This window comes from Mastigoproctus giganteus, chromosome 6, assembly GCF_048544385.1.
Source record: "Mastigoproctus giganteus isolate SK-2022 chromosome 6, ASM4854438v1, whole genome shotgun sequence".
In the NCBI taxonomy this organism is placed as follows: Eukaryota; Metazoa; Arthropoda; class Arachnida; order Uropygi; family Thelyphonidae; genus Mastigoproctus; species Mastigoproctus giganteus.
Genome location: NC_143580.1, coordinates 217,452,739 through 217,556,860, shown reverse-complemented (window position 1 = coordinate 217,556,860; position 104,122 = coordinate 217,452,739). Strand labels below are relative to the sequence as shown.

General features: G+C 35.6%; 1 protein-coding gene across 1 annotated transcript; it reads left to right on the top strand.

Moving 5' to 3' along the window:
• Positions 1 to 8,547: 8,547 nt before the first annotated feature.
• On the top strand, positions 8,548 to 97,148 carry LOC150084974 (ribosomal protein S6 kinase alpha-5-like). The gene is made up of 15 exons (XM_090376416.1): positions 8,548 to 8,856; positions 11,491 to 11,617; positions 15,643 to 15,852; positions 21,802 to 21,917; positions 25,499 to 25,684; positions 28,292 to 28,365; positions 30,257 to 30,398; positions 33,862 to 34,019; positions 50,182 to 50,192; positions 56,926 to 57,135; positions 67,474 to 67,589; positions 69,855 to 69,962; positions 77,884 to 77,961; positions 85,339 to 85,412; positions 97,094 to 97,148. The coding sequence occupies exons 1-15, from the start codon at positions 8,548 to 8,550 to the stop codon at positions 97,146 to 97,148; spliced, it is 1,974 nt and encodes a 657-aa protein (XP_090232542.1).
• The last annotated feature ends 6,974 nt before the right edge of the window (positions 97,149 to 104,122 follow it).

Sequence of the window (104,122 nt, the reverse complement as noted above, 5' to 3'; positions counted from 1 at the left end):
ATTTGAACAGAAATTCATGTGACACAGATTGTAAGTTTAGGGGTCTCTAAAGAGAGTGTTACTATTCGTGTGTGCCCTAATGATATTAATGGTAAACAATATTTAGAAAGTTAGCAGAAAGCTTGTTAGTAAGCAGTTTGAAAGAATGTTTGTTAGAAAGCAGCAAATGGAACGTACAGTGGGATCAACTGATGATATTGCCAACAGCAAATTCAAAATGGGAAGCATTCAAAGAACTTATCTTGGAAGCTACTAGGCTTTACATACCAACTAAGAAATATTGTTCAAGGTTTCGGCCTAAATGGATGTCAGATGAACTGATGAGGCATATGGCAGAAAAGAAAAATGCATGGGATACATACAAATTAACACGTGACACAGACGCCTATGATAGATACAAGTTGATCTGTAACCAAGTTACAAAGGAGGTTAGGCAGGCGAAGGCAGATTACGAGAGATCCTTGGCAAGGGATGCGAAGAAAAACAGCAAAGAGTTCTTTACTTATGTAAACTGTAGAAGGAAGGGGATGAATCAGATTGGTCCACTTGAGATCGATGCGTCAACTGTTGATGACCCTGCTCAGGTAGCTAACAAACTAAATGAATATTTTGCTTCAACATTCACACATGAGGAGTTATTCAGCGAGGGGAATGCCAGAGGTGTATTCAACTCTAGCAGTAAGCTAGAGAATCTTGTAATAACTGAGAGCAAAGTGGAGGAGAAATTGTTGAAGATAAACACAAGAAAGGCACCTGGGGTGGATGGGATCTATCCAGTTATATTAAAGGAGGCAGCAAAGGAAGTAAGCAAACCCTTAGCCATAATTATGAGAGCTTCCTTGGACTCAGGGGAGGTACCCATGGACTGGAGATGTGCAAATGTGACCCCAATTCACAAAGGGGGATCAAAGGCTGACACAAGTAATTATAGACCTGTGAGTTTAACTTCTGTTCCTGGAAAATTAATGGAGGCACTGGTTAAAGAAGCACTGCAGGATCATCTAGACGAGACTTCAGTTATAGCTAGGACACAGCATGGTTTTGTTAAGGGTAAGTCTTGCCTGACCAATTTGATTGGATACTATGATGCAGTCACAAAAGAACTGGATGCAGGGAATAACTTTGATATTATATACTTGGATCTTAGAAAGGCTTTTGATACTGTTGCACATGGAAGACTGCTGCACAAATTGGAGCAGTGTGGCATTGGAGGCAAACTGCTGCTATGGATAAAGGGGTGGTTGAGGGGGAGAAGACAGAGAGTGGTAATCAATGGACACTGCTCATCGTGGACTAATGTTATTAGTGGAGTCCCTCAGGGTTCAGTATTGGGTCCTTTATTGTTTTCTGTATTTATAAATGATATTGATGATGGTATATCAGGCTTAATGTCCAAGTTTGCAGACGATACGAAGGTTGGCAGGGTTGTCAAGGACACTACTGACACTATGCTGCTGCAACAGGATTTGGAAAGGTTGAGCAGATGGGCTTCGAGGTGGCAAATGAAGTTTAACATTGACAAATGTAAAGTACTACATATGGGAAACAGCAACCCCAGAGCAACGTATCAACTCTGTGGTACTACACTGACAGTGGTAGAGAATGAAAGGGACCTGGGGGTGGTTGTGCAGGCAGATATGAAGTTCTCTGACCAGTGCAGACGGGCTGCAAGAGTAGCTCATGGTGTATTGTCAATGATATATAGGAATTTTTCTAGCAGGGATAAGGAGGTGATTATTCCCTTGTATAAGGCAATGGTCAGGCCACACCTAGAGTACTGTATACAGGCCTGGAGGCCTCATTTCAAGAAGGATGTAGAGCTGCTGGAACAAGTACAGAGAAGGGCAACTAGATTGGTGAATGGGACAAAGGGGTGCTCTTACGAAGAAAGGCTTAAGTTTTGCGAATTACAGTGTCTGGAAACCAGGCACCAGCGAGGTGATCTGATAGAGGTGTACAAAGCCTTGAATGGTTTGAGCATGCTCAATGCTGATGGGATTCTTCCTCTTGCTCAGAATAATCACCTGAGAGGGCATAAATTCAAATTGAGGAAAGACAGATGTAGGATAGATGTGCGGAAATTTGCCTTTAGCCAGCGGGTGGTTGGTAGGTGGAACAGACTTCCATCCCTTGTTGTGGAAGTTGATAGCCTAAATAAGTTTAAGGCTCAGCTGGACAGGTATTTCGAACGAACAGAGGGGTGAAGTGGAAGTGGTTATTTTTATTTATTTATGTTACTTTTTTTTTTTGGCTGATGCTGCATAAGCTTGCTTTCTTGCATCAAATGCCTCTACTAATGCTAATGCTAATGGAGCAGTCTACTATAAACAGTAGTCTGCTTACTAACAAAACCGAGCTGCCAGTGAAATTAGAAGCCATTCGACTTGCATGTTTGGAATAATGTTCTCATGAAATACTGGGAAAGTTTATTTATTGGTGACCCCAAACTAAAATGTATTGGAATCTATTGAAGACACAGTATTGAAGTAGGCTTAAAGATTTAGTATATTGTAATTTTCTGCATATATCTGAATACAAGAAGGAAGACTGTCCGAAAGGTTGAACGTATTTAGTATCGCTAAATGAAAAGGCAGTTAGTTTCAAGTTGAAGAGTGAATGGGTGTTGACTTGTTGATGGCCCTGTTAGAAAGAAATGGAAACAAAGGTACTAATTTAGAAGAACAGATTCCATGGAAATATCTATAGAAATGGTATGGAGTAGAAATATCTGTATGTTAGGAAGTGGAGCGAGTCTGTAAGCAAGGGATCATTAATTAACCTGATTGCCTTCTTTTGGATAGTCAGTGCAGGAGAGGGTTTGGGGATATCACCTAGATGTGGGAACAATATTCCGTAATAGGCTGGATTTTTGATTTATATGGAGTTAGCTGTTTTAGAAGAAAAGCAAGTGAGAGTAAAAGAGAGAACAGTTTTTTTTTTATTTTATTTTAAAAAATACAGGGGAAGTGACATTTGTGATTTTCTTATGATAAGCAAGGTTAAAAGTTATCATTATCCTTGGTAAAGATACTTCACTCTGTCTAGAAATTTATCAGTTTGAAGATAGACATTGAATCATGAGGCATCATTGCAATAAATAGGATGAATTGGGTTTTAGGATTGAAGGTAACAATGGTTTTTCCCCTTATTACTGGAGATTAGCATTTAAGAACTTGAAAACGGATATTTCAAAAGTTTGAGCTGTTTCAGCATGGCAGGTTTTTGTAGGATTGGAAAGTGGAATGTTAGTATTAGTAATGGCCGCATGGTGCAAGAAAGCCTATGGCTTATGCTGCACCAGCCGAAAAAAAAAAAAAAAAAACGAATAAAACAATAATAAAAAAAATAAATAATAATAATTCATAACAAAAGGAAATTAATCCTATCATCCTATGTGCTTCCCTGAACCGAAGGTACTATTCAGATGACCTTTGAATTTCCCCAAACTGTCAGCCTCTAACACCCATGTAGGCAACTTATTCCAATAATTTATAACTCGCTCGCTAAAAAAAAACTTCCTGCAGTCCAATATAAACATTCCCCCCGTAACTTGAATTTATGTCCAGCATTTATGTTCCAGAATTTACGTTCTAGCATCATTTATAATCTTGAAAATTTTGTCCTCATTCATTTTACTGATGCCTCTCAGAGCCTTAAACACCTCAATCAAATCTCCTCTAAGCTGTCTAGTTTCCAAACTCTGCAACTCACATATTCGAAGTCTTTCTTCATAAGGAAGCCCTTTTGCCGATCTCACCAGGCGAGTTACCCATCTTTGCACCCTTTCATGAAGCTCGATGTCTTTCTTTAGGTGCACTCTCCATACTTGAACACAGTATTCCAAGTGTGGTCTAACAAAAGCCTTATATAATGGGATTATCACGTCCCTATCTCTACTTGCAAACGTTCAATAGATCATCGATAGGACACCATGGGCCTTCCTTGCAACCTGTTCACAATGCTCTTGGAATTTCATGTCTGATTGTATCGTAACACCCAAGTCCCTTTCCTCCAGTACTGGGTTTAGTTGAACTCCACCAAGTGAATAAGTTATTTTGGGAGTATTGTTTCAGAGATGTAATACCTTACACTTCGTTGGATTAAAGCATAGCTGCCATTTTTCTGACCATTCTTGAAGTCTATCTAGGTCTCTCTGAAAAAGCTCAGCTTGACAGTGATCATTAACTACTCTATCAATTTTAACATCATATGCAAATTTAGACATCAAGACCTCTATCCCTTCATCAATGTCGTTTATGAAAATTAAAAACAGTGGTCCTAATACTGATCCTTGGGGAACCCCATTTCTTACATCAACCCAATCTGAGGAATAGCCATTTATCACAACCCTCTGCCTCCTGCCCTGAAGCCATCCTGCTATCCATCTAAGAATTTTCCCAGTGATTCCAACCTGGTCCAGCTTATAAAGCAACCACTCATGTGGGACTGAGTCAAAAGCTTTGCTGAAATCTAAATAAACAATGTTAAAATTATTCTCTAAATCCAGTTCGTTGTCTGTCATCAGGCAACATTCCACTTTCCAGTCCTACTATAAAAAAAAACAAACTATAAATGTGATTTTCAGTAAAAAAAAAAAAAAAGGTAAAGTTTTTTTTTTTTTTTTTTAATTCTCATTTGATTTTTAATAATTTCACTTTAGTCACTGAGTTAGTGATTGTAATAGCAGAGCATGCAAAACCATCAACAACTCCACCAATGAAGGAATAAAAATTCAGGATACTTACGTTGGTTCTAAATTAAATGTGAATGTTAAGGCCAGAGGAGTGCATTCTAAAATTGATTGATAGTGCTGTCACAATCAACCTTTAAACAATCCTGTATATTGCTTTGTGTTTAGGGACTTGCACACAATTAGTGGAACAATTATAAAGTTATGTTTTCTTTTATCAAGAAAATGTGACCTTCACTTAGAATATTTTTTCTTAGAAACTATATGATATATATTTTTAAATTAACTTTAAGAATTCGGTTTCCTTTTAAAACTTATGTAGATTTTAATGTTAAATATAGATTAAAGAAATTTTATTTATATATATATCCTCACAATTTTATTATTTATTTCTTTTTCCTAGGTCGAAGTGAAATTGCAGTTGCAGACGGATGATAGTCAGTGAAGGTTACCTATCACTTTTGTAGACGCTCTACAAAATAAAAAAAAAATTTTTCTCTCCCTTTGGTCTGACACCTTGTCGTGGTGGGAGGGCTTGTGTATCCTAATGATCATGGAGAACTGTACCATAAATTACATATGATTGGAAGGCCACATGTGTAGGATCAGACAAAGATCAGGCCACGGTTCTACAAAGACTCTACTTATGGCATTTGATTATTTATAACTGATATTAATTTGATATTTTTTATAATGTTGTTAAATCTCTTATATGTAAAATACATTTGGCCAATCAACATACTTACTGTATATTGACTATAACTACTTCCAGTCTAGCCTGTATTGTAATTCTAACAGATACATAGGGCTTCTGCTTAGTCTGCTGCATTGATACATGTAACAAAGAAGCAGACTATTGTATAGTATGCAGTGGATTACCATATCTGCTCATCTTTACTCTGTTCATAATCAGTGCTACTTTTACTAGACGTCTGTATATACTTTTTATACCTAATGAAATGCTCCTTTTTATCTTTTAAAAAACACTGTTGTACAGTTTTTATTTCATAACTATGTATCCTAATGATCACTGTACTGTACTTATTTGGGTGTACAGTGAAGATGAAATTGTAATTGTACATGAACTTGTATTTTTTTTTTTCAACTTCTTACCTTACTTAGGGAAAGGATGCATAAAAAAAAATAAACTCAGCAATGGTCGTCGTGACTTGTCAGGAGAAAAAAAAAATAATAATATATGTATTTTTCAAGCTTGATGACAAACTTTACATGCTTTCCTAGATATAGTTATAACCTAATCATCTTTCGTCTGTTCTTATTGCAGAAGTACATCTTTGAAAAACCTTCAAAGCAAAGGATTGAAATACTAAAAAGTTTTCCTTCATTGCAAGAAGGCATGTGTCACATCCAGGCATCAATGATTAGAGATTAAGGCACATACCCTACTAATTTTTCTCTGAGGTTTTGATACTCGTGGCAATTAATCTATCTAAACATAAGCACTGTAACTAACAACCATAGAATAACCGTAGTGCTCTGTTTTTAACTCCCCACTCTGATCTGGTTATTTTTGCCATCATACTGGCGAAATGATAGATCTTCTGCATAATGTGATTGATGACCTCTATAGACTTTTTTGTTTTTATATTATTGTACCACTTGGTCCCTCGCAATCCCTCCACAGAATTACATTACCATACATATAATTTATATATATATATATAAATACAACTTGACAATTTACAGTATCGTACAGAGAACAAGGGGCACAAAGTTCAATGCCGACCAGGCTAGCCAGGTGATTAAAGTGCCTGCCTGGCAACCCAAAGCTGGCGGGTTTGAATCCCGCCTCGGGCTTGGATCAAAGTACTGCAAAAAACCTTGGGAGGTGCACTATGGCCACAGAAGCCGATGCGCCAACAACTACCAAAAAAAAAAAAAAAACAAAGTTCATCTGCTCATGACAGTAAAACGTATTGAGATTAATAGTTGGTATTACACACACACGGAAGGAACAATCCAGGCTTGAGCTACTGCATCACAACTAATTCCTGTTTATCAGTTTTAGCTTAAAGAACTGATATCTCATTCGTTCCTCTTGCACATTGAAGAATTAGAACAAGTTCTTCAAAGTAGTTGCTATATCAGGTAGAGATGCAACAAGAGAGAAGCTGTTTTCATCACCAGTCGCTGTACTCTGTCACATGAGATGATCATTAGAACTGCCTTTTGGTAATTTAAAAAAATATGCCTTTATTGTTTGCATTGTTAATTTTATATTTAGCAAAATAAACTATTTTTAAAAAGTTACTGTTCTTGTTGTCAATTCTTTTAGCAGGATTAATAAAATCAGCTGAAAAATATGTAATATATCAAGTAAAACATCAGTTTGATGTTTTACTTAAGTCCATTGATTACCACTTTGTCTTCTCCCATTCAACCACATCTTTATATATACCAGCTTCTTGCCCTTAATGCTATACTGCTCCAATTTGTACAGTAGTCTTCCACGAGCAACAATATCAAAAGCTTTTGTAAGATCCAAGTATATGATATCAAAATTATTTTTTGCACCCAGTTCCTTTGTGACCACATCATAGTATCCAATCAAATTGATCAGACAAGACTTTCCCTTAACAAATCCATGTTGTACCCAAACTATAGGTGAAGTCTTGTCTAGATCCTGCAATGCTTCTTTAACCAGTGCCTCCATTATTTTCCCTGTAATAGAAGTTAAACTAACAGGTCTGTAATTTCTCGTGTGACTTTTTGAACTGCTCCCTTTGTGAACTGCTGATACACTTGCACATCTCCAATCTGTAGGAAACTCCCTTGAGTCCAACAATGTCCTCAATCTTGGTTAAAGGCCTGCTTACTTCCTCCTTTAATATAACTAGATAGATCCCACCCAACCCATGTACCTTTCTTATGTTGAAGTTCTCCACCTTGTTCTCATTTATTACAAAATTATTTCGCTCACTGTCAGAGATTAATAAAAATCTGGCATTGCTCTCCATGAATAACTCCTCATGTGTGAATGTAGATAAAAAAACAAATACTAATTCAGTTTGTCAGCTACCTGAGCAAGACAAACAGTTGAACCATCGAAGTCATGTGGGCCAATCTGATTCATGCCCTTCCTTCTACAGTTTAGATAAAGAACTCTGCATCCTTTGCCAAAGATTTCTCATTATCTTCCTCCTTGCAACTTGATTATAGACCAGCCTATCTACCATAGGCTTCTTTGTCACCTTAATTTATATGTATCCCATGCATTTTCCTTGAATGCTTCCCATTTAGAATTTGCTGTTGGTAACATCCTCGTTGGTTCCACTGTATGGAATTTAAAAACTTTCACAGACCACTGTAGTCACCTTTACGAAAACAAAACCCTTAACCTTATACCTAGTGGTAGTAACATCTTTGAATAAAACCCACATCAGAGCACTGATCATTGCCACCTATTGGTTTATTTATCTGCAGATTCTTAATGTGATGATCGAGGGTATTACTCCCGTTGGATGCCTCTCGAACATGCTGCCATAGAAAATAATCACACAATAAATAGTGTGCGAGTGACCAAACCACAAGTTTCAGGCAATATCTGAGAAGTTAGAATCCCCCATTATAAGACAATCTGATTTACTAGCCAACTCTATTTCTCTGTACAATTGTTCATTATACATTAAAAAAGCCTTTCAGAGAAATTGTATCTCTTGTCCCCCAAATGAGGTCAACACCCTCTGTGAAGAATAGCGAAGAGTCAGAAATGACTACACCACACTTATATGGCAGCATGAAAGATCATCTTGGGAACGACTGGCAATACTGTACTGCATCACAAAAAAAGCCCCCTATGGGCAAAGTTATTCAATCCACTCATACCCCAGGGCATTATGACTACATCGTGGGATCAACCTATGGCTAATCTTCTGGACACAATTTTTGGTACAGATACTGACCCTCTGACAGCACAACGGCAAGAAATATGCGAGGCAACCACCTGCTTCAACAATACTGTAAAAGACCAATTTACCACTGATGAACTGCAGCAGACTCGTACCAAAATGGAGAGGAAATGCCCTGGACCTCATCGAAACGAAGTCCTTAAAAAGACAGCCCAAATCAACATCCAGTTTATACTCGACCCCTTCAATAAGTGCTTGTCATATGGATCTTTCCTAGAAGAATGGAAAAACGCCAACGTAAAGCTGATCATAAAAATTCCGTCTAAACCGCTCCAACAACCAGAGTCTATCGACCCATGCTCTTTTATCTAGACAAGAAAAACTATACTACTGTATAGTTTTTTTGCCTAGTTATGTCTCTTCTGCTGTGTAGAACCTATTGATTTACTAAACTTAAAGTGAAGTTCAAGAAAAGTAAATTACTTTTAATTATTATTATATACATATCAGTTTTTTAATCATACACCAACCTAGGAAGTAAATAATCTAAAATGAGGAACCACATAGCTGCTTGAAAACAAAAATTCTTAAAAGCAACGTTTAAATTTATCCACGAAAATTACAAATTTCTCAAAAATAGACTTTCAATTATTTTACATACTCCATCCCATGAACCTTAATTTAAAAAGCCTAAACCCCAAAATACGACTTTTATACCAGCTCATTCTCTGATCTTGAAATCAATTTTAAGGTCACTTCTGAATTGACGAAATGAGAATCTTTCACTTTTACAAGATTTTTTCAACTTATTACCTTACTTAGGGAAGGGATGTTAAAAAAAAAAAAACTTAACGCTGGGACCTGTAAGCTCCAGATGAGGAAGAAAAAAAAAAAAAAAAAAAAAAATATATATATATATATATATATATGTATTTTAAGCCTAATGACAAACTTTATTTCCCAAATAAAGACAATTTTATTCGAGTTGTTTTTGAAGGATATGTTTAATAATTTTTCACAGTAATCAAGGCCACCCGTTACACAACTCCCCCCCCCCCCCCCAACAACTCAGATCTTGTAATGATATTTCAATTATGTTGAATGGTGAAATTAAAGTTGAACTTTGCGCATCGGTTTCGTCCTCTCGCCAAATATAGAAGCGAAACAATCTTGAGAGATATATTTTAAGGTTTTACTCATGATCTTACCCCTAATGCCTTTTTAATAATCATTCCATTAACTTTGTGCAACTTCAGTTATCCTCAATCTTTTAGCCTTCGAGCATTATTTATAATCCTCATTTTAATCTAGTGTCCAAATCTTATTCAATCTGAATCGCCTCAGGCAGTTCTGACCAACAATACTGTTTTTCCCAGGAGCTGTATTCACCTTTCTTCATATTAGTATAACTTAGTCCCAAACAATATCTATCATCTCCGACCATATCTAATGTTTTTGCCCCTAATGCCTTTTCCATAATCATTCTATTAACTTTGTGCAACTTCAACATATTTTTAAAAATAAAATAAGTAATCGTATGCAGTACCTTTGAATACATAATAAAATATCTTGTTCAATATCAAAAACTACTTTGTAAACAGTTTTGGGTTTAAAATAGGTTTCGGTTTCTTAGATAATCTAAAAATAAGAGCTTATATACACACACTGCTTATGCTCACTTTAAAAATTCACAATAATAATCCAACTCCAAATGGTTATCCTTGTCTGAGGGAGGTCAGCAACACGGTCTGATGAAGGGTTTCGGCAAGGTACCCGAAACGTCGTACTATTCTTTATATTAGCTCCACGTGGTAAAAGAGTTGTTAATTATACATATTAATAATTCTTAATCCAACTCCACTTTTATTTTTTTCCTATTTATAGTTTATTAAAGTTATCCTGTAGTATTTTCGTAATACACCATCTTTATAATAAGGTCAAATTATTTTTGACCTTATTATAAAGTCAAGTTATAAGGTGTATATATACACCTTATAACTAATTAAGAAGGTTGCAGTTGTTTTCTAAAAAGAAAAAAGATGCAGATCGGATCAGGCGTCGTATTCTACAAAATGAAACATTGGTAAAACTTCTTATTTTAAGGGTACATTTTAACTACCACGATTTAGGAAAACTAAACATTAAACTAAAAGGTTTAATGTTTAGAAATTAAGGTTTAAAAATTTATGTGGAAAAAAAATACTGTAATTTCAAAATCGAAACCATCGTCCCTATTACGCCACAAACTCCAAATTGCTGTACATACGAGTATTAAAAGACGCGGAAACCAAGGAATGTAAATTATACTGGATGTTCTGTTGTAAAAAAGAATTCATTTTATATCACAGTCTATATTCTTTTCTGCATCAGCAAATGCATAATAGAGATCCTGTTTTAAGAAAGGATCTGTATCTACTCTTAAAGTGATTGGCTTATGATTTCTTGAAGTGGCCTACCGATTTTCTTTATCAAAATCAAATTATGCACTGCATAATTTGAATTGTAAATGAAATTTAAATTTAGAGCCATATTGTAGAAAATTTTCAATAAATAATTTAATTGTCTTTCTGCATAAGTTATTCTAATCAGTAGTTTGCTTCAATGGTCAAAACGGAATTGTTGTAATTGTATTAAGTTGAAAAATCATTCTTTTGAGGGTTGCTCTGGGCTTATGGTGAGGGAACCACAATGGAAATACTCTCGTAAGCAGTGAACATGTCACAGTAATCTGACTTCCGACGAGATTATATACATTACTTGACATGACCATGGGATTAATAATATGACGTCACTCTAGTAGTAAATCAAGTTTTGGTAGACCAACCTCAATGTGATTGGATCTCAGCTCACCAATAGCATTTCAAAATTTTATGACAAAATATATATATATTGGTATTTGGTATTTCTTCGGTATTGTTTTTTCGGTTTCAGTTCTTGTGTGTTAAAGTTATTGATAGGCAGGCGATTATAATGGCAGAAAATACTCAAATTTATTCTGTTGTTGGGATTGACAACGTTTCTCACGATTTTGAAATTTTCAAGGAACTTGGACAAGGAGGTAAGAATTAAATGAAATTTATATTAAAAATAGAGAGTAGGTATGTTACTTATCTACAAATATCAGAAATGTGCCTTTGCTTTTCATAATACTGTATTTTAAACTTCAGCTATTTAAAAATTAAATAATTGAATTGAAATTAATTATAAATCCTTTAATGTAATTGCTAAGACTATAATTATATTTTAAAAAGTCTAAAATTTGTTAATTCAAGTTAGTTGTAATTTTAGTCTAACTCCATTTGGTGCCCTAGAGTGAATTGGAGCCTATGGCCATCGCGATAGTTATGCTTTTTCAGCAGACATAATTAAATTTTGGAAGTCTTAAAATTACTTTTGTTTCTATCTGTATAAAATAGTAATAGTTGTGTGCAAATGAAATGGAAAAGATGGATTTCATTTGCACATTATTCTAAATAAATTAGATGCATTGCTCTCGTTTATGACTTAAATTGCAAAAAGAGTCACTTATGGACGTTAAAAAATAAATTGTTTCCAAAAGTGACTTAAGCTTTATTTAGTCTTGTAAATTAGTAATAAAGTGTAGTATCATACCTTAGAGGCTTATAACCATTTAATAGTCCATACCTTGTAATAATTTAACAATTTCCTTTTTATGGGCATTTGTAGTTACAGTGGCTGACAAAAAAAACGGCATCACTTGTGAATTTTGCAAATGTGTTTTGCGCTGCATTGTGGGTTGAAGAAACCTTCGAAATGCATTTGTTAGATGGAATATATATCTATGTGGATGAAATCCAATGAAAAGGCTGTACCTGATATACCTAATTGCCATAAATATCTTCCCAAAGGGTAAAATGCGTAATGAATGGAAATAGGATAAATCATACATTTCATTGTTTTATTTTATTAAGTTCTCATTTATTTTATTTTGAATAAGTTCTCAATATTTTGTTGTTCCTCCTCGAACTGCAATTACAGCCTTGCAACGATCTGGCATAGAGTTAACCAACTTCTACGATATACGGTTGCCCGATTTCGAGGTACCACACCTTTACAATGCTCTCCTGCAGCTGAATATTACTTGTTGGTTTATTCTGAGCAATTTTAGATGACATTATATACCAGCAATTTTCAAATCAAGACTATTGCCTGACCGATGCAATAGAAGCGTTATCTGACGCAATACCTTTCTTTGAGACAAATAAAATGACTGTAATCAAAACAAAACCTTAAGCGTTTCACTATAAATGTTACTTTTTTAAAGATGATGCAGTTTTTTTATCCACTTCTATTTTAGGTTTAGATGCTAGGAAAACGTATTTTGGAATAACAATAAATACAAATTTATGGAACAAGTTAGTGTAAAACATCACTTTAGAAAATAACCGAAATAGCATCTTTTTTGTTACATCTCATATTATGAAAGCACAAAGAGTTGCCCTCGAATAAACTAGACTTCGCCAGTAGAGAAGATTAATGTTATATATTCCCCGTGGATACCACCACCACCCAGACGACACAGTTTCGAAGCCTGTTGGCCCCTCTCATCGCTGAGCATATAGGCAATACAAATAACTTTTAATCTAAATGTTAAAGTAGGGCTTTCTTTAGTCGAAGCTGTATCCAACATAACATTTTAAGAACAATAACAAATAAACGGTTCTCTTTTGTTTTTCAAAGGAAAGAAAACCAATTTTATTACTTAAAGGGTAATATTCAAGTATATTAATTCTGTTCTTGTCATAATTCAAACGATTGTTAATTCTTTGACAAGTTTGGATTGTTTTCAACTTACCCATAGGTCGTCTTTGTTCTTCTGCATGGAACAATTTTGCCTACGGCTATCAATGTAGGTTATGATCCTCCCCCCTTTTTTTTTCCCCACAGTACGAAAATATGTATAATTTACAGTAAAATATTAACCTTCATTATACAGGGTTGATAAAATTAAAGTACCTTTATGTAGAGTGGAGCGAGTTGTAAGGCTCGTACTGAAGAGAAATTTGGACAACAGGTACAATGAAGAATGTGCTCTCTAAAAATAATTAGTGGCACTCCACATCAGTGGATGTGGAGTGCCACATCCACACAATATGCTGACACTTTATGTTCTAATTGCTTCAATATCTACTTCAAAAACAAGATGTACAATAAATGTTTCATAATAAAACACGCCTGCGTGCTCTGGATTCATAATTTATTTTATTTTTGTTACAGAGAGCATTAAAACTATGATAAATGAATTAGCTTTCGGCTGGGTGGCAGCTTTCGGTGGTGACGTGGCCAGCGTTTGTACAAACGCTGGCCACGTCACAGCCACAAACATCAACAAACAATTAACCACGTGCCTCACGCACCATCCTGGCAGTGCATCTCTATTCCAACTGCCATTCGAAGTATTTTAATCTGATGAAGGCTGCCACCCAGCCGAAAGCTAATTTATTTATCATAGTTTTAATGCTCTGTGTAACAAAAATAAAATAAATGTTTCGTTTCGATCAGTTTTTAGTCTCTTTACAAACACAGTATAGCTCGACCACTGCTTTTTTTTTTTTTTTCATAGTAAATTTGTGATTAGTATAGCATTAATTTAAATTTTATTTCGCTTTTTATTTGATAAATGACTAGGGAAAAGTTGGTATATATACGAAAAGTGAAGCCATTACGAAAGAAATTTAATATGAGGGCGCTGTAGTAGTGACTGTTTAGAAATGGTGGCAGTAAGTTTTGTGCAATGAAGTGTATTAATCGGTCAGTGCGGTCGCATTTTTTCTGTTTTCCGTGTTTACTCTCTAATTGTCTGTTATAGTCTTAACAAGACGATGTTCTTGTTTCACCTGTGCCTTTATCAGGTAATTAATATATTTGTATTAATGAGCTGGATATCATTATTCTTCTCTTACCTGATGCCTCCCTCCTTTACTTCTCTATCAGGGTAACTCGGGAGCCGACCGGGTAAAGTACCTACCCGGCAACCCAAAGGTCGCGGGTTCGATTCCCGCCTCGGGCTTGGATCAAAGTACTGCAAAAACCTTGGGAGGTGCAATATGGCCACAGAAGCCGATGCGCCAACAACTACCAAATCAAAAAAAAAAAAAAAAGTAACTCGGGAATTTTTTTTTTTTTTCTGGTGCAAGGAAGATCCGATTCTCTCTCAATAATATATATATATAATATTAAAAAATATATGTAAATGGCCGACCGGCAACCCAAAGGTTGAGGGTTCGAATGCTGCCTCGGGCTTGGATCACAGTAAAATGCAAAAACTTTGGGAGGTGAATTATGGCCACAGAAGCTGATGCACCAACAACAACTAACAAAAAAAAAAAAATTTTAATGATAGTTATTACAATGATATAACTATAAACAAAATTAAAATTCATAATGCAAATTATATATATATATATATATATATAATAATTTTATTCTTTATATGGGGGTACTAAATAAACATCAATTATAGATTACCACAAAATTAAAAAGATACCGTGCACCTTTTTATGATGAAATAAATATATAAATAAAACAAAAAGTTTAAGTAACATAAACCCAAATTTCATGGCACCCTGGTTGAAAACCACTGTGTTATGCATTAAAGACACCCACCCATCTTCTAGACATTTTTCATTTCATGTTGTCTAGGAAAAACTGCCAACAGGTGTCCAAACTTGCTGTATAGCTTTGTTTTCACCAGCACAAATACAGAAATTCTCGTAGCGACTGAGTTTCAATCGGTGGAAACAGTGACCTTAAATTCTAAAAAAAAAAAAATAAATAAACTTTATTATTGGTTTGTGTCGTGTTTTTGTGGGATATTTTTAGTTGGGTATAGCATATCATAACAGATCACCATTTTCAATTCAGTATAAAAGCTAAAAATTAAATTTTAACACAAAAGCCATGGAAGTATCTGTTAAATTGAGGGCACAGTGATGGTTAATATTTCAAGAATTACAAGTTTAAAAAAAGTAAAAGTCCATTTCTTCTTGTAGTCAATACTGTCATTACTTATACAGTTTGTTATTAGAAACCTTAAATTTTTTTTTATATTTACTCTTACAGCTTTTGGAAAAGTTTTCCTTGTGAGAAAGACAGACGAAATGGAACTCAAGGCAATGAAGATAATTCCATCCAGTTATATTTTCTCTAAAAATAAACGTAAAGAAAGCGTCGTGAATGAATTGGCAGCACTAAATCGTTGTAGATACAGCCCGTTTCTTATTCAGTTTTTTCATGCCTATGAGGGTAATGCAGGAATCCATATTGTTATGGGTAAGTTTAAATTATTTTTTTAGAGTATGTTGTTAGGTCTCAGTATATATGTTCAGGTTTGTGACACATGGCAATAGTATTTAATTTAAATACCAACTTGGTATGTAAATGCATGATTAATGGAATTAAAGCTTTTATCAACTTTGTTTTTGGAAAGGGAGACCAATGTTTTCTTTACAGTGGTGAGGTTAACTGGCCTATTTCAATGTAAATTGAACAAAAGGCTAAATTGGGACCTCAACAATGTCCATGCCACAAGTGCAGCATAATTGCCCCCCCCTCACAGACTATCTCTGCTTGGCCATGTTTGTTGCATTTCAGTAGTGCATTGACTATTTAGGTCATATTTCACTAGTTTCTATAATGTGGGGTCTCCGAATAGACCGGGGAACACTTTACAATATCCTGAAAGAGGCCTCTGAGGTCGGGAAAATTCATGTCTAGGAATAAATAAACTCATAAGCCGACCATTAAATAAAATTTTTACTGTAACTGAAGTTTATACAAATAATATCAAAAAACAAATTATTTACAATAAACTGATGGTTGTATATTACAGAATGCTAAAGAGCTAAAATAAAATCGTTTATTATAAAATATGCTAAAATCATCAACATCAGCCATTTTCAATCCAATGCACGATGAAGGCTTCTCCAGCAACTTTCCAGTTCCTTCTGTTTTGAGCACTGGCCATCCATTTACTACCCACTAACTCATGAATTTCATCTATCCATCTCTGCCTTTGTCTTCCAGGTTTTCTTCTAGCTCCTCTTGGGTACCATTTTGTTATTTTCTTAGTCCATTTTTCATCATGTCTTTGAGCTATGTGTCCTGTCCAAGACCATTTTAGTTCTTTAGTTTTGATAAGAATGTCCTTTACTTGAGTTTGCTGCCTAATCCATGTGTTTCTCTTCTTATCTAACAGTCTGATTCCCAATATAATTCGTTCCATTCTTCGCTGTGTAGTTCTCAGCTTCTCTTCCATTCTTTTGGTGAGTGCCCAAGTTTCACTTCCATAAGTCATGGTGGGGAGTATACATTGGTTCATTATTTTACGTTTCAGACAAAGTGGGATATTGCTCTTCAGTATGTGACTACATTTCATTATTACAGCTAATAACTTGTCCCAGATAAGTATATGACTCCACCTTTTCAATTACTGCTCCTTCAATCATTATTTCCCTTTCTGTGGCATACTTGTTCATCATTACTTTTGTTTTAGCTATATTCATCTTTAGTCCAAAATCCTTACTAACTGTGCATAACTGATTAAGATTTTCCTCTAATTCTTTGGGATCGTTGCTTATGACCACAATGTCATCTGCAAATCGTAAATGGTTTAGGTACTCTCCGTTCACATTGACTCCTTTCTGCGACCAGTCTAATCTTCTGAAAGCTTCCTCAAGGGCAGAAGTAAACAACTTCGGAAATATTGTGTCTCCTTGTCGAACTCCTTTCTCGATTTTAAATTTCTTACTGTCTTTGTCTAGTCTAATAAAGGAGGTAGCACTCTCATATTTTCTTCAAAATCATAACATATGGGGTATCTATGCCTTGTCTTTCCAGTGCCCGAAACATTGCCTTAAGCTGTATGGAGTCAAATGCCTTTTCATAATCCACAAATATCAGGCATAATGGTGTTTTATATTCATTTGCTTTCTCCGTTAGCTGTGATATTACGTGAAGGTGATCCATAGTTGAGAATCCTGTCCTAAAGCCAGCTTGCTCTTCCGGTTGATTCTCATCAAGTATTCTTTCTAATCTGTTAGTAATGACCCTTGTGAACAACTTGTAGATGTGGGATAACAAGCTAATTGGTCTATAATTTCCAATATCTGATTTATCTCCTTTCTTATGCAGCAAAACTATGATTGCATTATTCCACTGCTTAGGTGTCACACTTTTTCTAATGCACTTTGTGAAGAGCCTTTCCAGTTTTTGTGTTATATCTCTTCCTCCCAATTTTAACAACTCTACAGTAACTTCATCTTCCCCTGGGGCTTTCTGATTCTTCATTTTCTTCAATGCATGTTCTACCTCATCAGGAAGAATATCGTATTTGTTGTATGTGTTGCTACTTTGCAATCCAACTTCCCCACTGCTGGCATCATTCCCTTGTATAATTCTCTATAGTATTCTTCTGCTGTTTTTAAGTACACCATCGCTATTCTTCAGTTTCAGTATCATTTGTCTTTCTGTATTACTGCTCATGGCTGCTGATTTAAATCCTTTGTTTTCCTTTAATGCTTGTTCTACTTTTCTTGTGTTAAATCTTCTTATGTCCTCTCTGAGTCTTTTTCTAATGGCTTTGCATAACTCAGTATACTCAATTTTCTCCCTGTCAGTGTGTTTCTTGCTCTTCATTTGTCGTCTTCGGTTCACCACGACAAGTGTTGCTTGACAAATTTTTTCTACTTTGGATTTCTTTTTCCCTATAGGCTTTATCACTTTCAGAAAGTTGTAATATTCTTCATCGATATCTTGGTCCTGAGCAGTCTGCAGAAGCTCAAACTTGTTCTTAAGTTCCAGTACATACTGCTTTTTCTCCTCTTCTATTATCTCAAAGACCTTTGTATTATTTACTCCAGTCAGTTTTTTCCTTTCCTTTGCTACATCTATATCAAGGGTACATCTTACCATTCTGTGATCACGTCCAACATTTACCTTATTCAGGACAGTAACATCATTCACAATATATCTTCTGTTAGTGAGGATGAAGTCGATTTCATTAGTTGTTAATCCATTTGGACTCTTCCATGTCCACTTTCTGTTCACTCTTTTCTTGAAAAAAGTGTTCATTACTGAGAGTCCTTGAGATTCTGCAAATTCCACAAGTCTTTCACCTCTTTTGTTTCTTTCACCAATTCCAAAATTTCCTATAGTTCCTCTTTCTGCACTGTTTTGCCTTTTTCCAACCTTAGCATTGAAGTCCCCCATAATAATAGTGTAGTGGGTTTTATGCTCATCTAGAAGACTGTCAATTTCGGTGTACATTTCTTCAACCTCTTCATCATCATGGCTCGATGTTGGTGCATAAATCATTATAATCTTTAGCTTGTACCTCTTAGAAATCTTGAGTATTAGTCTTGACACCCTTGGTGATGTACTTTTGATTTCCAAAATGTTGTTTTTAAAATCTTTATGGACGAGAAACCCAACTCCACCTTCACTGTTTCCATTGGTGTACAGCAGATTTCCAGATAAACTTATAAGTGATTCATTCTTCTTCTTGTTTCAGCCAAACCGATGATATTCCAATTCACATTTTCTAATTCCTTTTCCAGCTCTAATATCTTGTCTTCACCGATGAGTGATCTTACGTTATAACAGGCCAAGTTCAGTTTCCGTGCATGGCAGCCTGGTCGTACCCAGAGATTCTTAGCACCCTCTGCTTCCACTCTGATCCTCTCGCTGCCATAAGAGGGAGAGTGAAAGCTGCTGGGGACTGAGGGCCATTTGTTTTTTCATGCTGTCATATGCTGGAGGGTTTGGTCTTTTCCTCTTCACACTGAACAGGCGTCTTGAAGAGAACCACTACACGTTCGTTGCCACCTAAGTGACGTAACAGGGCTTACCATCGAGAAGGTGTGCACGAGTGGATTTTAGGGAGGCAGGCCAACCGGACTTCTCATAAATCTTCTGTAATAGAGAGATATTGGATTCATCAGTGTTTTAGGCTCAGTGTCTGATAACATACAGGATACCTGTTCCCCTCTATGCTAAAATATAAAAGTTACAAGCGCTAAAAAAACCCGAAGCTTTCGAGAGTGTCAGCTCCCTTCCTCAACAGCATTCCGTAATATACAACCATCAGTTTATTGTAAATAATTTGTTTTTTGATATTATTTGTATGAACTTCAGTTACAGTAAAAATTTTATTTAGAGGAACACTTTATTTTGGTGCCCTTTTGCATGAAGAAGTATGCGTTGAGGTAATGACATCTATGAAAAAGTAGCAATGCAGTGATCTAATAAGCCATTCCTTTGTGATTTAGGCTGGAGTACATGGTTTGAAGGAGAGGGGGAAGCAAACCGATATCATAACTAAACTCATTTCCTTGTTTAAAATTTTTTTTGATAATTATCAGTATTTCGAAATACTATTGTTAAAATAAATGACCATGGATTTGTGGTTGAAAAAAGGAACTTTAAAACGAGAAGCAAAGTACTTCTAGTAGTGCAACTGTGGTCGATGAAAACAAACACAATATTGTCACACTTCAAAGTGAGGATGAACAATCCCAGCCTTTTGTTCCCCAAAAAATCCAAAGCAAAAAAAACAGGAACTAACTAATAAAGGACTAAAATGAAAGTATGATGACAGTTATTTGAATTTCGGCTTTATATGTTTTGGAAAAAAAAAAGTTTGGGAAATGCTGACATACAGGATCTTGAGTACTTAAGTACTGCATACAGTTCTGGATGTTACTTTTTATGAAGATTGCAGATCTGTTGGAAGGGCAATAAGGTTAATGAAGACAACAAAAGAGTGCTCTTACAAAGAAAGGCTGCAAATTGCAATGTCTGGAGGCTAATCACCTGCAAGATGATCTGACTGAAGTATTTATGGCTTTGAATGGACTTAATAAGCTTGATGCTGATGGCATTCTTCCTCTTGCTCCAACTACAATGTAAGAGGGCATAAATTCAAATTGAAGTTGCATATGTTGTTTTCATGACATATGCAAAATACAAATGTTTCTTTATCTGTTTCCAAAACACTATACTTTCGTTTTAATGCTAGGCATTTTTTTTTTTTTTTTTTTTTGCTAAACAGTTTCTGACTGTATAAATGTACCATAAAATATTTTGGACTCTCTGGGACCACCTTTAAATGGAATGAACTTTCTGAACAATGTAGACAGACAACTGGGATACCTTCTAGGTTTTCAGTGAAATATAGGATTAGAGGTCCCATTTTATTCTTGGACTGGAATGATGCATCCATTTATTTCTCTCTTTATGTATATGATAATGATGTACATACTTCATTTTTTAAAATAAGACAAGGGTATGAGAGAAGAACAACAAGATTGGTTTTTTTTTTTTTTTTTTTTTGGCTCATGCTGCATAAGCTTGCTTTCTTGCATCATATGCCTCTACTAATGCTAATACTTCATTTTTTAAAATAAGACAAGGATATGGAGAAGAACAACAAGATTGGTTAGGGGCACCAAAGTTGGTTTTTTTTTTTTTTTTTTTTTATCAAGAGACAGACTTCATTTTCTTTATGAGCTGCAGTGTTTGACAACTAGATATCTGTGGGGTGACCTGATTGAAATGTTTAAGTCTTTAAAAAGTTTAAGCAAACTAATGCTGAGGGATATTTGGTCATACGCCTGGAGGCATAAATTTAAAATTATACCTAATAGAGGATAATTGTAGATATATCTGAAAGTTTCTCATCATAGAAAGATTGATTTTTTTTTGGAGTAGATTTTCATTTACTCTTGTGTTTAGTTTAGGTTTAAATATATAGCAGTATATTTCCATTGGAGTACGAACGTTTTATTTAGGATAGTGCAATGCTCTGGCAAAATACCACTCTATCATGAGGTTAGTAGTTGCAAGCCTGACTTATTGCTACATAGAAAATGGGGTTTGTGCCAAAATTTTAATTAATAGCAAATTAAATTAGCTTAGAAATACAGATAAGTTATTTTTCCATCATTAAACCAACTACAATTTCCACCATTTAATAAGTAATATTCAAAATATTTTCAAGTATTAAATATTTAATAAGTAATATTCAAAATATTTTCAAGTATTAAATATTTAATAAGTAATATTCAAAAATCATATTGGTCTTTCACTCTATGTATATTAAGGGATAAGTGATTTTAATATAATAAATACTGATATAAGAATGAATTTTCTTTTTTTATCATGAAGTTTAAATTAGGAAATGCTAATATTTTAGTTCACTAACAAGTATAATTTCATTTTCAGAGTTCGCCCCATATGGTACTTTAAAGGAACATCTTAATATGTCAGGAGCATTCAGTGAGATTGTTACCAAGTTTTATCTATCAGAGCTTGTTTTAGCTATTGAACATCTTCACAAGGTAACTATTTTAGTATGAAATTAATTTTTAATATCGTTTTGCATTATTTGTTGCTGATGAAAATTTAATGTTCATTTATTTATTTTCAGGTAATGATATATGGTTTATTCCCTTAACTGTTTCCTGGGCCATTCATTTCACAGACAGAATTGATTAATGCCCAAATATCCTTTGCGGGATGAACTGAAATTTAGCTTAGAAATTTATGTATGCCTTTACTGAAGAAAGACCTTTCATGCTAAGAAGAGGCTGTGCAAGTCAGGCTGAGTCATATGAAATTAATGATTTCAAAATTATAGATGATTAGAAAAATGTTTGAGCATAAAGGCAAGTAGGCTTCCTGGAGTTGATGGCATATACCCAGTAACTCTGAGTGAGGCTGCAATGGAGTAGGAGTGATTTTAGCAAGACTTAGTCCCTCATGAGAGGTTATTGTACATGTTGGGATTACTGGAAAAATTCTGAGATGGATTGCTGGGTGGCTGTAGGGCAGAAGGCAGACAGTTATGATTAATGGATATTCTTCAGATTTGTGTGAAGTCTCCCAAGGATTAGTTCTTGGATCACTGTTGTTTCTGATTTTCATAAATGACGTTGATGTTGGGACAGAAGGCTTGATGTCAAGATTTGCAGATGTGTTGTGAAAAGGTAGTAGTAGTGGCATGTGATGCAAGAAAGCAAGTGTATGAGTTTATGCAGCATCAGCCAAAAAAAAAAAAAATCACACCATTCCCTCTAAATGCCTGTCTAGTTTCCTCCTTAAATTTATTCAATCGATCAACTTCCACAACGACAGCCAGCAATTAACCACCCGCTGGCTAAAGGCAAATTTCCGCACATCTATTCTACATCTGTCTTTGCTTAATATGAATTTATGTCCATTACGTTCGTAATCTGAACAAGTAGAAGGATCCCATCAGAATTCAGCATGCTCAACCCATTCAAGGCCTATATTAAGTAGTATTTTGCTGATACTACTAAAGAAGCAGTGACGACTCTAGTAAATAACTGGGGAGGGAAGGGGTATGAAAGTTACAAAATTGATTATTGGTAATTCACAATTCATTTGCATTCTTTGGGGATTATTGTGTTCACGGAATCCAGTGTTAAATTGTGGGAAACAAGATGGAGAATTAGTAACATGCATATTTCCAATGGTTACAGGTTATCAGAGGGTCTGTCTCGATCAAGGCAGATTCTGATATAATAAGGATAATTGAAACATGGTGCCATAGGAAATGCTGAATTTCATTATGACGCTTACATTGTGTACAAAAAAGGTTGGGAATAATGTTTGTTATCAATGGCAGTCTGAATGAAACAAATCATTATAGATTTTTATTAAGGGCAGGACATCAATGAGTCTGTGTAGTGGGAAGTAGCCATTGGAAAAATGTAATTGTAATGCGAACCCAATAACACATTGTTTTTTGATAATGTTATCGTATGTTCTGTTATAAGAACCAATTTAAAAAATGCTTATGTATGCAATTATGAAATTTATAATTAAAAGAGAAGATTACTTGGAAACAAACACCTCTTGAAACATTTCTGAAGATGACTCCTCGTGTGTGGCACCTCCGTAGCCAGGTGGGAAGGAGCACCAGTGTATAGCACACACTTCTTGATTAGACCGGGGTTCGAGCCCGTCACCACCAAATACGGAGGATGCGGAAAGGTCAGGGAATGACCACCGCACATCCCCGGAGCAATATGGCCTTAGTTGCTAATGCTCCTAAAAACCAAATAACAACAACGACTCCTCGTGCAACAAACCAACGAATGCTGAGCCAATAATAAGTGATCAACGAGTGTGCATTTAGTCGATAATGAAGAATAAACATTCTTTAAAATTTGTAAGTCATAAATAATTTCTTTATTATTATAATTTGCTTGATTTTACAGACTACGTTTTAATTTCTTTGAATAAATCAATCATTGTTTAAACAAACTAATTAGCTAACTAATTTCATTGTTTAGGACGTAACCCTATTTTTAACATTATGCCTATGGGATTTAATTCCAGCTTTACGAGTGTGCACCAGGAACGGATTAACTCCTAAAGTCGAGAACTACCTGCATTCGGTCATATACACTGAGTGATCTTTGAATTATGATCACCTACCTAATACTTTGTAAGTCCTCCTTTCGCCCTCAGTACAGCAGCCATCTGATGTGGCATTGATTCAACAAGATGTCGGAAGCATTCGGGAGGTAGGGCCAACCAAGCTGTGTGTGTGTGTAATGCAGCAGTCAGCAATGGAGGTGATTGGTGTATCCAGACACCTGATATGCCTTTCCATAGTGTCCCACAAGTGCTCAATGGGATTGATATCGCTGGAGTTTGGTGGCCAATATTCTGGAAGTCAGAACTGTGTTCTTCAAACCATTCCTGCACGAGTGCTCAATTTCTTAGCGCATTGTCATCTTGGAAGACACCATCGCCATTCGGAAAAAAGAATAAAATATCGGGGTGCACCAGGGGTCTAAGTTCCTGACAGTGAAACCTGCCCCACACCATACAACTGTCTCCTCCACTGTCCTGCACTTTTGATACCATTCATGATGGATCAATAGTCTCATGTTGTTGATGCCAAATCCATACAGGAGCATCCATGATGTGGAGTAAACAACGTGACTCATATGTCCAACACACCTTCTTCCAGTCTTTTAACATCCAATTTGCATGCTCTTTGCACCAGGCGAATCTTTTATGCCGATGAACCTTGGTTAGGAGAGGATGCGGTAGAGGGTCGTCTGCTGGTACAGTCCATATGGGTGAGCATTCAATGCATGGGCATGCCAATATTGTTTGGAGTTGGTCCATGTTGTATTGGGTAGACAGCTCTTCAACAGTGCTGCGCCTGTATGAGTCGTCGGACCCAGCACTCACCTTTAACATCAACCTTTTGCTGACCTTTGCAGTTTTGCTGTCAGGTCATTGTTTGACGTCAGTCCTGGTACAGTTTAACTACGGCAGGTCTCAAACACGCCCCCAGTTCAGCCATTTGGGAAATCGAGGGACCAGCTTGTCAAGCACCCACAACCTGTCCTTTATCAAAGTCCGATAAATCCTTCCTTTTACCTTGGAATTTTACTACCTACTGAACCACTAACTCTGCACTCTCGTACCTCACATGGTCAGTGGGTCGCATTCAGTTTTCATAGGGGCAATCACTCAGTGTATATTATTGTGTCAAAATTCAAATAAAAAATAAATTTTATGTTTATACTTCAGAACAACTACATGATCAGAAGAATCCACAGGTTATAGAAAATACAGTACAAGAAACAGCACAGTATTTAACAGTCATGTGTTTGAATTCCATCACAAAAGGCATGTATACTTATACACCCTCATGCTTGACCACTCGGCTTCTTGTAAATAAATTATTTGAAAGGTTCGCAGTTAACAGACAAAACTAATTGTTAAGCCTAAACATTTTTAAGAAAGAGTAATGTTATTCTTTATATGAATAAATTAGCAGTGGTTAAATACAATGTTCTGTTCAAATGATAATTAAAATTTTCTTTATGTGAAATCGCTGTTGTATAATTTTTGATTATTCATATTTTTGCAGCTTTTCATTATCCACCGGGATATCAAGGCACAAAACATATTCATACGTCAGAATGGACATATTGTCCTTGGAGATTTTGGGCTGAGTAAAGTTTTTAAACATGGTGAGGTACAGATAACAAATGAATACTGTGGGACTGCGCTTTATATGGCTCCTGAAGTAGTTACCAAAAACTACTATAGCTATGTAAGTTATATTTGATTTTATACTTTCCTTTTCTGATTGTTTTTTATTAATGAATATATCTATCTTATAATTACCCAACTGTCTATTGGAATTATATCTCTCTTATAAATCTAATAAAATTAGGATTTAATGGTTAGGTTGCAGTTATGGTATTTGCAGATTAACCACTTGAAAATTTATTTTTCAAGTATTATATGAAACATTAATTACCTGTTTAGTCCTTGGCTGTCACAGATATTCTCTTAAGTATGTGAAGATTGACTTGCTACCTAGGAATCCAAAACACTAATGGAAGAGATGTTTTGGTGAAACTCAAATCAAGTGGACTTAATTTTGGCGAATTTTGATTGGTCTTTAACAGCCAAATTCTATGTTTGCACCTTCACAATGGTGGGACTTTTGGTAACCTTGGTTATAACCTTCATGTGCATGTCCTGAAATAGTTCACCTATTATACTGGAGTTGAAAAATTCAGGTGCAAAGCAACATAAGCAGGGGTCAAGGTGTTGGCACTCACACCACACATAATTATGATATCCCTTTGTGCTACAAGACAGTACTATGTGGTAGAAAACTCTTGTCAAGCAGTGGAATGCCACCACTTTGTTCATTGGAGACTTGAAATTGTGTAATCCATGTTTAGTCTACAGAGTAGAGTTCTGGAACCTCCCGGTCTCTTGCATCATGTGATATGATTGTCTTTTGAGGTTATGATGGTGGTGAGATCCAGTCTTCCTTACATTTCAAGGATACAACTCTAAAATAGTGTTTTCAGGCTTACTGAAAACTTATACACTGGCTGATCCAAAAGGATTGGTAGAGTTGTTAATGATCAGTACCAAGCAGTGCTCCTTCACTCAAACAGACGTCAAAGATGATTAGGGGAATAGCAATCCACAAATAAATTACACGTGTAGTGCGGTTGCATTAAAAACAGTGAATGAGGAAAGGGATCTTGGAGTTACAATATATGCAGATGTGAGCTTTGTAAACAGGCATCCAGGCTTCCTATCCTGTAGAGATAGGAAGGTCATAATCCCACTGTATAAGGCAATTGTAAGATCACAAGTTTGGAATAATGTGTTCGGATCTGGAAACCTCATTTAAAAAAAGACATCGAGCTTCCAAAGACTCAAATAGTGAGATTGGCATAAAGATGACTATATGAAGAAAGTTTCCAATTATGTGGGCTACAGAGCTTAGCAACCAGGCATCTCGGAGGTGATCTGATTGAGGGTTTTAAGGCTGTGAGAGGGATTAGTAAAATGAATTAAGGCGGAAGTCTCACTATTCTAAACAATTTTAGAACTAGGGGTCATAAATTTAAAATGCAGGGCTCGAGTCGTTGATAACTGGAACAAGTTGCCTTCGCAGGTAGTTGAGGCTGATAGTTTGAATAAATTCAAAGGTCAACCAGTTATCTGTGTGAAGAGGGAAGCATATAATTTGTGTTTTGTTATCTAATTTTATTATTATTTTTTTTGCCAGTGCAGCAAAAGCCTGTGGCTTCCTTGCACTATTTGTTAACCAGCATTCCACATTGCATTCCATCTTCCAGTTTTAGAATCATTGCCATGCAGAAACTTCAACTTCTCGATTGTTCACTCTGAATTCCTTAAATGCCGATCTCCAGTGCAGCAAAGATAACTAAGTTGATTTCAGTCCTTCTGAAACTTAGCTGTCTTATCTCACAAAAAGGATGTTTCTACTCCTGTGCTTACCTGCATCTGCCAGAACATTCTAGATTTCTAAGAAAATATCACATATCTCTGTTGGGGTTTCCTCTGACTTCTAATCTCGTGTCACAAGCACATCACAAATATTGCTTCCTCTATTTATAAAAAGAACTGGGCTTTCTTTTTGCTTTGAGCATTACTTTTTTTTTTTACCCAAACAGTTGTTCACCCTGTACAAACAGCAATATTGTTCCCATATCTGGGGGTGGTGCTCCCAAAACCTCTCCCAGTCTTCTAAGTTCCATTCAAAAGAGGGGCAGTTAGGTTAATTAATGACTTATCTCTAACAAAGTCTCTTCAGATGTTCTGTTTCAGCTTTATGCTTTTTCTATAGATCCTTCCATGGGTACTGTTATTCTAAATTGGCTGCTTTAATTCCCACTTTCTCTTCCAAACCAGTCTGAATGCATGCCACAACCAGTCATCCTTTTACTGTCCAGCTTTCAAACTCACAGAACCGACTTTTCTTCTTCCTCATTTATTCCTTCAATTTTCATTTTCTGAAACAACTTCCCTTCATACATATTAACTGAATATTACAATCTACAGAAATTCAAGTCCGATGTCAACAAGTATCTTCTTCCATGTTTTCAATCTTCAACCCATGTACCGTACTAAGGACAATAGGTTCTAATACCTCACATGCTTGGTTTTCATTAGAAAAATGTACGAAAAATGTTAATTTACCTCCCCCACACACTCAAATTTACTGTTTAATAGGCCGATTTTATGACATGGATTAATAATAACTGGAAGGAATATGTTCTGTTCCAAATACATTGTTGGTGTTTAACATTAATAATATCTCTTATTTTAATTTAACTTTTTTCGATCAACTTGGTAATAATCAGCAATATTGTTTTTCTTTTAGGAAGTGGACTGGTGGAGCTTCGGCATTCTAGCATATCGACTTTTAGTAAACAGATACCCATTTCGTAACGAACAGTAAGTATTCACATGTGATATCATCATTTATAATGAAAATTTTCATTGTTTCTGGTATAACTAAAAGATTATATCAAAAAACCTATTAAATCAGAATTATTATTTATTTTTACTTTTAAATATAAAACTAATACATTACATTATTTTTAATATTTTTATTATTGTGGACACAGAGCGAAATGGAGACAGAATAAATATGACAAGTTGAATATTAATTGGAAAACATACATATATTAAATTAGATACATACAAAAGCTTTCGGTTAGTTTGTTAACTGTCATCAGTCAAACTGACAGTTAAGAGTGTGGAACATGAGGGCGTGTACTGCCAGTCATGTATATGAACTGCGTGATGTGATGGTTAATTGTTGGATGTTGAAGCCTGTGGCTGTGACATATGTGAACGTTGCCAAATTTGTCATTCATCAAAATGGTTGCTTCAATGGCAACGTTCACATGCGTCACAGCCCCAGGCTTCAACATCCAACAATTAACCATCACATCACGCAGTTCATATAGACTGGCAATACACGCCCTCATGTTCCACACTCCCTTAACTGTCAGTTTGACTGATGACAGTTAACAAACTAACCAAAAGCTTTTGTATGTATCTAATTTAATATATATATGTTGTCCAATTAATATTAAACTTGTCATTATTTATTGTCTCCATTTCGCTCTGTCTGCAATAATCCACAATAGTAATAATGAATCCAGGGTGAACAGGTCTTTTTAATCATATTTTAATATTTTCTATATTTTTATTTTTTTCATCAAGAAGTGATATAAAAGATTGGGTCTATGTCAATGTAACAAAAAATAATTTGTACAACTTAAATCTTGAAGGCAGGTTTCATGCCCATATTTCTTTGTTAATATTTTGATTGTTTCAAGATGATGACAGGAAACTGCTTTTCAACATCCTGAAACTATTTGTCTTCAATCATCCAAAAATTTTCCATGTGAAACCACTTATAACTGTTTTTTTTTTTTTTTTTTTTTTTGTGTTATCAAGTGTTTGAGCATTTTGTGTGTTTCCATGACTGATTTTACAACAAATTTTAATATTAAAACATTTTTCAAATTTGTAATTGTCAATACACATGGAAAGCAGAAAAATAAATTCAGCTAAACTGGCATGTAATAACAAGTTACAACTTGCTGTGCACATGATGAACAATGTCATAAGCCCCTTTCACAATCTTTTAGTCATTATTATTATTTACTTTTTGGGCATTCTTTTACAACAGTGTATGTTTATATTTGGCAAAAGTCTAGGCAGTTTGTAATGAGTGCAATTGTCATTTTACTTCTAAACTATAAATTTAAGTCGGGTTTTATTTTTCTGATTCGATTAACTGACTACCTTGTAATCTTTTAAATTCCCAAGGGTGTACTAAAGTGAAAGATCTGCATTTAAAAAGTGGCACAAAATATAAATAATAAAAATAATCATAGTTTATACTGATCTATATTGATTCCCATTCTTGATATCCAGTATCAAAATGGGAATGACTGTATTTCAGTTCCCTGAAAGTGTCTACATGATATTTGTCAGTATAGAATTTTCTGATATATATAAATAAGGATTATTATATAAAACAACTAAGTTTACTGATGAATTTAAACTGAATTAAATGTGAGTTTATGCACCTGCCAATCTAATGACTTGTAATTGCAGTGAAGTTCCTTAGGATCCTTTAATTGGTTTACAGGTGCAATGAACTATTTCCAGATTTTGCCATACGTTGATCATGTGACCTTATCCATACTTTACACTGTTTTAAAAGACTGTCTTCTCTCTAATTATTGATTGATAAATATTAAATTTGAAATCAAACTTAAATTCATGATGAAGCATGTTTTCTAATATCATTTTTTCTCTTTTTTAGACATATAGTAGAAATGCCATTACTAATGCCATATGGGTTGAATCCAGATGCTAGAGATTTAATAACACGTTTGCTCTGTAAAGAACGACATTTACGCATACAATTCCAGAGTGAACAGATCAAGATGCATCGATTTTTTAAAGTAAGTATTTTGACTGGCCTCCTTTTTATTTTTCTATAGATATTTTCTAATATCATTTAATGATAGTTTTCAAAAAGGACATTTAATCATAGTGCAAAAGTGACTTGAGCATAAAGGATGCAAAAACTTGGTCTTATGTAAAAAGAGACTGAAATCTATCTGGCTTTTGTATTATAATGCTGTTTTCAATACAGTTGTTAACCCAGACTAAAAAATAATTCCTCTACGATGTGGTTTACCAGGTATGATGCATACTTTGATATTATGTTCATGGAACATTGCTATTCAGTGATTAATTCAACATTTGTCATTCAAATTGTATAAAAGTTAGTGTTTTACTGCAAGTGTTAGTGTTTAGTCTATATGTTTTAATATATTAAAGTCAGTTTATTTTCTCACTCCATGTGTGAACAAAAACGTTCATTTCGTGGCCCAAAAGTATTACATTCTTCTTCTATTTTCATACATGCATAGCATAATTAACAATCTAATTATGATAAGTATGTATGAAAATAGCAGAAGAGTGTAATACTTAATCTTGCAAATTGCTTTTAACAGCACAATATTATTAGCTTAAATCATGACACAATTTTATTTTCCATCATAAATTTTATCATCAACTTGTATCCCATAGAAATAAATGGAGGTATCACGAAAATATCGTAATGTGAACCCAATAACACTTTTTTTTTTTTTTTTTTGTAATTCGTTCCAAGTCCTTGGAAGTTGAAAAAATTTCACTATAGTACTAAGCTATTTATTCCTCTAAAAGTTCATATTTATGATGTAAATTGCACTATTTCCATTATAAATATGATCTTTATAATGGGACAGGGTAATTTCCATTATATATTTATAATAGGAATTACCCTTTCATTATCCTATGTTCCCGTTATAAGAATCAGTTTTGAACACCTTTGTGATATTTTTCCAAAGCACATTTCTAGAGGTCACTACTATAAAAAAAAAAAAGCAATTTGCACTTTCTGTTTTATTGGGCTTTTCTGTTAGTGCATCAAATTATAAATGGATAGTAAACTCAATCTTATTGCATTTGCAATAATACCTATAACTGCAATTGTGTGGGTTTTTATGCTATTATGGTGAAACATATTCCAATCATATAAAAAACAAAATTTCAGAAACTTATCTTCATTACTATTTACGTATTACAATGATGAAAGGAAAGTGACCAATTAAAAGTGTAAGTGGTGGTAGTGCCAGCAAACAAAATTGATTTAGAAATGAGGATGAAAATTATTAAGAAGTACGAAGCAGGACAAAGTTTGTCATCTATTGCAAGGAAATTGTCTTGCTGCTTCAACAGTGAATACTATTTTAAAGGACAGTGTGCGTATAAAAGAACATGTCAAAGGATTAATGCACTTAAGATCAACAGTGATCACAAAACAGCATTGAGGTGCTATATCGAAGATGGAACAGCTGTTAATAATATGGATGAAAATTCAGATTCAGAAGCGAGTGCCCCTGCGTTCAATGACCATTTAAGCAAAAGCAACATGTATTTATAAAGATATTAAGGATAAGTACGGCAAAGCCCAATTCAAGTTCATGGCAAGCAATGGATTCTGTAAAATAGGTTCAAGCATTGCATGGTTTCCACAACGTTAAAGTATGCGGTGAAGTCGCCAGTGCCGATTCTGCAGCTGCAGAGAAATTTTATGATGTGTTGGAATAAATTCAATGCAGCAAATTTTTAAGGTTAACGAGATTGCTGTGTATTGGGAAAAAATGCCGGTTCGAACATACATTACCAAAGAGGAAAATACAATGCCAGGTGTCAAGGCATCAAAAGATAGGGCCATGCTCTTGGTTGGGATTAATGCAGTGGGAGATTACAGATGGTTTAAATGCTGCTTCATTCCTGAGGTTGACTGACTTGGCGCATTATGGCCTTAGCTGCCAATGCGCCATTAAAAACCAAACCAAACCAAACCAAACCAAACCAAACCTGAGGTTGAAAAATATTGTAAAGACAACAATGTTCCTTTCAAGATTTTGCTTCTATTAGATGATGCTCCTGGACATCCTACACATCTATATGATTTCAATTCGAATGTGAGAGTCATATTTCTACTGCCAAACATGACTTCACTCATCCAGCCTATGGATCACGGTGTTATTTCAAATTTAAAAGCATAATATTTATGCACAACATTTTCTCAGGCATTGTCTGCAGTAGACGATGAGAAAATTTTTATATTAATAGACTTTTGGAAATCTTACAATATTTAGCATGCCATCTTAAACATTAATAAGACCTGGTCAGAAATTACTAAAAGTTGTTTAAATAGTGCATGGAAGAAAATATGCCCAAGGCACGTAAAAGGATTTGAAAAGATGAATCATATGAAGAGGTTGCAGATAAGATTGTAAAGGTTGCAGAGCTACTTCAGTTGGAGGTTGATGCCAAATACGTGGAGTAGTTAATAGAGGAAGAACAGACGGAATTATCTAGCGAAGAGCTTATTGACTTTCAGGCAGCGACAGTGAAAGAAGAAAATACTGACAAAGCTCAAGATGAACCAAATGAGGAGCTGAGATGCTTCTAAATCTCAATGGCCCTCAACCTGCAGTGATGTACTTATCAGCTGAAGATGTTGATTCTGGCAATGATGCTCAAGAGGTAAAACTTACTTAAGTTATGCCTGTCTCCTCTCTCTTTTTTTTAAATTGCATGCTTTTGTAATTTTTCCTGTGCATGAGATAAAAAATTGAATAAATACAATAAATAATTCTATTTACATGTTCGTTGAACATGTAAATAGAATTATTTTTTGCTTCAATCCATTTCAGCGAGAACAGTTGTGAGTGCTGCACAAGCACGGGGGAAATTCCAACTTGCATAGCGTTATGTGGAATGCAACCCTTAAGTAAGTCGGAGAGTTCTTGTAATTGTATAAATAAGCTGCAGCCCTGCCTCATTCCTAATTTAATCTTAAACTGTTTTCTGCTAACTTTTTGGTCAAAACTTTTATTCCCCCTCCTAAAGTTTCTCTTTATATATTAATGCCTTATGTTAATCCCTCAGAAATGTTCCTTCAATAAATAGCTTCTGTATACTGATAATGCAACTTGATATTTTCCATGGACCTTTCCCCCCGAACAGTAGAGTGTCCATAATATTTTCAATTTGTCTTTTCCTTTTCTTCAGATCCTTCATTTAAAAGTTCCATATGCATTCTTTTATATAAACTGTAGCCTATCTTTTTATAAAAGTTTATGCAAGTTGTTGGCTTAATCTTAGTGTTTAAATTAGATTGATGTGAAGCTTATTTTGCTCAAAATTTTCTAAGTTTATCATAAATAGATTTTTAAGACATGATTTATTGTGAACTATTAATTTTTTTGATTTTCAATATTTAAGATCACTTTGCCATTAAATTATTTGCAAAGGTTATCATAATATTAACAGATGCTTATTTTCTTATATTTTTGACAGTACTTGGATTGGAATTATGTAATCCAAAAGGGATTCTGTGAAATGCAAAAAAAGGAAAGTCCAACATCATTCACTGGAAGTCTTCCAAAATCTTCTACATGTCCCAATCAGGAAGAAAATGAAAAAGAATGTCTATATGTGGAAAATCCAACAGTCAGGTAAAGTTTTTCATTATCAAAACATTCTACACTACCTTGAGTATCTCTCTCTTACTTAACTAGGTCAATAAATTGACAATTAATTATGAAAAATTCCCTTAATTATGATAAAATCCAGCAATGTACCATGTTTTAATTTTGAATTTAATTTATTAAAGATATAAGACAAATAGAGGATCGATAAAATTTACTAGAACTCACTTAGCTGCAAATTCACTTACTTTCAAATAGTTCTGTAAAGATCAGTTTTTACTGCCAATTTACAATGAAATTGCAAGCGCAGAGAAATACTGCTCACATTACACATGCTTAGACTAGACATGTTGATTACTATTTGTGCTAATTGTCTTAATTATGATAGAGTATCCAATAAACTGTCAAGTTATGCATTCCAGTTTGTGCTCCAGGAAAAAATGGCAGTGTGCTCTGGCTCAGCAGGATGTAGTTTTATTGGAGAAAACTGGACTATAATTAGAATATAATGGAGCGATCCCAATCTAAAATGTATTGGAACCTATTGAAGTAGGCTTAAAGATTTTGTATATTGTAATTTTCTGCATATATCTGAATAGAAGAAGGAAGACTGTCCCAAAGGTTGAACATATTTAGTATCACTAAATGAAGAGGCAGTTAGTTTCAAGTTGAAAAGTGAATGGGTGTTGACTTGTTGATGGCTCTGTTGGAAAGAAGTGGAAACAAAGGTACTAATTTAGAAGAACAGATTGCATGGAGATATCTATAGAAATGGTATGGAGTAGAAATATCTGTATGTTAGGAAGCGGAGAGAGTCTGTAAGCAAGGGATCGTTAATTAAGCTGATTGCCTTCTTTTGGTGATAGTCAGTGGAGGAGAGGGTTTGGGGATATCACCTAGCTGTGGGAACAATATTCCGTAATAGGCTGGATTTTTGATTTATATGGAGTTAGCTGTTTTAGAAGAAAAGTAAGTGAGAGTGAAAGAGATAACAGTTTTTTTTCTTTTATTTTAGTACAGGGGAAGTGATATTTGTGATTTTCTTATGATAGGCAAGGTTAAAAGTTATCATTATGCTTGGTAAAGATACTTCACTCTGTCTAGGAATTTATCAGTTTGAAGATGTGCATTGGATCATGAGGCATCTTTGCAATAAATAGGATGAATTGGGTTTTAGGATTGAAGGTAACAATGGTTTTTCCCCTTATTACTGGAGATTAGCATTTAAGAACTTCAAAATGGATATTTCAAAAGTTTGAGCTGTTTCAGCATGGCAGGATTTGTAGAATTGGAAAGTTAGTATTAGTAATGGCTGCATGGTGCAAGAAAGCCTATGGCTTATGCTGCACCAGTCGGGGGAAAAAAAAAAAAAAAACGAATAAAACAATGATAAAAAAAATTTATAAATAAATAAATAATAATAATTAATAAAAAAAAAGGAAACTATCCAGATGACCTTTGAATTTCCCCAAACTGTCAGCCTCTACCACCCATGTAGGCAACTTATTCCAGTAATTTATAACTCGCTGGCTAAAATAAACTTCCTGCAGTCTAGTCTAAACATTTCCCTCCGTAACTTGAATTTATGTCCCCTGGTTCTAGCATCATTTATAATTGTGAAAATTTCATCCTCATTCATTTTACTGATGCCTCCCAGAGCCTTAAACACCTCAATCAAATCTCCTCTAAGGTGTCTAGTTTCCAAACTCTGCAACCGACATATTTGAAGTCTTTCTTCATAAGGACGCCCTTTTGCTGATCTCGCCAGACGCGTTACCTGTCTTTGCACCCTTTCAAGAAGCTCGATGTCTTTCTTTAGGTGCGCTCTCCATACTTGAACACAGTATTCCAAGTGTGGTCTAACAAAAGCCTTATATAATGGGATTATTATGTCCCTATCTCTACTTGCAAAAGTTCGATAGATCATCGATAGGACACCATGGGCCTTCCTTGCAACCTGTTTACAATGCTCAGGGAATTTCATGTCTGATCGTATCGTAACACCCAAGTCCCTTTCCTCCAGTACTGGGTTTAGTTGAACTCCACCAAGTGAATAAGTTTTTTTGGGATTACTGTTTCCCAGGTGTAATACCTTACACTTTGTTGTATTAAAGCATAGCTGCCATTTTTCTGACCATTCCTGAAGTCTATCTAGGTCTCTCTGAAGAAGCTCAGCTTGACAGTGTCATTAACTACTCTACCAATTTTAACATCATCTGCAAATTTAGACATCACGCCCTCTATCCCTTCATCAATGTCGTTTATGAAAATTAAAAACAACAGTGGTCCTAATACTGATCCTTGGGGAACCCCACTTCTTACATCAACCCAATCTGAGGAATAGCCATTTATCACAACCCTCTGCCTCCTACCCTGAAGCCATCCTTCTATCCATCTAAGGATTTTCCCAGCAATTCCAACCTGTTCCAGCTTATAAAGCAACCGCTTCTAAATAAACAATGTCGAAATTATTCCCTAAATCCAGTTCGTTGTCTCTCATCAAGCAACATTCCACTTTCCAGTCCTACTATAAAAAAAAAAAACTATAAATGTGATTTTCAGTAAAAAAAAAAAAAGGTAACAAAGTTGTTTTTTTTTTTTTAATTCTCAATTGATTTTTAATAATTTCACTTTAGTCACTGAGTTAGTGATTGTAATGGCAGAGCATGCAAAACCATCAACAACCCCACCAATGAAGGAATAAAAATTGAGGATACTTACGTTGGTTATAAATTAAATGTGAACGTTAAGACCAGCTTAGGAGTGCATTCTAAAATTGATTGATAGTGCTGTCACAATCAACCTTAAAACAATCCTGTATATTGCTTTGTGTTTAGGGACTTGCACACAATAAGTGGAGCAATTATAAAGTTATGTTTTCTTTTATCAAGAAATGTGACCTTCACTTAGAATATTTTTTCTTGGAAACTATATGATATATATTTTTAAATCAACTTTAAGAATTCGGTTTCCTTTTAAAACTTATGTAGATTTTAATGTTAAATATAGGTTAAAGAAATTTTATTTATATATACATCCTCACATTTTTATTATTTATTTCTTTTTCCTAGGTCGAAGTGAAATTGCAGTTGCAGATGGATGATAGTCAGTGAAGGTTACTTTTGTAGACTAGCTCTACAAAATAAAAAAAAAATTTTCTCTCCCTTTGGTCTGACACCTTGTCGTGGTGGGAGGGCTTGTGTATCCTAATGATCATGGATAGCTGTACCATAAATTACATATGATGGGAAGGCCACATGTGTAGGATCAGACCAAGATCAGGCCACGGTTCTACAAAGACTCTGCTTATGGCATTTGATTATTTATAGCTGATATTAATTTGATATTTTTTATAATGTTGTTAAATCTCTTATATGTAAAATACATTTGGCCAATCAACATACTTGCTGTATATTCACTATAACTACTTCCACTCTAGCCTGTATTGTAATTCTAACAGATACATAGGGCTTCTGCTTAGTCTGCTGCATTGATACATGTAACAAAGCAGCAGACTGTTGTATAGTATGCAGTGGATTACCATAGCTGCTCATCTTTACTCTGTTCATAATCACTGCTACTTTTACTAGACGTCTGTATATACTTTTTATACCTAATGAAATGCTCCTTTTTATCTTTTAAAAAACACTGTTGTACAGTTTTTATTTCATAACTATGTATCCTAATGGTCACTGTACTGTACTTATTTGGGTGTACAGTAAACATGAAATTGTATTTGTAATTGTACATGAACTTGTATTTTTTCTTCAACTTCTTACTTTACTTAGGGAAGGGATGCATTAAAAAAAATAAACTCAGCAATGGTTGTCGTGACTTGTCAGGAGAAAAAAATAACATATGTATTTTTCAAGCTTAATGACAAACTTTACATGCTTTCCTAGATATAGTTATAACCTAATCATCTTTCGTCTGTTCTTATTGCAGAAGTACATCTTTGAAAAACCTTCAAAGCAAAGGATTGAAATACTAAAAAGTTTTCCTTCGTTGCAAGAAGGCATGCTTCACATCCAGGCATCAATGACTGAAGATTAAGGCACATAACTTACTAATTCTTCTCTGAGCTCTTGATACTCGTGGCAATTAAACAATCTTTCCAAACATGAGCACTGTAACTAACAATCATAGAATAACCGTAGTGCTCTGCCTTTAACTCCCCACTCTGATCTGGTTATTTTTGCCATCAAACTGATAAAATGATAGATCTTCTGCATAATGTGATTGATGACCTCTATAGACTTATTTTTTTTTTTATATTATTGTACCAGTTGGTCCCTGGCAATCCCTCCACAGAATTACATTACCGTACATATAATATATATAAAAAACCAACTGTACAATTTACAGTATTGTACAGAGAACAAGAGGTACAAAGTTCATCTGCTCATGACAGTTATTGCATCACAGGAAGATGCATTGAGATTAATAGTTGGTATTACACACACACAAGGAAGCAACTATCCAGCCTTGAGCTACTGCATCACAACTAGTTCCTGTATATCAGTTTTAGTGTAAAGAACTGATATCTCATTTGTTCCTCTTGCACGTTGAAGAATTAGAACAAGTTCTTCAAAGTAGTTGCTATATCAGGTAGAGATGCAAGAAGAGAGTAGTTGTTTTCATCACCAGTTGCTGTACTGGGTCACACAAGATGATCCTTAGAACTGCCTTTTGGTAATTTAAAAAAAATTCAAAATTTTAAAGGAATTTGCAAACACTTAATATGCAACTTTCATTAAAAAAAAAAATATATATATATCCAAAGATTACTAAGCATCATGATTATCGTAGATTTAGCCCATTGTTTGATATTTATATTATTTATTGTACTGTATTACTGATTAGTTATTAACTGCCTCACGTTTATGTAATTATGAATATATATATCTTTGTTTGTTACTGGAGCATAGCCAGATAAAAATATGTTAATTTTTCTTCTTTAGTAGACAATAAATTTTAAGTGTTTATAAAATGTGTGGCTTGTCTTTATTAAACTAAATTCAGAATCATTATTCAACTCACAGAACAAACCTTTCCTCTGTTATTTATTCCTACTTCTGTTTTATAGAACAATCTTCCTTCGTGGGTATTCAAAGAAAATTAATCTACAGATTAAGTGATGCCAATACCACTCTCCTCTTAGCCTTCAACCTATCATAGCACTACACATAAATTTCAATACCTTTTAGTGTGTGCAGATTTCATTTATCAGTTTACCAATTTGGTTGGAGTTACAGCCAAGTTCCACAGCACTTGTGATAGTCCTTTCAGATACACTTATCTTGAAGCAACTGAGGTCACAAAAGAAATTCATGTAAAGAATAATTTTGATGCCTATATAGACTTTCAGCCTTTTGAACAGTACAATTGGTGGGAAGATACTAAAAAAAAAATAATTTCTGACCAATAGAATATGAGAGGCTATAAAAAGCTATTGCTCTAAGTGGACCAAGGTCATGAGTGGGGCTCCTGCAAGGTGGGGTCTCTTGAATTTGATATTAATAAGTGGTATAGCTCACCCTTGCAGTATGTTCTTGTGGAAACCATGAATTAACAATTAGAACTATTGAAAATACCTGTACTTATTGGGATCCTATCAAGCTTACTTCATGTTGAATACCTTGTGTATTCACAGAAGGGATCCTATTAAAAAGTTTGAGTTTGCACAAGAACTGCAGATACAAAATGTGCAAGTCAAAAATTGGCTGAAACATCAGTTAAATAATTATTTGAATTGTGCTCTCCAAGGTAGTCTTTACAATATTCAAGGTCTGCATATCCATTATCTGTAGAAGTGTTCAAAAGACTGTCATTGTTTAAGGGGTTTTAGTTTATAGAAGTTCCTTTGAGTATCGAACTGCAAACACCCATTGAAGGATCTCTGGTAATACACTCTAGTTGGAACTGCACTTATCCATAATATCACTTTATGTGGATGATAATTGTACTTATGCATATCAAGAATTTGAAGATTTAGTAAATCAGTTACTGTTTTTGGTTGCTGAAAATTTGCAATGTACATCATTCTCTTGCAGATTTTTGTACCTTGAAAAAAGGAAACATTAAAACTTTTAGTATACTCAAATATAAGAGCTCATACTTTGTACACTTGCTTATGGGAAAAGTGAAGAAATTGACCATGCCATCTGTTCGTTTGCTTGCGGATGAGTTCTGGGTTAATGATGTCATTGATTCGTGTGTACATGATGATGTCTCCTGCTCTGTGATTTTTCATGAATACCTTTTTATTTCTGTGAATTGGACTCTTCCCATTTGAATGAACTTTCAATGTACAAAGTGTGTTATCCTATTATTTATTTTTATGATTTGCTGCAACCTTCGTTCTGTTATTTTTTTTTTTTGCTCTGTTATACGCTTTAACTGGGCGCATGCCTGTTGTTTATATTATATGTTAAAAATAAATAAATATGGACAAATTGTTGTATTAAAAATGTTAATGTGAGAGAGTATGGATTAAAATGGCGATCAAAGGAATTGTTGAGGTGTATCAAATATTTTGCTTTTCTGAAGTCTATTTGGTATTTCATAAGGAAAAAGTTCTACAAAAACTTTATGCTAAAACAAGTTTTATTGACTTAGAGTGGGTGGGAACCAGGAGTACCAAGCACATGTACAAAAAGTGCTTATTCAATCTATCTTATAAATTATATAAAATTTACAAGATAGACTTACCTGTCCAGTTAAGCATCAAACTCCCTACAAAAACTATTGAAACATATTAAACACATGGGAAATGTTAAGCATGTTCTGTGAAAGATAGAGGGGAAAATTGTGTCATAATTTTTATTTTTTAGAGATCACTTGTATCAAAGCAATATTAACTGATCAATACTGGATTAACTGACCATTCTGAACTACATATACTTTAATGACAAATAACATATAGCTCCATAATTCGTTTGGATTCTATTGCCTGATGAATTCCACACCACTGATGTATTTGTCAAGGATTGAGACTATTGATACAGAGCCTTCGGTTTCATTACCTGGTTGAGATCTGTTGATTGATGAGGATGACCAAAACTCAGCATTGAAGAATATGAAAAATGACAATACGAAAGACCCAGATGACATACCAATTGTATTTTGGAAAAAGTCTGTTACTACTCTTAATCCTATTATGCTTCATATTTGCAACTTATCTCTGAGACAGCATTTACTCAAAACATTTCAATCAGGTTAACATACTTCTGGTATTCAAAATAAGGTGACAAGTGTGCTGTATAAGATTTCAGACAATTCCCCAGCAAAAAAAAAAAAACCTTTCTATTTTTTTTGGCTGATGCAGCATAAGCTTGCTTTCTTGCATCAAATGCCTCTACTAATGCTAATGCTATTTAACCGAGTAGTGCATAAACAACTCTTCAATTTTTTTTCAAGCCTTGCATACATCAAAATCAACATGGCTTTTGTTGTGGAAATTCAGCAATCGCTAATTTGATACCCTTCTGGCAATGTACAGCCATCTTAAATTAAACACCGCTGACATAACTAAGCAATTTGATAAAGTGCCTAGTGAACAACTCATTTGATAAGGTACCTAGTGAAAAACAACATTTTTGGTATCTGTGACACATTTCTCTTGTGGCTATGGATAAATCATCGTTCCCACAGTGTCATCATCAACCAAGTGAAGTCTGAACCTTTTATCACACTCGGTGCATGTGTATGTATGTCTTTTGCTAGGAGCCCTATTGCTGTCATGTAGGGTCACATTGCTCTTGTGGATCTATATAATGCAATGTTACCTCAGTAACATCAATCAAGTGAAGCCTGAACTGTTCATCCAACTCAGTGTATGTGTTCTCTGTGAACCTATTGCTGCTAGGCTGTTATGTGGGGTCACATTGCTTGTGTCTGAGAAGCTATATAATGCAAAGTTCTCACTGTCATTAACAATAAAGTGAAGTCTGAACTTTTTAGGCAACTTAGTGTATATATATATGTATGTGTGTTCTCTGGGAGACCTATTGCTGTTAGGTTGAGTCACATTGCTCTTGTAGCTAAGTAACTATATAATGCAATGTTACCACAGTGTCAATCAAGTGAAGTCTGAACCTTTTATCCAACTCAGTGTATATGTATGTATGTGTTCTCTGGGAGCCCTATTGCTGTCATGAAGAGTCACATTGCTCTTGTGGCTCAGGAGCCATATAATGTAACGTTACTACGGGGTCATTATCAATCAAGTGAAATCTGAACCATTTATCCAACTCAGTGTATATGTATGTATCTGTTCTCTGTGTATCTATTGCTGTTATGTAGGGTCAGGTTGCTCTTGAGGCTGAATAATACAACGTTCCCACAGTGTAATTTACCAAGTGAATTATAAACCTTTTATCCCACTTAGTGCAATACTTCACAAAATATGTCATCTCATCTCTACAGATTATGAAATCAATGATTGGATTACAGACTGGGACACAGTGCTTTATTAGTAGTAGTACTGCATTGTTGTTCTTACTTTGTTATTACTGATTGGGTGGTTCCACCCCATGATGGGTACTGCTACCAAGTGCACAGGGTGGTTGTTAGGTGTTGTGTTAGTGTAGATCCAGAAATTCTCTGACCATACAATTAACACTATACACTATGTTCTGACTCTCCAAGTGGCGTGATATCTTCTTGGTTATGCAGCTGGTCATAATCATGTATATTGTTGGGAGACAACTGATAGGCTAGACAAGATTCTATTGGGTCTCTGTACAGTTATTATTAATTAATTTATTTTTGTTTCTTGTCTGGGTATATAATTCTTTAGTCTTCCTTTTAATTTTATGAATTAAATCAGCATGCCTTTTTTTTTTACAGTGGCAAACAAAAAAATTGCATCACTTGTGAATTTTGCAAATAATGCATTTTGCACTGCATTGTGGGTTGCAGAAATGTTCAAAATGCATTTGTTAGATGGGATATATATATATATCTCTGTGAATGAAATCCAATAAAAAGACTCCACCTGATATACCTAATTGCAATAAATATCTTCCCAAAGGGCAAAATGTGTAATTAATGGAAAATACCAAATATACATTTTATTGCATTTACATGTATAAATTGAAATGGCAAGTTAACATAATAGTATTATGTACTGTAAATCAGCAAAATAAGTCCTCAATATTTTGTTGTTCCTCCTTGAACTGCAATTACAACCTTGCAATGATCTAGTATAGATTTAATCAACTTCTGGATATACAGTTGCCTAATTTCGTGGTACCACACCCTTACAATGCTCTCCTGCAGCTGAATCTCACTTGTTTGTTTCTTCTGAGCAATTTTAGATGACATTATGTACCAGCAATTTTCAATTGGGTTCAAATCTACTCTGTTGCCAGGCCAGTCCAAACACTAATGCTGGCATTTCTGAGGTATGACTGCACCTTAAGGGAGAAAAATGAGGGAAAACATTGGTGTAAATATGTTTTATGCCTTGTGAGACAAGAAGATAAACTCATCATTAAATGGCAAGGTGCTGAGTCCTGTTGAAAAATGCAATTTTGGATGTCTGTGTGATGATCCCTAATGGGTTTCAGTCACTCCTCCAAGATAGCAGTGTAGACATCTACATTCACCATTCCGTTAATAAACTTAATTTGCCCCACCCCTTTGCTTGTTATGCATCCCTCCGGGATGGTATGCCTCCGATTTTCGTCTTCTGACATATCGCTTCCCATCGGAGCCATGCAGGTTGAATTTCGATTCGTCAGAAAAGATGACGGTGTCCCATTGCTCTTTTGTCCATGAAACACGTGTTTTAGCCTAAGCAAGTCACTTCGTCCTAATTTATTGGGTCAACAAAGGCTTCTTGGGCCAATAAGCAGGCAGACCCCATTCCGAAAGGCATCTTTGGATAGTTCGTGTACTTGACCACCAGAGGTCATCTCAAAGTCCAGTTTTAGATCAGGAGCACTAGTATTTTGATTACGAAAACATAGTTGTTTCAAATATCGAACTTGTGAAGGTGTAGCTGCTCTCTTATGGCCTAATTCAGATCATCTCTTCACATCACCGGTTTCACACTTTAATTTCAGCACCCGGGATACTGTTGACTGGTGGCAGCCTATTTTATCAGCGATAGAATGCATAGAAAGCCCTTCCTGGGACAGAGCAACAGCTGCACTTTTTTCTCTTGGTATCAACTGAACATATGAAGCCATGCTTACACCTCTGCAAAACAGGATACTAATGAGCGTGTATACCCTTCCAGCGCTGTGTTTATAGAAACGGCTGATGCAATACCTTTGTGGCAAACAATATCTTATACATTTCACTAGAAATGTTACTTTTTTTTTTAAGGTGATGCAGTTTTTTGTCTGCCACTGTATATATATTACAGGACATTTCATGTGAAGCTATTACTAATTCAATTTTCATTGGACTACATGTAATTCAAATACACTGTGCTGCCACTTTATTAGGTACACCCCTGCTGTGCACACAAATGGTTTGTCCCACAACGTTGCAAGTCACATGACCACAGTTGTGGATATAAATGCAGAAGAACAACCTTTATAGTATCAGTTACGCGTACAACCCGTAGTAAGAATGGGGAAAATGAGTGATCTAACGGATTTCGAATGTGCTATGGTAGTAGCTGCTAGACAAAGCACCTCTGAAACAGCAGTTCTCGTGAACTTTTCACGCACCACAGTTGCAAGGGTGTATCGAGAATGGTGCAACGAACAGAAAACATCCCTCAACGGTACTCCTTTGGAAGAAAATCGCTTGTTCATGAGAGAGGTCAGAAGAGGATGGCTAGAATTGTGCAAGCAAACAGACGGGCCACAATGTCGCACATCACGTCAGAATACAACGTTGGTGCGCAGAACAAAATATCGCAATGGACCACTAGTCGCACTTTGTCGCGAATGGGCTATAACAGCCGATGGCTACATCGCGTACCTTTGTTATCAATGAAGAACAAGAGAACATGCCTCCTGTGGACACAGAAACACCAGCACTGGACTATCGAGGATTGGAAAACAGTTGCTTGGTCTGACGAGTCTAAGTTCCTGGTGCATCATGTTGATGGAAGGCTCAGAATTTGGCAAAAACAGCATGAATCCATGGACCCGTCATGTCTGATGACTATGGTGCAAGGTGGTGGGAGCAGTGTTATGGTGTGGGGAACGTTTTCCTGGCACGCGTTGGGTCCATTGATTCACATATGATGCCATATCGTACCTAAACATCGTTGCTGACCAAGTGCATCCGTTCGTGCTGACAGTTTATCCTAAGTCAGATGGTTACTTCCAGCAGGATAATGCGCCGGTGCACAAAGCCCGAATCACTATGGAATGGTTCCAGGAACATGACAATGACTTTTCTTTGCTGCAGTGGCCCGCTCAGTCTCTGGATCTCAATCCGATTGAACATCTTTGGGATGAGCTGGAAAAGGCTGTTCGCTGCAGGCCTACACCTCCGTCGAATCTCTGGGAACTGCATGACACATTCGTCTCCATGGTACTCCATTCCTGTACGTTTTCAATCCATGGCTAGACGAATTCAGGCTGTTTTGAAGGCTAAAGGAAACTCAACACGCTACTAGGTAGGTGTACCTAATAAAGTTACGGCACAGTGTATCTTTCATATGTAAGGAGAAAATTCATAACTAAAAAGAATTTCAATTATATTGTGTGATGGTTTTTTGTTGTTGTTATTGTAATGCTAACTCAAATAGTGACCTAAATGAAAGAACGGTAAATTACTTTTGTTAAAGAAAATAGCTAACTCAGCAAAAAAAAAAAAAAAAAAAAAGTCAAATTTTGGTCACAGAGAATTACCTTCCAAATTTTTAATTGCTTCAGGATTCTTTATATTTCTGTGAAGTATAAAAAAAAGAATATTAGTGTCTCTTGTTAGCAGGTAAATGATGCAGTGTTCATAGGATGCCAGACCTAAACCAAAAAATAAAGGAAAAAAATTAAATAAAAATTAGAACCACAGTCAAAAGCAGTTCAATTCATTCATTACGCCGAAACCTAAACCAACAGTTGAGATTAGTCAAAATGTCAGATGTAAATTTATGATTTTAAGGTCAAATAAGTAATAATTTAAAATATAATGGCCAGACATTGCCTAAAATGCAGCCTAGAAGGTTATTAAGATGACAGTGATGTGTGCCAGTTGCAGTAAACATTAATAAATACAGAAGTTTATGTAAACAATACTGGGTTCAGGTGGGTGATAATAAAAAGTTTCAAGACAGTGAGACAGATCTCATTGTACTCACAAAATTGTACTGAAACCTGTTATAATTAGCCACCCGAACCCAGTAGTGTGTATATAAAAATCTTTATTTATTAATGTTAATTGCAACTGGCACATATTTCCTACTAAGTTGCATTTTTAGCGAATATCTGGCCATTATATTATAAAAACCTAAAAAAGGTATTACTTATTAAATTATTATTTACATGCGGAAACATAAGTAAATTACCACATACACTGGAGAAACGAATTAAAAGTATAAGAGGAGGGAAAAAGAAAATTCCAGGGGAGTGAAAAAGTGCGTTTTAACATGTAACCGGAATTAACATTGTCGTCCATGAGAGTGTCCACTCTGTGCCCAGTGTTATTATTATTAGTCCTATGGTGCAAGGAAGCCTGAGGCTTATGCTGCACCAGCCAAAAAAAAAAATTCCCAAGTTACCCTGAGAAAGTGAGAGAGAAAAGTAGAAAGGAATCACCAAGAAAAAGAAGAATGATGATATCCAGCTGAGGACCCTGGGTTTTCCAAGCCCATACTGACCAGATGTGAGCCCCTGGGGTCACATTGGCAGTCCCAATATCATTATTATTACTAGCCATACAGTGCAAGGAAGCATGAGGCTTATGCTGCACCAGCTAAAAAAAAAAAAAAAATTTCTGAGTTACTTTGAGAGAAAGACAGAAGTAGAAGGGAATCAAAAAGAAAGAGAAGAATGATGATATCCAGCTCAGGACCCTGGATGTGCCAAGCCCATACTCACCAGATGAGCCCCTGGGGGTTATGAAGGTGCATTCAGAAGAGTTGGCAGTGACAGGGCCACTGATCTTTATCGATATTCGGCTCACTTGACGCTCGAATGGAACTTGAATATCAGTGTTTATAATTCCAGGTTGCTATACCTGAAAGATATCTTTGACAAGCTTCAGGGACAATGAAATTGCATTTAAAAAATAATAATAAAAATATTGAGTTCGAAAACTTTTTTCTTGCCCCTTTCGTGATCCGTCAGGCAGTTTTTGGTTTTAAATGTATATGTTACCAAACTCAGGTGTGGCAAGCAGCATCGGGATTGGCAGGGCAGATTATGTGCGCAGAGAACGACCAATCGCGGTTATATTGTAGGAGTAGTTCAAAAATAGAGGCGGTGAGGGAGTTGTTTCTCTGTGTATTCTGCAATGTTTGAATAATAATGTGGGCTTATTTACTTGCAAAAGTTTTTTTTTTTTTTTTTTTCCCGAAGTTGTCTTCATTAAAAATGAAAATTTTCCAGAGCTTCGCTTTATTGTGCAAGGAAAAAAAAAAAAAAAAAAAAAAATCAGTCAAAGAATCTCAGCATTAATTGGAATACCAGAGCGACAGTTTATCGAATTAAAAATAAGAAATTAAGTGAGTTATTTAAATCACCAAATTAACGTTTCTCCAGTGTGCCAAAAGTCATATCGACGATTTTGACAAATGTGTAATAAAAAGTCATCAATGAGTTTTATGCTGTACGAAACAACTTTCCTACAGAACTAAATGAAGATATAGGACTGGAATGCAGTGGAAGAATTTTACGATGAATGATTAAAAGTTTAGGAGTCCGATGGAAAAACATGTGCAACCAAGAGAATCCTAAAAATATTTGATATATATAAACGAAAAGCAGTTACATAGCACCCATGAAGATGTAAGGAACCGAAGCGAAAGAGTGAGAAAACCAATTTTAGTTCCAGAAATTTTATTGCTCATGTCGGACGGAGCTGTAAAATTTTAGTATCCGGTACCCCTGGCAGTGGCCAACGACCGGTTTTTGTTTGAATCCCTCCCTAAGTTGCGTAAAAACATAACCTTTTTTCACTAAACAAAAATGAAACTCGATTAAAAACATGGCCCCTCTTATAAGTGTTTTTTCTCCCTTCTAATTACAACTATTTTTCTCAGTTTACGTCCTTCATGCAACCTTCTGTTCGTCACGTAACACAAGGGGTACCGGATACTAAATTTCAGCCGAGAGAGCCGACAGTTTCGATCTAATGCTGTGCTAATATTTAAAGATTAACAGAAGACATATTGCCATAATTAAATGAATTTCGAACGTTATATAGACGAAAATTTAGGTATACCGTATTAAATTTACATGCTAGTCTCAGGTTTGAAAAACAGAGCTATCCTTGACTGGGAAGAGCCCTAAGAGTGTCACTGGCTGTGGTGCTGAGAGCGCAGGAATAAGTGAATTTAATAGCGTAATTCCATATAGTGATTTCAAATAACTACTACAAACAGGGCCGTGCGGTAGATTTTCTCAGTATGATGCAAGTCTTCGAAATGCCGCCCCTTAATGGTTCAAATTGTATTTTGATTTCGCTGCTTATGCCGCCCCCTTACGGTGCCGCCTGATGCGGCCACCTCTCTGTATCATAGCACGGCACGGCCCTGACTACAAGCACCAAGGTACATCATCCGGGCGGAAACGTTTTGCTTAAAACAGACGAGTAATGTTATTTTTTTCAATGGGGAGAAGAATATGCCCCGATATGCAGATTTCTGTTTTTTTTAACTCCGCTCCCCCCTTCAGTAACGCAATGTAACGTTTTGACTCCCTCATTGAATTACATAATTAGGAATGCACAGTCTAACCAAACGAAAGAAAAATATATTGTACACTTATGTGTAAACGAAGGATAGAAACTCTTCTGATCGTGTGGTCGTCCCGGAGTATAAACAGAACATTTATTAATTAATTTTATAGTTTAAAATATGACATTAAATTTTGTAATGGCCAAACAATTTTCTTGTAGTGTTCTAAGACACACTAATTACGTGTTACTATTAGCAATTTATAAGAAAGGTTCCAGAATGCTGTTGCAATGCATGCCCTCTAGAAGACGGATTTATATCGTTTGTCGGATTAAGATTTCTGAAAGTGGTCAAGTTTGCAAACTCATTGGTTCTTTATTTTTTTAATTACGTACTTTTGTCATTATTTCGATAAAAACAGTGCTAAATATCGTACTTCCATGAGGGCTTATCTCCTCCCCCCCCCACTCTCCCAAATATATAATTCTTTACGGATAGATATATCTATTGTATTAGATAGCAGCAATACAGTTTTATTTGGACGTTAGTACTTGAAATATGAATTATTTATCAAACCACTTCCACTTCCACCTGTCTATCAATCGGCCACCAACTGCTGTTAATTGAGCGGATAGTCACAGGGGGGGTGTCCCAGTTGGTCAGTGAGCTTTCTCATGACTCATTATCTCACCCCACCAGTCCTTAGTTAGACTTTGCGACATTTCTACTTTGGTGTTTAACTAGGAAGGATTATTTAGATTCGTGTCCAAGAAAATGACAGATAAAATGAGAGTGTTTTGCGATAAGCATTGTGTTCACGAGTTTACTAAAATAGCAGTTCTCGGAAATGGAGGTAAGTGAACAAAGTTTTAATTCGCATTAAAAATGCTACTCGAAATTATAGATATATAAGTCAAATTCCGTACTATAAAGAGAGCATCGACTTTAAATTTATGCCTCTTAGAATTGTAAATTTGTACTTTGTTAGCAGTTCCATACGGAACTCACCTCGTCACGAGTTTCGTTTATTTATAGAACTTTTCAGCTATTAAATTAGCCTTAACTATATAATATTAATTTAAAATCAAATGGCAAGACTGTGAAACAGCAAGGAGTATACCAAAAAAGCAGAAGGTATATCGCTTGTAAAAATAAAACATATTCACCACCACACCAACAGTGAGATGTACTATTTGCTTTGCGGGGGGGGGGGAGATAAGGGTCACCTGATCCTGACCTTAACTAAAGATATGATCTCTGGTTCATTTAGTTACATGGTCAGGTTACTCTGACCTGTAACTAAATGAACTAACTGAATATTAAACTGGAACCTTATATTTGACCTTTTATATTTTTGAAAATTTGACTTTAATATTTTAGAATGTGTGCTGGTAAATGTTAGGTTAGTTATAAGTTCAGTATTCTTAAAAAAAAAAAAACAAAAAAAAAAAAAAAAAAACCATGAAAACCAGTGCTTTAAATTTACTGTCACTGCAACGATAGCTGGACTTTCAAAATCTTAGCGTCAACTGCCGTCCCTATTTGTTCAGTCCTGTTGCCTATCTCAGTTTATGCTAGTACGAATCGAAGAATTTTTGATTATTTCTCGTTTGGAGAATAATTTCATAAGCATTTCGAACTGTATGAAGACAATGTTATTTTTTAAATAAAGGATACGCAAAAGTGACCTCCAACCATGATTGTGTCGAAGTGATAGAAACACAACTTTTCAAGAAATGCGAATTGCTTGAAGATGTCAGGGTTGCTAATTGAAATAATTCCCCCCACCCCCAACTCCAAAGTTCATTCGAAAAGCATGGAACTGCATGTTGTTTTTGTAATGTTTTCATATGACATTAACCCCGCTAAAATTGAATCTGCTTTGTTTTAATCTAATCGATCCAAAAAAAAAAAACTGGATACATTTTTTAAGGCAATTACTACGCACAGTACTACGTATCCTTTAAAAAATATTTAATTCTTCAAACTATTAAAAAAAAAAACGTGTTTTTGCGTTCATGAGTTAAATGAAGCACCCTCACTTTCAATTATGGAGTACATAATTTGTTTTTCCTTTGTTGGTTATAGATGGCATTCGTTGATATTTATTTAATTTTTTAAGGGTATTTATATTTCAATAAAAAATCAATATTATGTGGATTAATTTTGTTTGGTTATACTGTAGATGATCTTGTAACAATTCATTTTTTTTTATTAATTAATAAGCGAGTTTTTTTTTTTTTTTTTTTTTTTTTTAATTTTGAAAGAGTATTCAAAACGATATTTGTATGTGAGGGAATATTTCTTTATAGAAACTTGTTTGAGGGGTAAATTGGCAGAAACGCTATAGGAAAATGGTGAGCATAGCGGCATCTGGCGACGTAATATTGAAAATGTTGGGAATAAAGTGGTAATTTACGTGAATAGTAAAATTATATTGAATTATTATTGTTGAGCAACAAAATCTTAGTTTTACTTTCAAAAGCATTAAATAAAAAAAAAGTAACGATCGTTTCTTTGAGAAAATAAAATATAATTAAACCATTCGGAATATGAAAGTTTGAAGTCAAGTGGTCAAAAATGCGAAATCTATTCTCTTTGTACAGACTTAAACACCTGCTAAATCTTTAATCCTTGTTCTCAGTAAGCAACGCCTAGGGGAAGCATTTACGCAGAAGTTTGCCTCCCGCAGTGTTTTGACAGGTAAAAACATAAAATTCATTTTTGGGAAGAAATATTTCGAATTCAGGACAATAACAGGTGCGAAAAAACAGATGAAAAGATTAACGGTTCTGTTATTCTGCAAATTTGACTGAAATTTCCATTTTGCTTTCTCAGTATTTCACCATAGGTGTATGAACCTGGATAGAAGTTTTCCGGGAAGGGAACAAAGCTCATTTTCGGAGAAAAGCCACCCTTGTGTGGGAAGGAACAGCATACAGTATTTTAGACAATGTAATGTCAAAAACAAAGGCAGTGGCAAGTGACCTCTCTAGCACCCAATGCACTGCTGTGTAGCAATGAATCTCAAACATAAACAAAAAGCTTAATGACTCAATTCTGGACCAGATCTTAATATAGAACAAGAATTATAAAGCTTTTGCTTAAATATCGTCAAAAGGGGGACACGACATTTGAATTTTTTTTTCCGAAACAGTATTTAAAAAAAAAAAAAAAAAAAAAACAACCTATAAAAATAAGGAAAGATTTTAAATATACAGTAATACTGACTATCAATAGCAGAACTGGTGACGCACCACTACTAACTGGAGGTAAAAGAACTGTTATTACAAAATATCGTCATTCCAATCCAGGGATGGTCCCAGTATTTTCTAAAGGGTGAGCTAAAGCAGTATTCGAAGAGGGGAAAAGCTTTAATCATCATGTTGCAGTAAAAAAAAAATTACATTATTCTAATCATATTGGGGAGGGGGGGATAGCTCTTTATCCCAGTTTTGAATCCAGGGGGGTGAGTTTCACTCCGGTGGAATAAAATTCCCCCCGGTGAACAATAGTAATTATTATTTTATAAAACACGAATTCAATAAATTTATGTCAAATAAACACAACACGAAAAATGACATAAAAAATGAGCTTATGTAGCATCAGCCAAAAAAGAAAAAAAAAATTCACACAACCATTCCCTCTAAATGTTTGTCCAATTCCCCCTTAAATTTATTTAACCTGTCAACTTCCACAACAACAGATGGAAGTTTGTTCCAGCAATTAAACACCCGCTGGCTAAAGGCAAATTTTCGCACACAGCGAAAATAAATCGCTAAAATTCAAAAGACACAATTTTCAAAACACAGTAGACTCTCGATTTTCCGGGATAGACGGTAAAAAAAAAAAAAAATCCCGGTTAATCCGAAAATACAGCAATCTCCGACATACGCAAGAGATTCCTTCCAGGACTTCTTACGTAAGTCGATTTTACGTAACTCGGGAAGGACTAATAAAATATTTCTACTATATCCGTGATATTACAAAAACCGCATAATATCCTCAGAAGTATGAAGAAAATAGTTATATTTTTAATTAGTTCAATTAAAAACTTTATCTGGGAACAGCGGTGAAGTAGCCATAAGAAAAGTAAACATAAAAGGAAGGAAAAACGCATGTTACTGTACTGTAAAAAACGATATGTATTTCGTAGTCTTGGTTATTATAGTTGATCTTCATTGGTGCCGATCGTTTCACTGCTTCTCGTATTGTCTTTCTTCTTTGTTGTGTTCATCGTTGCCACTGACAAATTTGAATTCCGCGCGATATTTGTTATTAATGTTTGGCCATTTTCATACATCCTTATTATTTTAATTTTCTGATCTAAATCGATTGCTTTCCTTTTCTTGGTAGATTTACTAGTATCGCTGTCACTTATTCTCTTAGTCGGCACCATGATAAGTCAAAATTAAATTTTCTGAAAAGAACTTTACAGAGCGAAAACACTATCGCCCCACGCCAGCTCACATTTTACTAAAGCACATTTCTGGAGGTCACTGCCATGAAACAAAAACAATTTGCACTTTCCGGGTTTACTAGCCTTTTTTGTTAGTGCAATTCGGGGCATACATCTGGTGAGTATAGGCTTGGCAAACCCAGAGTCCTGAGCTGGATATCATCTTTCTTGGTGGTTTCCTTCTACTTCTGATTCTTTCTCTCTTAAGGTAACACAGGATTTTTTTTTTTTTTTCTTTTCTTTTTTTAGCTGGTGCAGCATAAGCCTCAGGCTTCCTTGCACCTTATGGCTAATAATAATAATAATGCCGTAATAATAAAAACGGGTGGTAAACTCGATCTAATTGCATTTGCGATAATACCGATAACTGGAAAATGTGTGGGTTATTATGGTGAAAAGTGTGTCCTCTTCACTGAAATCTTCAGTCATATAAAAAAAAAATATAAATAACGTCAAGTGCAGCCATTATCAACCCACTGTAGGATGGAAGCCTCCTCAACATTCATGCTGAGGGAAATGGACCATAATCTGCCACGCTGGTCCAGTGCGGGTTGGCAGATCGACCGTATTCAGCAGTCAGGGGCTTAATCCCGGTCTACTCAAAGAGCGCGTGCTACTGCACTCCCGCTTCTGACCACTCGGCTACAAATAACGTAACGTCAGTCCTAATTTACGTACGTCGGGGACTTACTGTATCGAAAGTAAAAAGTATGGCGATAGATAAAAAACTTACCATGCACTACTCGCGTGTCCAATATGCGAGTAGTGCGTATTGGACACGCATTTATTTATTACGATGTCGATTTTAAATCTAATAGCTTCCCTTTATTCGATTGTTATGTTTAGTTGCGGTGCGACTGAACACAACAATTGACTCAGACGCACTAAAGCAAACTGAACATACAGGAGCTCACATCTAGTGAGTATGGGCTTGGCACACCCAGGGTCCTGAACTGGATATCATCATTCTTCTCTTTCTTGGTGATTCTCTCTCAGGGGGTAATTCAGAAATATTTTTTTTTTTGGCTTGTGCAGCAAAAACCTCGGGCTTCCTTGCACCCCATGGCTAATAATAATATCATTTGGTCTTTTTTTTTTTTTTTTTTGAGCGATTGGTGTGAAGGCTGCGGAAGTTGTTACAAGATAATAGGCACACTAATCTCCCATTGACGACTTATAACGCGGCTTCTTGTTGCTTATTTCCGACTTGCAAAAAATCTGTTTATATCTATTCTAGTTATTACTTGAATTTCATGATTTCTGGTTGACTTTTTTTTAATTTGTAGTCTTGAAGTGTCCCGGTTAATCTGATCCCACTAAATCGAGAGTCTGCTGTAATTAAATGGGAAATATTTTTGGCTGCACAAATTGTAACTGAAAGCCACTATTTCAAGTGTCAGCATTTTTGTTTTATGGTTTTCAGGTTCCCCTTATTTTCACACAAACCATCTCTTTGCAGTGTTTCACAAAATGGTGTACTTGTGATGGATTCTTTGTTTGTACGTTGCAAACAAGATTGCAGGCTGCAAATAGGTTCTCCTGACAGATGCTATTGTAATTATATAATGTCCTGCAGCTTTCAGGGGACCCTGCCTGGACATCGTTTAGTCCTTCCCCTGAAAGGGGAAGGACTAAACGATGTCCAGGCAGAGTGCATGATGTGCAGCCACTGATTCAATCTTGAGCAGTTTCGCTTTATGGTTTTCACATTCCCTTTGTTTTTTTTCACAGCAAGAGTCTACTTGTGGCTAATTCTCCCTTTGTATACTGCAAAGATGGTTTGGTCGCATGATTTTCATATTATTAAACTGTGATTATTGTCAGTAATGTGGTTTTGTGAACTGACTTAGTATTTAGATGTTAAATAATAAATATTCCCTATTTTTTTCCTCATATTATCTTATTATAACATTCATAAATATGCATAATCTGTATATTTATGCATATACTGTATATTCATAAATATAAATATGCAGATTTGTTTGTAACATGTTTTGCAAGTTGTAAAACATATTACAAACATACAAATATATACGTATGTTGTAAATATTAAATCAATAATAAAAAGTATACACATATACTACATGCCCCTCCCTCCAAAGTTCACATTTCTCTCTCCTGGTGTAAACACTCTGGATTCAACACTAACTGTGGATTTACACCAGTGAGGTGTAAATTTTGCAGGCTTTAGTTTACTTGTATCCTATGGTAAATATGAATTTTCAAGTATTGTCAATCACATATAATCTCTTTATCATCCATCTTATAAAAAAACAGTTTGGATTTGGCCCTGTGTTCAAATATACATGAAGACCAGAAACAGATCTTTGTATGCTATGCTTTGGATAATCGTTTTCCCACGTTTTCGTGGGAAAACGATTTCTCTCATTGAAAATTGAGATGCTGCAACATAATACTGTATGTCTTTATCTAAGATGTTATATAATTGTAGAAGATGGTAGCACAATTATTTTGGATAAATGGAAAGCAGATTATAACATTGATTCAGTGCATGATAACTTGGCTACATCAGAGAAAAAAAAAGTATAAAGTATAGGGAATACTTTCCATGTCAATTTAATTTTTAATAATACGTTCTGTAATGTCTATTTAATTAATAAAAAAGAAAATAAAAATAATATATATATAAAAGCATATTTCAAAATAAAATAATAAAATATAAACAATGTTGTGCTCTCCATGTTATTCGAACATCCAGTCAAATTAATGCATATTAACTGAGATTTATAAATCATTATTCATGCTGTTCGTTCAAAGTGTAAAATTTGTGGTGAGCATTAAAACCAAGAACACACCTACTACTATAAGATCAGCACTCAAATCAAAAATCTTACGAAATTGAATGCTCGATATGATGATGAAACAGAAGGGAATTAATGCATGTACACGATGGATATATATATATATATATATATATAATATTATTAGTGTAAAACACAGTAAGTAGATGTTTATGCATAGAAATAAACTAATGAAAATACGGTGTACCCTGGGAGCGATATACGTTGTGAACGAAGGGGGGAAGAAAGGAACCGGAAAAAATAATTGTAATGATTGAAAAGTAAACCAAATGAATTTTTTGAAGAAACGACCAGGGTGGAGATAGCATTGCAGATATATATATATATATATATATATATATATATATATATATATATATATATATAATCAAATTAATCCAAAAATTAAATAGACATATATATTACAATTTGATATAATTAAAAAAATTACATTTCATAATACAAATTATATATATACAGTATATAATAATTTTATTCTTTATATAGAGGTACTAAGTAAACATCAATTATAGATCACCACAAAATTAAAAAGATACTGTACACCTTTTTATAATGAAATAAACATATAAATTTTAAAAAATAATAAGTTTAAGTAACTTAAACCCAAATTACGTGGCACCCCTGGAATGTTGTTGCAGCACCCCGGTTGAAAACCACTGCTATCATGAATTGGAACAGTGTTCTGCTGTCCATTCCAAAACCTGGCCAAGAGATTTTATTTTGCATTATAAAGAAGAAAAAACATAATGAGAAATAAGTAAACTACTGTATTATAAAAGTTTTTGTTTTTTCTTGAGACAGTTTTTCACTTTGTTAATGTTATCATTCTTTCATTTATTACAGCACATGGAAAGGTTGATCTGGTCCTAGGAGAAGATGGAAAAAGTTTGTATGCAATGAAAACGATTCCACAGAAGTGGATATCTTCCAGCAAGCATAGAAAGAAATCAGTTATAACTGAAGTATTGGCTCTGGAGGCATGTAGAGGGAAACCATTTCTTATGAATAGCCATGGCGTCTACGAATCATCTAATGGAATTCACATAGTTATGGGTAAGTTCATCTAAAGAAGTAAAAAATAAATAAGTAGAAGACAGTGAAACCATGGCAATATATATAATGGAGGACATTTTTTTTTTTTTTTAATTTTTGTTCTAGTGTTGCAAAAAAAAAAAAAAAAAAAAAAAGTCTTTAGCATTCAACTGCCAGGAATCTGACCAATGCCATTTAAATTTTTTTTTTTTTTTTAAAATTTATAAATCAAATCAAATCCTTTTATGTAACTTTGGCCACCAGCATTCTTTAACTGGTTATACAGTATTTTCTGTTTTACTTTTGATATATTATGAGATATTATTTTTTGTTTGGCTTTTGATAGATGCTAGAGCTAAAGCATCTGTCTTCTTCTTTCTAGGCAATTCCCATTCAAGAGATGCCAGTGATGTGTGTACTCTTGTTATATGGCTTTGGTTTCATTAACTAAATGCAAACAGCTGACAAAAATACAGACATTTCACATGGTTCTTGTGAGAGACTATCTGTGTTTCAATTGGGGGATGAGTACCTTTAAATTATTTAAAAAAAGAGTGCAATAAATAATACATCACCATTTTCAATTTGGTAACAAAAAAAACAGCTAAAAATAAATATTTTATAGTTAAAAAAGGGATGCCTTGCAGATGCCATGTGAGCTCTTTGTTAAATTGAGGGCACAGTTTAACAGAAGATTAACGTGGTCATAATTTTTATGTTACCATAATTTCACTTTGCATCTTTTATAAAACTGTTTTGTTCCACAGGGGGTTTTCTGGCCATCATTCTTCCAATGGAGATTAAAGCGTTCAACTCTTATTATTACTCAAGATGCAATGCGTATAACAAGATTTCCGGGCAAGTTCAATCATTAATATTGATGTTCCAGAAAATGCCTGTGAACTTGTGTGATTGACTAGTGGTTTATATACTAGGACAACAATCTCATGCCCTAATAGGTCTTATTCTGCAACATGGAGAATAGAACTTGTGGCATCAGATTGGTGTTGTGTTATTCATTCTGAAATCTTCCTATAATGCCACCTCAGAATGCCACAAAAGTATGGTTCCTTAACTTTAAATCTTGCCGACCAGGCTAGCCGGGTGGGTAAAGTGCCTGCCTGGCAACCCAAAGGTCGCGGGTTCGAATCCCGCCTCGGGCTTGGATCAAAGTACCGCAAACCCCTTGGGAGGTGCACTATGGCCACAGAAGCTGATGCACCAACAACCACAAAAAAAACCAAAAAAAAAACTATAAATCTTGTGCTAAGGCTAATGTGTGGCAAGAGAAAAGGGCTAGAGGTTTGTGTTCTTCATGACTCAGGCTACATGTACTCAATAATCCAATTCGCATGTTTTAAGAGTGCAAGTGTTACATGTGTGGTAATACTTCTGTGGATGACAGTTCTCATTACGTTACACTCTAATTGGTTAGTGGTGAGGCAAGTAACATTAGATCAGATAATGTTTTACTGAGGAGGGATGCTTATGTACTAAATTTAGAGTATAAATAAGTAGAACCTACCAGTAAAGAATTGTCTGATCCGTCTGTACTTCTCGGGTTCTACCCAGTTCTACAGGGTTTGATTTGATTTGATTTTGTGTTTATTGGCGCAAAAACAGCTAAGGTTATACTGCGCCATGAAACGATTAAAATATCAATAAAGATAAATTCTGGTAACCTTTAAAAAGGTTACCTCGTCAAATTGTTATTTATAAATGTGGGTATATATTAGTAGCTTTTAAAAATTTAAAAACTGCCGACACGTGGTCGTTGTCTGATAAAATCTGACTGAGTGTATAAGGCTCAGTCGAATGAGTAAAAGCGGTAAAATATATATTGCGAACATGGGTAAAATGAACGCAATCTATTAAAATATGCTTTATAGTTAAAACGGTGTCGCAAGACTCGCACATAGGAGGGTCATCCGCCCTCAGCAGAAAAGAATGTGTCAAATGACTGTGTCCTATGCGGAGTCGGGCAAGAACAACTTCCTCGCTCCGATTCCTGCGCAAACTAGACTGCCATATTTCTATTACAGGCTAGTTCTACAGGGATCCTCAGTTGCTAGATCTCTGGGGAGGATGCTTCTGATGATACTTATTGCGACAAGAGCAATTTCCTAGGTATATGGAATAGATTTCTGTCATATACAAGGTGAAAGTTGGGCAGTTGACCATTGACCAGTATCGGTGATTGTCATGAAAAGAAAGGGAAAAGTTCTCCTCTGTTTTCTGGGCCTCTTGTTAACAAATGCTGTCCGAAGAAGAAGAGCCTGAACAAGAATGAAGAAGAGCGAAGAACTAGCATAATGAAGAAGAACCCTGTCCTTTGTTACTCACCTGAATATATAGGTCCCCACCTTTTCACCACCACCACCATGTTCTCATTGGCTAGGGAGCTCATGAGTTGGGGGACAAATTTCCAGGGATTGTTATCTGGGAACAAGGAACATCCAAAACGAAACTCATCAATGAGAAAAATGAATCTCATATCAGGGCGAGGTAAAAGTACCAAGTATCTCAGCAGGTGTCTGCTGGGCTCAGAAGCCTGATTTCCTGCATAGGAGCTGTTCAGTGCAGTCAGCTTTGAGATTCATATTTCACCTTGAAGTCTATTTTGGAAATACATTCTCATTCCTTTCTGGAGAAAACTTGGTCAATAGTTGCTAGAATAACATTAGCTCACTGTGATGTGGCCCATTTAACAAGAATCGGATAGTGTTACATTTCCTGTCCTTCACCTAGTAAGCTGAAGAAGACACGGGATCGAATTTCTCAGTACAAGTACAGTAGTGGCCAAAAGTATGAGGTGACTTGGCTAATTAATAGACTTTTAAGGTAAGCACTAGGTGAGAATACAGCTATTCTATACTCCTCATCGCCAAGCTGAGAATTTTGAGCAGGGGGAAAAAAAAAAAAAAATTGCAACGTCCAAAATTCTGAGAGTTTAAATGAGATTCTCAAGATTCTGCAAAAGTAGTTGAGTGGGGTAAACAATAGCATACCTCCTCCTACAAGATTGGATTAATCTTAATCAATCCAAATAGTACCTAATAAAAAAACTTGAAATGTATTCTGCACAACAATTTTCTGTATGTTACTATTGTTGTCTAAGGATAATCAATGACAAATTGATAAAATTTTGCATGCAACATCCCTACCTTGGTCTAAGTAACCACTTTTACAATGACCTTACACAAAATATACATATATATATATATTTTTTTTAACATGACTTAGAGGGTATAACGTCCTGTTCAAATTCCAAAGTGTAGATTTAAGAAGAAAGTCCATGTTGTGAAAATATTTTCTGAGTAGACACTTTTTTTTTATGCTGTAGATGTTTTCCTGTTTGTCAATGTTGATTGGGGAAACTATAGTTCTGGTGTGCTGAAGAAACGGTCTCCTGCTGGTCCGGAGGATTCCTGGGAGCTCACCTCTTCAGGAACACGCGGAATGTAGCTTCTATGTCACACTCTTCACTCGATACAGTAACATGATATGGAACAAAATAAACAGAGTTAACATCTGCTCTTTTCTCTAATATTCATTTACAAAGTATCATGTATACTTAGTGCTAAACATAATTCATATTTGTGAAACTCGATATCTAAAGAAAATACATCACACATATGTTACTTAACACTTGTATAATTATATACATTGACTAAATACAATATAGGTCAACCATTAAAATACATTATCAAGGTTTAAAAAAAGAAAATGTTCAAGGTAACAAACAATTATAATGGTTAAATCAAAGGTATATAGTGATATACTTGATTAATTGATAACATAATTACCTATGTAATATACAGATGCTTACATTTCTGTCGGTTACTTATATAATATAGACATTTAATAGTGCCTGACACTCAATTATAATGGGATTTAAGCATTTTTCCCATTTTTACAATTCAACTTCTTCCTCTTTCATCTGGTTGTCGTTTGATAGCTTGGTTGTAGTTCACTCCCACCATTCTTCTGATTGGACAGGTCAGCACTGCTTTGTCACGTACCCTTTGTGCTCTATCCACCGAGTGAACTGATTAGCAGCTCAAACAGTGCAGTGGGCAGGGGGATGGTCCCAATAACACTGGAATGGGAATTTCTCATCTGGTGATGACTCTTGATCGGGGCAGGACAAATCATCAATGTTAACTACTGTCCGAAGTTTGGGGATATTCTGAAGAAAGAGTGTTCTTTCTAATCCTGCTATGAAAATGACATTATAAAACTTGATGATAGATTTGAACAAGAAGTCAAAGTGGGGTGCAGTAAAAGCTAATTCCCAAGAGAGGCCTAGATGATGGTTGCATAGCCAAAGGTTATGCGATTGCAACAGGTCAGGCAGAGAGGAAAACTTGCATTCTTCTTTTAGTACTGTGTTCTTATGTTGGTCATCGCAGCCTATGTTAGCGACTTCCTTCAGAGAGAGTGCTCCTTGAGCATCTCTACAAAATTTTATGTCTACAAATGCCCAGCTGTCGGTGGGAACTGAAAATGGGATGAGTCCGGGGACGACTCCACGTTTTGAGGTCATTCGCACAGAAGATCGAATGCAAGCTGGTTGGAAAGGATGCTCCACAACCCCAAATAGGTCTTGGGGAAACCCGAATCTCATTTTTGGCATTCAGAAAATCACCATGATTCTTGGTGTTAGTTGCACCTCTAGGTGAGTGGCTGTTGTTGGCTGTTTCCTGTATGTTGCGAGGGACAATGTGGGTCCTGATTTGTGGCTTCACATTTTAACGGGCATGTGTAGTTTGATTTTGTATTACTATTCCCAGTGATCATTTTCTGATGCTTCGTCCAACGATTGATGAGTTGACGGGGGTGATGTACCAAGGGTGGCACCGAACGAACTTTGACGAGTGCTGCAGCTGGCAAACGAGAGGAGAAAACTGGTGGTTGGCTGGGTGAAAACTGAGGATTCTGGAACTCCTATCTTGTTTCCAACTGACTCTCCCTCTTCTTCTAGGCAATTTCTGGCCACAACCTCCCACCACCAACAAAAAGGGGTGAGAAGGATGGTCCAGATCTTCATAAACACTTGGACGAACATGCCTCTAGCTTTCAGATTACGGAGGTACATGCACAACAATCTGTGAGGATTGGAAAGGGATAATAAGAAAAGAAAGAAAACATTAATTTTTCCCATTCACTCTTTCTTATTCGCTCCATTCTTCCCTTACAAGCAAAAGATTCATTTCATTTGCACACAATATTTTCTCTTCTTTTTTTTTTGGTAAAGGAGATGGGAATTTCTTTTTCACTTCTTGCTCTTTCTCTGTCTCAAATACCACTTTCTCAGTCCCTTTATTTTCCTTTTTCCTCTTATAAACATAACAGAACTTGACTTTCGGAAGCAACTCAAACATGAAGAAATATCAAATAATCCTAATAGGGTTACTGATAAGAGATTGATAGGTATTTTGATCCAAGAGGTGAATCCTTTACTAGTTGATGAAACTCCGCTGTCCACGGTGTTTGATTTCCAAAATTTGATATAGTAGTGGCATGTGATGCAAAAAAGCAAGTGTATGAGCTTATGTAGCATCAGCCAAAAAAAAAAAAAAATCACACCATTCCCTCCAAATGCCTGTCCAGTTCCTCCTTAAATTTATTCAACCTATCAACTTACACAACGACAGATGGAGCAATTAACCACCAGCAATTAACCACCCGCTGGCTAAAGGCAAATTTCCGCACATCTGTTCTATGTCTGTCCTTTCTTAATTTGAATTTATGCCACCTTAGGTTCATAATCTGAACAAGTGGAAGGATCCCATCAGAATTCAGCGTGCTCAACCCATTCAAGGCCTTATACACCTCAATCAGATCACCGCGGAGATGCTTGTCTCCAGCCACTGCAATTTGCAGAACTTAAGCCTCTCTTGGTAAGAGGATCCCTTCATTCCCCTCACCAATCTTGTTTCCCTTCTCTGTACACGCTCAAGCAAATCTACATCCTTCCTAAAATGAGGCCTCCAGACCTGTACTCAAGGCATGGCCTGACCATTTCCTTATACAGAGGGACAATCACCTCCTTTTCCCTGCTAGCAAAATTCCTATATATCATTGACAAAACCCCATGACCTGCCCTGGCAGCTTGTCTGCATTGCTCAAAAAACTTCATATCTGACTGCACAATTACTCCTAGGTCTTTTTCATTTTCTACCACCTTAAGTGTAGTACCACACAGTTGGTACATTTCTCTGGGGTTACTTCTACCCATATGCAGTACTTTGCATTTGTCAAGGTTAAACTTCAGTTGCCACTTTTTAGCCCATCTGCCCAAATTATCTAGATCCTGTTGCAGTAGCACACTGCCATTACTGTCATTAACAACCCTGCCAACCTTTGTATCATCTGCAAACTTCGACATTAAGCCTGATATACCTTCTTCAATATCATCGATAAATATACAAAACAACAGTGGACCGAACCCTGTGGGACTCCACTAATAACATTAGTCCACAAAGGGCAGCACCCATTGATTACAACCCTCTGTCTTCTCTCACTTAACCATCCTTTTATCCATTGTAGCAACTTACCCTTAATACCATTCTGCTCCAATTTGTACAATAGTCTTCCATGCACAACAATGTCAAAAGCTTTCCTGAAATCCAAATATATGATATCAAAATTATTTTTTGCATCCAGTTCCTTTGTTAACCACATCATAATATCCTATCAAATTTGTCAGACAAGTCTTTCCCTTAACAAACCCATGCTGTGTCTGAATTATTGCTACAGTCTTGTCTAGATGATCTTGCAATGCATCTTTAACCAGTGACTCCATTATTTTACCCAGAACAGAAGTTAAACTAACTGGTCTGTAATTGCTCGTGTTACCCTTCGATCCCCCTTTGTGAATTGGGGATACATTTGTACATCACATCTCCAGTCCGTGGGAACCTCCCCTGAGTCCAAGGATGCTCTCATAATTATGGCTAAGGGTTTGCTTAGTTGCTTTGCTGCCTCCTTTAATATAACTGGATAGATCCCATCCACCCCAGGTGCTTTTCTTATGTTTAACTTCAACAATTTCCCCTCCAGTTTGTTCTCAGTTATTACAAAATCATTAAGTATCCTGCTACAATTTAATAACCTTCTGCCATTTTCAAACCTTAATAATTCCTCATGTATGAATGTAGACTCAAAATACTGTTTGCTGTCTGAGCAGCATCAACAGTCGAACCATCGATATCAAGTGGACCAATCAGATTCATCCCCTTCCTTTTAGAGTTTATATAAGTAAAGAAATCCTTGCTGTTTTTCTTAGCATCTTTTGCCAAAATATTTCTTGTAATCTGCCTTCACCTGCCTAACCTCCTTTGTGACCTGATTACAGACTAGCTTATATCTGCCATAGGCTTCTGAGAAATCTGTGAAAAGTTTGGATGATCAATTTTTTAATTGCAAGGTAAGTTTTGCACGGCAGTTCAGGAGGGCACTGAAAATTTTTTTTTGATATTGTTTTCTGATTGGTTAACGCTTATCAGTATTCAATGTTTAGGGCAGCAAATTTTATTTTGATTACTGGTGGCACATAAAAATGCAGCGCTACTGGTGCTATGGAAAGTTTTCAGTGATACAAATAATTTTTACAATGAATAAGTAGACCTTGGTTACTCTCTGAGGATACTAAATGGACTCAATAGTTTTTCTTCAGAATTACTTGCAAGATAAAAAAAAATGTAATACTGCATCAAGTTTGGTTTATGAAAACGTTCGCTTCTTTTCTTCAACTTTTTTTTCATGGTTACCCTTAGTGGAAGATGTTTTTATTTTTTTAGCAATCTTATGAATATATAATATAATTTTTGAAGTACAAAGATGTTTTTTTTATTAAGCCTAAAATGCATGTTGGGTCTTCAAGACCTCACAGGATTTCAGTGATGTCATACTGTTCATCAATGCTGTCTACACGGATGATACTACCAATGCTTTTTGACAAAAGTGTTTTCTTTGATTTCTCTATTAAATTTTAGAAATTTTCATTAACTATCATGCACACTGGAAAAATGTGGGATCACATAAGCCTAATCTCATAATTATACATAACACTCCTGCATAAAAGTTTGGGATCACAGCATATGACAACAGTTTTTGTTAGTTTTTTCGAAATTAGCTATGACAATGTATGGTTTAATATAAAAAAAAAAAAAGACCACACTATAAAGTATTTTGAGATTTTTTTTTTTTATTAAAATAGGATCAACTTTTTTACCAATTTTTATTAAAATATTTTCTATTATATAAAAAAAAAAAAAAAAAAAACTGAAATAATATTTAAGACCTTTCTAGAATATTCCAGAAAGGTTTCTGAATGTGGTAGAACATTGCAGAAGATTCCTGAATGTAATAGACTGTTATAGATGATTCTAGAATATTCTATAAAGTGGGAGTATTGTTTCAATCTTACAGAAGGTTGTAAATGGTTCTAGAGTGTTTTGCAATAATATGAATTGAGGAATAAGAGCTGTAATGTATAAATTCAAACACTCATCATGTAGAAAAAGTGTCTGTTGTAAGTTTTGTGTTTTGTTGTAAACCTTAGAAGAAATAAGGAACTGAGTACTGAAAAAAAAGTACTATTAGAACTTTGTGTAAAGAAAGTTATTCCATGACAATTATTGGCAAAAAACTAAGTGTTTCATTTCAAGCAGTATGAATTACCATTCGATAATTCAAGGAGACTGGCAAATCAAGACAACCGCGTGCAACAACAGAAGCACAAGATAATACCAAAATACTGATTTCTAAATGCAGTTGCTGACTTACTGCACCTGAAATCCAAGGTAAGCTCATATGGAACAGAAGTGCTTGCGTCTACATCCACCTGCAAAACTTCGTCTTAAACAAGCAAGGCCTTTGTGGTTGTGTAGCAGTCCAAAAACCCTTATTAAAACCAGAAAATCAAAACAAACAGTTAGCTTGGGCTTAAGAGCCATAATATTGGACAACTGAAGGGGCAAATTTGAAATTTTTAGATCCAAGCATATAATTTATATGAGACAATCAACTGAAGAAAAATATGGTTCCACATTTAGTGCCAAGCAGTCAAGCAGAATGGTGGTTCCATATGCACTGGGATTGCTTCTGCTTTTCTGCAGTGGGTGACATCATCAGAATTAAAGGAATTTTAAGAAAAAGGCTATAAAAGTGTTCTTGAATAATGCAATATCCTCTGGATTTTGATTTTGTGGAATAAATTTAATATTACAACAAGACATTCACCAGAAGCACAGCTCTAACCTATACAGGGACTTTCTAGCAACTAAACAACAGGAGGGGGGGTATTGCAAGTTATGGTGTGGCCACTCCAGTCACCTGACTCAAACCCAATAGACCTTTTATGGGATCATCCAGACTGTAAAGTTTGTGAAGTCTGCCCATCTTCACAAAATTTATGGAAAACCTTCCAGATCGCTTTGAATAATGTTAGTTAAGACAGTGTTATAATATTAATTTCCAGAATGCCACATCTGTGTAAGGCAGTGATAAAATCTTGGGTAAGATATTTTGATGAAAACAATCAGTATATTTGTAAATATTAATCGTTTCAATATTTTTTTTTATGTTAATTTTTCAGTTCTTAATGAAAACTTTGAAAATTTGAGAAAAAATAAAACGTGATTCCAAACTTTTAGGCGAGAATGTGTTGAAACAAAAGAATTTATAATTAGCAGCATCCAATTATTGAAGCATGCTGGCTGTACAAGTTATGGCATTACCTCCAATTGTTACACTCTAACATTGTGTTATTGAAGAGTTGGGTTGTTGAAAGCAAGCTGGTTTTTCGAGTGACATTTCAGTTGACAAGTGAAAATGTAAATTGATTGCTCCCAAATAAGGGAAGCGATTTAAAAAAAAAAAAAAAAAAAAGTGTAAAGTGCTACTGAGGGAATTTTCCCTCTGTATTTTTATAATATTAAAAATGTTTTTTAATATTAAAAAAAAAAAGAATTTTCGCAGCTCATAACAGAATGAAAATAAAGATGGTATGAAAAGGTCAACAAGTTTGAATTTTTTCATGCTGACTTTTTAAAGTTATAAATAGGTTTACTTTTTCTGAGTGTGTGCGATCCTCAAAAAATACTGGTGAATGCCATTGGGTTAAAAGAGATTCACAGTAGACTTGTAGCATAAGAAAGTTTGTGCCACTGTATTGTTGTTGGTTTGGAGTTTGAAAGGGCACTATAAATTTACTGATAGGACAAAAAAAAAAAGTCCTTTTCTAGTTGTCATAATATAACAAAATAATTAATTTTGCTTATTCTGAATAAACTCATATTTTCTTTGATGTTTTAATTATTGTTTAAATAATGCTGAAATTTTTTTCTTTAGATTATGCCAAATTTGGTACCTTACTGCAGCTTGAATTAGATTATGGACCATTCAATGAAAGTGATGTAAAAGTTTTTCTTGCAGAAATACTCTTGGCTATTGAGCAACTCCATGAGGTAAATCTTTGTCAATATTTACAGAATAAATTAAAATTGCAGCTTAGACTATACTGAAATCCAAGATTTTGATATTCCAACATTTGGATCAAAAAGCCAGAGATAAAAATAATACATTGCTATTGAATGATAATTGCAAACATCCTTTCCTTTATTTCTACAATAAAAAAAAGAAAAAAAAACGCACAGTCCTTATTGATCTGCAGAAGCTTCAAATGTTTACTTCCTTAATTAAATAACTTGATAATTAACCCCAGGGGTTCACATCTGGTGAGTATGGGCTTGGCACACCCAGGGTCCTAAGCTGAATATCATCATTCTTCTCTTCCTTGGTGTTTCTCTCTCTCTCTCTCTCCCTCTCTGGGGGAGGGGTAATTCAATTTTTTTTAAATTTTTTTATTTTTTTTTAGCTGGTGCAGCTCCAGGCCTCAGCTTCCTTGCACCATATGGCTAATAATAATTAATGAAAGATCAAGAATGGTTTGTGAAAAGAGGGAAAAGATGATGTTTTATTGAGTATGAACTTTGTCCACTTAATGCTACACATAGTAGAAGAGCTGCCATTAAACTCAGCCATGGTAAAACTGATTCTTGGCAGTCAAATACAGCATTTTGGTCTGTTGGAAAATTTTACTGTAGGTTTCTGAAGCAGTGTTTGTTGATGCCAGTTAAGCTTAAGAATGATATGATTCAATAATCTACCGATAATTAAGCTTCATGAAAATTAAAAGCTTTTAAATTTCTTTATGTAATTAACCTTCATCCTTTAATAAATTAATTACTACCAGCATATTGAAGAAATTCAAATAGTAGTAGTAATGGACACATGTGATGCAAGAAAGCAAGCGTATGAGCTTATGTAGCATCAGCCAAAAAAAAAAAACCTATTTCACACATCCATTCCCTCTAAAAGTTTGTCCAGTTCCTCCTTGAATTTATTTAAGCTATCAACTTTCACAATGACAGATGGAAGTTTGTTCCAGCAATTAACCACCCGCTGGCTAAAGGCAAATTTTCATACATCTATTCTACGACTGTCTTTCCTAAATTTGAATTTGTGCCCCCTCAGGTTTGTAATCTGAGCAAGTGGATGAATCCCATCACAATTCAGTTCCCTCACCAATCTTGTTGCCCTTCTCTGTACACATTCAAGCAACTCTAACATCCATCCTAAAATGAGGTCTTCAGACCTGTATGCAGTACTGGTCTGGAGGCCAGTAAATTATAGACATTCAACTTATGAACATTTTACATATGAGATAGCTCTATAACATACATATTACGTCATTATACCGTAACTCATTTACGGTATAATGACATCGATTAAAGGATGTGATGTCAAAATTTGCAGTTAATGTCAAGATTGGGAGAGTGTTTAATGTTCAACATTTTACAATTTAGGAATAACGACCCAAGATGTTAACCTTATAAGTTTGGTGAGGTTGAATTAAAAATACTAGAGGAAGAAAGATTTGGTGGGGGTTGTGATACAGGCTGACAAGTTCTCTGTGCAGTGTAGACAAGTTGCAAGGTGGGGCCACGGTGTCCTATTGATGATTTATTGAATGTTTGTTTGTAGAGATAGGGAGGTCATAATCCCACTGTACAAGGGATTATGACCTCATTAAGCTTCTTGAAAAGGTCGAAAGATGAATATCTTGTTTGGTAATTTAAGAGGATGCTCATATGTGGAAGGACTGAATATGTAGGTGACAAGCTTAGTAGTTAAGGCACCTTAGAGAGGACCTGATTCAGTTCTGACTCTGAGAGGGAAAAGTAAAATTAACAAAGGAAAAATTCACTTTTATAAATGATTCCAGAACTAGGATCATAATTTAATTTAGTCAACAAGTTGTTAATTACTGGAAGTTCCATCTGGTGTTATGGAAGTGGTTGGTGTGAATAAATTTACAAATTTATTCAAACTAAATAGATCAATTGTTAAGAGTGGTTGTGGAAGTGTTGTGTTTTTTTTTTGTTTTTTTTCTATTACTAATACGATTTGAAAATTCTTAGTTCCTTTAGGTCAACTCATGGAAAAACAGTAATTTCTAAAATGCCCCAACACAAGCTCTATCACTGAAGTGGCAAAAATGTCATCAGACAATCATGACAGAAAAACACAATAGTGTTGCATTATTTTCTTAAACTATTGATATCGTTTTAAGAAAATAATGCAATAAGATAATAATAATAAAATTATCTGAATTGAAATAGTATCCTGCTTACCTTTTACATGTACTTAATAGTATATTTTTGTTACAGATGCGTATCATACATAGGGATATAAAAACTGAAAACATATTGATTCACGAAGATGGTCACCTGGCTCTCAGTGATTTTGGAATAGGTAAAGTGTTTCGGGATGATGAGGTATATACTATTTTGTTATTGTCTTTGCTATGAATTTTTTTATTTACAAATACATTGCTCATTGTTGAAATTGCCCAACTTAAAAGAAATGCATGATTTAAGCTCATCAATAATTGAGATACAGATATCACTGTACACAAGAAATTAAGTTTGTATATAAATTCTGTCGTATTTACTTATGAAAATGTAGTGACATCAATATGAAATATGGACAGCTATAGAAGCAGCCAAACAGTGGTCATTGTTGTGCTGGAAAATGGTATTAATATTTATATTGTAATTAAGCAAATTTATTTGCATCATTTTGCCAAGGAAGCAGAATTTTTTTTTCTGCACCTGCTTAAAAAAAAAAAAACCCTTCGTATTACCCCCATCGTCAAAAAAGTGTATCTAATTCTTCCTTGAATTTTGCTGAACTCTCCATCTCAGACAACTTGTTGCAGTGTTCTGTAATATGCTGCTTGAAAGTAAATTTCACAAGATCAGTTTTACTGTCTTTCTTTTAAGATTTCGTATTTGGGCCCTTTGGTTCTTTTCTTGCTCACCAGTGAAGATCGTCTCCATTCATTAATTTTAATAATCTCCCTCAAGGCATCCTTGTAGGTAGCACATTGGAAAAATCCCCACACCAGGTGGAAATCCTGAGTTCTAATCCCATCACCGATACAAGGAATTTTATGGGCCTTTTTCACAATGTGGCTGAAGTTAGTCTCAGGCAAGGGTAGAATAGTTTTCATCCAGCAAACAGCATATTGACTACGGAACACACACAATTTACAGACATATTATATATGGCACAATATAGCCTAAGTTGTAGATTGTCTAAAACTTTACTACAACAGTGACCAGAACAAAGACTTTTTTTCTGGATATTTATTGAACTCAACAGGATATGTGCATGTATGTCATATACACTGGGTTGGTTTTGCTTTAGCAACATTCCCTTATGTAGGAGTGAACTGCTCTGCGATGCTGGTGAGGGTGCAAAGTCAGCTGATATAAGATTATTTGTGTATTCAATGCCCATGGTGAGTGTTGAATGTTTCATCTCGTAACATACCCATCTTGTAGACATATTATGTATGGTGCAATATGACCAACCTCCCTCAGGGCCATATACACCTCAATCAAACCTGCCCCCCCACCCCAAGACATCTATTTGCTAAGCTCTGCCTACCACCACCACCACCACATCTTCTAACCTTTCTCATAGGGATAATGTTTAGTGCTCTTCACAAGTCTAGTCACCCACCTTTGCACCTTCTCCAGAAGTTCTATATCTTTCTTTAGACCTGACCTCCAGTTCGGGATACAATATTACAAGTGTGGTTGCATGATTGTCCTATAGAGAGAAAAGGCCATTATAGATCTACAGAATTGTGCTTCCTGTCAACACTGACAGCAAGGCAATGTTTCAGCATAATGTCTTCAAGTGCCATCATTAATAATTGATGAAGGAATATAGGGGAAGCTGTCAAAGTTTGCTACTCCTAGGTTTCTGTTCTCCAAGTGCAATATTTTGCATTTGGTATTATTAAATTTCTTCATACCATACTTTCACTTGCTTCAAATCTTTTTGAAGCAGCATAGTCTGGTTCTGATTGCTAACCATCTTCCCAACCTGTCAGCAAACTTTGATAGCTTCCCCTGTATTCCTTCATCAATATTATTATGGAAGAACCACTGGTTTTGATCAATAGCTGTTGTAACCAATGGCAGTTCATACCATGATTCTTGGTGTTGGCCCAATATACTGCTCCCTGATATAGATTGAACTGCTCCTGTCCTGGCATGGTTACAGCCATCACTTGCATAAAGCAATCATTGAGTCGGAAACATAAATATGATTTTTCACCAAAGGCAGTGTGATACCATTTTGATCCCTAAGCCTTTTTCCATACCACCACATACCAATGATGATAGGATGGTGAGAATGCAGCCACACTTCTTGTAGTCCTCTGCTAATTGCACTTCCTGATGCATGCACAGATACAGATGGCATTACAGGGTTGTAATTATGGCAGATTGTGATAGATCTGTTTCCTCTTGCTAGTCGGGACGCCATCAGTTCTACATCTTTTATTTTTCTCCCAATCTGATACTGCTAATGCTAGAGCATTGCACTCTCTTAGACGGTCATTTTGTGATTTGTTTTCCTACTAAAGTGGCCCCGGGTGCCAAGCGTTCCGTGGCCAAGCGATTATAGTGCGTCTCTGAAAGCGTTTTCTAAAAAGAGAATTTAAGCAATCAGTTTATATTTTTAGTTTCAAACACCGTTCTCTTTATTTCTATATTAGAGTAGCTGTCTCGCACTACAAAGAGTAGGCAGAAGCCCAGAAAGGAAAACCACCTTTCTGTTTCCTTTTTCTATTAGTACTAACTTACTAACACAGCCGCTTGGTCACCTCGTGGCACTGCTCCTGCCTCCCCGTGGCGGGGCCGGAAACCTGGGTGGTAAAGCAAACCCCCAGGGCCAAAAGGAGCAAAACATGGATTTCGACAACTTTCCCCGATCCAGACAGCAAATCCTAACTCATTGGATTTGCACCATCCCGATGATGACACAAACACCAGAAAGAGACTGAAGACGGATGCTTGCAGGATAGAACATCCTACTTTCCTGATCTTGCATTCTTTAACAAACCAGGCCATAGGCAATCTATCTCCATTTCTCATACAGAAATGTCTGGAAAGTGTAGCAGGTTCCCCGAAAATGGTGAGACGTCTAAAATCTGGCGACCTACTGGTTGAGACCACCAGTTCCAAACACTCTGAGTCCCTTCTGAAACTCTCCACATTTGGTGGAATTTCAGTCAAGGTGTCACCACATGCTACACTCAATACCTCCAAAGGTGTCATCTCAGAATGGGACCTAATGAATGTCTCAGAGGAGGAAATTGTAAATGAATTGCAAGATCAGAAGGTCACACAGGCGAAAAGAATTATGCTGAAGAAAGATGGCGAACTTATCCCAACTCAAAGCATCATACTGACATTTAGTTCACCAAACCTACCTATATCGGTGAAAGCCGGGTATCTGAACTGCCGCATTCGCCCGTATATTCCAAATCCATTAAGATGTTATAAATGTCAGAAATTCGGACACTCCCAAACAGTCTGTCGAGGTGATGCTGTATGCCCTAACTGTGACTCGAAGGAGCATACCCAAGCTGAATGTAAATCACAGTCCTCACTCTGCCCTAATTGCAAAGGCAACCACCCAGCCTTCTCTAAAACATGTGACCAATGGAAATATGAAAAGAAAATTCAGAAGTACAAGGTAGAAAAAAAAGTCTCATTTTCAGAAGCAAGGAAACAAATACAGCAAGTGATACCAAAACATACATATGCTGATGCTACCAAAAGATTTCATACAATATCTGTTCAGACTGACACATCAATACCACCAAACATTTCTATTTCTGAGTGGGCTCGATCTATACTCTCTTCCGTACAACAGTCCTCAAAGCAACAGACTTCAACCAGATCTTGTAACACACCAGTTACGATACCACCTGTTGCTGCTGCAACTTCCGTAAGACCTGCTCAAAAAGAAAATGCTGATCCCATTAATAAGCAGCATGCTGAATCCTCTTCCGCTATGGACACAAATGAGACTTGCAATCAAGAAGAAAATGAAACCATTTTGGAAATCCATCCAGAAGACGAAATAGAAACCAGACCTGTTTTTTCAAAGAGAGAGAAGATGAAAGCTGACCGCCTGAAACAGATTTCCAAAAAGCAGACAGATGCAGCTACTCCATATAAACCCAAACAATGAAAAACATCGTACAATGGAATTGCAGAGGCTTTCGCAGCAATATTGATGACATCCACGAAATAATTATGAACCATAATCCAATTGGAATCTGCTTACAGGAGACATATTTAACACCGCAGTTGTCTCCCTCGATAAAAAATTATACTCTCTTTCGGCAAGACAGACTTACAACCACAAATGCTCATGGAGGGGTAGCCATACTCGTGGACTCATGAGTCCCTTGTAAACGCATTCCGCTACAAACTGCCATTGAAGCCGTTGCCACGCGAATAGCGATTGGCATTAACCTAACACTGGTTTCCATCTACCTGCCACCCAGTGATCCTTGTACGTTTCAAGAACTTCAAGATCTCATTTTGCAGTTGCCAACTCCTTTCTGTTTATTGGGCGACTTCAATGGACATAATCCATTGTGGGGATCTCCCAACACAGACGCCCGAGGACAACTCATTGAAATGCTTGTCGACAGACAAAATCTAACCATATTAAATACAGGCTCTCCAACTTATTTCCATCTACCAACAGGATCAGTCTCTGCAATAGACCTATCCATCTGCTCTCCTATCCTCTTTCCTAGTATTGAGTGGACTGCTCTGGACGATCCACTCAATAGTGACCACTACCCAATAATCTGTAAAATACAAACTTCACTCTGCATAACTTCAGAAACCAGCAAAAAATGGAAATTTTCTAAGGCAGATTGGACAAAGTACGCTTCCCATGTATCCTTTGACAACCAGATCATTGAATATCAACCAATTGACAAAGCTGCCAACCATATTACAAAACAGATCCTAGTAGCTGCATCTACTGCCATTCCTCAATCACAGTCAAGCATCCGTAAAAGCAGAAACTACTGGTGGAATGAGGACTGTAGAAATGCAAAAAAAGGAAAAAACCGTGCTTGGAATTTATTCCGTAAATACCCTACCACTGCTAACTTGATAAACTACAAAAAACTTAGAGCTAAGGCCCGCCATATTAGGAAAAAAGCAAAAAAAGACTCTTAGATTCGATTCGCAACTGAAATTAATAAAAATACTGACGTAAGAATTATATGGAAAAAAATCAGGCAATTAAATGGCAAATTTCACCCATTGTCCTCCCCACTTATCACCTGGAACGGGTTGGAACTGTCTACTCCTGCAGAGATTGCAGATGCCCTAGGCGCAGTATTTTCGCAGTTATCTCAATCAACAGCATACGAATCATCATTTCAAAAGATTAAGACTTCAGCCGAAAAATCCCACCTGAATTTCAGAACCAAATCCTTTCTACCGTACAATCAACCACTCACTATGCTAGAACTTCAAGAGGCTCTATCCACTGCAAGGAACAGCGCTGCTGGCCCTGATGGAATATACAACATAATGCTACAGCATCTAGATAATAAATCGCTATCTTTGCTTCTGACATTCTATAATCGCATCTTCATAGAACATTCATTCCCCAGTTCTTGGCGTCACTCTTTTGTACTGGCAATACCCAAACCAGGGAAAGATCTCTCTATGCCTAATAATTATAGACCCATTTCTCTCACCAGCTGCTTAAGTAAAACCCTAGAAAAAATAATACACCGTAGACTAACATGGTACCTTGATTCCCAAAACATAATATCTGATAATCAATTTGGTTTCAGGAAAAACCGATCATCACTGGATCTTATGATCAAAGCAGAAACTAATATTAGGAATGCATTTATTCAAAATAAGCATCTCGTCATGGCATGTCTCAATATAGAGAAAGCCTTTGACACCACTTGGCGTTTTGGCATCCTGAGAGATCTACATTCCCTGGATCTGAGAGGTCACTTACCTTTTTTCATACAGAATTTCCTACAGCAGAGGACCTTTCAAGTTCGCTATCGGCAAGTCCTTTCCAAAACATATATACAAGAAGAAGGAGTCCCTCAGGGCTCTGTTCTTAGTGCAACTTTGTTTGCAATAAGAATAAATCAGTTGACTAAAATTATTCCCAATACAGTGACTTCATACCTATATGCTGATGATCTGACGGTCTCTTGCAGTTCACAAAACATGAGTTTTATTGAGAGGCAACTTCAAACATCAATCAATAATATCGAACTATGGATGACACAGAATGGTTACCGACTGTCCTATCAGAAATCTAATGTCATTCATTTTTGTAACAAACGAAAGATGCACCCAGATCCTGAAATACATTTAAGAAACCAACCTGTCGCAGTTGTGAACAGCGTTCGTCTTCTTGGTGTGATTTTTGACAATAAATTGAACTTTAAAGAGCACATTAAACATCTACGGACTGTTTGCCAGAAAAAAATGAACTTACTAAGAGTTATTTCTTCTACATCGTGGGGTGCAGATCGTTGCACCCTACTTCACTTATATAGAGCTCTAATTAGATCTCGCCTTGATTATGGTGCCCCGGTGTATGATTCTGCTAGGGAAAGTGCGTTATCATGTCTTGCCCCTATTCAACATTCTGCCCTCAGGATTGCTGTAGGTGCTTATAGAACGTCGCCAGTACAAAGTCTTTATATTGAAACCCATGAACCTCCCCTCAGACTCAGGAGAAAGATGTTACTCCTAAACTATGCGGCCAAAATTCAAAGTATATCTACTCACCCCATTAGGCCAATACTTAATGATCCACAGTTCTTTATGCACTATAGAAACAAACCCAGAGCAGTTTAACCTACTGGCATCAGATTGCAGGCATTATCGCAAACGTGGAATATACATCTTGACAAAGTCCTCCAAGATTCAAACAGTGCAGATCCTCCATGGTATTCTATTAAAGCATCCTGTGACAGCTATTTCCTAAGCTGGGGAAAACATTCGCTTGCTAATATCAACATGCAACAACTCCATACTGCTCACACACAAAATTATCCACATTTTACAAAAGTATACACTGATGGATCAAAGTCTGAAAGTGGAGTCGGGGCTGCAGCCGTCTTTCCCCATAACACTATCTCTGTTTCCTTGCCCACTGAATGCAGCAGTTATACAGCAGAATTATGTGCCATCAACCTTGCCTTAGAAAATATCCTCCATCTGTCCATCCAAAAAACTGTGATATATACAGACTCACAGAGTGCACTTATAGCCTTGCAAAATTCCTCCTCGCCAACACATCCTGTAATAGCAACAATAAAATCTCGGCTGATGCATATCCAAGAACACCAGCAAATAGTCATCTTTTGTTGGATCCCAGGCCACATGGGGATATCAGGGAATGAAAAAGCGGATTATGCAGCAAAACAATCATCCAACATAGCATTGACGAATTACTACGTTCCGTATATTGACTATAGATCCTATATAAGGCATGTATGTAAAGAACAGTGGACACTTTTGTGGCAAGCTCAACTGCAGAACAAGCTCCTGCAAATAAAATCTGAACCACAGTTATGGGCTTCCAGTTTCCGTGTAAACAGAAGGGAAGAAGTCGTCTTGTCCAGAGCGCGAATCGGTCACAGTCACCTCACCCATCTTTATCTACTCACAGGAGACGATCCTCCGAAGTGTACTCACTGCAACTCTTTTCTCACTATCAAACACATTCTCATTGATTGTACACTATATACTGCTGCCAGAAAAGCCTCATTCGGTACTCTAAGAAATCTTCAAGAACCTTTAACACTTCGTCACATTATAGGCAATGATGCAAATCTAATAGAATTTTTTTGCTTCCTCAAAGAGATACAGCTATATGACCGCATCTGACATGATTTTATAATCACAATATCTGGACTCCTTTACCCTTGATAGGCGCAATATGGCCCTAGTAGCCCTTGCGCCAGAAATAACAATACCAATACCAATACCTACTAAAGTTTATACATGTTTTTGTGGCACCTTCAGATTCCTGTCAAGCCAAGTAACAGACGCATAATTTAAATGTTCTGCTGCACTGATCAGCTTGACATGCTAATCATTTATGTCAATATGCATCACAGTTGTACATGCAAATTTTCAGGTTAATTCATCTGTTCTTTCTAGATGGAGCAATTTAAATGACGAGCATTGTAGACAAAAATGTTGTACTTCCAATATGTGCCATAATTCCACGAATAAATTCATTTAATTTCTTGAGACTTAAATATAAAATGATTTTAATTCTTTTATTTTATTAGCTTTCATATTTTTCTTGCAGGTATCCATTTGTAAAGACTATTGTGGAAGTGAACCATATGTTTCTCCAGAAGTAATTTCTCAAAAGTTTTACAGTTATGTAAGTTGATTTGTAAGAAAATATAATGTTTATACCCTTTTCTTATAAATTCAAGATACAATGTCGGGTCAAAAAGTTTCAGGATTGGCTTTGTTAAAAATATCTGATTTGAATAAGAAAAACTTTTTTTATTAATCTAGAATGTCTAGGATTTTTTACAATAGGTGTTGTTTTGGTTGCACTTTTATTGCTATATATATATATAAAATTATTCTTATTGTTATGTGTAGAATGTAGTAGGTGTGTATATATATATAAGTATAGAATTTAACTAGTGCTAATAATGAAAATACAGTGTATCCTGGTAGCGATATATGTGTTGAACAAAGGGTGGAAAAAAGGAAAAGAAAAAGTGTAACGATATAAAACAGTGTAACAATATAAAAAGAAACAAAATGCAAATTTTGAAAAAACAACGACCAATGTGGAAATAGCATTGCAGTATTTTTCACAATTTTTGTCTTCGTCAGAGGTCATCCACCAAAATTATGAAAAAGAACAGCAATACTCTTACTTCTGTTTCTGACATGTTCTGTATGTCAAAGAGCATGTGTAAGAAGCCACGTGGTAAAAATAATTTAGAATACAAATTTAGAATAAATAAAATACAAGTTATGTAAAAATATTATGTGTTACTAATGTATTACATACAGAACATGGATAACCTAACAGAAGTAAGTGGACCGCTATGAAAGTGAAGACAAAGGAAGGGAGTGTCCGAATGACAAGAACTTGCCGCTACTGGACGGGTTGACAGAAAAGACTGAGCCGGAGGCTAACCCGTGTATCTATGTGTAGAAACGCTGGCGGCGCCTAGCGTTAGACGAATTTGTTGTCTGTATATTATGTAATTTACGTATGCGGTGGAGTTGCTCAAACATCCGGGATAGATAAGAAATATAAAGTATTTACGTCAGTTGTGTTAAGTTACAATCAAATAACAATTAAATAAATAAATCAAGATAGGTTTAAAAAATAATTACAAGGTATAAAAAATAATTACAAGGTAGTTACAAGGCAAATACACTATGTCAGGCCAATCAGTGGGTACAAGTTTTCCAGACCGTAAGACACCAAAGAGGCCTAGTGTATTGTATTTACACTATATACATACTTGATGCGTATGGGAATAATTATAAGTTAATAATGCTGTTTATATTAATATCTATTAAGTTCTTGTGCCTTAATATGTTAAGGGCTTTATTGATATGATGACGCAGATATGCAATAGGAAAAAGATTTTTGGTTAGTTTATTGTATAATATTCTGATGTTATCAATAGTTGTAGTTTTGTCGCTGCATATTGTTGCTATTCTGATGCATTATGCTAGGATAACATTAGCATGTACCTGTTTGGAAATATTGGAATTCCATTGTGTAAAGTTTACTATGCTAAAGTTGAATGCTTCACGTTTGTACAAATTGATGGAGGCTATACCATTTTTTTAAATTAATGTCTAGATCCAAAAAATGGGCTGCTGTATCAGAATTGTTTGTTCTTTCTAGTACAAGTTCATTAGGGTATAAATGTCCATAATCCTGGATGAAATTAGGGCAGTTGATTACTATGAGGTCGTCTATATATCCGAATAGGATTAGGTCCTGTGGAAATGAGGTTTATGACCAGTATAAATATAGGCTGGCTATTATGCATGAGGCTGGGCTGCCCATAGGTGTTCCATTGGTTTGTTGATATACTGTGTTACCATCATATATGAAGTTATTGGAAATACATAAGTTCAGTATGTTGTTCCAGTAATATGTGTTGCAGGAAATAAAGTCCTTATGTTTATTATAGATATCTTTTAGTACCGATTTGAGATTGATTTGATTGATACTGGTAAATAGGCTATGGAAATCAAAGGTTTGAATATTATTGACTTTATTACTTTGCAAAAATTTTAATACGGGTTGGTTGTTGCCTATGATTTTGCTGTTATGCATCAGTGGTTGCAGTAGTTGTTCAAGTGTCTTTCCAGATTTGTGTACATAACTATTTTTACATGAGGTTATGAATCTGAAGCCTATTGGTTTTTTATGAAATTTAGGAATGAAGTAGATATAAGGTAAGCTGTAATTGCTTAAGTTGAGCTTTAGTTTTTTATTGAAGGCCATTAGTTTTTTGTAATGATATTATATGTACTGGAAATCGGTTTGTAAGTATTGCTTGAGTTAAGTTCATTAGTTAAAGTATGTGTATAAAAATATTTGCAAATGAATGCAAAATTATTGGCTGCTTTATCTACCGGTGTGATTACGAAGTCTTTGTGTATTTCTAGCAGTTTTTGTTTTAATTTAGTCAAGTTGTAGTATTTACCTTGATAATATACATTTGAACTGTGCAATGCATATTTATGCTTGAATAAGGCAAATGTATGGCTAATCCACATATGGTATGCTTCTATAGGTGTGTTATTTTTGTAGGCTAATTGGAAGCAGTAGTTTAACAGATCCTGATATATCTGCTTATTGAAGTTGGTTACATTTATTTTGGTACGCGGCCTGAATTTGAATCCTTGTGATAGTACATATCTGAGCATTGGGTCCGTAACTATGTTTAGATTTCCTGTAATGATATGTCCATAGTCTGGATCAATATATTGCTGCATGTTGCTTTGTTGACAAATGCAGTTGTTGTTGTTGTCTGTAATATGTGATATTAAACTGGTAGCTATAGATTTGTAGTTACAAGCTAATAATCCAAAGGGTTTATTATACTTATATCTTACTTTAATATAACTAGGACTAGTATTAGGAAGTAAATGATTATGCTGATTTATAAGTTTATTGATATTTATGTTGTCCATGATATGGTTGTTGAAGTTCAAGATAATGATTGATTCTTTATCACATGTTGTAGAGCTTTTGTTTTTTAGATTGAATTTACAAATATCATTTATTAAATGAAAGAGATGTTTGGACTCGAAATTGAAAGTGCGTATGAACTTGTATAGTGCTCTCAGTATACTGTGTTTAGTACTGAAAAGTAAATTATGTATATCTTGTACATTTATAATATTTTTATCCCAGTTCTTAAGGGTGACTTCAAAATCACCTAAAATAGTACTGTGCTTGTTACTGGTATTTTTAGATTTATTAGTACGTTTCCGTGGGTTCTTATGGAACTTGATTATATTGAATTTGTCATATATACAACTGTCTGTTAAGTTATTAGTAATAATTTTATGGTTGAATTTATTATTTAGACCATATGGGTATAATGTTTTTAATTTTAACATAAATATTTCTTCTTGTATAGTTCTAATATTAGCGTTATTAATCTGTGCTAATATGGATATGTATATATTGTTGAAGTTGTGCGATTGAAAATGCATATATTCTATTTCATGTTCTATATTATTATTATTTCTATTTAAGTAGTTATTGATGTCAGATCTATTCTGATTAATTCTTAGGTGCAGCTTATTGCTAGTTTGTCCAACGTATTTTATATTACATGTTTTGCAGGATAACATTACTAGTTTTACAAAAAGTAGGTTTTGATGCATCATTTGTTATATGCTGCGGGTGTATACAGGGACAGGTTAAACAAAGTTTATTCTTGCAGGTGCTGAATTTAAGGTCATGGATCCCATATTTATCTAAGTTAGAAGCATTACATGCTGTTGTGCTCTGTCTTGTGTGTGTTAAATGTGTATGTTTAGAGTTACATCCGTGTTGCGGAGTACAGTACAGAGCATGTGTACCCGAGGTCAAATTTATTCTACTCTGCCCATGTAGTATGTTATCAAAGCTATCTGGTTCCATACATATAAGTTGCATAAAATTACAATTAAAGTTACAATAACAATTAAAATGACATTAAAATAAGGTGTAGGCGGAACCAAGAGTAAACGGTACTTTCAAGATAGGAATAGGATGGTAAATATATAAAAAATCGAGTAGAAATAGAAATAGCAAGTGTGGTTCTTTGACATACCAGGATACACAGTATTTTCATTATTAGCACTAGTTAAATTCTATATTTAAATTCTATACTTATATATATACCTACTACATTCTACACATAACAATAAGAATAATTTTATGTATATATTATGGTTGTAGGGTACCTTTGCTCTTGCAGTGTCCCTGATCCATAATCCATATTATCGCACTTCAAATCTGACTTCTCTATTTATTTTTAATTTTATTTTTTTATTTATTTTTTTATTATTCGTAATAATTATATATATATATATATATATTTAAATAATGTTGGAAAAAGAAATATTACATAATAAAAATAAAAAGGAGGGTACAGCACACATCAGGGGCAGCAAAAAGCATAATCCTCTACATGATGCTTGAAATATAGTCATATAAATTAGAATAAGGTTATAAAATAAAATAATGCCAGCAGTACGGCAGGACAAGAGCGAAAAAACAAAATTAAACTTAAATTCAAATCAAACAGGGAGGGAAGAGAAAGGTAACAAGAATAAAAATATTGCAGCGGAAACTCTAAATTAATTTAGAAGATCTAAATATACGAATAATCATTCTTTGAAATTTAAAAGCCAATTAAATAGAAATTTAGCGGTGCCCCCTCTGATGGGCACCAGGTCCAAATTTATGTGAAATATCACCAAACAGAGATTTAAACTACTACAATAAAACAAAACAAAAATAGACTGACCATTATGCCCCATCTCAACAGAGGACCACTCCGTTGAGATTTGCCACTCTAAATTTGCTTTTGTCAGTAGTGTGGCTTTGCACTGGAGTGTTCATGTCTGTTCTATTTTTGATTTTCGCTGCATCAGGACCACCGCTGTTCAATTCCCTGCATTGGCGATTCGTTAAATCTCCGCTGCAATATTTTTACTCTTGTTACCTTTCTCTTCCCTCCCTGTCTGATTTGAATTTAAGTTTAATTTTGTTTTTTTGCTCTTGTCCTGCCATACTGCTGGCATTATTTTATTTTATAACCTTATTCTAATTTATATGACTATATATATATATATATATATATTTTTTTTTTTTAACATATCTAAAAAACCTTTGCCTTTTGTCAAAGAAATCAGTCTCACAGACTGTAGAGATCATTGTTAAGCTCTTTAATACTCATTTCTATTGTCCATTTCCCCAGCAGTGAAGTCTTGTTAACAGGTTGGGATATCTGAATGTTATTAGTGCTTTAGTAACTGATGTAATATCATTGTGGATGATCCCAAGTGTGTGTGTGGGGGGGGGGACCTTGCATGTCAATAAATGAACTTGTCTCCTGATTAGAAGCATTATTTACACAAAATGTCAAATGATAACTGATGTGGCATGAAGTTGAATATCCTATGGTACTTGCAAAATCATCATAACTGATATTTTCAACAGGAAAAGATTATGAAACTTCTTTGTTCTGAATTTTTAACAGCAGATTGGGTATAAACAAGAGTTGCACTCCCAAAAGAACTGATTGAAATTTGTCTTTAAGATCCCAGGATTTCTAAAAACAATAGTGAGCAGAAGAAACTTGATGTTATCTTTATGATCCAAAAATAACACTTCAGTTCTCTAAATGGGAGTTTTCCATGTCTCCAGGGCAAAAATTTGGATTGACAGGTTAAGTTATTCTAGAATTATATTTTCACTAAAAGGCATGATTTATTACAAATTTATTTCAGAGATTATATGTTTAATAGTACAGTGACTTCTTAATTTACGTGAGGGTTATGTTCCAGCACGTTCCAGAATTTCACATTATGAAAACCATACCATTGAAAAAAATTTGCAAACCATCAATAGTTCAATATACTCTCACGCTCTACCTCAAAACTACAGGGTATATGCTATCAACTCTGGGAGCCTAACTTGCCTTTATGCTCAAAAGTTTTTCTAATAAACAATCATTGGTAATTACGACATCACTAATTTCATGTAGCTCAGCCTCTTCTCAGCATGGAGAGTTTTTAGTCAGTAAAGACTGATGCAAAGTACCTATTCAATTCATACACAACATCGGCTATCAGCTGGGTTACCTGAGACTTTTTTCATACTTGGTGCACAAGGGTCTGATCTGATTAGCTCTTTTCCTTGTCTCTGTTCTTTGTTCTCTTAGCCAGTGCTTTCTCATAAGCAGCTGCAATTTACAGACAGTATACACAGAGCAATATGGTCTTAGTCGCTAATGCTCCTAAAACCTTACTACTACTACAACAACATAAGCAGCTTTGGCTTCCCTAACTTTATTTGTGGTACTAATACAGATCAACTTGACTGTTATGAAAAGTATTGAAGCCTTGAAGGCTTCAATACTTTTCATAACTATACCTTTCCCATGCCATCTTTTTCTGCTCTATTTGACTGGCCAGCTCTGCAGCCATCCATTTTAGCATTCTCCTGCTGCAGCATTTTCTTATATGTATGCATTCATGGCTTCTGTGATTTTTGTTTTAAAAGTATTCCATAATTCAAATGTAGTCTCTGTCCCTCAGCAATCCACCCAATTCATATAAGGTGCCTCCGTAGCCAGGTGGGCAGGAGCAGCAGTGCGTAGCACACGCTTCTTGATTAGACCGGGGTTCGAGCCCGTGACCACCAAATATGGAAAGGTCAGGGAATGACCACCGCATATCCCCGAGCAATATGGCCTTAGTTGCTAATGCTCCTAAAAACCAAATAACAAACAAACAAACGTAACTTCAGACTCTGCAGAATCTCTTTTCATGCTTAGGCTGTGATTGATAAGAAGCATGACCCCTCTACCCCTTCTATCTTCCCTATTTATTCCAAATACATTATACATAGTGGTAATGATATTCACAAGTAATTTCTGGGTGGCACCACGTTTCTGTTAGCCCTATTATATCAGCATTAGTTGCCTATCTCGGAGTTCAAAGCCAGCCATTTTATTGACAGCACTCCTGACATTACTGTAGACACAATTAAGACTAAATAATCCTATATGGTTTAATACCTTGACATACCTGTTGAAGTTATTTAGGTTTGTATCCCAAGCTTCATCTTTCCCCTCATTTGAAACTTTGCTACCCTCAAAACATCTTATCAGCATTGGCTGTTGTGACAATGAACAAATGATTGTTATTACAGAAAAAAAAGTGCAAAATACTTCTGGCAGACAGTGTGTCAGCATGTTGCGCAGTATTTAATATTTTAGGTTAACAAAATTGTGCTCTTTTTTTTTTTTTTTTAATGGAAGGTCCCCTCCCACTATATATATATATATATATTTATTATTATTATTTTTTTAATGAGCAGTTTATTGCAGAAATATCAGTAAAATGTAAACTGGAAAAAATTAATCTTTTTTATGTTTTAATATCTGGTGAAAACTTTCTAGATGCAAACTAATTACCAACATCAACCAAATTTATGGCGAGTAATAATTTTTGTAATAATTCTGTTTATTATTTTCAGGATGCAGACTGGTGGAGTTATGGTGTTATAGTATATGAACTGTTGACACACAGTTGGCCCTTTGATAACAATAAGTAAGCAATAAATATTTTGTTTTTCTGCTTTATATATAATAGAAAGAGGTGGAAAAAATTATTAGGAAAAATGTTTAACACAGTGGGTAAAATTTATTTATTTATTTTTACTTTAAAGAACTATTGTTTTTCCCTATTCCTTCTAATAATTGGTTCACTTCTTTACCTGATCGCACTAGTTTATTAGAAATTTTTTAGCCTTGTTATGTATGGGTTAATATACTTACACCAATATTGCAAGGATACTGAGTAAGGCTGAAGTTGTGGATAGAATGTCCATTGTTTGTCAATAATGGGGATGATGATGATTTCTATCCCACTTCCCAATTGCAACAGGACTTTCAGTGGTGCTACATGCGGTCAGTGAACCTTTCAGGCACGGCACCTCCGTAGCCAGGTGGGCAGGAGCAGCAGTGCGTAGCACACACTTCTTGATTAGACCAGGGTTCCAGCCCGTGACCACCAAATACGGAGGATGCAGAAAGGTCAGAGAGTGACCACTGCATATTCTTGGAGCAATATGGCTTTAGTTGCTAATGCTCCTAAAAAAAAAAAAAAAAAACTGAACCAAAAACCAATCATTCAGGCAGCTCCAGTGATAATGATATTCACAAGTCCTCGAGTGCACATAAATTCCTAGAGAGACTAGTGTGGCAGTTGGAGGGTAGCAATACATCTCCCAAGAATATTCCAAGCAGCTGTATAGCAGCAGCTAGAAACCCTTGGCAGCACACAAGTGACACTAATTACCAGACAGTCATGACCCATCCATGGTTACTTTCATAATAATGCCTAGTTGGGATGATTAAACAAAATTGTCTCATTGTAATTCAAATGGAAGCTCACTAAATGTATTTAATCCACCCCTTCTCTACCACTAACCCTGTGTGAATTAGTAGTAGGTGCTTTTCTTTCACATAGCAGAGGTTATGACATCCATCCATCCAGTTGTAATGCAAAACTACATACTGGAATTCAAAATATAACTCAGGGGGCATCATCATCCAAATTTGTTATGCTCAGTGGGTGTACAGATCACTATGATAGTACAATCATAGTCCCCTTGTACTAACCTTATTGCTTTCTTACCACAGTAAGGGATTTCCAGCCTATGAGTTATTTAATCGGGTCAACTTAGTCTCCATAATTAGCAGCCCATTGTCATTCGTTCAGAACCTACACAGTTGGCTCTCAACTAAAAGGTTATACCTTAGTATGTTTGAGGTGTCAACACTTATAATCATTCAGTGATACCTTAAGTGCTTTGCTGTATAATAGGTGCTCATTCTTAAGTGGTCAATATATGTGTGGTTTAAAAGTAACATGAAACGAAATCTTGGCACACTGATTGAACTTTGGGCTATTAGCATCAATGATTCATTTTTGTTTATAACTTGGTATACATTTTTATTTGTTTTGTGCTTTTACTGAGATTAGTTTTATTTTATATACATAGAATAAATTTTCAATAAAATTGAGTTTTGTTCTGATTTACTGCTCAGCCCAGAAGTAATTATTTGCTTTTGGGTACGAATTACAGACGTTTATTTTTCAACCATTATGTTGGAATTTTTGGAATGTTATTTCTCATCATTTTTGAAATTACAACACGTCGAATGGGCTCTCTCAAATATTGGTGGCAGCAAACTGTTAAGAAGGCAAGGAGTGGACATTGGAACTGAGAATAAACGATGTTTGTTTATTCCTGAAGTGCACATGCAGAGAGTGGATGACATTGTCTAGGGCCTGAAGCAGTAGGACAATGTGCAAAGCTGCTGTGAAATAGGGTGCAAACTTTACTCTCTGCTGTTATGGCAGGGCTTGGTGTTATGTCTTGCTTGCTATATATCATGATCCTCCCATTGCTAATACAAGGATATGAGATGCCCAGTGGTAATTTAAGAAATGAAGAGCTTATAAAGTTATTAAATTAAATATAGCAGGCCCTCTACCCATTTGGTTTATAAGAAATTTGCCAACAAAAAATTTTACTTTGGAAAAGAGTGGCTCTCACAAAAACATTAATCTCTAAAATTATGGTATTTACTTGTGCAACACAGGCAATAATTTTGCTATTCGAGGAATCCTTGGTGTAAAAATTTATATCCTTTCCACAAGTTTATTCACTTGCTCCTATTAATAAAAGATGGGCAAATTCTGTAGAAAAATGATACAACACAAAAGTGTCCCATTTAATTAGCCAAGTGTTAAACAGCAAGTATATGTAGTACACATATAGCAATTAGTACCTATTATGAAACCAGTGTTTTTTAAAAGAAATATAAAATTATCAAGTAGTGACCAAACAAAATTCGAACACTGTATAGTCTTGAGGCAAGTCAAGAAACATGAATTTTTTATATGGAATGTTATTACCACTGTTCCTGTGTAGAATCAAGAGCTACTGCTTTCTCTATGCATATCAGACAAACCATTCGTCTTTGTAATAAAGGTTACAAAGTTATATTTCATTGTTGGCATTAAATTATTTCAAAAGAATATTCATCTTTTACCTATTTCTTAGTTAAAAATGCATTTGCTGCCATTTATGATATAGAGAAGAAAAAAAAATTAAAGCATTCCTGTTATAAGTTTTATTTAACTACAGAAATCATATTTATATATCAAATGATGAAACACCTTAAGACTTTGCAACTTATTTTTTTTTTCCTTTGACTTCTCACTTTTCAGGGAAACATTAAAAAATGAACTGATCATCCCTCCAGAATTATCAAAAGATGCTTCAGATTTAATAGCTAGGCTTCTTAATAAGAAAAAATATGAACGCCTCCGATTTCAGAATGAGGGCATTAAATTTCATCCCTTTTTCAAGGTAAAACTATTTATCAATTTGTTTTTATGATAATATATATTCTGATAACTGAAATTGTCAAATTTGAACATGTTTTAATCGGTGCTGTGATTTTAATCCATGAATGGGTGTAACAATACCATTTGAGTGAGCATGCATTTTAGGTTATAAATCGTTTATACCTTCTATATCTAAAAATAGGCAAAAAAAAAAAAAAAAAAAATTGAAATTGGCTTTTTGATGTTATCCTTTATTTTAATACTGTGGTGGACACAGCCATGGGTAACGAATATTTTATAGAAAATTTATATTTCTTAAATTTTTTTTTTAATGTAGACACTACTTTATACACAGGCACTCCCACTCACATAACAGAGCTAATTGAATTGAATTGAAACTTTCGCTCATAAATGAGTGAAAGTTTATTCATAATACTTGCCCTTTTTTTTAGGGCAATTATTACAATTCGCTTCAAATAAAATGAACAGCATATAAACAGTTTTCTTTATTAATTCTAAAAATTTAAACATATTTGCAAGTTATATATAAGAAGATCAGTGTTATGCAAGTGCACCTGGTATAGAGTATACTTCAATTACAATATAATTAATGATGAAGTTCAAAAGGAAACACAATAACTGAGGAATAATAAAAGTAACATTGTCACTCTAACAGATGTGTTTTTTTTTTTTTTTTTTTTTTTTTTTTAATTTGAAAGGTTCTGGTATTATACAAGGGCACTTATGTTAATGGGTTAAATAGTTACAGTCTAATTGATAAGTAATTAAGTTTTCTTACAAAATAAATCCAATATAATTACAATTAAAACCAAATAGTTATATTACTATTTGGTTTTAATTTCTGCATATTAACAATAATTAATTAAAATGTTATTTTATGAATTAACTTATAAAAACACTTGACACCACTGGATAATAAAATGGTGCACTCCAGGCATGTGTCTGTGTGTGCATATTAGAAGCAGCAAAAATTTAACAACATAATCAGGAATTTAGCCATAGTTCTGCTGCAAAGGGAGAGAGAATTAATTCTTTTCTAAATAAATGTCAGAGTTGCATGTTAAGATCTGGGTGTGTGTAGGGGGGGAAATACCTTTTTCCTTCCATCTCAGTTTGGTAATTACAATCACAGTTGAAAAGACTTTAAGAATTCCTCTGGTGTCCAATAGGATTTGAACCCAAATGAGTAACAAGTGAGAACCACTATACTTCCTTGGTCCCCTGGGCTAGCATTTTCTACCCGAAAGTCTAAAATGTTGACAAAAATGATAATCAGGTTCCACTTGCAAGTCAAGTGAACTGAATTTCAGTGAAGTCTGATTATTCTGTGACAACCAGATTTTCTGTTTGCACTTTTATGATGGTAGGATTGTAAATAATCCTGGGCACACCTCTCCAATGTGAAAGGTGTGAAACGTAGCCTCTTAGTATACTGAGGTGACCACCCAGATGTGAACCATTGTAAGCAGTAGTCAAGGTGTTTGTGTCCATGCCACACAGAGGAATGACTCCCACCCTCCATCTCACCAAGCAATACTAGGTGGTAGATCACTCATCTGGTTCAATGCTACCACTTTGTTTATTGGAGGTTTGAAGTGGCAAAATCCATGTTTGGTTTCTAGAGCAAAGATCAAACAGCCCTTTTCCACCATGCAATACAATTGATGTCTTTTGAGGTTATGGTGGGTATTGTGACATTTCAAGGGTACAGCTCTGAAATGGTTTGCACAGATTTGCTGCTAGATAGTCTGCCAGACCAAACCTATTGGTAACTCTTTAGGAGACAATCAAGCATGTATAACTCCAGAACCTCACATCTGGAGGAATTTGGATGGTGGAATATGAATGAAGGTGGTCAGCAGACTGCCTGATTAACTTTTGTCACACAACAGATGGGCTTAATGATGAGCTTGACAAACCATTCAGAATCCAACAGACTTTGAGCCCACAGTAGTATATCCCTCTCAGCATCTGGTTAATGAGGGTGCTTCATGTTTGATTCTACTCCAGTCGATGGAAATTTTTCAGAGTATTTTTTTGTTCTTTGAGACTGCTAAATTGTGGCTTCTTTTTAGTGTTACTGAAAACTTTTGATAAAAACCATCATCTTTGTAAACAATAAAGCATCTTAATAATCATAAAATTATTCCACGAGAATATTTACTGAGAATATGCACTGGACTCATACTGAGAGTTGCTATTTCTTTAGGGATTATCTGGCTGTGCAAATTTGAGTGTAGATTATCTTTCTGATTACAACTGATATAATTTGTAACCCTTAGTAGGAGAATTAATTTCTGATTGCCATTTGGAGATGACAAAATGTTACTTTCTTTTTTTATAATACTTTGTTTTCATTGAGTTACTTGAAATATTAATAACTTCACATTTCTGTTCCAGGATATAAACTGGTCTCAGTTGAGAAAAGTTGCCCCTTTAAAAACTGTACATAGAAAGCCAACAGTATTAAGAAGAGCAAAGAGTGGGAGGTGCCATGCAAAAAGCAAGTTAGTAGTAAAATATAATGTCTAAAAGTGATTTGTTTTCATCTTATATCTTTGAATACTCCTAAGTTTTATAAATTATAACTAATAATATTTATTCAGAAACATTTGTGTGAAGAAATTAGAAAATTCAGATGTACAATCAATGGTCACTTTAATTAGCTACACCTAACTAATCGTGAGTAATACTCCCTTCAGCTCTCAGAAACCCGCCTGGATTCATTGTAGCATGGACTGAACTAGGTCAAAAGAGTGTTACAGGGATTCTATGTTGACTCAACTGTATCCACAGTTGCTCCAAATTGGATTATTATGGATCTCTACTCCAAAGAGTTTGTTCCACCTCATCCTACATGTGCTCAATTGGACTGGGAAGGCCACTGCAGTAGGCAGAATTCACTCTTTTGTTCCTTGAACCAATTCTGCACAATTCTGGCATTGGAGTGGCACATTATCCTGTTGAAAGAACCCATTCCAGATGAATGGATTGCAGCTATGAAAGGAGGATGTGCCTAGTTAGAAGAAATTTCTAGATAACCTGGATCCAAATTCTCCTCCACTGATATCAAGGAGCTTAACTCTTGAATGGCAAGATGAGTGCATGAATGCATTCAGTTTTTGCCATATTCTGGTGCTACCATCAGTGTGACACAACAGGAACTGAGTTTCCTCAGACCAAGTAACATTTGCCTAATCCTTCATTTTTGATATACCAGAACACACTGTAACAATACCTTCTTTTGTTTTGCTGACAGGAGTGGATTCCAGTTCAGTCATTGGCTGTGATATCCCATACATTTATTTATTTCGAATGCATTTCTAGTTAGGATCCTTGTATTTGACTTGTTAATGGCACCTGGCCTTGAGACTAACTAACTCAAGATACTGAGGAGGAACTCCAGGACTATCGACAGCTGGTCTCAAACCCTGCACACTCCACTCAGTACAGCTTTGCCCTCTTGCTAACATGGCTACTGGGGCCCATCCTGTCCATGACAAGGTATGACAAATTGTGTTGTGAAATGCCTGTTTGGTTACCACTGTTGTACTGGTTGTTATTTGACTGGCTGTAGCCTTTCTGTAACCCTACACAAGTCTTTGACCTGTGTTGGCCTTTCATTTCAATGAGCCATTTCTGTCATAGGATTGGCATTGACTGGATATTTGGTTACTGGACCAATCTTAATACATCTCAGACATGGTCACACGTGAAAATGCCAGTCTGGTTGCATTTCTGAGAAGCTCATGCAGTTTATCTGACGTAACGTGATGTTCAATGGGCACTTATTTTTTGTGTTACACTGAATTACACTCACAGCATCCCTTTGTATCTGTCCACTTGTTTGGTATTGTATAGTATGAATATGTGATGCTGTTCACTGAAAGAGGGTTCCATTTTATAAAAAGAGTAGCAAAAGGGGCTCCACATTGTAAATATAATTAGCATTAGTAGAGGTGCATTTGATGCAAGAAAGCAAGCTTATGCAGCATCAGCCAAAAAAAAACAAAAAAAAACCAAATAAATAAATAAAAAATAACCACTTCCACTTCACCCCTCTGTTCGTTCGAAATACCTGTCGAGCTGAGCCTTAAACTTATTTAGGCTATCAACTTCCACGACAAGGAATGGAAGTCTGTTCCAGCAACCAACCACCTGCTGGCTAAAGGCAAATTTCCTCACTTCTATCCTACATCTGTCTTTCCTCAATTTAAATTTATGCCCTCTCAGGTGATTATTCTGAGCAAGAGGAAGAATCCCATCAACATTGAGCATGCTGAAACCATACAAGGCTTTATACACCTCTATCAGATCACCTCGCCGGTGCCTAGTCTCCAGACACTGTAATTTGCAAAACGTAAGCCTTTCTTCGTAAGAGCACCCCTTTGTTCCATTCACTAATCTTGTTGCCCTTCTCTGTACTCGTTCCAGAATCTCTACATCCTCCAGACCTGTATACAGTACTCTAGGTGCGGTCTGACCATTGCCTTATACAAGGTAATAATCACCTCCTTATCCCTGCTAGAAAAATTCCTATATATCATTGACAATACACTATGAGCTACTCTTGCAGCCCTTCTGCACTGCTCAGAAAACTTCATATCTGCCTGCACAACCACCCCCAAGTCCCTTTCATTCTCTACCACTGCCAGTGTAGTACCACAGAGTTGATACGTTGTTCTGGGGTTGCTGTTTCCCATATGTAGAACTTTACATTTGTCAATGTTAAACTTCATTTGCACCTCTCAGCCCATCTGCTCAACCTTTCCAGATCCTGTTGCAGTAGCATAGTGTCAGTAGTGTCCTTGACAACCCTGCCAACCTTCGTATTGTCTGCAAACTTGGACATTAAGCTTGATATACCATCATCAATATCATTTATAAATACAGAAAACAATAATGGACCCAATACTGAACCCTGAGGGACTCCACTAATAACATTAGTCCACGATGAGCAGTGTCCATTGATTACCACTCTCTGTCTTCTCCCCCTCAACCACCCCTTTATCCATAGCAGCAATTTGCCTCCAATGCCACACTGCTCCAATTTGTGCAGCAGTCTTCCATGTGCAACAGTATCAAAAGCCTTTCTAAGATCCAAGTATATAATATCACAGTTATTCCCTGCATCCAGTTCTTTTGTGACTGCATCATAGTATCCAATCAAATTGATCAGGCAAGACTTCCCCTTAACAAAACCATGCTGTGTCTGAGCTATAACTGAAGTCTTGTCTAGATGATCCTGCAGTGCTTCTTTAACCAGTGCCTCCATTAATTTTCCAGGAACAGAAGTTAAACTAACAGGTCTATAATTACTTGTGTTGCCCTTTGATCCTCCTTTATGAATTGGGGTCACATTTGCACATCTCCAGTCCATGGGTACTTCCCCTGAGTCCAAGGAAGCTCTCACAATTATGGCTAAGGGTTTGCTTACTTCCTTTGCTGCTTCCTTTAATATAACTGGATAGATCCCATCCACCCCAGGTGCCTTTCTTGTATTTATCTTCAATAATTTCTCCTCCACTTTACTCTCAGTTATTGCAAGATTCTCTAGCTTACTGCCAGAGTTGAATACACCTCTGGCATTCTCCTCGCTGAATAACTCTTCATGTGTGAATGTCGATGCAAAATATTCATTCAGTTTGTTAGCTACCTGAGCAGGATCATCAACAGTTGACCCATCGATATCAAGTGGACCAATCTGATTCATTCCCTTCCTTCTAGAGTTTACATAAGTAAAGAACTCTTTGCTGTTTTTCTTTGCATCCCTTGCCAAATATTTCTCGTAATCTGCCTAACCTCCTTTGTAACTTGGTTACAGATCAACTTGTATCTATCATAGGCTTCTGTGTCATGTGTTAATTTGTATGTATCCCATGCATTTTTCTTCTCTGCCATATGTCTCATTAGTTCATGTGACATCCACTTAGGCCTAAACCTTGAACAATATTTCTTAGTTGGTATGTAAAGCCTAGTAGCTTCCAAGATAAGTTCTTTGAATGCTTCCCATTTTGAATTTGCTGTTGGTAACATCATCAGTTGGTCCCACTGTATAGAATTTAAATACTGTCTCAGTCCGTCATAGTCGCCTTTACGAAAGCAATAACCCTTCCCTTTACCCCTAATGGTAGTTACCTCTTTGAGAAAATCCCACTTCAGCACACTGTGATCACTGCCACCTACTGGTTCATTTACCTGCAGATTCTTAATGCATGAAGGATCACTACTGATAATCAAATCAAGAGTATTACTCCCTCTAGTTGCCCCCGAACATGCTGATGTAGAAAACAATCATCCAATAAATCCACAAAAGCCTTGCTAGTGTGTGTGACCAGCCCCCAAATTCCAGTCAATATCTGGGAAATTAAAATCTCCCATTATAAGACTCTCTGACTTACTGGCCCACTCTATTTCCCCGTACAGTTTCTTATTATACTCATCAGAGTCATTAGGCCTATAGCACACTCCTACTCTCAATTTTGATCTCCCAATGCTTATGTCACACCAAACTGACTCGACACTGCACTGTCCAGCAATGTCGATTGGCTTCACTTCCTTGGATTTTATGTATTTCTTAACTAATAGCATAACCCCTCCTCCCTTCCTATCCTCTCTATCCTTTCTGTAGACATTGTACTCCCCAAATTCCAGTTCTGCATTCCTTATATCTGTGTGACACCACGTCTCTGAAATCCCCACAATATCTGCCTTTGATGTTTTGAGCAATACCTCAAATTCATCAAATTTATTTACTAAACTCCTAGCATTGGTGTACACGCAAGTATACATGCACCTGTTCTTTTTCTTAGCTACCCTAACACAACCTATGTGTTTATTTGTACCCCAATGATTCCAAGCAGTCTCTGAAATATCCTGCATCTTATTTTCCAGGCTGCGGCTCATTCCAATAGAAGCAGTGCAAGAATCACTTTCACCTCTGCCAGTGGCTACTGTTAATCTATTAGTCCTTGTATCACCCCAATCTAGCAGTTTTCCGACCCACCTAACACTGCCTCGATAGCATCAGCAAACATTCATGCACCCTTTTTATTTAAGTGTATCCCATCCCTGTAGAAGTAGTGTCTCCTGTTAACAAGTACAGACCAGGCTGAAAAAAATTCTACCCCTTGAGCCTTGCACAATCCTTCCATGGCCGAATTGATCGACAGGGCTCTCATCATATACTCCCTCCTATCGTGTCTGGGCAGAATTGCAGACACTTTCAAATTCAACCCTAATTCACGGCTTTTTTTTTTTCAACAGTGACCTGTACTTGTTAAGTAATTCCACCGGTCTCCTACTCTTAATATCATGGCGCATTATAGCCCTAGCTGCTAATGCGCCAATAAAATCGAAATCAACTCAACTCAACTCTTAATATCATTAGTGCCAACGTGTACAACTATATCACCTTTTGTGCCCTTAAAAGATGATATCCGCTCTACAATGTCATCAACCTTTGCCCCTGGCAGACATACCCTGGTCCTGTTCCACCTATCCTTTTTACAAAGCATGTTTCCCGTTTCCCCGACAATAGAGTCACCAACAACTACTAGTTCCTTTGGGACCAGCGCATTCTGCCTTGGGGGCTGCCGCTGTGTTGTGCGATGACCAAGTGCAAGCTCTGGCATTGGTGTGGGCTGATTTCCTTACACTCCTTCTATCGCGCACACACAGAGACATCCCCCCCCATGGCAGTATCATGTCCCGTACCTGACTGCTCCACAAACATCAAGCAAGTAGTGCATTTTAATAGGCTGTGATTCAGAGGGCAGCTGCCCCCCCTCAGTTCTCCCCTGAGCCACAGCACTCCCATTAGCTTGATCCTTTTGCTTTGCTGCTCTGGTCAGAGTCATGATTTCAATTTAATTTCAATAAAATTTCAATTTCAGTACAAAATTAAAACCCTAAACTTATATCTCAACACAGTTATAACGCTATATTTATGGTTCAGTATCGAGTGTTATCTACGAAATCCCTTTATATAACTTCCGTATCAAGTTAAGCATTAATTATTTATTTTTTACTAATTATTTATGTTACATAACCCAAGTCGTTATATGTATAATTAAAAGTACAATTTAATTGACAATGAAGTTCAACAAGATTAATTATCTGATTAATTGACAATATTATGTACTATACTATACTATACTATATTAAGCTTATGCTATCTATTTCGAGATATTTTGTGTATTGCGTTACAATGGCGGCAATTATGAACGGTAAACACGTGGATTTGATACCCTTTCTGATACTAAGTAATACCTACAAAATCTCTATCTAAGTTACTTTAATCTAAGTATCATAAATAAGAATATAAAACTACTCTAGAAAATAAGTTAATATGCCAATTTAAGCTAATAAAACAGAAAATAAATCAGAAAAAACTTCTCTGTTCCAGGAGCGGCAAAAATGTATGTCCGCACAGGATACGCTCGTTCTCAAAAATTATAGTAAGAAATATGTAAACTGAAATTCATAAATTTGGAATATTAGCAGAGGTAAGCTACATAAAAAGTGAGTGTAATGACAACTATATAACTGATGGGGAAAACAGTAGAGGGACTAACTTGAGAGAAAGGATCTTTACAAAAAAATGGAAAACCAACCAGAACAACACATTATTTTCTTTTTATGCGGCTTGCCATTCTACTGTTCTTAATTTGAATCAGTTTGTTATATTTTGGCCATATGTAGCTGGAAATGCTTTGTAGCCACTGATGTTTGTTTTATTATAACCATTTTCCTTTATTCTTTCATTTTTCTCTGCTATTCATTTATTTTTTAAATGAAATAAGAAATATTACTTATTTTATTTTTGAATATTTTTGCTTTTTATTTAGCTTTCAAGATATATTGGAAATTACCAAATGTGACATTCATCATGGAGTTCTTTGAATAAATCTCAAATTGGAGATCACAAGAAATCATGGACAAAAGACATTTCATTGTTATCACAGTAAAAACTGGATAAATGACCATATCAGTTAATTCTAGCATTCTGCGCATCCTATCATTTAAACCCTGGATGAATGCAACCCGGTTAAGTTTTAAAACCGTATGGTCAGCATTTTTATGGAATTGCACCCAGATAAGCATCAAAAAGTGATGTTAAAATGTTTTCCAAATTCTGAGAATCTCAGAAAATTTGAGCAAAATTCAATCAAAATGTGAACTGGAATTAATGGATTTAATCCACTGCATTCCAACTCTTTTTATAATACTATACGAACTGGGATCATAAGTGACCCTGTTATTTATTATTATTTTTTTTTATAATATGTATGCTGCCTACAATATGAAATTTTATCATCACCTTGCATTCACCCACACTATTCATTTATTAACTAATTAATTATTTAATAACAGCATCTACATATATGTTATTTAACGGTCCAGCTGGCATGCTTGGTGTTATTCTGTACACCAGGAACAGTATAACTTATAAATTTAAATATTTTAGAATTACACTAATGCGAATTTTGGTATTCCTCAAAGATATTCATTTTAAACCACCATCATTAATTTATTTTTAAATTTTTATTCTGTTCTATTTTCATTTATTTTTAATTGAAAATAATTTGAAAGAAAAAAAGATTGCCTTTTTTTAAACTGATTAGTGAATTAAAAGCAACCGAGTGCCCACCATTATTATAGTCTTTTTGCATGCCTGCTAGACACACACACACATTTTTAAAATTTTTCATGTGAACGGAAATATGAAACAGTTAAGTTTCATATTCCTGTTAGCCTCATAAACATAAATAAAATAGTCCAATAATGCAATTAAACACTTCATTTGTAATTTTTTTACATAGTACATGTACTGGACAATGATTTTATTCATCATCTACATCTAATCACTGATACTAAAATTGTCATCTCCACTATCAGAAAAAGAAATATGTAGAAATTAATGGCAAGTTAGCATTAGTAAGACCAAATGACGCAAGGAAGCAAACCTTTTCTGTATCAGAAAAAAAAAAAAAAAAAAAACAACAGTGATTTGGTTATCCTGAATCACTTGTCTGGTAAAGAACACTACCATATCCTCAGGTAAGGGGAGTAAACCCCTTGTTGTGATTAAACAAGGAGTAAACCCCTTGTTGCACTGAACCAGAATAATGTTCCCTTCCTTTCAACACCCACTCTAGAATCAGGACCCTGCAGGATGAGTTCATGGGCTTGATAGAGGCCCAGCATTGTCAAGTATATTTTACTTATCCATTTCTCTTATCGTGTGGGCTGATTTTCCATGCTCTGATCCAAGAAAGGTGGCTGTTTGTGATATGGATGACCATCTCTGTGTTGCCCAAGCAAAATCACCCTGTCAACTTGGGAGACCCCTCTTTGTACTCAGATTTACAACTGTTGGATCTTCCTCAACAAGATCTGGTTGTCCTGGACTGAGGAGGAAGCTTGTGATTCCCAATTGGACACATGGTTGGGAGGCCAGACCCATGGCTATGCTATTCTTCTGGTGAGGGATCAGAGGACGGCTGATTGGTTAAACAGCAACCTCCCAGAGAAGAATTATCCAAATTTTAAATCTGAAGACTCAAAGATGCCCCCATAAGTCCCCCCTCCTCAAAGGAGGTGTCATGCTCTTTTCCCTTATCTACCAGAATATTGCATCCTGCATATTTTTCCTCAATACATGATCTTCAAGGACAGGTAAGAGCCAGAAGAATGAATGAATGAAGTTTTATAAGCTTGATCTCACTAAGTTTCATATTTCCAGTTACAGAAGGCACAATAAAATAATCTAAGAAAGCCATAAGCAAGCCTAAGGTAGCAATTGTGGGGTTTAATCTGATCCCAACCCTGCTCTAATTTTATGTTTTAAATTTGTTTTACAAAAAAAATAAATAAAAGAAAAACTGAATAATATACCTAATAATGTAACTGACATATAGTTAAGGGGGGGGACATTGCAATAAGTAAAAATGTCTGGCTGGGAGTTACTGCTCTCCTTGGTATGGATAGGTTTAAGAAAAAATTTAAACTACAGAATTTTCTTCCTAGACTGATGTACTATTATCCAGTTTCTGTTGTATTTATTAAAATTTTATACTTTTACCTGATGCTTCGTTAACAATAAAAATTTAAAAAATATCATGTCGAGGTTTTTATTACTCTATGAATTTTTAGCTATTGCAGTTAATCCTGTGACCCATCAATGTTCTACTAAATCAGCTAAACTACATCTCACAATTACATGTTGACATACAAAATTTCATATAAGGAAATTTCAATTTCTGTTTGGGGGTGGGGGCTGGAGCCAAATCGCATACATTTTGCAATTTATTTTTATAATATATTAACTTTTTTTTTTTTTTGTATATAAAGGCTACTTTCTGAAAAAATTTTCACTACCTCTACTCCTGCAAATCAAAATTTAATGCTTTCACTGCTAGGTTAATATGTTTGCTGATGCGTGTGTATGCATCAAACAGCACTCAAGTAGCATTCTGTATATATGCCGTCATTCTTAAGTGCCCAATAAACGAGTGCTGTAAAAGCACACGAAATTAACAACTGCCCGATATTGGTACATTGAACTTGGTGCTACTTGTAGCAACACTTTTATTGTCAATCAAAAGTTTTTTCAAGTCGAGAGAACTTTCTGGCCAGATATATAATGGATGGAACACTGCTTCATCAAGAAATCAACAAAAATGACTGCTCTTATCAAAGGGAAACTGTGCAAGTGCAATTCTTCCAATTTCCTGTGGTGTTAACAACTTAAATGTTCAGTTTGCCTCAAGGCAGAGAAGCTGTGAGCTGAAAAAAGTTTGAGAATCGCTGATCTATACATACAGGGTGATTCAGGAGGAATAGTAAATATTCTGAGAGGTTATAGTATCGATTATTTTGAGTAAAAAAGTTCATATAAGCATATCCAATTTTCAATGGATACAGAGAAACAGCCAAATTCAAGAGTGTCTACTAGTGTTTACACTAAACTGTGAGACTGGTACAGTTCCCCACACTCATATTTCTTCTGAACGTGCAAATGAACAAAATGTGGATGAAATAGAACATATTCTTCAGTCAGTAGAATGTAGTCCTATTATTAGCACACGAATTTCTATGCGTATCGGTGTTCCGCAGACAAGAGTATGGCTAATATTACGTGAGCACTGCTTGTATCCATTTCACATACAGCGAGTGCAACACCTTCAACCAGGACATGACGCCCAGCGATTGGAATTTTGTCAGTAGGTAAATACTATTTGTGAATTAATTCCATTACTGTTCAGCGATGAAGCTACTTTCACCCGTAACTCTCATAGGTAGTCACAGGAAAATTCACATGCCACTGTAGAAACAAATTTTCAACATCGCTTTTCTGTAAACACATGGTACATTATCATCAATGATCAGTTGATTGGGTCTGTTGTGTTACAAAATCACCTTACAGGGCTTATTTACCTAGAATTTCTGCAAAATGAATTTCCACTACTATTTGAGGATGTTCCCTTGGCTACAAGGATTGGTATGCAGTTTCAGCATAACGAAGCTCCTGCACATTATAACCCTTTCATTGGCCACCAAGGTCTCCAGACTTCATTAGATTTTTGTTTGTGGGGATCAATGAAAAGCGCAGTATACAAAGAAAAGGTGAATATAAGAATTGCTCGCTTGCATTTTGGATACTGCTGCCCTCATGACGGACTCAGAAGGACAACATGTCATTAGTATTAGTATTAGTATTAGTAACGGCCGTATGGTGCAAGAAAGCCTATGGCTTATGCTGCACCAGCCAAAAAAAAAAAATCCGAACAAAACAATGATATAAACAAAAATTAAATAAATAAATAAATAATAATAATTAATAAATAAATAAAAATAATAAAATGAAATAAAAAATAAATAAAAAGGAAATTAATCCTATCATCCTATGCGCTTCCCTTACCCGAAAGTACTATCCACTCATTTACCACATTGTACTCATTTACCATGTACTCATTTACCACAAGAGTTGCCAACCGGGCTAGCTGGGTGGGTAAAGTGCCTGCCTGGCAGCCCAAAGGTAGCGGGTTTGAATCCCGCCTCGGGCTTGGATCAAAGTAGAAAATACAAAAACCTTGGGAGGTGCAATATGGCCACAGAAGCTGATGCTCCAACAAAAAAGAAAAAAAACCACAAGCATTGCAAAGTGCATTGAGGTCGGTGGTGGGATTTTTGAATATTTACTGTGAACTAAAATATTTGTCAATTGTGTTTTGTATCATTCAGAAAGTCAATAGATACAAACAAGTAATTTATCATTCTTTAATACCTCTCATAATGGCTTTGAACATGCCATTTTCAAACAGCTGTATCCATTGAGAATTGGACACATGTTTATATGAACTTTTTTACTCAGAATAATTGATACTATAACCAAAATATTTAATATTCATCCTGAATCACCCTGTATATAAGCCAAAACAATCCCCCTTTCTGTCAGTAAATTAGTAAAGGCTACCTTCCTTGTCAGTGACAATTACAAAACACCAATGAGGGACAAGTATAGAGACAATACATCATTAATGACAAAGTGAGTTGATACAATAAAATTTTACCATACTTTTAACATATGGTAAAAAACAAAAGTGGTAATGCAAGTTTACAAGTTGTAACATTAAGGTGATTTGTCCTTGTGGCACACATTCTCTCAGATATGATGTACTTGCTACCTGGGAGTCTATAACGCTGATGGAACTGACATTCGGGTGACACTCAAGTCACGTGGACCCAATTTCGGCGAAGTCTGGGCGGTCTATGACAGCCAAATCCTCTGCTTCCACCTTCACAATGGTGGGACTGTTAGTAATTCTGGGTATACCTCCATGCACACGCACACTGTGGGTGACCATCCAGGTGTGAACCAATGTAAGCAGGGGTTGAGGTGTGGCGCCCATGCCACATGGAGGAATGCTGCCCCTCTGTGTTACTAGGCAATACTAGGTGGTAGATGACTTGTCAACCAGTGCAATACCACCACTGTGCTTATTGGAGGCTTGAAGTGGTGGAAGCCATGTTTAGTCTCCAGAACTAAGTTCCAGTCAACCCTTCCCCATCTCTTCCATCATGCAGTATGACATATGTCTTTTGAGGTTATGATCAACATCACGGCGAGATCTAAATTTCCTTACATTTCAAGGGTACAGCTCTCACAGGTCGGCCCCTAGTTAGTACACCAGACTGAACCTATTGGTAACTCTCAAGGAGGCTTCCGGATCAGCTAGTGCATAATCTTGCTACCTCTACTCTGCCACTGGAGGGACTCAGTAGTGTATGCAGGGGTGCATTATCGAGGCCGCGTTATGTCATGGATCTGGGTATATTCTTACCACGTGTATGCCATATACAAAATTTCATTACTTCATACAGCATGTAATGATTCAATTTTTCTTACTGTTGAATATACCATGAAGTGTATTCAATAGTATGAAAATCTAATCTCAATGATGTCCATTTCCACTTAGTCTGCCAAACCCTATGTACTTTATCTGACAGAATCTCAGTTATTGGTTGATTCAACCACTGCTCATCTCAGTTGCCCGAATTATTCGCTGTATGATTCCTTTCACCTCAAAGGTGGTATTTCTGCATATGGCCGTTCCGGTATTCCCTGTCAGAGACTTGGTAATTTGGAATCGCCTCTTTTCGATCTACCTCGTGTCAAATTCATCTGTTGTCTCTACCGTTCTTCCATCTCTACTAATTACTTGGAGCTCTTTGACTTCCTCAGTCCAATTTTCCTTGGTGATTTTAACGTTCACAATTCCAGCTGGCTTCTGTTTTCTGGTCACACAGACCCAGCTGGTCAAGATGTTGAGGCTTTTGCAATTACTGATCACTCGCACAGATTGTTCATTTACTTACTAGAATACCGGACAATCCTAACCATACAGCCTTAATCATTTTCTCACAAACAACCCTTCTAAGTACGAGGTCGAAGTAAGTGGTCCTTTGGGTACCTCGGATCACAACTTGGTGATTATCTCTTCTGTAATTCCCGCTCTCTTTCAAAAGTCCGAACACATACCGCCACCAGCCAATATCCATTTACAGTCCAACTTCAAACTGACAGAACCAACTTTTCATCTTCCTCGTTTATTCATTCAGCTGGTGTTTTCTGTAACAACCTTCCTTCATACATATTTCCTGAAAATTCCAGTCTACAGGAGTTCAAGTATAATGTCAACATATCTTCTCAACCTCCAAGCCAAGCACAGTACTAAGTTGTTATTTGGTTTTTAGGAGCATTAGCAACTAAGGCCATATTGCTCCGGAATATGCGGTGGTCATTCCCTGACCTTTCCGCATCCGGTGGTGACGGGCTCGAACCCCGGTCTAATCAAGAAGCGTGTGCTACGCACTGCTGCTCCTTCCCACCTGGCTACGGAGGCGCCCACAGTACTAAGTACTATAGGTTCTAATACCTCTCGTGTTTGGGGGTTTCATAAAAAAATATAATACTGATTTTGTACATTGTGATTTAGTTTTGTGGCCAGCTGACTTTCTGTTGTGATTTCCTTAAACCAAAACAGTTGAAAGTCTGCTAGCTCAAAACAGAATTCATAGATAGCAAGCTTCCCATTTGTGTTATTGTAATAGTTAAATTAAATAATATTTAGTATTAATTTAAATATAATAATATTTGGAGAATTAATTCGTCCTCCAATAATGCTATTTAGAGAAAGTGCTTTGAAGCAAATTAAAACAAATCGATTTTCCAAAAACACGGTTTCCAGTACTCAGGATTGTTGAAGGTCAAGAAAGAGATATTTTAGCATTAGCATTAGCATTAGTAGAGGCATATGATGCAAGAAAGCAAGCTTATTCAGCATCAGCCAAAAAAAAAAAAAAAAACACCA

What these genes read in the sequence shown, in the direction of transcription:
- LOC150084974 (XM_090376416.1), top strand. Translation starts at nt 8,548, where the DNA reads ATGACTACATCGTGGGATCAACCTATGGCTAATCTTCTGGACACAATT. An exon ending in CTATTGAACATCTTCACAAG is followed by an intron (nt 21,918 to 25,498) that starts GTAACTATTTTA and finishes ATATTTTTGCAG; the next exon opens with CTTTTCATTATCCACCGGGA. An exon ending in CTATTGAGCAACTCCATGAG is followed by an intron (nt 67,590 to 69,854) that starts GTAAATCTTTGT and finishes TTTTTGTTACAG; the next exon opens with ATGCGTATCATACATAGGGA.